We start from the raw sequence: 144,179 nt of genomic DNA on the forward strand, positions 1-144,179 counted from the left end.
AAGAAATGGATGCATTCCTAGAGACATATAAACTACCACAACTGAACCTGGAAGAAATAGAAAGCCTGAACAGACCCATAACCAGTAAGGAGATTGAAACAGTCATCAAAAATCTCCAAACAAACAAAAGCCCAGGGCCAGACGGCTTCCCGGGGGAATTCTACCAAACATTTAAAGAAGAACTAATTCCTATTCTCCTGAGACTGTTCCAAAAAATAGAAATGGAAGGAAAACTTCCAAACTCATTTTATGAGGCCAGCCTCACCTTGATTCCCAAACCAGACAAGGATCCCATCAAAAAAGAGAACTACAGACCAATATCCTTGATGAACACAGATGCAAAAATTCTCACCAAAATACTAGCCAATAGGATTCAACAGTACATTAAAAGGATTATTCACCACGACCAAGTGGGATTTATTCCAGGGCTGCAAGGTTGGTTCAACATCCGCAAATCAATCAATGTGATACAACACATTAAAAAAAGAAAAAACAGGAACCATATGATACTCTCCATAGATGCTGAAAAAGCATTTGACAAAGTACAGCATCCCTTCCTGATCAAAACTCTTCAAAGTGTAGGGATAGAGGGCACATACCTCAATAGTATCAAAGCCATCTATGAAAAGCCCATCGCAAATATCATTCTCAATGGAGAAAAACTGAAAGCTTTTCCGCTAAGGTCAGGAACACGGCAGGGATGTCCGTTATCACCACTGCTATTCAACATAGTACTAGAAGTCCTAGCCTCAGCAATCAGACAACAAAAAGAAATTAAAGGCATCCAAATCGGCAAAGAAGAAGTCAAACTATCACTCTTCGCAGATGATATGATACTATATGTGGAAAACCCAAAAGACTCCACTCCAAAACTGCTAGAACTTGTACAGGAATTCAGTAATGTGTCAGGATATAAAATCAATGCACAGAAATCAGTCGCATTTCTCTACACCAACAATAAGACAGAAGAAAGAGAAATCAAGGAGTCCATCCCATTTACAATTGCACCCAAAACTATAAGATACCTAGGAATAAACCTAACCAAAGAGACTAAGAATCTATACACAGAAAACTATAAAGTACTCATGAAAGAAATTGAGGAAGACACAAAGAAATGGAAAAATGTTCCATGCTCCTGGATTGGAAGAATAAATATTGTGAAAATGTCTATGCTACCTAAAGCAATCTACACATTTAATGCAATTCCTATCAAAGTACCATCCATTTTTTTTCAAAGAAATGGAACAAAGAATCCTAAAATTTATATGGAACCAGAAAAGACCTCGAATAGCCAAAGGAATTTTGAAAAAGAAAGCCAGAGTTGGTGGCATCACAATTCCGGACTTCAAGCTCTATTACAAAGCTGTCATCATCAAGACAGCATGGTACTGGCACAAAAACAGACACATAGATCAATGGAACAGAATAGAGAGCCCAGAAATAGACCCTCAACTCTATGGTCAACTAATCTTCGACAAAGCAGGAAAGAATGTCCAATGGAAAAAAGACAGCCTCTTCAATAAATGGTGTTGGGAAAATTGGACAGCCACATGCAGAAAAATGAAATTGGATCATTTCCTTACACCACACACGAAAATAGACTCAAAATGGATGAAGGACCTCAATGTGAGAAAGGAATCCATCAACATCCTTGAGGAGAACACAGGCAGCAACCTCTTCGACCTCAGCCGCAGCAACATCTTCCTAGGAACATCGCCAAAGGCAAGGGAAGCAAGGGCAAAAATGAACTATTGGGATTTTATCAAGATCAAAAGCTTTTGCACAGCAAAGGAAACAGTTAACAAAACCAAAAGACAACTGACAGAATGGGAGAAGATATTTGCAAACGACATATCAGATAAAGGGCTAGTGTCCAGAATCTATAAAGAACTTAGCAAACTCAACACCCAAAGAACAAATAATCCCATCAAGAAATGGGCAGAAGACATGAACAGACATTTCTGCAAAGAAGACATCCAGATGGCCAACAGACACATGAAAAAGTGCTCCATATCACTCGGCATTAGGGAAATACAAATCAAAACCACAATGAGATACCACCTCACACCAGTCAGAATGGCTAAAATTAACAAGTCCGGAAATGACAGATGCTGGCGAGGATGCGGAGAGAGGGGAACCCTCCTACATTGTTGGTGGGAATGCAAGCTGGTGCAACCACTCTGGAAAACAGCATGGAGGTTCCTCAAAATGTTGAAAATAGAACTACCCTATGACCCAGCAATTGCACTGCTGGGTATTTACCCTAAAGATACAAACGTAGTGATCCGAAGGGGCACGTGCACCCGAATGTTTATAGCAGCAATGTCTACAATAGCCAAACTATGGAAAGAACCTAGATGTCCATCAACAGACGAATGGATAAAGAAGATGTGGTATATATATACAATGGAATACTATGCAGCCATCAAAAGAAATGAAATCTTGCCATTTGCAACAACATGGATGGAACTAGAGGGTATCATGCTTAGCGAAATAAGTCAATCGGAGAAAGACAACTATCATATGATCTCCCTGATATGAGGGAGAGGAGATGCAACATGGGGGGTTAATGTGGTAGGAGAAGAGTAAATGAAACAAGTTGGGATTGGGAGGGAGAAAAACCATAAGTGACTCTTAATCTCACAAAACAAACTGAGGGTTGCTGGGCAGAGGGGGGTTGGGGGGGGTTATGGACATTGGGTAGGGTATGTGCTATGGTGAGTGCTGTGAAGTTTGTAAACGTGGAGATTCACAGACCTGTACCCCTGGGGGGAAAAAAAATATATATATATATGTTTATAAAAAATAAAATTATAAAAAAAAAAAAAAAAAAAAAAAAAAAAAGATGCAGATACTGCCATGAGGAACTTTATATAAAATATAAAGGTAAACATTTATATTTTTAAATATCTTCATAAACAGTAATTGCAAAACAGTAAGTGTCAAATTAGTGGCAACAGTTAGTTCTATAGGAGTTCAAAGAAAAAAGAGACTCTTATGGACAGATTGACAGGTAACACCTTGTGAAGGTAGTCTTCATTTGAAGGATTGGCACAATATGTATCCCAAAAAAATGAACAAGAAGAAAGGTAGAGGTTGCATTATCAAAATCAAAATATGAGAAATGTGACTTAATTAGGAGTAGCACAAAAAGGAAATAATATGACAATAAAATCTTGTTCTGGTTTTTGAAATCTATACTATACACAAAAGCTATAATATCTTTGAATATCTTTTTTTTACTTTCCTAAGTGCTTTTAGGAAAGTGTCTAGTATCCCAGACAGATGTTCCAATTGATTTCATTTAGTTGCTCTACTATCTCTGCACACTTGGTAAATGGCCTAGAATTTAGGATAGTTATTGTTCTTTACACAAAATATTTGTTATTTCTAAGTTTAGAGAGTTTACTAACCATTATAATACATTACTTAATTATGCAGTCACAATAAGTAGCAATTGAGAATATGAGTTATACTTATTTCAGTTTTTTGTAATTTTTAAAAATCAATAAACAATCTTAAAATAGACCTGATTTCCCAGTTCTTGAAGTAAATTTTAAAATACAGTGGAGAAGGAGAGAATGAAAGAATGATGAACAAATGAGTGAAAAATCTCTTTAACAAGTTCAGTTTCAAGTTCAACAGGTAAAGGACTTGTAATTCATACTCCTATCTTCACCCTGTAAAAAGGTGAACAAAAAGAAAATCAGTAACTCCTTTTTGACCCATCAAAGAATTGAGGATACAAAGCAAACCACTGCAAAGGAGGGAAATACATAGAAACTCAGCTTAACAGAACAGAAGTCACAGAGGGGCCGGCAAGAACATTTTAAGGGTAGTTGTCTAATTGCTGGAGACTGAGCTTGAGACTAGTTTAAGAGATTTAAAAACTCCCAGAGGCCCAGGCTTAAGGGACCCCTCACTTTCACGAGTTTCTCATCTAGGAACCACACCAGGTCCTCAAAGTCAAGATCTGAAAAAAAATCCTCTTGTGCTTCTGTTGGAGGAGGGGAAAATAAAACATTTTTGAAGACTCCCAGAGCTACTATTCACCTTAACAAAAACCTGATCTCAAGGGAAATTATTTTACAAAAGCCTAACCAACTTGGGTTTTTTAGAACTTAACTGATTTGAGGGAAGTATACTACGCAACTCTGGCCCCATCTAGTCTTCCTGTCTCACCATCAGGAATGGAAGAAAATGAGGAGAAGGAACCTGAAAAGCACCTGTTAAGGTCCCAGTCCAGGGTCATAGCCAAAGTGAGACCTAACTGTAAAACTATAGAACACTTAACCCTTCCCTGAACATCTTACCACTACATTAATCAGTCTCCTGTATAACAACAGAAGATTACAGGTGAGCAAGGACTCCCTTTTAAAAAGGAGTCTCTAAGGAGATAGATAAAAGACAAAAACAAGGACACTAGAGGAACTTTCAGCTTCTGACCCACAGCTACAGCAACCAATGAATGCAGCCAAACTCATAGCCAGATAAACCTAAAGCCTCATACTATACATGACCAGCTTTCAACAAAAAATTACAAGGCATGCTCAAAGACAAAAAAAAGGCGGGGGGCGGGGGGCGGAGAGGGAGGCTATTTGAATAGACCAAACATCAGAATCAGTTATGACAGAGAATTTGGAATTGTAAGACTAGGAATTTTAAATAACCATGATTAATATCCTAAAGGCTCAAACAGGAAAAAAGGAAATTCTAGAAACCAAAAGCACCATACTAGAAATGAAGAATGCCTTTGATGAGCTCAGCAGTAGCTTGGACATGGCTGAGGAAAGAATCAGTAAGCTTGAAGGTGTCAATAGAAAATTCCCAAGCTAAATATCAAAGAGAAAAAGAAAAAATATAGTTTAGCTTAATGACCATTAAGATGTAAACTGCCACACCAGTGGCCCCCAATAACTGATAATGTAGTCCCTTCCACTATTGATTCTGCTTAAGCAAGAGGACATCAGCAAACACGACATAAGTAGAACCTTAATAAGATCTTATACTTGATACTTGCTCTCTTGGGATGCTCTCCTGAGATTGCATGTAAAGAAGCCCAGTCCAGTCTCCTTGAGAATGGAAGTCTAAAAGGAGAGAGGTCTACTCAGCCATACCAGCTGACCTTCCAGCTGAAGGTAGCCGCAAGAGTGTCAAAACCAACAGAAATTGCCCGGCCAACCTACACAATCCATGAGAAATAAAATAGTTATAGCTATAAGCGACTAAACTTTCAGTTAGTTCATTAAAGAACAGTAAATAATTGCTAAAAGAAGTGTATTCTGCTTTGCTTGAGAGCCAAATGTGAAAGAGTTTACAGAGATGGACCTTTATGAAAAAGGTGTGTCTACTAAGTCTACTAAGCAGACTTAGTAGACAGGAAAGGGAAAGCAATACACTGAAGCAGAAGGTGAAAGATTTAAGAGTAGAAGAGAATATGCTTCCTGACAGTCACAACTTTAATTATGTTCTCCAGGAAGAAGGTGCTTAGGAAAAGAAATGACTTTGGTAAAGGAAAAATTGTAAGGTATTTTTGTGTTTTATATGTATTATAGCCAAGTAACTGTCTCCAAGTCTCTCCAGTCAACTAACATGTGTTAACTACTTCGTCTAATGAACATTTTTAAATCACATATTTTAGTGAAAAACCTAACTTGCAATTTGGGACTAAAAAATAACCTCGCATCTTTGGTTTAAGTAGCTATGTATCTTTTATCCCTATTTTAGAACTAAGCAGTTTTACTCCCATGTGCTTTTTATCACTATAAAACACAGTTTTGACTAAAATGCTATGGCTAAGTGGTTTGCCTCTGAGAGAGAGAGAGGTCTCCAACATGAAAAATAAAGTGCACTAAAGCATAAACCAAGCTTTCCTATTTAGCTCATTTATATCACATTGTCCGCTTCAGAAACCAGAGTTTATCTTTCTAATCCAGAGAATGACGGCTGAAACATAATTGTACACAACCTCAGAAAAGTTTACCTCCTTATTGTAAAGGAGCACTGACCATTAAATTAGACATTCACAGTCGGTAATGCCCAGTGCAATTTGGTTTTATGAGTGTTGTAGATTTGTTTTATTGTTTCCCTTCAGATTATTTTTTACATGCACTGGCAGTGTTTTTTATCATACCTTCATTAGATGCTTTGACCATTAAGCTGTAGAAAAACAGTTACCAAAGTACACCTCGGTAGCTCTGTGGGTTAAGCATCTGACTCTTGATTTCAACTCAGATTATGATCTCACAGTTGTGAGATCAAGCCCCCTGTCAGTCTCCACACTCAGCATGGAGTCTGCTTGAGATTCTTTCTCTCCCTCTCCCTCTACCCCTCCCACCACTCATGCTTATTCACTTTCCCTCTCAAAATAAATATATATATATTTTTTTTTTTTAAGAAAAGCAGTTAAGCAGTTATCGGGGCGCCTGGGTGGCTCAGTGAGTTAAAGCCCCTGCCTTCAGCTCAGGTCATGATCTCAGGGTCCTGGGATTGAGCCCCGTGTCAGGCTCTCTGCTCAACAGAGAGCCTGCTTCCTTTCCTCTCTCTCTGCCTGCCTCTCTGCCTACTTGTGATCTCTGTCTGTCAAATGAATAAATAAAATCTTAAAAAAAAAAAAAGAAAAGCAGTTATCAAAATCAAACTACTCAGTTCCAAAAATAGTTAAACATAGAGTTACCATATGAATCATTAATTCCACTCCTAGGGATAATATTCCCAAGAGAATTGAAAATATGTGTGACATAAAAACTTGTATATGAATATTCATAGCAGAGTTATTCACAATAGCTAAGAAATATAAATGAACCAAATGCCCATTAACTAATAAATGAGTAAACAATGTGGTATATCAATATAATGGAACATTATCTAGCCATAAGAACACAAAACATTGTAGAACATGGATGAACCTTATAAAATATTCTAAGTGAAAGACATTAATCACAAAAGACTGCATATTATACAATTCCATTTATATAAAATGTCTAGAATAGACAAATCCATAAAGATAGAAAAGGACTGAGGCTTACCAGAGACTGTTGGAAGGAAGAAATGGGAAATTACAGCTAATAGTTACAGGGTTCCTTTTGGGGGCTGATGAAAATGTTCTGGAATTAGTGGTGACACTTATACAAACTTGTGACTATATTGAAAACCACCAAATTGTACACTTTAAAGTGGAAGACATTGTGGTGTGTGAATTATATATTGATTTAACAAAAAAGAAATTTAAAACTATATTCTAAATTTATAACTGGGAAGCAGGTTGACAGATGGAGTTTGAACCAGAGTTCCAAAACTTCCTGATTTACTACAAAAGAGAAATTAGAAAAAATTCCATGAAAAATTGGTGTTACACTATTTTTCAGGAATGTGAAGTTAAAGTTCATCCTAAGGAAAAAAAAAAAACAGAAAATATGAGGAATGGTTATATAATAATCAAAATAACAACTAACATTTGTATAGTGCCTTGCAGTTTTCAAAGCACTTTCATTAACCATTAAAAATTAAGTACCGCTGTTGTAATTGCCTCACCAAATCCATGCAATAAGTGATACTGTAATTCTGTTTTTAAGGATGAGGAAACACTCAAGTTCTATTTTTCTGTTATACCTTTAAGCATTTCCAGGTCAAGGTTTGTATCTTTTTCATCTCTGTGTAAAAGGCATACATAGTATGCATTCAGTATATGTTTAGGTGTAGGAAAGTCAAGGGACTTTAAAAACCAAACAAAGCAGTGTTAAAATACTGTCTTTGGCATTCAAATCTTGTTCGCTTTCCATAATACCACATCACAAGTCTCCTGTGTCAGGGAATTTTTTGTTCAAGTTCTAGTCTAAGTTGATGTCAGATTATTATTAAAATGGATGCCTTCAACAGTAATTGTTGATATGGCATATTATATAAGACCTCAGGAAATACTAAAGTTAAAAGATTATACAAATTAGACTTTGTTATTTACTACCAAATCTTCTGGTTAGTACAGCGAATATTTACTAAGTGCCCATTAGGTGTCAGCCACAATGCTATACCCTAGAAATAGGGCATAGAAAGGAATATATCACTAGACTGGAAGCAGCTCTGCACCTCTTTCCATGGTGCTATTTTCAGTCTAGTAGGAGGTTCTCCCACATATTTCATCACTTTATCCTTGTCAATTTTCTAGAAGCTGAGTTCACATATGATTCCAAATACTCCAAAGAAATAAGTCAAATGTTAGTGGATTCCTTCACTCTCCATTATAAGTCACCCATCAACTACCAGGAAAAGAGGCCAATAATTGTTTTAAGAAGCTTTCCATAGGGGCACCTGGGTGATTCAGTTGTTAGGCATCTGTCTTCGGCTCAGGTCATGATCCCTGGATCCCATGATCCTGGGATCGAGCCCCACATGACCCCTGCTGAGCAGGGAGCCTGTTCCCCCCAACTCTCTCCCTGCCTCTCTGCCCGCTTGTGATCTCTGTCAAATAAATAAATAAAATATTTTTTAAAAGAATACACCATAAACAGCAGTTTAACTTCTAGATTTTCCGTCTAGGCTATCTGATTTGGCAAATATTTACAATGAAACATCATGTGAGATAACAAATTATTACCTCAGGTTGGCATTTAGGTAAAAGAGACTGGTAATTGGTCTAGGAAGATTTTATTAGCTATATTAGAAACTTACTCTGTTAGCAATTAAAACACACCAGCAGCAAGGGAAAGCAAGTGCCAATGTATTTTTAAATTTTTAATTTTATCATGTATCAAGACCTTTTTAATCCATTGGTTTTTATAGAATCCTAATCATTCTTGACAACTTTGTTATGAGAAAAAAAATACACCAGTACCTGGAACAGTTTTTCTCCATGCCTTTGCCCTGCCAGGAAGAGGGATGGTGTACCAGTTACCTAATGAAAAGAGAACACATTGATTAAAGGAACATCTCTCACTTACAATGGAAAGACTAAAGGCAGACATGACAATATACCAGAAGCATGATTTTCTTAGGCAGCTAGAAAATTGAAAACAGGCCATTAAAGAGTACAGGCCAATGAGTAAGAGGAAACATTGCTGGCCAAATCGTTTAAATCAGCGTCCCTATGTAATGAAGTACAGTTAATATTAAATCTATTTAGGAACATATTTTTCTTTCAAAATCTTAACTTCATTTTTCTTAACCTCTAGCATTCATGTTATTATCCAGCTTGCCATTCTGAAAATCACAAGTTTTCCCCACCAAGAAACACAGTTCCCTACCTGATGGTCTCATAATGTTTCCTTATAGTAAAATAGAATTTAACATGCACACCACATGAAAAAAAAAAAAAATGATGATGTTTCTTTTAGCATCCCCCTACAGGCAGTGAAAATAGTCCTCTAAAAATTTCACTCCATCCTTTTAACTATCTTGAATGAGCCAGAAAACCTGAGCTTATTCTAGTATAGACCAAGGGCTAGTCCATATCCACAGTACAATCTTTTTCATGATCGAATCCTTCTTGGATATAATTGGATTAAACTCTTCCTCAGCAAGTTGATGCCTGTTGTAGAAGATCAGCAAAATACACCAGCCCCATCTTCCAGAACTGCTTAAATAGCCCAGGCTTTAGTTATAGAAGGGAACATCACAAAGCCCAATGCCACAGCCTAGATTTATAAAAGTTAAGAAAGGCCATGTTAACTGGAAGAACTACATATAAAATGTTATGGATTCCCAGATCATATCCTAGGACACCACAAATACAGATCCAAGTAGTAAAAACCATGGGGTACCTAAGTGGCTCAGTCAGTTAAGCATCTGCTGAGGAAGGGTCCTGGGATCCAGCCCTGTGCTGGGCTCCCTGCTCAGAAGGGAGCCTGCTTCTCCCTCTCCCTCTGCCCCTCCCCCTGCTCAGGCTTGCTTCTTCTCTCCCTCTATCTCACTCACTCTCCTCAAATAAATAAATTTTTTTTAGACCATAAAAGATCAAATGTCATTGGATGGGGTTATTCAGTGTCCTTAGAAGTCCTTTTTATAGAACAGTAAGACAAGCATCACACTTCTTTTTCAACTGAAAATAAGATCACAGGTGATGATGAGAGGTGTGGGCTTTGGAATTAGGCTGCCAGAATTAAAACCCGAGCTCCACCATTTAGTAACTATATGTTGTTAGTCAAATCATTTAACCTCTTGATTTCCCCATAATCAAGTGGAGATAATAGTACCTACCTACATGCAATTATTGTTAACAACTGCAATAAGATGCAAAAAACACTTGCCATAGTTTTTGGCATATCATCTGCATTTAATAGCTGTTAATTCTTATTGCTTCCAGAGGGTATTTTCTTCAGTTTTTATACTTTGTCCTCTCTCAGTGTTCTTCATCTTCATCTCCATTTTAATTGATGTCAATGTACTCTTGATTCAGAGCTGTTCATTTTAGAATAATGAATACTTCTCAGAACAATTTTCTCTCCCAAGAAGAGGCATGTTTTTCTCTAAAGTTGCATAAAATATTGGTTGTTTGAATGTGGGCTTTTATCTCACTCTTATAGAGATGGTATTTTTCCTCAAGCCAGGGCAGTGCCAGAAGAGTTACAGACATTACTGTTAGATGCAAATTCCCAGTGGCTTAATCCCTTGCAGGGAGATAGAAATTAGTGTCCTTTTGACTCAGAATCACACACATACTCACACACTCACATACTCACACACCAAGAAGATGAAATTTTTGTTTTATTTCCCCTTTGGCTAGTGATTTTTCCTTTTGCTTTTCTGCCTCTTACATCAGCATATATACAGTATTTAAGTTTTATTTTTTACAAATTGACATCAGAACCACAGTTATGATAAAGTTCATATCTGGTATTCTTTTTTTTTTTTAGATTATTTATTTATTTATTTGACAGACAGAGATCACAAGTAGGCAGAGAGGCAGGCAGAGAGAGAGGAGGAAGCAGGCTCCCCACTGAGCAGAGAGCCCAACGTGGGGCTCGATCCCAGGACTCTGGGATCATGACCTGAGCTAAAGCCAGAGGCTTTAACTCACTGAGCCACCCAAGTGCCCCCATATCTGGTATTCTTTTTAAAGATTTGTTTTTTTAATTTAACAGAGAGAGAGATTACAGGTAGGTGGAGAGGCAGGCAGAGAGAGGGAGGGGGAAGCAGACTCCCTGATGAGCAGAGAGCCCTATAGGGGGCTCGATCCCAGGACCCTGAGATCATGACCTGAGCCGAAGGCAGAGGCTTAACCCAGTGAGCCACCCAGGCAACCCCCATATCTGGTATTCTTGAATAATGAAGTTGGCTTCAGTATCTTACCTCAAAACAGACTGCATGGAAATTATTAAAGTGGGATTTCTCTCCTGTCCTGCCTTCTTAATTACTTTAGACTCTTAAATTACAGTATAATGTATTTTATAATAGCATTAGGCAGTCAGGATTATATGTCAGTTTAACATTCTCCTGGAGAATAAGAATGAATCAATTTTAAAAACTACTTTTTTAATTACATAAATGTGTTTTTGAATTGTTTTGGAAAGTCAGATTATGATGTAGTCATAAAAGAACATATAGGCATTTGAATCTGGTGATTAGGATATCACAAATGCCTTTTATATATTTATCGTTAGGTAGACAATCTTTCTGTACTGGGATCTATGTGGTATAAACTGATACAGTATTTTTAAGTTGAGAATATGTTATGAGACTCAGGTTTGGTGTATTTGGTGGGTAAAATTCTTTATTCATTCTTTGGTGAAAAAATACGTACTGAGTGCCTAATATATGCCAGGACTGTTCTAGAATCTTATGATATAGAAGTAAACAAAAGAGACCTAAATCTTAGCCCTCATAGAGATTACATTCTAGTAGGGGGAAAGAGGCAATATATTATGTAATACTATTTAATTATCAGGAAGTGATAAGAACTGTGGGGCAGGGGAGGATAAAGCCAGGTAAAAGGATAGTCATCAATTTTCCGTAGAGTGTTCATAGCAGGCCTCTCTGAGAAAGTACTATTTGAACAAAGATTTGAAGGCGGTAAGAGAGTTGGACATATAGTTATCTTTTGAAGAATATTCTTGGCAAAGGAGAAAACCAGTGTCAAGGCTGGAAGGTATAAGCATCTGTGCAATTGTCAAGGAACAGTGAAGAACCCATATCATAGAGCAGAAGGAAGAGAGATTAAGGAGTAAAAGATGAAACTGAGAGCAGATTAGAGGTGACCAGGGAATCGGGAGTTATTGCTTAATGCGTATGGTGTATTTATGGGGTGATGAAGTGTTTGGAAACAAGAGAATGCTGGGGGTTGCACAACATTCTGAATACACTAAAGGCCACCTAATTTTTATACTTTAAATAATGGATAATTGTACATTATGCGAATTTCACCCCTAAAAACAATAAAGAAATAGAATGTAATAGGTGCTTTCATTGAAAAGTAGAAGAAATGTATAGTACACCTCTTTTTAAAAAATCAAGTTTTCTTTTCTATATCATTCTGCAGGTGTCTTAGCATAATTTGTTGAAGAGACTATTCTCTTTTGTTTTCTTTTTATTTAAATTCAATTAATTAACATGTGATATATTACTGGTTTCAGAGGTAGAGGTCAGTGATTCATCAGTCTTATATAATACTCAGTGCTCATTACATCACTGCCCTCCTTAAATTAATGCCCATCATCCAGTTATCCTTTCTCCCAGCCCTCCTCAAACTGCAACCCTGTTTGTTTACTGTGATTAAGAGCCTCTTATGGTGGGGCGCCTGGGTGGCTCAGTGGGTTAAGCCACTGCCTTCGGCTCAGGTCATGATCTCAGGGTCCTGGGATCGAGTCCCACATCGGGCTCTCTGCTCAGCGGAGAGCCTGCTTCCTCCTCTCTCTCTGCCTGTCTCTCTGCCAACTTGTGATCTTTCTCTGTCAAATAAATAAATTTAAAAAAAAAAAAAAAAAAAAGAGCCTCTTATGGTTTGGGCGAGACTATTATTTTATCCAATGAATGTCCTACTTTATGACCCAGTACTCCATATCTAGGAATGCAAAAAACTAATCCTGATGCAGACAAATATTGATGTGCAGGGATGTTCACTAAAACATTATTTATAATGGTGAAAGATTAATCACTTCTTGGCCTTTTGGCTAAGATCAAGTTTAGTATCTGCCCTTACCAGTTTGATAATAGTTTGATAATAGTGATATCAGTTTGATAATAGTGAAAAATAAGGAGAAATCCATCATCTCCATCATCTCCATCATCTCCCACAATAGATTTTTTTCAATGATGATACAAGAGGATTAATGTAGGCAAGAAAATTGTTTTTGGTAATGTCTAGATTTTAGAAAAATAATTTTTTTTTTAAAGATTTTATTTTATTTATTTGACAGAGAGAGATCACAGTAGACAGAGGCAGGCAGAGAGAGAGAGAGAGAGAGAGGGAAGCAGGCTCCCCACTGAGCAGAGAGCCCGATGCGGGACTCGATCCCAGGATCCTGAGATCATGACCCGAGCCGAAGGCAGCGGCTTAACCCACTGAGCCACCCAGGTGTCCCTAGAAAAATAATTTTTAAAGACATATATAATAATAAGTGTCTTTTAACTTTTAGTTTGCTTTTCTCAGTGGGATTTCAGTGTTGGAATAATCTTTCTCTCTGCTTACCCATTTTTATTTACTTTTTTTTAAAAGATTTTTTTTATTTATTTATTTGACAGAGATCACAAGTAGTCAGAGAAGCAGGCAGAGAGGAGGAAGCAGGCTGCCTGCTGAGCAGAGAGCCCAATGTGGGGCTTGATCCCAGGGCCCTGGGATCATGACCTGAGCTGAAGGCAGAGGCTTTAACCCGCTGAGCCACCCAGGTGTCCCTGCTTATCCATTTTTAAAGAATTCTAATAATATGAGAAAATACTCATAAAACAATACTGAGTGAAAAGCAGTGAAACTAAACTATGCTAATGTGTTTGTGCATACACATGCCTAGGGAAAAAAATTACATGAGTAAAAGATTGCTAAAATGGGGCACCTGGGTGGCTCAATTGTTAAGTGTCTGCCTTCGGCTCAGGTCATGATCCCAGGGTCCTGGGATTGAGTCCCACATGGGGCTCCCTGCTCTGTGGGGAGCCTGCTTCTCCCTCTCCCACTCCCCCTGCTTTGTTCCCTCTCTCACTGTCTCTCTATCAAATAAATAAATAAAATCTTGGGAAAAAAAGTATGTTAAAATATAATAATTATCTCTTCATTTTGAGATTTTGAATACTTTTATTTTCATTATTCTTTTAATAGTTTTTCAGTTTTCTTATTAAAGATACTTTTTAGTTTCAAATTTATGTTATATGGTCTTCTTAATGGAGTATTAATAATGAATGTTCTTATTTTGATTCTTTATAGTCAGGTAATTATAGGAAAATAATTTATATGTCTAGTTTTGTCTCTTAAGCCAGTCTGCTGATAGTGTAATGAAATCAATATATATTTGATTTTTACTTCGACTATGTAATAGTAAATTTTATGATAACATATAGTTAATATGTATTATTTATTGTGCAGGACAAGATACTCGAGTTTAATCATTATCATTCAATTCTACTAATTTGTGATTTATTGCTTTACAATTTTATATACATTATTTAACTTTTTTTAAATGCCTTTCCCTAAATTCAATGTTTCTTTACATTATACATATCCATTTCTAACATAAGAACTATATTTAAAAAATCATGTATACTTTCAAATGATTTCATATTTCTGGGTAATGTGTAGTGATGTTAGCAGAGTCTCACTGAATATTAAAATATTTAGGTATTAATTAGTCTTATCCTTTAAATGTTCAGTTTAATTATGTAGGAAATACCTAGCAAATATATACGCACATAGGGAGAGACTGACGTTTGGAATGCCAGTGTGAGGAATACATGACCCTATTCTCCCCAAAAAGGAAAAAAAGTTACTGACCACACAGCTAATATCAACCATTTCAGAACTCTAGAAACTAATCAAAGCCACAGAATGGAGTATGTTGTCTGTCCAAGAGGAACTACTAATCCTCAATAAAACTACAGGGTCTGTCACACTTTAATCTGGGGCTATTCCCACCCAAGCTCCCTTCTCTACTGAGTGGTACGGCAATGCAGCTGCCATGAAAAGCCAGTAGTTCACAGTCAGTAAACAGGACTGACTGAATTAAAATTCCCATCCCCAAAACACAGTATTTTATCTAAACTAGCAACTCCCTGGAAAATCCCCATTCTTAGGATGTTAGGGCTATTTTATTTGACTTGGAGTTCAGCCCAGCAGTAAAACATAAAATTAAAAAAAAAAAAAAGAAAGAAAAGAAAACTATCCCCCAGGGCATTACAAAAAACAACAATCATCTGCTGGCAAAATCTAAGCCACCTAAGCCTAAAATTTCAGGTGTAGTGAAACAAGAGCCTGGCCAACTATAAAAGGAAGTCCTCAGTGACTAGGTAACCATAGGCAACTTTCCTAAAGTCCAGTATATTCATGGGGATCTAGACTGCTGTCAACATGTCCAGAAAGGAAACTACTTCATTCAGATATTTAGCTTGCATATACTACCTTGAGGCCCTGCTCAAGCAAGAAATGAAAGCTAAAGCTATTCTATAAACTCCTTGAAGTTTGAGGACATGCTTCCTCACACAAATCCTCCAGACAAAATGTAAAAGACATACAGACAACATTTCTAAGGAAATCTTGTGTACCAGCCATTGGTTATACTGATGCAAATATGCCCCCTAGGAAGTCAGAGTGAAGACAAAAATAAGAAAAGAAAAGAACTTTGTGGCAGGGAATGCAAAACCTATAGAATTCATCCAGGAAAGTCACTAAACAAATGAACACCAATAACAACAAGGAAAACCAACAAATCCTTAAAGGGAGATGGCTGATACTATAGTTGTTATAAGAAGTCCACTTTCAACACAAATTATAAGATATGCAAAGAAACAGAAAAGTATGCCACAAACAAATTTAAAAAAATAAATAAATAAAAACAACAGAAAATGTGCCCAAAGATATTGGACTTCGTTAACAAAAACTATAAATCAGCTATTATAAATATGTTCAAAGAACTAAAAGAAACCAAGATTGAAGAATTAGGGGCAAGTATGATAACTATGTCTCACTAAATAGAAAATGGAAATAAGGAGATAAAGATCATTTTCAAAAATCAAATAGAAGGGCACCTGGGTGGTTCAGTGTGTTAAGTCTCTGCCTTCGGCTCGGGTTGTGACCTCAGTGTCCTGGGATCGAGCTCTGCATCAGGCTCTCTGCTTAGCGGGGAGCCTGCTTCCCCCACTCTCTCTCTGCCTGCCTACTTGTGATCTCTCTCTCTCTGTCAAATAAATAAATATTTTTAAAAATCAAATGGAAATTCTGGAGGTGGAAAAATCGTAACTGAAGTGAAAAATTCAGTAGAAGGCTTAATAACAGATTTGAGTTGACAAAAGAATAAGCACACTTGAATACAGACCAAATCTCCGCATACAGAGTATACAGCCTGGGTTTCAGGAAAAAACTTCAGAGGGGTGCCTGGGTGGCTCAGTTGATTGAGTGTCTGACTCTTGGTGTCGGCTCAGGTCATGATCTCAGGGTTGTAAGATTGAGCCCTGCATTGGGCTCTGTACCCAGCAGGGAGTGTTCTTGAGATTCTCTTTTTCCCTCTCCTTCTGCCTGTAGACCCTCCACCAACATATGTATAGGGGATTCTTAGAAGGAAAAGAGAAAAGGAGGCAAAATAAATATCTGAAGCAATAATAAAAATATCTGAAGCAATAATGACTGAAGCCACCCAAATTTGATGAAAAATATTTATCTGCTCATCTAAGAAGCACAGCCAATTTCAGGGAGAATAATTTAAGGAGATCCACACATAGTCAAACTGTCAAAAAAAAAATTAAAAAAAAAAACAAAGAGACTATTGATAGCAGCAAGTGAGATGCTACTTTCCACATCCAACAGAGCCTCAATAAGTTTAATAGCTGACTTCTCACCAAAAAACCATAAAAGCCAGAGGGGGGGTGACATATTCAAAGTGCTAAAAGAGGAGGCGGAATCTGTCAGTCAGGAATTCTATATGTGGTAAACCTATCCTTCAAAAATGAAGAAATTTAGACATTCCTAAATAAACAAAACAGTTCATCTCTAGTAGACCAACCCTAGAAGAAATGCTGAACTGCAAGGACAACCGGACAGTAGTTCAAATCCACACAATTAAGTAAAAAACACTAGCAAGATTATAGATAAACATAAAATATGGTAGTGCCTCATTTCCTATATGATTTAAAAGACAACTATATAAAGTGATCATTATGAACCTGTGTTGATGGGTAGACAATGTATAAAAATATGATTTGTATAGTTAGAGCACAAAGGAAGGGGGACACCAATAGCTATATTGGAGCAAAGTTGTTATTTGCACTAGGAATTAAGTTTTGTATTTTAGTTAATATGCTAACTATAATCCCCATGGCAACCATGAAGATAATAATTCAAAAAAATAGAAAAAAAAATAACTGGGGAATTAAAACGGTACACTAGAAAACATTTAACAAAGCAACAATAGAGGAATAGAATTAAAAAGACCTAAGACAGGGCACCTGGGTGGCTCAGTGGGTTAAAGCCTCTGCCTTCGGCTCAGGTCGTGATCTCAGGGTCCTGGGATCGAGACCCACATCGTGCTCTCTGCTTAGTGGGGAGCCTGCTTCCCCCTCTCTCTCTGCCTGCCTCTCTGCCTACTTGTGATTTCTGTCTATCAAATAAATAAATAAAATCTTTTAAAAAAAATGACCTAATACCTGTACAGAATCAGTAGTAAATGGGAGATATAACTCCTACCTTATCAGTAATTACATTAAATGTAATTGGAACAAACACTCCTTTCAAAAGGCAGAGATCCTTAGAATGGATAATCATATATGAAACAATTATGTGCCATCTACAAGAGACACTTTAAGTACAAAGAAAGTACAGAAAAGTTGAGGGGCACCTCAACTGACCTTTAACTAGACTAAAAGACTCAAATTACTAAAATCCAAAGTGAGAGAGGATACTACTTACCACCCTTCACAGAAATAAAGAGGTAGCTGCACATATATACAGCCAATAGCAACTCAACGTCATTAGTCATTAGGAAAATGCAAAAAAAGCCACAATGTGGTATCACTTCACAACCACTGGAATGACTGTGATCAAAAAGACAGATAAAGTGTTAGCAAGGATGTGGAAAACTTGGAACTTTCATATAATTGGTGGGAATAGAGAATGTGCAAATATTTTGGAAAACATAAGTTGACACGGACACTAGTGTGCACACAGCAGCATTATTCATAAAAAGATCACACATGTATGACTATATCCATATGGATCTCCAGAAGAGGCAAATCTAGAGAAAGTAGATTAGTGGTTACCCATAGCTGAAAGAGTAAGGGTTAGAAATAGGATTAACTGCTAATGGGAATGGGGTTTCTTTGTTGGGTGATGAAAATATTCACAATTTGTGGTTATGGTTCAACAACTTTTTTAATACTCAAAACCACCACTTATACATTTTAAATGGGTGATGTTTATGGTGTGTGAATTATATCTCAAAAAGCTGCTTTCTTTGAAAAGTGAACCATTAATGGTAATGAACCAGACATTCCATTTCACATTTTTATCCTTAAAGAATTAAGTTTTGGCACCTAAATTGTTAACATTTTAACATTTTATCATTTAACATTTGATGAGAGCAATGTTTACAAAGATCCTTTTTTTTTTTTTTTTTTTTTAATAAATTTAGCTGGACAACTCAGCCAATCTGCACATTTAGCCCTCCAACTACCATACAATGTACTTGGTTTAGGTCGAAGTGCAAATTTTCTTGATCATCTGTATGTTGGCATTCCCCGTCCATCTGGAGAGAAGGTGAGTAAAAATTTATTGTGTTTACAATTAATCTGTCTTAATAAATACTATTCACATATCTAAATTCAACTATTTGAATTCAGTTGAATTTGAATCCAAATAATTAAATCTTTTTTAATCTCTTTAAGGAGAATATAGAAAAAGAGAAATAAATAGTGACCTATCTAAGCTTATCGTACATAGAACACAGCATAATTTAAAGATACAGTTTTCCACCACGTTTCATAAACCTCCTGACCTCCAGTCCCTCTTTCCTGCTTTTTCTCTTCATCTTCACTATCTAACATAAAATACATTTTATTGTATTTCTTGTCATACCTCACCTCCACTTGAATTTTAGCTTCAAGTAGCACTTGTACATTAGCACTGTGAACAGTGCCTGCTACACTTTCAATAAATATTTACTAAATTAATGAATCTATGAGACAAATATAATCCTTCCCTGAAAAGATCAAAAAAAATTTTGCCAGCAGGGCCCAGGAGCCCTGTTTGGGGCTTAATATATATATAAATTTAGCTTAATCCATACCTAGGATTTCAATTAATTAAGGAGCACTTAAGCTTTTTTCTTATTTATTTAGAATAATAATTCTGTTTTTAAAGTATACTAGATGTTAATTGTTCTTAAATTCTTTTTCCAGTCTATACGAAAACAAGAGTGGACTGCAATCATTCCAAATTCCCAGCTAATTGTCATTCCATATCCTCACAATGTTCCTCGAAGGTAATGTCCTTGCTTGAACTGATCTTGGTAAAAATACTGTCAACTGAGAATCATTGGTACAGTTACATGTTTTTAAAACTCTCTCTGCTCCTGCTGTGTTCCCATGAGTCCCATCACTTTAAATGACTAAACATTCCCACATAAAAGGTCCCTGATTTTTTTTATGAAGAACAAATTAAACCTTACTAGAAAAACAGCAAATTAACTAATTAGGGATTTATACATATTCTGCTTCAATGAACTGATCTTTAGTTTACTAGCTATAAATTCTAAAATTTCAGAATGCTGAATTTTTTAATAAGCATTGATCTTTCAAATAAATGCTTGGGAAGTGTATATGTCCCATAGTGGTTAGGCATAAGTTTTAGAGTCAAACAGACCTTGGCTAGAAACTAAGATCTACTGCTGAGGGTCAGTCTCTGCACCTGTAAAGTGGGAGATAGATAGATAGGTACCTTAAAAGGATGTAGATGAAATACACTTAAGACAGTGCCCAGCACCGAGTAAGTTTTCACTGAAAAGTGAAAACTTTTTTTTTCCTTATTAGCAAAATATATTCCTTTTATATGAATAGCGTTTAAGTCTAACTCCTTATCTTTGTTCAGTTTTCTTTAATTACTAGAGTGATTCCACTATTTTTAAAAAGTAGGTGATAAAGGTATTGACTAACACTCAAATTTCACTGGGAAGACTATAAATTGTTCTTAAGGCTAGTCTAATATCAATATGAAAAAATAACCAAAGAGAAAGGGTGTAATGTATCTATGAATATGTAACCAGTGAGGTCCTGCTTTGTTATATTTCTTCTCAAAATGGAGGCTGTATTGTTACTTACTAAATTTTTAGATGGAATTGAATACAATGATTTGCTAGAACCAGTTCATGCCAGCTCATGAGCTGATTATATACATCTAAAATTTTATACACTAAAATCAGCTATGATGGGAGTATTTACAACATGAAAATTGGCAACTGCCAATTAGGTCTTTTTCCCCACCCCAGAGAGCCAGTTTACCAGCATACCACAGGATGTCTCTTATGGTGGATTTAAGGGCTTTAGAACCAAACTACTTAAGAAAACAATTTATTACAACATTTGCTTGAAATAAGATAACATCAGTAGAGGGGCACCTGGGTGGCTCAGTCAATGGAGCACATGACTCTTGATTTTGGGGTTGTGGGTTCCGGTCCCATGTGGGGTATAGAGATTATTTAAAAATAAAATATTTTTTTAAAAAGACAATATCACTAGAAACAATAATAGTCTGAGTTCAGATTTTTTTTAATGACTATTATGTGTTTGTTATTTTTCTATACATGAAATTTATAACAAAACTAGAAAATCTGTATCATGAGTAGGAAAATGTATAAATTATGGCACTTCTGGATGTTGTAATATCATGACATAGAACAATCTCTTAAAATAGAGTGTTAAACAAAAGACAATAAAAGGAAAATGCATTTTAGAGTATGTATAGTAAGAAACCATTTGTGATTTGAAAAAGATACATGTGCATATATCTCTATATACATATAAAACGTCTCTAGGCGGATATGTAAGAAATTGATAAGAATGACTGCTTCTGAGTAAAAAATTAAGGACTGGCCTTTCATCCAATTTTTTTCTTACCAAGATTCCTATTTTCATGGTTTTTTAAAGTCTATTGAAGGAGAACTACCAAAAAATCTCATGAAAGAACTTTTTTTTTTTTTTAAGTATGAGGTAAGGTACTGAGAATAGTTAACCTCAACTAACAGTGTTTGTTTCCCTAGTTTTTTTACTTTTGAATTTCTAGAAAATTCTATTATAGTTTTCTTTTATAATCTCAACATTTTTCATGTTTCTCTTGCTCTTTCTGAAGAAATGTTCTTTTCAAATTTATGTACATAATAAAAACTGAATTGATTTTAGTTTGAGGTATATTTTGAGATTTATTGACTAGAGGCTAACCTACGGATCAATAAATTTTAATTATCCCAAAATAAGTCAATCGCTACTTGCTATTCATCAGTATGATCTTACTTTTATTAAACTTTTAAAATGAAAATAGGCTGAATGGATTAAAAAACAACACCCATCTATATTCTGCCTACAAGAGACTCACCTCTTGTGATGTAAAGACAAGCAGAGACTGAAAGTGCAAATGGAAACCAAAAGAAGCTGGGTAATTGTACTTACATCAGACTAAAATAGAATTTAAAACAAAGACTATGATAAAAGACAAAGAAGGGCATTACATAATAATACAGGAGTCCATCCAACAAGAGGATATAACAATTGTAAATATTTATGCACCCAACACAGGAGCACCTTAATATATAAAGCACCCATTAACAGACCTAATGGGAGAAATTGACAATAATGCAATAATAGTAGGTGACCTTAAAATGAAAATATATCTATTACCTATTTTCAGAGAGAACAGAATTCTTTGTATATAACCACCTACAGTGTTGATGATATTAGACCCCAATTTTAAGCTTTTCAAGGTATCCAAGTGCTGTATTATATGGACTATTTTAAAAGAAAGAGCTAGTTCTATTTATACTAAAGTCTGTCTATTGCCATTAACACTGAGGTACTAAAAGTGATTTTTTTTTTTTTTTAAGATTTTAATTTATTTGACAGACAGAGATCACAAGTAGGCAGAGAGGCAGGCTGGAGTGGGGGGTGGGGGACAGGCTCCCTGCTGAGCAGAGAGCCTGATGTGGGGCTTGATCCCAGGATCCTGAGATCAGGATCTGAGCCAAAGGCAGGGGCTTAACCCATTGAGCCACCCAGGTGCCCCTAAAAGTGATTTTGTAAGAAGTCTCAACATCATTGTAGTAATGTAAACCCTCCAACATGACACAGAAATGATACAAGTGTTTTTACACAAGCCATCTCACTACACCCACTGAGATATATGGCTGTTTTAGTTGTCATAGTACCTGTGTAAACAGGGGTCAAAAAACAAGATGATAGATCTTATCAAAATCATGTAACTGTGTAGCCTTAGAGTCAAGGTTTCAAATTCAGCAGGTAAATTAAGATGTAAAAACAATGTCTAAGATTGTCCTAAGTGTCCTTAATAAGTTTACTTAAAAATAATTCTCATGGGATCAAAGAAAAATAATGAAGCATCTCATCAAAAATTCTATCCAGTTCTCTTGAGTAAAATCTGAACTCTGCAGGATCATCAATATTCTTAGCCCTATCTAAATTTAATTGCTGTTGTTTATTTATAGTGAATGGATAGATGGGAAAATGAATTAATGGATGAATCAACTGATTCATTAATTAATAGCTATTTGCTTTTCAGTCTTAGTAGAATTTTATTATTTTTCAGTTAAAATGTGTAATTTTAATGATTCTTTTTTATCTGCAGCTGGAGTGCCAAACTGTATCTTACACCAAGTAACATTGTTCTACTTACTGCTATAGCTCTCATCGGTGTCTGTGTTTTCATCTTGGCAATAATTGGCATTTTACATTGGCAGGAAAAGGTTTGTTCATTTAAATGAAAGATTAACTGTTGTTAATTTATATTAGTAATATATTGCTCTTTAAAAACACTGTATTTTAAACTTTCTTCAAATGACTAAGATTTTGTGATTTTCCACATTCTATCCATAATGTCCTCTTATTGATTATAATTTCTTTCATCTCTTTAAGTTATTAATGTCTCTCAGCAATTCATACAAATCACAAGAAATTAATTTAAAACGTCAATGCTGTATAATAGTAATAAAATGATCACCCAGAAATTACCGGGTGTATTGAAAAACTTAGAAATAATTTCATGAAGGCCTGAAAAATGATAATTTTTTTTAATAAGCCTGTGTTTATTATCTACTGATAAAGCCATGAACACGTTTTTTCCAGGAATAACATCTATGGCTATATAAAGAATTAGAGCACAGAAAGGTTAAATGATTTTCTCAAGGTTTGGGTGGAAGGTAACAACTAAAGTAATAAACATCTTTTCCATCTATAAAGTATGCTTTGTACTAAACATTTTTTTCTTTAGTATCAACCCTAAATAATAATTAAAAACAATAGTCCAAGTGTAGATTTTTTTATACAGTGTTTATGAGGAGGAAAAAAGAGGCTATCACATAAATTTACCAGCAGTTTAGATATAAATTGAAAAAACTAATTTCTGTGAAAATGTGAATATGAATTAAGTACATGAATTAATATGAATATATATTAAAGCATATAACTAGCAGTTTCCAGCAGTGTTCCCAAAAAAGGGCTTCTTCGTCCCATAAAAGTGTTTTCTTTTGGATTGTCTTTGGATTGTCATGTCCATCATAATAATTTTTTGGTAACTAAATTTACTGTGAATTTTAGCTGTTTTAACTTAGGAAAAAGAGATCTTAATTGTGATAAATGTCCATAGGTTTGTCTCTTCCTAAAAAATTACTCCTTTATACATCAAAAATGACAACAGAAACTTATAAAGTCAGTTAATTTTAAGATTGCAACTTAAGACATAAAATAAAGGATGATGCTACATACTTTTGTCCAGAAGTGTCAGAACATAGTCTGAAGTACTACATAGCTCTAGACCTATAAGGGAAAGTAAATTAATTTTATTAATTTCTCAGATCATCTGATTATAGTGTAAACATTGTGGACTTAAAATAATAATGATGCAGTGGCTAAAAATTGAAGTTTAAATACAGATACGGGTTCAACCATGTATACTCTCCTGTGATACTATGGTTCGTCTCCTACCTCTTTGACCACTTCTCTTTCACCTAGCTGGGTGCTCCTTTCTACCATTTCCTAACCACAGTGTGTCTGCCCTAAGCTGTCTTCTTTCTACACTTTTCCTGCCAGTTTTATCCAAAACCACAGTTTCAAGGTATTACCTCAAATATCCCTAACACTCATCTGTCCCTAAAGTTCTCTTAGCCCATTTCCAGCTGTCTCCATGACATCTCTACCTAGATCACTTACAAGCACCTTAAAACAAATATTTTAAAGCTTTGTCTCTCTGCTTTCCTACTTACCTATAAAATTTGATCAGTTTCCCTCTGATTCTGCTTCCATGACGATCCATGCAGCTGACTCCATTTCTGCATTTCTACTCCCAGGGCTTTAGGTTCAGCTCCTTGTCCTGTCCAGTCCTGCCCTACCTCCCTGAATCCATTCTCTCTCTTTTTGCTCCATTGATCACATTGCTGCCATCTAACTCATCATCAGATTTAGCCTTAGTCATGTCACTCCTCTGCTCAAAAATCCCTGCCTAAAATGTGTCAACTCCTTAGCCTAGCCTTCATAGAACTTCCATGTGACTCCACCATATACCTTCCCAACCTTGCTTCTTACCAGCTGCTTTTCACATATTCTCTCCTCCTGCCCAACTTCCATGATTGCACCTGTTCTACCCCCGCTTGGAAGGAGTGCCTCTCCCGCTCCATTTCCATAAACACCATCTTTTCAAAGCTTTCTCTTTCCTCACTCCAACCTAGAAGTAATGTCTCTCCAAGAATATTAGTGACAGTTTTCACTTTTTTCCCTGAAATACAGTTATTCAATATGTTTTGGTTTTTTCTTTAAGTTTTTTGAGAACACGATACAAAACTGAGGATTTTTTTAATCCCTCAAAATACAAAGCCCAGTACTTTGCTGGGAGTTGAGGGTCAGTGAATATATACTAAATCAATAGATTAAGGCCAAAATAACTAATGTACCTTACCTAGATTCATTTATTAATATTAGTGCTTATAATGGGAAAAATATAGTTCCATCCTTGTAGAATCTAATATTTACTACTACTTTCAAATAAATAATAAATGATAACAAACTAAGTATTTAAGGAATATTTCTTATTTGTTTTTAAAATTAATTAGTGGGTTATTAATTATAAAATAGCTACTGTAAACTAAAATTTCATGATTATTATGTAATAAAATCACATCTTTTATCTACTATTTGCTTAGAGATTTGTTTTTTTAATTACTTTATATTTCAGAAATGAGTGTTTTCTTGACATTTTCCTGTTATTTATAAACTAATCTAAAATTCTTTTTCAGAAAGCAGATGATAGAGAAAAACGACAAGAAGCGCATCGGTTTCATTTTGATGCTATGTGACTTGTCTTTAATATTACATAATGGAACGGTTATTCACTTGATTAATTGAAACACTAAATTTGGCTAATAGAAGAAAATAAGAGATTTTGAGTATTATTTATAAATGATGTATCCTTTGGTAATTATTGAAAAGTATTCAAATAAATATGGTCTGAATGTGTCACAAGGTCTTTTTTTAAAGCACTTTGTATACAATAATTTGGGTTATTTAAATGTGCTGTACATTTTTGTTACTTTGTGGAATGTGTTGCATGTACTCAGGTGTTTCTGTATTTATAATATTACTAGAATAATGATGATGGGAAAAGACATGTATAAATAAAAATAAATGAGCAGGGATTTTTGTGTTCCACTTGAATTGGTCTTGCTTCTTATTCTAACAGTACAAATTACGCCTTTGTGAATGTTACACAGATAACGTTATTTCACCTTAGTCATAGCAGGTGACGACACACGGGCTAGAGCTTAGATTCTCTGGCTTTGGAATTGCAGTCCAGCGGGCTTGCCTTAAATTCCTGGTTCAACCACTTCCAAGCTGTTTGAATTTGGTTGTCAACCTCTGTGAGCCTAAGTTTTCTTGATTACAAATGGGGCTAGTAATACTACTCAGCTTGGGTTTGTAAACATCAGATGGGATGATGGATGTGGAGTGCTTAGCTTGGTGCCTAGCACAGAGTTAGTTAACTGCTCAATAAGTGGCACTTGTCATGATTACTATTATTAGTTTTTTTTTTTTTACAAACTTCTAAAACTAATTATCAAAATATATAGACTCAATAGAATGTAATTTTCAAGCATGAGGAAATCATATTCTTTGGGAAACCTAAATTCTTAGTGGTTGGCATCTTATATGACAATTTATTACTTGCTTATATTAACTAAAAATTATAGTACCCTCCAAGAATATGCACTAAAATTTTTCATTTCAACACTGATCGTTATCATGTGATAATGAAGAACATTTGATTTCTTGAAAGGAAACTGCTATAGATAGCATCTAAGAATGCAAATCTTAACCACATTTTTATGCTCAAAAGCATAGAGTCTCTAATTTACATTCAGACTTCAGTGCAAATTTTTGTGAACTTCACCTCACCAAAAAGCTACTTTAAGACTTAAATCTAAGACTGGGAAAAGTTTATTATCAATGTTAATTTTCTAATATGCAATGGACATGTGATGGCTATAAAACACAAAAACTTACCTAATTTTGTTCTTCGTGTTATTTTTTTTCTTTACAGTTCATTGAGAATGGCATGTGTATAAGTGGTTTACTTTGTGTATCTGAGCATGTTAATATGTCTCCTTAATAAATACTGTGTATTGAAACAAAGTATTTTGGTGAGTTTGTAAATATTTTTTAAGTATAAAGTCTAAATCACTTATCTGCACCATGAGACAAAGGTAAAGTGACTCACCCATTGCCTCCTTGTGAGTTCACGCAAGATAGGAATCCCCTGACTACAGTACTCCCTTACTTTACGAAACAGTTATCAACAGCAACACTGCCAGGCACACACTAACCTAAAGACTGTTAGGCTGAGTATCTCTCAAATAATACAGCATGAGTTCTAAAACTCACTTGGAGTCAGGATCTATGAGGAGTATATTATAAGCCAATAAAATGTTAGAAAAAAAGAAAAAGAAGAAAAATGAATACTTCACAACTCCTTTAATAAGGTTAATAATTCCTAATACTAATACCCAGTACATTACAGGAAAACTACAAACCAATATTCCTCATAACATAGCTGTAAAAATCCTCAACAAAACATTAGCAAATTGTATCCAGAAATATAAAAACAGATAATATGTAATGACCAAGTGGGTTTCATCCAGAATGCAAAACTAATTTCACTATTTGAAGGGGGAAAAGCAGTATTACTCACCATATTAATAAATCAGAAAAACCACCTTTTATCTTCTCAATAGACACAGAAAGAAAACTTAAAAAATGTAACATCCATTCCTGATTTTAAAAAAAAAAAAATCTAGACAAACTATGACTAGAATTTCACTAACTGTAAAAGGCATTTTCTTTAAGAATCTGCAGCTAAGGGGCGGCTGGGTGGCTCACTGGGTTAAGCCTCTGCCTTCGGCTCAGGTCATGATCTCAGGGTCCTGGGATCGAGCCCCACATTGGGCTCTCTGCTCGGCAGGGAGCCTGCTTTCTCCTCTCTCTGCCTGCCTCTGTCCCTACTTGTGATCTCTCTCTTTCTGTCAAATAAATAAACAAAATCTTAAAAAAAAAAAAAAATCTGCAGCTAACAACATACTTAATGGTGAGAGACTGAATGCTTTCTCCCAATGATTAGGTACAAGAAAAGGATGTCCTCTCCCATGGTTACTTTTCCACATAGTACTAGAAATCTTAACTAAAGCAATAATCCAAGAAAAGAAAAGGCATACAGATTGGAAAAGAAGAAATAAAACTATCCCTATTAGTAGATGCAAGTGTGTCTAGAAAATTCCCAGGAATCTATACACACACACACACACACACACACACAAAATACATCCTAGAACTAAGTGAATTTAGCAAGTTTAGCAGGACACAAGGTCAACACAATCATTTAATATATAAACATAATGAGCAATTGGAAATAGAAACTTTTAAAATACTTTTTAAAAGGGACACAATAATGAATTTTTTTAAGATTTATTTATTTATTTAAGAAAGGGAAAGAGAGAAAGAGAAAGAGCACGCAAGCAGGGGGAGGTGCGGAGGAAGAGGGAGCCCAATGCCAGGTTTGATCCCAGGACCCTGAGATCATGACCTGAGCCAAAAATCAAGAGTTGGCCGCTTAACTGACTGAGCCTCCCAGGGGTCCCTGAAATTCTTATGTAGAACTATAATGAAGCATGCATGGAATTTGTATGCAGAAAATTACAAGATGCCAACAAAAAATCAAGGAAGACTTGAATGTAAAGACCCTGTGTTCATGGATTGGAAGATTCAACCTAGTAAAAATGTCAACGTTCCACAAAGGGATCTAAAGATTTAATGCCATCCCTATCAAAATCCCAGCAGTATTTTTTGTAGCTATAGACAAGATGATTCTAAAAATTTATATAAAAGAGTGAAGGAAGTAGAACAGCTTAAAATTATTTTGAAAAAGAAGGCAAAGCTGGAGGAATCAAACTGATTTTAAAACTTCCAGTGAGTCCTTATAATAAAGTTATAGTAACCAAGATAGTATGGTATTGACAAAAAGATAGACACATAGAGCAATGACAATAGAACAGAATAGAGGATCGAGAAAAAAACCTACACAAATAAAGCTATTTGATCTTTTATACTTTTGTAAAAGTGATTCAGTGGATGGCAGTCTTTTCAACACATAGAGTTAGTTAGAACAATTGGCCAAATACAGGCAAAGGAAAAAAGGAGCTCAATCTAAATCTCACACCTTCTATGACAAATTAACAAAAATGGATCATAAACTAGGGCACCTGGGTGGCTCATTTGGTTAAGCATGCAACACTTGGTTTCAGTTTAGGTCATAATCTCAGGGTCGTGAAAGCGCAGAGCCTGTGTAAGATTCTCTCCTCCCTCTGCCCTTTTCCCCCATGCTCGCTCGCTCTCTCTCAATAAGTAAATCTTTTTTAAAAATAGATCATAAACGTAAATGTAAAACATAAAACTATAAGACTTTTAGAAGAAAACATAGAAGAATATCTTCATGAACTTCATGAATATTGTCATGAGTTAGGCAAAAAGTTCTTAGAAATAACACCAAAAGTATGATCCATAAAAGAAAATATTGATAAATTTGACTTCTAAATTAAAGACATTTTCTTTGCCAAAGCCACTTTCAAGACTATGAATAGACAAGCTGCATATGGGAAGAAAATATTTGCAAATCACATCTCCATCAATGGGCTTATATCCAGAATGTATAAAGAATTCTTAAAAGTCAGCAGTACAGTGGTGCCTGGGTGGCTCAGTGGGTTAAGCCTCTGCCTTCGGCTCAGGTCATGATCCCAGGGTTCTGGGTTCAAGCCCCGTATCGGGTTCTCTGCTCGGCAAGGAGCCTGCTTCCTCCTCTTTCTCTCTCTCTGCCTGCCTCTCTGCCTACTTGTGATCTCTGTCTGTAAATAATAAATAAATATAAATAAATAAATCTTTTTTTTTTTAAGTCAACAGTACATAACAATCCAGTTTAAAAGTGTGCAAGTACTGGGACATGTCACTAAAAAAGATATACAAACGGCAACTGATGAAGAGATACCACACACCATTAGCTGTTAGGTGAGTGAATATTAAAATCATGAAGAAATACAATTACACACCTACTATAACAGCTAAAACAAAAAATATTGACAATTCTAAGTGTTGACATGGATGAGGAATGGAAGCAACTGGAATTCTCATACTTCTGATAGGAAAGCAGAAGTGGTAAGACCACTCTGGAGAACAATTTGGTGGTATCTAAAATCAACTGCATTTTTATATATGAACAAATTGGATACAAAATGGATTTTAAAACAGGTAATAAACTCATCAAAATCAGCTACCCATGAACAACACAAAACGTATCACATCTCTGCAGGGTCAATTATAAAACTTTCTTCAGAAAATTAAGACGTCTTCAACAAATGTACATTTATACCATGTTTTTGGACAGGATGACAAAGTATTGTAAAGATGTTAAATCATCCCTACTCTACTCAATATCCCAACAGAGTTTTGTTGTAGTAGCTGCTAAACTTGGTAAGCGGTTTCTAAAATGTATACAGAAAAACAAAAGGCCAAGGATAGCCAAGACTATCTTGAGAAAGAACAAGACCAAGGTCTGTCAGCTATCAAAACTTAATTTAAAGTTATAATGATTAATGCAGTGTAGTATTAGTGAAGAGACAAATGGATTCCAAACCTAAATGTGCAATGCAAATTTATAAGCTTTTAGTATTTAATATACATAAATAACTTCATGATCCTGGGGTAAGGATGGGTTTCTTATTCAGGTCACTAAAAGCACTAAAGGGAAAATTCTTTCTATACAGGAGCGTATTAAAATTAATAACTTCTGTTCATCACAAACACTATTGAAAGGATGAAAACAAGTCATAAAATGAAAGAAAATATTTCAACACACATAACTGATTAGTTATACAAAATAGAGAAATTCTATAAAATTATTTTAAAAGACAGCCCAGCAAAAAATGGGCAAAAGTTTTGAATAGGTCATTCACTAAAAAAGGAAATCCAAGTAGCCAATAAATATATAAAAAGATGTTCAAATTTGGGAAATGCAAATTAAGCAAACAAATAATCAGAAATAGATTCATAAATACAGAGAACAAATTAGTGGTTGCCTGATGGGACAGGCAAATAGGTGAAGGGGATTAAGAGATTAAAAAAAATTCCAGTTTCACAATAAATATGTCACAAAATGAAAAGTACAGCAGAGGGGATATAATAAGATGGTAATAACTTCATGTGTTAACAGATGATAACTTCATTTATCGTGCTAAACATTTTGTAATGTGTACAATTATCAACCCAGTATGTTGTACACCATAAACTAATATAATATTGTACGTAAACTATACTTCATTTTAAAAAAGAGAAAAGAAGGGCACCTGGGTGGCTCAGTGCGTTAAGCCTCTGCCTTCAGCTCAGGTCATGGTCTCAGGGTCCTGCGATCAAGCCCCGCATCAGGCTCTTTGCTCAGCAGGGAGCCTGCTTCCCCCTCTCTCTCTGCCTACTTGTGATCTGTGTCAAATAAATGAATAAAATCTTTAAAAAAAAAAAATCTTACAAAAGTTTTCCAAAATCCTTTTGTAAATCTCATACCTAGAAATATGTTTCATTACAAATCTTATATCTTTTACAGCATAAAAAATAGTTTGCGATTTGTTGCTAATAATTGTAATAATTTAGACACAACTTCCTTACAAAAATGAAAATTGAATAACACCAATATATAGTTGAATATATATACATTCTAATCACACTAGCATTAAGAGCATAGGATATCAAGCAGCACAAATATTCAGTCCATCAAGCCCTTAAGTTGAACATTTAAGAAAGTTCTTTCAACTAGCATACAGTACCAAATAACTATATGAAGAATGTTATAGTTTAATATTATGGTTTCATGTTGTAGGAATAAAACAGCATTCATTTCAGCTTGCAGTAAACAAGCTTAAGCATAAAGTAAACAGATATTTCAAAATGGGTTTTGGCTTTTAAGAAAATGATACCAGGGATGCCTGGGTGGCTCAGTCCGTTAAGTGCTGAGTCTTGGATTTGGGTTCAGGCAGGTCATGATTTCAGAGTCATGAGATCAAGCTCTGAATGGAGAGTGATTAAGACTTTCTTCTTTTCCCTCTACCCCTCTTCCCCTCAAAGAAAGAAAGAAAGGAAGGAAGAAAGAAAGAGAAAGAGAGGGAGGGAGGGACGAACAAAGGAAGGCAGAAGGGAAAATGATACCATGTTTGTTAGCAGTGTTATTCTAAGAAGTATCATTAGGACCTTATTTTTTCACAATCAAATGAAAGTACCTGGATGATCAGAAATTCTCCTGATAAAGTTGAAATACTTTAGTATTTTATACTAAAGTACGTACATAATACTTTGAGTACTGGTAGTAGGCAGTATTTCTTAAAAACCTTCTTGCTTTGGAATTCCACTAAGCAGAAAAATGGAAATAAGTATCGGTGACAGTGTTACTGAAAGAACTGGTTTCAACTCACTGGAAGCAGATCTTCTTCAAAATCATTAACAATGATTTTTTTAATGAGTAATTTTGATTCAGGAGTGTGTGCGTATAGGGACTGAATTGTGTCCGCTACCCCTATATTCATATACTGAAGCACTAGCCCTCAATGTGAGGGTATGTGGAGACTGGGCTTTTGAGGATGTAATTAAGGACAAATAGGTCCTAAGGGTGGGATCTTAATGCAATCTGAGTGGTGTCCTTCTAAGAGGAACAGACATGAAGTTTGCAGGGCACAAAGGAAGGACCAGGTGAAGACATAGCAAGAAGTCTGCAGTCTACAGGACAGGAAGAGAAATCTCACCAGAAACCAAGCCTATGTGCACCTTGATCTTGGACTTCCAGACTCCAAAACTAAGAGAAAATACATTTCTATTGTTTAAGACCCCCCAGTCTGTGGTATTTTGTTACGGTAGCCCAAGCAGACGAATAGGAGTTAAAATTTTTTTTTTTTAGTTTCCTCTTTTCTTTCCCTATAAAACACTACAGTTGCATAATAACAAATCTATACGATATCACTTTTCATTAAATGTTGCCATCATAGTTGCCATAGCCACACACTGTAAGAAAAGCAACGTGAGACCCCTACGTTACTTCAGTACAAAATAGATTTTCTGTACATCAGCGTGGTTATGTGTAAATTCCTCTGTCTTCCTTAATCATAGCTCCGTATGGGTCTACTCTGACTTCCATAACAAAATGCCATAGACTGAGGGACTTAAGCAGCATGTATTTTCTCACAGCTCTGGAGACTGGAAGTCCCATATCAAGGCTCCAGCCACTCTGGTTTCTGGTGAGAACTCTTCTGGGCTAGCTGAACACTACCTTCTCACACTGTCCACACAGGGCATTTCCTCTGTGCTGGAGTGTCAAGGAGAGGGGGCACTCTGTCTGGTCTCTCTTCTTATAAAGACACTAATCCCATCAGATCAGGACCCAACCCTCATTTAACCTTAGAGGTCCCATCTCCAAATACAGTCCTGGAGGTTAGGACTTCAACATAAGAATTCTAAGCAAAACAAACATTCAGTCCATAAAAACCTCTAAACATAACAACCTGCCTTCGTAGGCTATCATTTAATAAAATGTCAGAGCTCCCTACCTCTAGTGGAAAAGAGAGACAACAAAAAGCTGTTCAGTATACAAACACTGAGATAAAATGCTGTATTTTTAAAATGATTCATTTTCATAGTATGTCAATGATACATACCATTCAAGTGCTACAGGGGATTTGGTCAGAGAAAAGCAAATTTCTTTATTTTTATTAAGATTTTTATTTATTTATTTGACAGAGATCACAAGTAGGCAGAGAAGCAGGCAGAGAAAGAGAGGAGGAAGGAGGCTCCCTGCCAAGCAGAGAGCCCAATGTGGGGCTCAATCCCAGGACCCTGAGATCATGATCTGAGCCGAAGGCTGAGGCTTAACCCACTGAGTCACCCAGGCGCCCGGAGAAAAGCAAATTTAAACTATAGGAATGATTCTCCGAAGACCTGGGAGAGGCTAAAACCATGCAATGAAAACAAAGTCCCCAATTACCTGGGAACTGGCAGGTAACCTGGGAACAGGCTTGAGTGTTACTGGGTGGTCTTGCAGGGAAATAATCATTCAAATACAAAACTCTCCAACAGAGAGATATTCAAAGTGCTTTCCTTTTGATTTAGTTAACATATGGCCACACAGTAGTCCCAGCTATGATCTGTGCTTTATCACATTCCTTGAAAAATCTACTATAGACAATTACATTAACACAGCCAAAAGATAGGTGTTTTAAAAGAGAGCCAAAATTGAGCATTCCCAATCTATTCCCTGGGAATCTATATCCCAGCCAATATCCTAGAGGATTAAAAACCTTTTTAGGTTTCATCAAAATGGTTCTACCAGAAAGGAAAGAACAGTCCTGTGTATATACTTTTTAAATTACTACAATTGCTCTAGTCCCCTCCCGCCTTTCACTATATCCTCAACTGAACTGACAGATTAGTTTTTCCAGAGCTCCATAACTCCACTATTAAAAATTGTGCCTCTGGCCACCTGAATCAAACACAAACCCCTCTGCCTATCATTTAAGTAAGACTCTCCATAATCAAAGCCCACCATATTCTATTCTAGCTTTACTGCCAGACTCAAAACTTGCCCCAAATGCAATGCTAACCCTTGTTCCTCGCCTGACTTGAAAGCTCTTCTGCCTTCTCCTCCATTTGCCATCCATAGCCTTTCCATTCTTTGTGGGTCACCTCCTCCATGAAGCACTCTCTGATGACATCACAGCCACCAATTCTTCCTTCAGTCAACAACTTTGCATTAAGAACCTATTCTGTTCCAGAAGTTGAGAGGGCTCTTTCTTCCTAATTGTTTTTGTCCACCTTGTCTGTGACTTACCTTTAAAACTCTTACTACTGTCCAAGTCTTCCAATATGTCGCTTTATATTTGTGGAAAAGGATCTCAAATGTTTTATTTACTAGTTGGTTCTTCTGTGCAATCTCACAAGTTACTTGGGTTTGTAGGTGATTTGTCTTGGGAACCAACACATACACATCTTTTATACTGTCCATAGCACATGATAAAGGGCTAAATATCTCGCTATTAACTGGTGTTAAAAATGTTTTCACTTGAAAACCTTGTGAATACTTTTGTGCCTTTCTTTGAGGGACAGAAGGAAAGAGAGAAGAGGTTGACATCCCTGGAAGAGTTTTTTCAGTTGCCTATCTTTGTCCTTAACTGTAATTTGTTAACAAGTATTTCTATTGTTCCTACTATGTGTCAGATACAGGCACAAATATTCTATTATGGTAGAGCCTTAATCACAGCCTTAATTCGCTAGGTACCTATTATTGTTCTCTGCACATAGTTAACACTCAACAAGTACGTGTTGAGTGACTATATGAATGTAGCCTCCTGCTCTCAAGCAGCTCATATTTTAGCAGTGTAGGGGTAAATAGGCTATAGGTGATGAATAAATAAGTAGATAAGCTAGGTGATTTCAGAGCGTGATAATTACTATGGAGAAAATTAAAAAAGGATAATATTATGCAGTTTGCCAATTTGGCTTTTTGTTGTTTTTTGTTTTGTTTTGTTTTTAAAGATTTTATTTATTTATTTGGCAGAGATCACAAGTAGGCAGAGAGGCAGGCACAGAGAGAGAGGAAGGGAAGCAGGCTCCCTGCCGAGCAGAGAGCCCGATGTAGGGCTTGATGCCAGGACCCTGGGACCATGATCTGAGCTGAAGGCAGAGGCTTTAACCCACTGAGCCACCCAGGCCCCCCCTTGTTTTGTTTTGTTTTAATCAGCCAAGTCAAGCTACCCATCAGCATGACTTAGTGGACAATATTGCGATCTCTGGCGGCAGAATTCCTGGGTTCACAACCCTACCTTCTTCCCCCGCTGTGTGGCTCTGGACAAATTACTTAACCTTTCTGGCCTCATTATCCCCATCCTCTAACAGCACCTACTGCATAAGATGGGTTGAGGATTTTTAAAAAGTTGATAAGCAAAGTACTTGGTACTGCGCTGGCAACCTAGGAAGCCTTTTAGAAATGTCAGTGATCATCACGGCCGGCCGTCAGGTTAACTCACCTGACGCCAAGCGGAGGTGAGAGAACCTCAGGCGCCCTCTGTCCCTGAGCCCCAGCCCAGATCCTCGCCTCATGCCCCAGGCAGGTTATCAAGCTGGGGCTAGCGGGGCAGAGTTTTGACCTTGAACTGAGGTCCTAAGAGGCCGAGGGGTCGGTGCCCAGTCCATCTGCGAAGACGGACGGAGATGGACAAGGGCTGCGGGGCTCGGGGTGGGCGGCGGGCTCCCCACCTCCTCCCTCGGGCAGGAGGCCTCGAGGGCTCACCCCGGGACCCCGGAGGCCCAGCAGCGGCGGGGGATGGGCCGGGCTCTCCCCCAGCCCCCGCCTCTCGGAGCCGCGGTTCGCTGCCGAAGGGGTCGGGACCGCGGCGCCCAGCACCTCGTCGCCCTGCCCCCAGCCAAACGGTCGCGGGCGCGCTGCCCTCCCAGGGTGCGAGGCCGCGGGCGGGCCTGGCGATTGGCGGGGAGAGTGCGAGGGGCACGCGGGCGGGGACGGGGGCGGGGACGGAGATGGGGGGCGGGGGGCGGGCACAAGCGCGCAGGCGGCGCGGCCGGCACGCGGCGCTCGCGCTCCCTGCTTAAATGAGCCTGGGCTGCCCGCGCCCGCCACTTCAGAGGGGCTCGCGCCGCGGCCGCGGGAGGAGCGGCCCGTGCGGGTGCCGTCCCTCGCGCCAGCGCGCCTCGGCTCCGGGGCAGTCGATGGGACAGAGCGCCGCGGAACAAGAGGCGGCGCCCGTCGGGGGGCTCGGGCAGCGCGGGAGCCCGCCGGGGGACTCGAGCATGGCGCGCTGCAGGACCTGAGCCCTGCCCCGCGGGGAGAGGCAGCCTGGTGGCGGGCGATGGGGGACGAGCGGGACTGCCGCCGCGCCGGGCCGTGAGCGCCGCGCCGCGCCGCCGCCGCCTCCTCGCCGCCGCCACCTCGGCCCCTCACGAAGCGCCGGGCCGCTCGGGAACATGGCCCTGGAGCAGCTCTGCGCGGTCCTCAAAGGTAAGCGCCGGGGGCCGCGGACGGCGCCCCCTGCGGGCGGAGGCCGGCGTCTTCGCGTCCCTCCCGGGCGCCCGACGCGCCTCTTTGTCTGGTCCGCGCGGACCTCGGAGCTCTCGCGCCCAGCCGGATCGACTTGCTCGCGGAGCGCCTCTCCCCCAGCCCTCTGCGTGTGGGCAGGCTCCGCGGGGCGCTGGTGGGAACGCGCGGTAGAATGGGAAGCAGCGGCCCGGCGGGGCCCTCCGAGCCGTGTCCTCGCGCCTCTTCGTTTCAGTTCCGCGCATCGCTTCGCAAAGTTGTGGGGTCCGTGTAACTGGGGCTAAGGCCGGTCTTTTTCAGCATTCAGTGACAAAGTCATTCCACGCAAACAATAAAAGCCCCGGCCGAGGCGTCGCTGAGCCGCTCTCGACAAGCCCCGCGCTAGCGGGTGGCGGGTGGCCGGTGGCGGAACGGCCTGCGAGCGGGTCCGGGTCCCACCTGCTGCGGCCGCGGAGGCTGCGGCACCACTGCGGGCGCCGAGACCTGGCTCGGCCCGGCTCAGAGCCCGCTGCTCGCGGCCGCGCCCCGGCGCTTCCCGGGACCTCGGAATACGGTGCCGCTGGTGTCTTGTTCTTTTTGATTTGTGGCACCGGGAATTAAAACCGTGGGCTTGCCAAGCGTTCAAAGCTCCCAAACACTCTAGAGCTGCTTTGCATTTTCCTGGAGGTGTTAATTTACATTGAAATTTTTATGCATGGATAATTAAGGTTGTGATACAAAGTTGCTTCCGAAACTCGGACTGAATTAATTCCTTTTTTCAGTCGTCAAAGGAACAGCATCACCACCAAAAAACGGCTTCCCTTTTCCCCCACTGATTTAAATTGAAAACTGAATAGCTGTATGTTGACAATGCTATGAAATATCCTCTTTTTTATATTGGGTAAGGAGTTAAGGTATTGTATTAGCAGTGTCACATATAGCTTATTGTATCCTGATATTTGTACAGTGACAAATGTTGAGTGGTTTTTCCCATTCCAAATTAACACTTTTTTCAGATTTATTAGAAAATTCAGTATAATTTTGCTTTTAATTTTAACTGGACAATTGCCTGCTTTCCAGATTTTCCTAAATGCATAACTGAGACTTCAGCAGTTTAATTTCAAATGTTTCCCCAATTGTATACTTAGAGACTTATACCAGGACTTTCTACCTAGTGAATATTTCATATCACTCCATGAATTCTTACTGATCCCTTCACTAAATTAAAATTTAAAATTCTGGGGGCGACTGGGTGGCTCAGTCGTTAAGCGTCTGCCCTCGGCTTAGGTCATGCATGATCCCAGGGCCCTGGGATCGAGCCCCACATCGGGCCCCTTGCTCGGCGGGGAGCCTGCTTCTCCCTCTCCCACTCCCCCGCTTGTGTTCCCTCATTCGCTGTGTCGCTCTCTGTCAAATAAAATCTTTAAAAAAAAATTTAAAACTCTGATAATTTAGTATAGTTTTCCTATCTGTAAATCCTAATTTGTGTAGCCATTCCTTGGAAATTAGATTGTTTTATTCTTCCAAAATAAATTCTATATGCACCGTAGGTTTTCGGTTAGTGTTCATTATCCAGATTTGTTTCGTTGTCTTGATTGCTTTACGGTTATCGACATCATGACACTCCATCTGGGCAGCCCCCTAAGGAGAAATAAGTTAGCCCTGTCAAACACAGCTCTACCTGCGGAACTTTATGGGAACTGAGCCGGATAGGACAGAATTGCTGGTCCTCCTGAATCCTGAAGGTATTTGCAGCTTTTCTGCCTGTACTTTTGTCATTGGTACATACTGCCCTCTCTGGTCACTGTGGTGAAGCATTTAGTTGTTGCGCCTTTCAGGAAAGAATGCTGTGGTGATGCCTGAGCTGACAGTGAAAACAATGTAGTATTTGGCTTTGCTTTTTAGTGTACACTAAAACCTATAATTGTTTTACATGCTGGAGCATTTTTACAGCTCAAACTAAGTTGCTGTAGGCTTGCTAGAGATGAAACAAGCTATTTTTAAGTCTTCTAAAGTTTGTGTGTGTGTGTGCTTGTAAATATGGGGACTTGGTCTAGAAAGATTCAAGAAATTAATGAAAGTTGATGGTGAGAAGCAAATCTGGGAGATAGAGACCAGAGTGAAGGGAAGAATTCTATTTCACTGCACCCCCATTTGTAACCCTTGATTTTTTTTTTTACCAAATGCTGTGTGTTACCTATACAAAAATTGTTATTTTTAATTTTTAAAAATTATCTTTTTAGAAAAATACTAGATTTTCCTAGCGCTCCCATTCATTGTGTGCATTAAGGCATGAAAAAGCAGCCCTTGAGTATTCTGTGAGGTGAATTGCTTCAATGCTGAAGAGGTTCTTATCAAAAGCAGTTATTTAATATTTGCATAATTATAGCTGTTACCTATCCAAAGCCTTGTTTGCAGTATTGTGGTCAGTTTTAACTAAAACAAATCATCCATAATGAATGTGTGAGATCTTAAGTAGAAGGTAATTTTCTTTAAGATGCCATTGATTCTTTTTGTTTTACTCTCAGCGGTAAGAACAAAAGGATAACTCTACTAGGCTTTTCAAACATTTCATATGTTATTAAAACTGAATAATTCACTTTTAACTGTTTATGATCCCTCCAGGTCTTATAAAATTTGATTTAACTTTCTGTCAAAGTTAAGTAAGCATCATAGTCACATGAAAATATTGCATTAGTATTATAAGCCCATTTTTTACTATTTTATTCACTCTTCACACTTTAGAAGAATCCTATTAGATTCAGTTATATTTAAACTGTATAAACTACTATAAAATTTATCGTGTAAGAGCATAAATATCCCTCAGCACTATATTTTTAAAATCTTACCTGAGACTGACAAAAATTCATTCCTGTCGATTTTTCACATGCCTCATCCAAAATCTAGTAAACTATACAAAAATAAGTGCAGTACTGGAAAGCTGTCCCTTTAATCGTGAAGTTTTAAACACAGTCTTATTAAAAATTAACTTGTTGACTTTTCTCCCCTGGAACAAGGGAAATGTTTTAAGGCTGAAAATTGAAGTCTGACTAAACACTGATTTTATTATAGTAAATCCTCAAACTACAATCCATTTTATCTATGTTTTGAAACCAGATTCACCCCTTAGAAAAAAAACAAGCAGCCATGTAATACACATGTGCATTATAAAACAAGTTCAAATCCAAAGTTTTAAAATAATCTCATGTTATGTTTTTGGTTATTACCCAGTCAGCAGTCTCCTATAGTTCTTTTTTTTCAGTCTCATTTTTTCATTTTATGCTCCTTGCAGAGTAATTCTTGATTAAAAAATGTGTCCCTCAATCACTACGCAATCCCAGTTATTATGGTCTTTGATTTGTAAAGGGGAACCCTCAGATTAGTTATTGGGTCCATTAGTTTCCAGACTTTCCGTAGAGGAGAACTTCTCAAAAGGAACCCTTCTGAGGGGGTACTTAAAAACAAACTATACAGGGGCGCCTGGGTGGCTCAGTGGGTTAAGCCCCTGCCTTAGGCTCAGGTCATGGCCTCAGGGTCCAGGGATTGAGCCCCAACATCGGGCTCTCTGCTCAGCGGGAAGTCTGCTTCCCCCCTCTCTCTGCCTGCCTCTCTGCCTACTTGTGATCTCTCTGTCAAATAAATAAATAAAGTCTTCTAAAAAAAAAAAAAAAACTATACAAAGATAATAGATAAGAGCCAGGTTGCTGTAATTGGTGAGGGACCTCACCCTCTCAAAGGATCATCGAAATGGCCTCCCAGAACTAATACTTTTTAACATGTTTATTATTGTCACTCAAAATTGCAGTGTACTAATCTGAAACGTCAGTTCTTCCTGAGCAAAATGGCATTAAAACATGTTGGTTTAAACATGTTTAAACATGCCTGGGCTAGTATGTTGGAAATTACAGCACTAGTGGGTAAGGAGATACCACTCTTTAAAAATGTGACCTGGTCAACTTAAAATTTGTTGCTGTGAATGTCTAAAGAAGACTTCTATAAAAAGAGAACATACAAAACTGCCCTCTTAGGAGCACTTGGCCAGCAAGGAGGTTGCCACATTCTGCAGGCAAGAAAGCATTTCTGCTATAGTTAGTCTTTCTTAAAGTGGTTGGCAGTTGATTAGCATATGTAGGTTGGAGATCCCAAAGTTTGCCAAGTCCATCCTCCTTCTTAACTAATAAGTAAAATTGAGTTTGATTAAATTTGGGTACTCTGTTTTGTGGAACATAGTTTTATCAAAAACAAGTTACTACTAACTCAAGTAGTATGTGGACTTTCATCGAACTCCATTCTGCTTTCATAATAGAAAATAGTAAAGAGCTGGGGAGCCTGGGTGGCTCAGTCAGTTAGGCATCTGCCTTTGGCTCAGGTCATGATCCTGGGGTCCTGGTATCGAGTCCTGCATGGGGCTCCGTGCTTGACAGGAAGCCTGCTTCTCCCTCTCCTGCTCCCCCTGCTTGTGTTCTCTCTCTCTCTCTCTCTCTCTGTCAAATAAATAAATAAGTTAAATTAAATTTAAAAAAATAGTAAAGAGCAAAGAGACCTTACGGCCGTTGTTATATCTGACATCTCGTGATAGATTCTACAGACCTTACATTTTCCACTTTGGTGCTTAAAACAGGAAGGCTTATTGGAAAGAGGCACATTTAAATACTAACAGAGGTAAATTGAGCCAGCCTGAGAAAAGTAAGCTTAGTGGCTGGACATCTGAGAAGAAAAAAAAGTCAGTTCTTTTTCTGTCCCTTGACTTATGCTTAATAAAAGAAGCTGGGTCATCTGTGTGACAACCGTTAACCGAGATGTGTGCTTCTTAATTTACTAATGCAGGACTCCGCGCTGCATGTTGGCAGTTACAGAAAGGATGTAATCAGGATCATGCGTAGTCATTTAAGGTATTCATCTGATGTTTATTGAATGCTGTTGTGCGCCAAGCAGTCTTCTAGTCACTAGAGATGCATCAGTGAATCAGACAAGGCTCCTCTTTCTAGTAGAAATTGACAAATAATAAGCAAAATATCAAGTGATATAAATAATAATTAAAATATTTATATAATAAAACAGAATGAAGGAGAAAGTGAAGAGCTTCTTCAGAAGTCAGTATGTCCTTACAAGACCTGAATGACAGGAAGGAACCAGCCATGCAGAGAGGTTCTAGGCAAAAGGAATAAGCTTAAGGCAAGAAATTAGCTTGGTATATTGAAGTAGTGGGAAGAAGGCCTCTGTAGCAATCAGGAGGTCAGAGAAATGGTTAGATGCTAAATCACATAGGACATCTGGAGTCAGTGTAGGGGGTATGGATTTACTCTAAATGTAATGGGACTGTATTAGAAGATTTTATGAAAGTTTTATCTGGTTTCCGTCTTAAAGGGGTCACTGGCTGCTGAATACGAAATAGACTGTAGGGGACATGGCAGAAATAACCAGTTGTCTCCCAATATCCATCTTACACTTCAGTAATACTCTGAATTTTAGTTAAGCCTGTGACCACCCAACAGAAACACTAGATTTTCCAGTTTTCCTTAGGGTTAGGTGTGGCCATGTGACTCAGTGAGTGGTCAACTAGATGTGTGTGCAACTTGGAGAAAGTGGTGATTTTTTTTGTTCAGTTAAAATTTTTATTTTGAGATCATTGTAGATTCTAGGCAAATGTGTTTAAAGGAAGGAGGAATGTCCTGTGCTATTTTTTCGTTCTTTCTGGCTCTTAACACAGGCATTGAAGCTGTAATGAAGATATAATGGCTGCCACTTCAGCATCCATGTGGGACCATAAGATGAACTTGGAAGGGAAAGTCATATACAACTGAACAATAAAATAGAAGGAGCTTAGGTCCCTAGCAGTGATAGCCTTCACTCTAGCCCTTAACTACTTATCACAACAGTTTGTATACTTGCCAGAAATATATTCTGTCTTGTGTAAACTTTTGTAGAAGTAAAAGAAACAGAACCAGACAGATAGAAAACTGCTAATAGGCATAGAAGTGAAAAATCTGAATGCTATCAAATAAAATTAATTTTGAAAGTTCCTAGAAAAAGCAGGTTTTAAACACTGTAAAGGTAATTTGGTAGAAGCAAAGGGCGATCCATGGCAAGTGCAGAGGTTTAGAAACAAGAACTATTTGTAGCAACATGACGAGAATAGGTACCAAGCATTCAACAACATTTCCAAAATGAGCTCATTGACTCCTTTTTGCCTGCCCTCTACCCTGCTTCATCCCTCTTGACCCAGCCTTGCCCCTGCCATCACCAGTGGAGAAAACGGGCATCCTCTTTCCGTTTCTTGCAGTATACTATCATTCTCTTATTGCGGTGGCTGAGCTGCAAAGCATGGTCCCAGGGCCAGCAGCTATGACATTGCTAGGGAATTGGTTAAAATGTAAGTTCTCAAGCCCAACCCCAGACCTACTAGGTCAGAACTCTGGAAGTAAAGCCTGCCCCCCAAAATCTGTGTTTTAATAAGTTCTCCAGGTGATTGTGGTGCACACTACTGTCCCAGTGATTGATCCATTCTCCCACCTAGAAGTAGACTTGCTGGGTGGGATTTGTGCATTTTTAAACCCTGATATATATTACCAGGTTAACCTCCAAAGAGTTATGCCAGTTTGCAGTCCAGTGACAGTGTATGTCAGTTTCCTATATCCTGACCAACAGTAGAATCTACATAATTTTTTAATATTAGACTAAATTTTTGTATTGTTTTTCTGGTGACAATCTTTTTTTCTCAGTTATTTGTAGTTTTTATTTGTCTTTAGTAAGTGAAGGAGTTTTCCACTCAAAAGGATACATACATAATTCAACTTTTTTGTTTTTTCAGTCTGGTATTTATTTTTCTATTTAGCATGAAGGCAGGGATCTGCTTTTTTTTCCCAAATAATTATCAAGTTACCCCAGAATCATTTGTTAAACCTATCCTTTCACTGAGAGTTTCAGATACCATACATAAATTCTGGAATATATATATGTATTTCTTGAGCTTTTTCTTTTCTTCCATCTTCTTACCTTTAAGCTTCTAGAGAATAAGGACCAAGACTGCTTGGTTCATTGCTGTAGCCTCAAGGATTGACCCTGTAGTACAGTGGGGGCTGGATATGTTTCTTGACAGATCATCTATTTCTTTTTATACCATTGGTACATTTTTAATTACTGTAGCCTTACAATAAGTATTTTGTATGTATTTTATGTCTTTTTATTTTTTAACTTTCCTTAGCTAATATAAAAAAGTCTTCAAGATGAGCATCAGCAATATTTTTAGTCCCCCAGAAAACTAAGATTCTGATTAAAATATAATTAAATATATGACTTATTGGGAAGAATTGTTACCTTTATGTTGTTTTATTATCCAAAACATATTGTTTCTCCATTGTATTAAATTTATTTACTTACTTGTTTATTTATTTTAGTCTTACTCTCTTCTCTTAATAGGTGTAATAATTTTCCAAGTAATTATCTTGGGATTTCTAGGTTTTAAGTAACGTTATCTATAAATAATAATTTTATCTCCTTTCCAGTATTTATTGCATTGGCCAGGGTTTCCACTATTAACAGTAAAAAGAATCAAGTTGATCTTGATTTTTACAGTGGAAGGTAAGGCCTTAAACTAGAAGGCCTGGGCAGAAGACTCTTTTGTAGAGCTAATAGGACAGTGATTCAAGGCAAAAGGAGTATCCTTGATCCTTGAACAGCATCTGTCTTTATCATGTAAATCTCCGTTTAAAAAAAATTTTTTTTTGTTAAGAGAGGGGAAGGGGGTGCAGGAAGGGACAGAGGGAGTGGGAGAGAGAGACACTCTAGCGTGGAGCCCACTGCAGGGCTCTAGACAGGGCTTATGTCCAGGCTCAATCTCATGGGGCTCCTGGCCAGGCTCAGTCATGACCTGAGATCATGACCTGAGCCTAAATCAAGAGTCAGTGCTTAAACAACTGAGCCACCCAGGCTGCACACACATCATTACAGGGCCTCAACTAAACTCCAGAACCAGATACACGGGGATAAATGGTGGGCACTCCTATTTTAAGCATCAAATCACAAGCAGTTATCTATATAATTAAATAGTATGGTTAAGCAGTTTAGGATTTTTGTTTTGGCATGGATTTCTACCTTAAAGAACTAGTGCCCTCTTGGGCACATGATCTTTGAATTCAAAATGTGTGGTATTTCTGAATTTGAGAAATTACTGATCCTTTGGGTAAGAGGAAGAAGGGAACAGTGGTACATGGTTGGAACGAAAGACAGAACAAAGCACCACAGCCCTGCTTCCTGTACTCAGTACGTCCTGTGTTTGCCATTAATGGAGTTGGTTTGAATATCCAAGCCTGGTTATAACAAGCAATTTGCAAAGGTCCTATTATACAGCTAGCCGGAAGCCGTTGATTACGATACAGAATTTAGAATGATTAACAGTCACAACTGTATCACTAAATGCTTCTGTCCCTGACTGTTGTGCGGATTCACCCTGTTCTTTTTTTTTTTTTTTAAGATTTTATTTATTTATTTGACAGAGATCACAAGTAGGCAGAGAGGCAGAGAGAGAGAGAGGAAGCAGGCTCCCCGCTGAGCAGAGAGCCCGATTCGGGACTCGATCCCAGGACCCTGAGATCATGACCTGAGCCGAAGGCAGAGGCTTAACCCACTGAGCCACCCAGGCGCCCCTCACCCTGTTCTTTGTATAAAATTTTTTTATTCAGGAGCACAGCTCATTTGGTTGATTGAGTTGTGGATAGTTTTTTTAAGTATTTGGGGGAAAAGAAAATTGTGAGCAACCCTTTAAATAAAGTAGAGAAGAATAATAGATTTATTTGGACTTATAATTTTATTTTTAAAATGATCTACCAGAGTTGCACAATCTGTAAATTTCATAAGTCAGATATTTTACGTAGACACATTTTTATTGGTCATTATATAATTTTACTGGCACTGTTCATCCTTTTACCATAGTTTTACTGTTGCTTTCCTGGTTTCAGTTTGGTGATTTGTTATTTGCCCTGTCTGACTGGCTTTGTGTTACTTGTATACTGTGAATTATAAATGCGAAAACTAGTAAATTGTTATGCCTATGATTCAGGAGGAAAGGTATACTGAGCACAAAATTTTGATTAGTTGTGTATCATCTGAATGATAAGCCTTGGGACATAGTGTCCTCCAACAAGATAAATTGATACAAATGGATGTGTTATTTGCTGAATTGTCAGATACCTCATATTACTCTAGGTTTTTCTTTTTGATCATAAATATTCTGTTTAGGAGAAAAGCAAAACATGTTTCAGTTCTCCATTCCTCAAACTTGATCCAGTGCAGTTGTGAAGAGTTCGAAGGGAGAATTTTTCCTATATAACATGAGGGCTTCAACACTACTGGCAACCAAAGAAAGGGAAGGGGAAGTGAAAGCTGTTGAGAGAAGACAGAGGAGACAAAGGTCAGCAAGGATACAGGAAGCTAAAGATGAAGATGTTGGTGATTAGATTACAAAATGTAAACTACTGAATGGCAAGAATTATCTTTTTTACATTGGCGACTTGGATAGTGGGTACTCAGTCCGTGCTACTGCATGAGCAAAGATATGACCATCTACCAGTCACTTAACTAGCAACTTCACTTCAATGCCCGCATTTCTTCCACCACTTTCATCCTATAAGTCACCATTTGTGGTTAACTCTACATCTGAATCATGTTATAAATCTCTCCTCCTTTCCATTTCCAGTACCACTGCTCTGCTTCAAGACCTTATCATTTTTGCTTCCCAGATGGCTTTCTCTCTTCTCTTTGGAAGTTTAGACTACATGAAACCATCGGGATTATTGGTCTAGAACACAGATGGGATAATATCATTCTCTAGTTTAAAAACCCAAAATGAGGGGTTCCTGGAGGGTTCAGTTAGTTAGGCATCCGACTCTTGCTATCAGCTCAGGCCATGATCTCAGGGTTGTGAAAGCGTGGAGCCTACTTAAGAGTCTCTCTCTCCCTCTGCTCCTCCCCACCCTGCCTTAAAATAATAATTAATTAAATTTTTAAAAAGATTTTATTTATTTATCTGTCAGAGAGATCACAAGCAGGCAGAGAGAGAGAAGGGGAAGAAGGCTCCCCACTGAGCAGAGAGCCTGACGCGGGACTCGATCCCAAGACCCCGAGATCATGACCCGAGCCGAAGACAGAGGCTCAATCCACTGAGCCACCCAGGCGCCCCTAATTAATTAATTTTAAGAAATAATAATAAAAACCCAAAATGACTTCTCATTATAGTCAAAAGTCCAAACTCTTTAGCATGACAGTCAAGCCTTTTTTTACAGTCAGACCTCATCCTGTTTCTTACCTAGTATACCACCATCCCCCTCCTTGTGCTGTGCTACTCTGATACTCAGAGTTCACCAACCTCCATAGATCGTGCTCCTCCATGCTTTTGTCTAAGCTGTGTCTTTCTCTGTATCCTAGATTATAGTCCTGTAACATCCAAATAGAATATACCTTCTATTTCTGGAACTTTCCTCACTCTGTTGGTCTTAACCCCCAGCAGAATGAATGGTTCCTGTCTCTGCTTCCGTTATGCTTTCTGTATAACTCCTATGAAACTTCTGTTCACCTTGTATTGTAAATTCTTTTTTGACAGTAGATTGACTCCTTAAGACTGGTAGTTTCCTATCATTTATTTAGCAGAATGCCTAGCATATAACAAGTAGTACTATGTGTGTCATCATCTCATTTAATCTTTTCAAACAGCCTTATGAGGTTTGGTGCTACTGGAGAAATATCCCCTTTTTACAATTAAGTAAACTGAGCTAAAAAGGCCTCACAACTGGTACGCAGTAAAACTGGAATCCCAGCCTGGATCCTCCTAACTAGTAAAGTCCATACTCTTAACTATTTTGCTGTATTTCGCCCCCCAACATCTGTGTATCCTTGGTGCCTGCTACCCTTTGGTACAGTAGGTGCTCTGTCAGTGCTTATTGACTGAATGAATTATAAAAACTCCAGTTCACACAGAACTTGGAGGCACTGTGATTTCCATTGAAAGGGAGAGTGAAAGATATCAGTGCACCATTCATAAAAATAAAATGTTTAAAAGAATTTTAATGTATTTGAACCAAAATACATACATATACAAAACAACTCAATGTGTTATTGACTGGGTCTCGGAAATGTTCAACTTGGGGAAAAAGCTTCATTTTCTAAATATGCTGGCTTTTGTAATGCAGGACACCACATAGTACTACATAGTTATAAAATGTCTTGAATTGATTTTTGGGAGACTGCTGCCCCCTTACTTCTGTCTTTGTAATAAATTTCTCACAGGTCAGGTAATCTAATTGAGCTTTTACTGGCATAATACATTGTAGAGCTAGCCATATAATGCATGTAAACTCTTTTTGAGATGAAGTACAGTAAATGTAGTATAATTGGGGTCAACAGAGTTTTTTGCAAAAAACTATGTTTTAAATCTATCATAAACTGAAAAATGCTTTAAATGCCATATACTGTTAGTGCTTGTATAAATGACTACAGTATCAATTGTGGTTTTTCTTGGGTTGTCTTAAGTGTCAAATAGTAAATCAAAACATAACATTTGACCCTTAAAAGTCTTGAGATTGACTGTCAGTAAGAAATAGGAGCCTTAATTAATCTTTTCTTTACCATCTGATTTTCCTTATAGATTTAGTAAAATGTAATATAGATTCAGTTTTTTAACTTTTCTTTTCTATTATTTCTCTAGTGTTGTTAATAACAATACTTGTAGTCGAAGGGATTGCTGTGGCCCAAAAGACCCAAGGTAAAGTACTTTCAGTGATAACTTATCACATATTCAGGACTGTGAGTGGGATGGCTTATTGGAAAGGACTGCAACTTTTGAATACTATTTCCATAATCCCTCTGGGGTGTTCCAGTGACCTAAGGCTTTCTGTCAACCTAGCAGCTTCAATTTTATTGGGTTCAGCTGCAGTTAACTAGAGTAAATTGTCAACATAAAGACTTGCTGATAATTTTTTTTAATGGGCATCACTAGTAGCTCCTAGCACACTATGGATTATGTCCAAAAATTAATGAGATTCATGCATTATCACTCAGCAAAAATAAAAATCCTTTTTTCAATGTAGACAAATGAACTATTTCCATCAGTATCTTGTTAAAAGCCCTGTGGACCTCTTCTCATTATCCTTGTTTATGAAAGAAGATAAGCTAGTGTGCTTTTCAAACCAGATTTTCATGTCAGAGTTTAGAACATTTACTGGTTTACTTTTTACTTTCATCTAAGTTGTACAAACACATGACAAAAATCAAAGTATTCTGAATAGCTAATTATGAAAAAATAGTTTTCTGTCCTCTGCTACTCTACTTCCTTCTCCATGGAGATAACCAGAATTTTAGCTGAATCTTGGTATTTCCCTGCATATTTCTAAATAATATGTTATACTATTACTTCTTAATTATTTCAGTTTTACATATTTAGGAATATTTTCCCACCACAAAAGATGAAAATTTAGCTCTTTCATGCACCTACTTATTCTACCCCTGACTATATACCAGTGTTCTATTACTTTCCTTCTGTACCACCTGTTTTGGTGTAGTTCTGTCATAATTCTGGTCACACCTATATTGAGAATTTAAGTCACTCATGGAGCTTTTTCCATATGAAAATTTTGTTTTTCCATTTAGGAAATTTTTATTTCTTTTTTCCTTGTTTAAGTTTTTAAATTCCTTTTTTTCTTTCTTTTGTTGTTGTTGTTGTTTTATTCTTAAGAAAATTCTGTTTGGTTATGGAATATTCTTGTGATTGTTTTTCTGTTTTCCATCTGTCTTTCTACTCTTGTTTTCTTCTCAGTCTGTATTGAGACTTCCCCAGCTTTACCCTCTAAACCAGGAATTGGAAAACTTTTTCTGTAAAGGGCCAGACAGTAAATATTTACGATTTTACAGGCCTTACAGTCTCAGGAGCAACTACTCACTTTTGCTGTTGTAGCATGAAAACAACTATGCACTGTATAGGCACATGAATGGACATTGATGTGTTCCTTTGTAAACTTGCCTTATGGTGACAGGCCACAGGTTGTATTTGGCCCAGAGCTACACTTTGCGGTCCTCTGCTTTAAAATTTCTACTAATTTTTCCTTTTTTCTTCTTCTTCTTCTTCATTTTTAGAAAATTTTTGTTTTCTGAATATTTTTAAAGCGTCCTTATTCTTGTTTTATAAATATCCTCTTTTTAATCCAAGGGGATTAAATGACAAAGTTTTGTTTAGTTTTTAGTTTTGTTTTTTTTTTATATAATCTTTGTTTCCTCAGATTTGCTTTCTTCTTGTTTTTTATTCATTGTTTGTGTTAGAGGCTTTCCTCAAATATCTGGTGATTATTTATGAGAGGCGCACTAAAATCTGATGACTTAGCCATCTGTAGGTGTAGAAGGACTTGTTTGCCGTGGCCCTCGCTGGTGAGGGACCCAGCACTGGGGAATTCCGAGTCCGTATTGCTGGCACTTTTCCTTTGGACGCTTGAGAATCCCCAAAGAGGAAGCTTTCCATTTCCAGCTCAGACAGACTTTCTGCATCTCACCTAGAGGCTTTGAAGGAGTTGAGTGGGGGAAGAGGCCAGGAATGCCATTCGCGGTGTTAACATTTCTAGTCTCCTTGTTTGCAGGCTGGTGTGGTCACCCCCAGCTGTGCCAGGTGTCTCCTGGTCCTGTTACGTTGCTTTATCCTCTGCAAAGGAATCTCATTTTCTGATGTGGCGACAGAGCAGCAGCTTCCTAGATTTGTAGAATAGGGGAGGGTCTTAGAAATCTGACTGATTCTGAAAAGACTTTTAGCCAGGCCTCCTGTTTTTAGAAAGGACAGTTTCACCACCACCTGTCATGCCCTCTCCTGCTCACCAATACTGCCAGTTGTTGTGTTTGCACGTCTTTGTCCCTTTTCAGGGGGTTATTTTTGCCCTTAAAAAACCCAGTACTGTTAGTGGAGTTTAAGGAGAGAGAACTAAATGCATGTATTCAATCTATAATCTTTAACTAAAATCCCTTTGTAATCTTTGGATCCTTTTTGGCTTTTGTGTTAAACTAAATATAGAGGTACCATACCGGAGATAGACCCCTGGGATCCTTTTATTTTTATGGTAGAACTGAATTTTATAGAGTTGCACTGATTTATCAGATTCTCACACACAGCTTTGCCCTTGTAAAATCTAAGCATTTTATGTCCCTGCTCTCCTACAGGGCAAACTTGTCCTCTAGCAGCAAGTTCTTCCCACCAGCACAGCATACAATTTTACCTTTCTCACACTTCCGCTGTATTCAGTTTGTTGCGCTAAACTTGGCAGTGGTTCTTGCAAAATTATATACACTATCTGTGTAACATAGAGTGGGCAATTGTCTGGCTGAATTGTGGGGGAAAGAGAAGAATGCTGTTCTCTTTTGCTGTAATTCATATTTTAAATGCCATTTTTCCCTAAGATGGACAAAATATTGGAATCAAGCATATTCCCGCAACCCAGTGTGGCATTTGGGTTCGAACCAGCAATGGAGGTCATTTTGCTTCACCAAATTATCCTGACTCTTATCCACCAAACAAGGAGTGTATCTACATTTTGGAAGGTATTAACCAATTTCTGTCTTTTAACAGATGAATTTTTACTTTATTGTAAAACTGAGTACATCGGTAATATGCCCAGTTTAAGCCAGTTTGAACAAAATTTATACATGTATTTGAATTAAACTCTAGTAATTATAAATATGTCTGGATATATTTATTATGTCTGGAAAAATTATTATCCAGATTATGTCTGGATATATTATGTCTGGATAAATATGTCTGGAACACAATAACAAAATAATAGTTGAAATTTTATAGGAATTTTGAATCTCCTAAAATATAATTCAACCAGATGCATCAGTGTAAATGAGAAACTTCTCTAATAAGGAAGGAAGGGAGGGTCTCAAACTTAACTGGCATCTCTTACGCCTTAATGCAAATTTACGTCCATAGTTAGATTAGGTCATGTCATTTCTTCTGTTTTTCTATTCATTGTATCTCGTGAACTAAGCAGTAGCTTTTGTAGTCTAATTTTAATCAATAAAGTACACTTAACTAATTTAATAAACAGCATATTCCACTGGGAAACGTCACTGTAGTTCTGCAGAGCAGCATTGTTACTATTGATGTAAAGTGTAACATTAATTATGAATTTCATGTATAACAGTCCTCATGATTTTTATCTGTGGAACAGTAACAGCAGTTGCTTTGCTTTTTCCACTCGTGTCAGTACATTTATACTTTGTGTTGCCCTGATTTGCTTGCTTCTTGTTTTCTAGCTGCTCCACGTCAAAGAATAGAGTTGACCTTTGATGAACATTATTATATAGAACCATCATTTGAATGTCGGTTTGACCACTTGGAAGTTCGAGATGGGCCATTTGGTTTCTCTCCACTTATAGATCGTTACTGTGGCGTGAAAAGCCCTCCACTAATTAGATCAACAGGGAGATTCATGTGGATTAAGTTTAGTTCTGATGAAGAACTTGAAGGACTGGGATTTCGAGCAAAATATTCATTTATTCCAGGTAATGAAGTTGTCTTTTTTTTTTTTTAGTGGGTTTACTCTGGTTTTAGAATCTTATGTCTGGAAAAGAGAGAATTTAGTCAAGTTAATCAGATCAAGGTTTTAAAGAAATTAGCAAGGCCAAAAGGAAATCACTTCATGAATAAATAAAACCAAAAATTGGAAATAGAACTATATCACTTGAATTTTGAAACATTTCATAGATGGCATCACAGTTTTCTTAGATTTCTTTATGTTTTATAATGTATATCAAGGCTAAAAACATCAAGATAAATGTATTTTAAAAGATAATTCAGCAAATGGTCTTATTTTCATAATCCTTACCAAAATTATTTTGGCAGGTTTTTTCCATTGGAATGCTTGAATTAACCACCCATTTGAATAATCTCTAGAAAATATTGAGCAATAGAAACTGCTCTGCACTTGAAAGCAAAAGACCTGTGTTTGAATCCATTCTCTGTTGCCTGACAGCACGGTTGCACCTGAGGGTTGCTATTGGTAAAATGGGAATACCTGGTGTATTACTTTCCTGAGACTGCCTTAACCAACTATAAATTTAGCAGCTGAAAATAATAGAAATTTATTCTCTCAGAATTCTGGAGAGCAGAAAACCCATCAGCTCGACATTTCTTCTGGGAACTCTAGGGGAGAATCCATTGCTCACCTCTTCTAGCTCCTGGGGGCTTCCCCAGCATTCCTGGATTTGTGGCCACATCACTCCAGTCCCTGCGTCCATCGTCACATTGCCCTCTCAGAATCCTTAACTTAATCCCATCTTCTGTTTTGTAATGTAATATTCACTTTTTTTTTTTTTTTAACCACATAAAGTAATACAGGTTCTGAGGATTTGGATTAGGGTCTCTGTTCAACCCACTCTGCCTATCTTACTCTGCCCTGTAGTATGTGCAAACACTTTGAGACCTGCAAAGCCTCTCTGGTGTAAAACTGTGCATATCCCTAATGCAGAAACACAAAGATCTACAAGTTATTGCTCCTGTCTTCAAACAACTTATAGACCAACAAGATGAAAAAGTAACAGTGTACCAATTATATCATCTCTTTGCTTTTGTTTTCATGTAAGAAATTTGTTAATTTAAAAAAATATCCAAATGAAAAGAAAAATCTGTAATCTTACCATCCTATATATAAAAAAAAACACTTTAACAATTTGGTGTGTATCCCTTCAGATGTTTTTCTGTATCTCTTTATTTTGTTTTACATAAGAGACAACAATTATATTACCTGCTTTTTTGCCTGAATAACATAATCAGCTTTTTTTCTTGTCAGTAAACATGGGAATTTTTAAGTGTTGTTTCAGTGTTTATGTTCTCAATGCTGAAAAGATAACATATTTTACTATAATAAAAATAAATTTTTAAAAATTAGTTACCAAAAAAACTTAATTTGAAAGTTTAAATAGGAATTATATACACCAAATTGCCAGAACAAAAGTTGCTAGATTAAAATATCTCAGGATCTTTAAATAGCCTGCAAAACCTATTTCAATGTACAGTTTATTGTATTTAACTGGATGTTCAATTCTTGTTAAAGTTGTCCTTAATTCCAGGTACTTTCTTCATAGTTATCATATTTTAAAAAGTAGGGGGGAAATTTTTTAGCTTAATTGAGAATACATCTCAGAGACTTTCCTCTTTTAACTTAATAAACTAAACCCAGCCTTGCTGAAAGGGGACAACAACATTTTCAGCTCTTCTGTAGAGAAGTGTCAAAGACAAATTTAATTAAACTGCAGTGTAGTAAAAAGTCATAGGAGCTACCTACCAAATGAATCAGAATTTCTTCATGTGTAGACAATTATTCTAGGATGTTGTCATTATTGCATTAAAATTTCCAGAATTATCCCAGTTATTTCCAGGTATTAACAATTCATTTAAGAGTTCTCTATCCTCAATAGATAACACCAGTAACCAATAGATAACCAGTAACCAGAGAATTTCATTTAAAATACACTAATTTCTTGGGGTGCTGGGTGGCCCAGTCAATCAGGTGTCATGATCTCAACTGTGAGATCAAGCCCCACAACGGGGGGTCCATGCACAGCATGGAGTCTGCTTGAGAGTCTGTGTTTCTCCTGCCTCTTGTGTGCACTCTCTTTGTCTCTCTAAAACAAATATATGAAATCTTTACAATATACCAACTTCTCATTATTATTAGTAGTAGTCTTCTAGATTTACTGATCCCTAAACAAAATTTATAAGTATGACTTGAAATAACTAGACACAGCCATAATTAGCCAGTTATGCACTACCCATTTATTTTGATTTGGGGGAGGGGGTTAAGATTTATTTATTTATTTGACAGAGAGAGACACAAAGAGAGAGTGAACACAAGCAGTGGGAGTGGGAGAGGGGAGAAGAAAAGCAGGCTTCCTGCTGAGCCGGGAGCCTGATGCGGGGCTTGACCCCTGGACCCTGGGATCATGACCTGAGCTGAAGGCAGATGCTTAATGACTGAATCACCCAGGTGCCCCTACCCATTTATTTTGATATTTTTTCTTTTAATGGTTTAACTGTGGACTCGTCACCCACATTATAGAGGCAATATGATAGGGTAAGAAAAATTGTCTGGAGAATTGTAAGCTAGACCTGGCTTTGCCATTATAAATATGGTCTAAGAAAATCATAATCTCTCTCATTCAGTTTCCTCATCTTCAAGGTGAAATATTACATAGTTTTCCTGATCATGATACTAAGCATAATGTATGTAGAAACTCTGTAGTAATATAAAATGCAAATGTCTAGAATATAGTCTAGAAATATAGTCTAGAAATCCTTAGTGTTTTATTATAATTTGTCTGTATTTTAATCATAATCCATATGAAGTTGCTTTTCTGATACGTAAACTAATAGAAAAAGCTACTTTTCTTCAAGTAAGAATCTTTATGTATTAAAAAGCCTGATTTTTAATATTTAAAAACAGTATTCAATTAAGAGCATTGTTTTTGATGTCTGCTTTTTTCTTTCAGGTAGTCCAAACTAGTTAACAAAGATCTGATTCATATATAAGATTTTTTAACATCTTTTTGACACTTAAAGTCTCATTATTTCAGTTAATTGATTTGGTTCATAAAAATCAAATACCTGACCAATTTGCTGAAATCAGTTATTTTGATATGAACTATTGGTTCTTGGTCTTCTATGAACCACTTCACTGGACAGAATATCTTGTATATCACGTAGTCATTTTTTCCCTGCCACTTTGAAAACACTGCTCACTAGCTCTTACTGTGTGTGTGTGTGTTGAATTACAAATAACATAAAATTCACCATTTTAATCCTTTTTAAGTGTATGAGTACATTTACAATGCTGTGTAATCATCACCACCATCCATTTCCAGAACTTTTTTGTTAACACAAGCCGAAACTTTGTGTCCATTAAATATGAACTCCCCATTCCCCCTTTCCTCCAGCTTCTGATACTTACTGTCTATATGAATTTGACTAATGTAGGGATCTCGATAAATGGAATCATTTATTTCCATATTAATATTTGTCTTTTAGTGTCTGATTTCACTTAGTTTAACATTTCAGGATTTATCCATGTTAGAGCATATATCAGAATCTTATTTCTCTGTTAGGCTGAAAAAATATTCCGTTGTGTATACTGTATTATGTTGATTCATGCATCCATTAATGGTCTAGCCATTGTTCTTGACAAAGGGTTGCAAGTTTTCAGGTGGCATAAATAAGTTATTCATGATGGAATCAAAAGTATAAACATTACCATTTTTAAAAAACTTTTCCTATAAATAAGCACCTAAACATGCCCAGGTTTAAAACAGTGCTCTGTATTCTACACCTATGAAAGCTTTCTCTTGCTTTGTTTTTAAATGAAGGATTAGACATAAGACATGAAACCTTAATGTAACTCTAAACTATCTCAATGCCAATCACTTTCTTCTTTTTTCTATTACAGATCCAGACTTTACTTACCTAGGAGGTATTTTAAATCCCATCCCAGGTTTAGTATATCACCTCTTTTTCCTCATGGCATTTTGATCAGTCATATTTTCCTTTGAGCATCGTTCCTCTATTCTTTCTAGATTGCCAGTTTGAGCTCTCGGGAGCTGATGGAATAGTGCGTTCTAGTCAGGTAGAACAAGAAGAAAAAACAAAACCTGGTCAAGCTGTTGATTGCATATGGACAATTAAAGCTACTCCAAAAGCCAAGGTATTATTATGCATTGAGTCACTTTAGAGAAGAACATAATAAGACATTGATTAGCATAATGTATTGTTTTGATTCATGGAGATACTTACTATTATAGAAACTGATACTGCAACTTTTATTTCAATCAGATTGGCCACCTAAGATCTAAGTACACTGCAGTATAGTTTCAGGAAGATGACACAAACATTGAGAGTCTTAAAATCTTTGTACTCCTAGATCAGGGGTGCAAGTTTTGATCCATATGATTACCGATTCATAAAGAACTTTATGAGGAGGAAAAACAGACCACAAGAGGATGAAGATTCTTGTCAGAGTTCTTAGAGTTGGTCATGGCAGTGTCTAAACCAAAACACAAATGTAGCAAGTCTTGCTTCTGTGTTCTTTCCATGATGTCCTCTGCTAACGATGTGGAGCTGTTATTGGAAAGTACTGCAGTAAAGGATGTTTTTAAATAACTCTGACAGATTGGGATTGGTTTGCTGACTACTTTTGCTTTTTGCTCTTAATTTATACTTCTAGGAATATTCACAGTGAAAATTAATAATTAATGTGGATATATGTGAAAAGAGAAATTGAGGATAAGAGAACAAACCATTAAAGAATTACAAAAATTAGGGCAGCTGGGTGCCTCAGTGGGTTAAGGCTCTGCCTTCAGCTCAGTTAATGGTCTCAGGGTCCTAGGATCGAGCCCCACATTGGGCTCTCTGCTCATCAGGGAGCCTGCTTCCTCTCTCTGTCTCTCTCTGCCTGCTTCTCTGCCTACTTGTGATCTCTCTCTCTCTCTCTCTGTGTCAAATAAATAAAATATTTTTTAAAAAAGAGTTGCAAAAATCAAATTTAGAGTTATGGTAATAGCATAGATTAGATAACGTGAAAGCCTGACCATTATAAAACATCTGGATTCATTGGGTAAAATATAACAGATACCCTTTTAAAAGCATAGGTAAGATTTCCCCACCCAAAAAAAGGTAATTCTTATGGTCTAGAAATGAAGAGAGAGAAATAGAAACCAGACCAATAAATTGAAAACTGAAACTGATGGTACAAATACCTCTTGCTGATTTTAGTATCTTCCAGCTACTCACCAGTAGACCTGCCAGGAGCTTGTATTACTAACCACAGTGAGAAAAGGCCTGCAGTTTGTGTGACGTTTATGAGATCCCTCACATAAAACTGGAACCCTTAAAAGGATATGTAATTGCTATGAAGTGGTAGATTAGAAACCTCTTCCACTAATAGGTTAACAGTGAAGAAGCTTACCTTTCTGGGCTCAGTCCCAGGATAAGGCTGGGGTCTCCCCTAAAGCTTTTACCTAGAAACATGTTCTTACTAGAATTTGGGACATGTGTGATTTACATTCCAGGCCCAATCTAGGAACCACTTCGTCTACAAATTAACAAAACGGCCCTAGCCTCAAAAATCTTTTTAGACACCTGGCAAAAATAAATACAGAATAACCACAGAGGGACACCTGGGTGGTCCAGTTAAGTGTCTGCCTTCGGCTCAGGTCATGATCCTAGGGTCCTGGGATTAGGCCCCCTGCTCAGTGGGGAGTCTGCTTCTCCCTCTGCTGCTTCCTCTGCTTGTGCTCTCTCTCATACACAGACACAATAAATAAATCTTCAAAATAACCACAGAGGCTGTAGGATTGCCATCAGTAAAATACTGCTGAAGGTAAGCTCACACCCCAAAATTAGAAAATATAAAGAAACAACCCATCATGAGTGAATTAGCAGACCTAACAGCAAGAAGTTTCTTTGATGCCTAAGAAGTTAGGTGTTTTAAGTATCTTACAAGAAGGAATCAAAAAAACGAGAAAGAAAAATGACCAGGTATACTTTACAAATCACCAAGTAGAACTTCTTCAAGTAGTTATTAAAGGATAGATCTGAGAAAATTACCCAGAATGTAGCTCAGGGGGTCGGGGAGGGGTAGTGGGTAGTAGTGGGGTAGTGGGATTTTAGCAAGAAAATGTTCAAGCTGACAAAAAGCATTGACACAAGTGACTCCCAAAGCAAGAAAAAAGTTTATATTGACACCTCACTACATTGGCCACAAGAGACAATGAAAAAAATCTTTAAAACAACTAGAGAAAAAAGAGCTGTGAGAATCATTAGTAGCAAAATAGGAGCCAGAAGACAATAGAGTAATGTCTTGAAAGTGCTGAGAAAAAAAAATAAGTAACTGCCAATCTAAAATTCAGTATTCAACTATCATTTTAGAATGTGAGCAAATCGGGTCATGATCCCAGGGTCCTAGGATTGAGTCCCACATCGGGCTCCTTGCTTAGGGGGGAGCCTGCTTCTCTCTCTGCCTCTACCTGCCGCTTTGCCTGCTTGTGCGCTCTCTCTCTCTCTCTCTCTGACAAATAAATAAATAAAATCTTTAAAAAAAAAAAAGAATGTGAGCAAATTAAGATATTTCTGGGCAAAAATAATAAATGGACCAAATGCTACAATTAAAATCCAAGTATATTCTGCTTTAGGATAACTATGGGAAATTTTGAAAATAAGGAAAGAGGAAAGAAGTAATAGACAAATACCAAAAGAGATCTGATAGAGCTATTAAAATAGAAATCAAGAAGGCTACCAATTTACAAGGAAGATATAATTTTTTTTTTTAAGATTTCATTTATTTATTTGACCGATCACAAGTAGGCAGAGAGGCAGGCAGAGAGAGGGGAAGGGAAAGCAGGCTCCCTGCTGAGAGAGCCCAAAGCAGGTCTGGATCCCAGGATCCTGGGATCATGACCTGAGCCGAAGGCAGAGGATTTAACCCACCGAGCCACCCAGGCACCCCGGAAGATACAATTTTCAATTTTATGTATTAATATGACCTCAAAATTTACAGAATTGAATTGACATTTGCCGAGGAAAATTGACAGAGCCACAATTATAGTGGGTCACTAATTTCACCTCTCAGTAATTAATCAAGCATACAGAAAAAGTGGTAAGGCTCAGATTTAAACAACACAGTATGCCTGATGAGACATGTCCTACTCCCAACATCCAGCAGATAGGTATTCTCTGCGAGCAGGCATGAAACATTTATAAACTCTGATCCATACGCTAGACTACAAACAGAAGTCTGAAATACCAGTGCTTCATATTATGCAGAGCACCCTCTGACAAAAATACAATTAAATCAGGAACCAGCAACCAAAAGATAACTTTAAAATCCATATGTTTGGCAATTTAATAATATACCAGTTAGTAATTAATAGGTCACAGATGAAATCAGGGTGGAAATTTAAACACACTTAAAATAATAAAATTGAGAATATCAAAGTGTGTGGGATATAGCTAAAAGTGCTCTAAGGGAGTTTTCATAAATGTTTCTTTTAGAAGAAGAAAAAGTTTAAATTTAATGAGCGAGTTTCAACTCAAGTTAAAAGAATGACCAAAGAAATCCAAAGAAAAGGTAGTTAATGAGAGCAGAAATAAATGGTATTTTAAAAAGAATCAACAAAGCCAAAAGCTGGCCCTTTGTAAAAAATAACTATAGGTACACCTCTGCCAAGATTGATTTAGTCAGAAAGACCTAAATAATTAGAAATGGAAAAGGTCATAGAGGTGCCTGGTGGCTCAGTCAGTTAAGCGACTGCCTTTGGCTCAGGTCATGATCTCAGCGTCATAGGGTCCTGGGATTGAGCCCCACACGTGGTCCTGGTCCAACTCCCTGCTCAGCAGAGAGTTTGTTTCTGCCTCTCCTCTTGCTTGTGCTCCCTTTTTCTGTCTCTCCCTCAAATAAATAAGTAAAATCTTAAAAAAAAAAAAAAATAGAAAAGGTCATGAATCTACTATAGCAGAGATTTAAAAATTCTTAATATGACAAACTATGAAGAAAACCTGCTGAACAAAAGAGAAAAAAACCATATAGTTTCTTCAATAAATGACAAAGGGGAAAAAAAAAAGCAGTGAATATAGATTAAAAGAAATGTAAAGTCAAATGAACTTGTGGATTCAAAGTATAAAAATAGGAAACACTACAAGACAGAAGTCTGAACACTGGTGTTTGATATGAAGAAATTATTTATTTGGTTTGATGATAGAACTGATCATATTTTAAGTGGTCTTTAACAATACACATAGAACTCTTGACATGTGAATTCTCTCTGGGATTTGTTTCTGTATATGAGAGGCAGATGTGGGAGGGTTATAGTTCGAGCAAGACTGGCTGAGTTAATAACTGGTAAAGCTAGGGGATGAGGACAAGGTTATGATACTATTTTGTCTGCTTTTGCACATTTGAAATTTTCCATAATCATGCTGTTTTAGACTATAAGAATATAAGTAATTTTATTTGCTGATAAATTTGTTAGTCTAAATGGACAATTTCCTGAAATATATAATGTGTATGTATATGTATATATTTATATATATACACACACATATTTATATACAGTTATATAAAATTTACAGAAACTAAATCAGAAATAGAAAACCTGAAAAATCTTACCAAGTTAACAAAATTGATTTTGTACTTAAAATATATAAACAAAAAAAAAATAGTCAAATTGGATTTTATCAGGTACTCAAGGAACATGTTATATAAATGGTTTCAGAAAATTGAAGAAAAAAAGAACATTCCCCAGCCTTTTCTATTAAAACTAAACAACATGGAGAGTTTTTTGTTTTGTTTTTTTTTTAAGATTTTATTTATTTGACAGAGAGAGAGAGATCACAAGTAGGCAGAGAGGCAGGCAGAGAGAGAGAGGGGAAGAAGCAGTCTCCCTGCGGGGCAGAGACCCTGATGTGGGGCTCGATTCCAGGACCCTGGGATCATGACCTGAGCCGAAGGCAGAGGCTTTAACCCACTGAGCCACCCAGGCGCCCCAACATGGAGAGTTATAAACCAGGATTATTTGTCAAGTGGAGGGGGGGAGACTCTAAAATAACAAACTAAACCTAGTAAAGTTTTTTTTAGAAATCATGACCTAGAATTCTTAGTTTAATATTAGAAAATTGAATGATGTAGTTTCTCATATTAACAGATTAAAGGAGAAAATCCAGATATATCAGTAGATGGCAGAAAAAATATTCCATGAAACTTAAAACCTATTGATGAAAATCTCACAGTAATTGCAACATAGGAGAATGCATTTTAATCATGATAAAGAATATCTACAAAAACCTAATTCAAATGCTGTAATTAATGTTAAAACCTTAAAAGCACTTCCTGTAAGCACAGAACAAGTCAAGGATGCCTGTTGTCAAGGTTTTGTTTGGTGTTCTGAAATTCTAGTCAGTGCAACAAAATGAGAGAAAGGAAAAAAGTTCATCGGTTGTAAAGATCAGTTGCTTTTCTTTATATTACAGCCAAAAGCAGTTAGAAAATAAAACTTTGTAAAGTACAATTTACAATAAGAACAAATCAGGAGATATCAGGAAGCAGATTTTAAAATTATGTTGAAATGCATAAAAGAAGGCCTACAGAAATAGAGATCATTTTCATGGATGGGAAGATTCAATATCATAAAAATGTTCATTGTTCTCTAATTTATCAATTTAAAGTAATTCCAGTCCAAATCCCAGTAGGGCTTTCTAGGGAAGATGGCAGGCTAATTCCAGAATTCACATAGAAGAGAAAGTGTTCACAAGAACCATAACAGTTTTGAGTAAAAACCTGTGGGGCTGCTTACCCTTCAAGATAAAGTTGTGGTAGTTGGATGGAATGGAACTGTCTGAGATATACAAACTAATAAAATTGGATAAAATTAGAAGGTAAAACTATACATGTATGGTGGTCACTGGGGGGAGGTGGGTAAGGGAATAGGTGAAGTAGATAAAGGGAATTAAATGGTATGGACTTTGAGTTATAAATAAAGCACAGACACGAAAAGGACAGCATACAGAGTATAGTCAGTAGTACTGTGATAATGTTGTTTGGTGATTACACTTGCCGTGGGGGAGCACTGAAGAATGTATGGAATTGTTGAATCTCTGTGGTACTCCTGAAACTAATAGAACACTATATGTGAACTGTATCTCAGGTTTTGTTTTTTTGTTTGTTTGTTTGTTTGGTTTTTTTTTTAAGTAAAAAAAACTACACATGTATGGAAGCTTGGTATATAACAAATGTGCAGGTACACCTTGGAAATAGTACCAGTTCTGTTCCAGACCACAGTAAAGCGAATATTGTAATAAAGTGACTCAAAGAATTTTTTGGTTTCCCAGTACATACAGAAGTTATGTTTACACTGTACTGTAGTCTGTTAAGTATGCAATAGTATTGTGTCTAAAACAACATACATCCCTTAATTCGAAAACGCTTTATTGCTCAAAATTGCTAACCAATATCTAAGCTTTCAGCAAGCCCTATATCTTTTTGCTGCCTCGATGTGGACGGCTGCTGATTGATCAGGGTGGTGGCTGCTGAAGGCTGGGGTGACGGTTTCTTAAAATAAGTAATCAAGTTTGCTGCGTCCATTGACTCTTCTTTCACAGACGACTTCTCTGCAGCATGTGATGCTGTGTGGTAGCATTTTACCCAGAGAACTTCTTTTAAAATGGAATCAATCTTCTTAAACCTGCTGCTGCTTTATCAGCTAAGTCCATGTAATATTCTGAACCCTCTTGTCATTTCAACAGTCCTCACAGCGTCTTCACCAGGAGTAGATTCCATCTGAAGAAACCACTTTCTTTGCTCATCCATGAGAAACTCCTCACCCGTTAACGCTTTATCATGAGATTGTTGCAATTCACATATAATAATTTCTAAGTTTGAAATACTGTGGGAATTACCAGATGTGACCCAGAGACACAAAATGAGTAAATGCTTTTGGAAAAATGGCACTGATAGGCTTGTTTGACACAGGATTGCCACAGACTTTCAATATGTAAAAAATGCAGTATCTGAGAAGCACAGTATGCCTGTATTTTTATGGAAAGGCCATTGAGAACAATGGACTTGAACACCAGTGACTTCTTTTGTATATTTATAAGTGGATTTTTCTGAAACATCACCCTTTAACTAGTTTATCCCATTTTTGAGTATTCGGCTCTCAAGGTAGTCTTTAACATTTTTTCCTTTAAATTTCTAAAATTTATTTACCCATCTAGTTTAACAATAGTTTTAAAAATTTGATCCAATTCCCATGTCAACTATGTATAGTATTTTGAACTTTTTCAGTTTTAAAAATTTAGTTATTAAAAGTTACATTCTCGGGGCACCTGGGTGGTTCAGTCGGCTAAGCGTCTGCCTTCAGCTCGAGTCAGGATCCCAGGGTACTGGGATCGAACCCTGTGTCGGGTCCCTGCTCAATGGGAAGTCTGTTTTTCCTTCTCCCTCTGCAGCTCCCCCTGCTTTTGCATGTGCTTGCTCTCTTCTCTCTCTGTCAAATAAATAAAATATTTTAAAAAAGAAGTTACATTCTCCAATATTCAGTGTTTGAAATAACATAATATTACCCACCTCCTCTTGGTAAAGAGAGCAGGATCTCTTGCCCATCTCATTCTCCACCTCCCCCTGGCAAAGAAAAATCAAGATCTGAGAAATATTATTTAATTTCTTAAACACTTAGAAAATTAAATACTATCAAATGAGAAAGTAAAAGCTATATAATATTACAGGTATAGAGGAAATCTGTGTTCCCATTATCTTTCTTACATACCCTATTGTGAGTTTGAGTTTTATAATTCCTATATGCAGTTCTATATCTTCATATTTATGTACTATGAAAATATACATTATTCTTATACTTTAAAGTTTTGTATCACTTGTAGAAATCACTATCCATTCTCCTTTTAGACATTTAGTTTTACTTTTTTAAGATTTGCTTATGGGGGGTGGTGCAGAGGGAGATAACTTCAAGCAGACTCCCCACTGAGTCCACAACCCTGAGAGCATGACCTGAGCCAAAATCAAGAGTCGGTTACTCAACCGACTGAGCCACCCAGGCACCCCTACTTTCACATTTTAATAATATATTAAATAATGCTGTAGCAATTTTTGTATTTTTATTATGCTCATCTATGATGATTTTGTATGGTTATATATCCAGAAGTGCAGTTCTTGTGGAGTGTGACCATTTTCAGCTTTACCAGAGCATGTCAAAAGGTTTTCCAAAGTGTTTTTGGCAGTTTATCCTTTTAAAGCAAGTTAAGAGCATTTCCTTTACTCAATCCTTGCTGACACTTGGTTGTGTCAGGACACTCAGTCATGTCAACCTACAGGAAAATTTTTTGACAGCCACCAGAATCAAGAACAGTTTCATCACCCCAGGGAAATTATCTCATGCTCTTCCTTTGCAGTCAAAACCTACCTTCAATCTTTACTTATTTCTTTAGAATTTTATTTATTTGTCAGAGAGAGAGAGGGAGAGAACATACAAGCAGAGGGAGAAGCAGTATCCCCACTGGGCAAGGAGCCTGATGTGGGACTCAGTCCCAGGACCTGGGGATCATGATCTGAGCCAAAGGCAGAGGTTTACCTGACTGAGCCACCCAGGCGTTCTCTTCAGTCTTGATCCCTGGCAACTGATGATCTTTTGTTCTATAGTTTTACCATTTCCAAAACTTCATATAAAGAGAATCACACAGTTTGTGTGAGTCTGAATTCTTTAATATAATATGGTGCATTTGAGATTCCTGTTACTGCATGGACCAATTAGCTTATCCCTCTTACTGTTGAGCAAATTTTATTATATGGATATATTGTAGCTTACTCTTACCATCTGAACATTTGGACTGTTTCCAGTTTTTGGTTATTATTGATAAAACTGCTATAAACATTTCCGTACAGGTTTCGTGTAAACATTTTTTTTCATTTTTCTGGATATCCATCCCTGAGCCTGCTGATTCACATGGTAGCTTTGTAAGAAACCACCAAGCCGTTCTCCCAAGTGGTTATTTTGTTTTGCATTTCCACAAGAAGTGTTGTCAGATTTTCAGTTGCTCTACATAGTTCTCAGCACTTGGTTATCATCAGGTTTTAACTTGAAGTTTTGTAATGTCTAAATCTTGGGTAAAGTGTCTCCTATGCCCATTTTAAGATTGGGTAGTTTTCTTATTGTTCTTACGGTACTCTTACTTTTGAGTTCTGGATTAAAGAAGTGTTCTGGCAAGTGATTTGCAAACATTTTCTACCAGTCGGTGGCTTTTCTTTTCACTCAACAGTATCTCTCACAGAGAAAAAGTTTAATTTTAATGAAGTCAAATTGTAAATTTTTTTAATGAATTTTCCTTTGATGTATTCCAAGAGCTGTATACATCTGCCTGACCCAAAGTCATAAGGATTTGGTCCCTGTATTTCCTTCTGAAACTTCTATAATTTTATATTTATGACCCATTTTGAGTTGATTTTTGTATAAGGTACTAGGTATAGCTCAAGGTTCCGCTGTTCCTTCCTTCCTTCCTTCCTTCCTTCCTTCCTTCTTAGGGATGACTGATTTTTCCAGCACCATTTGTTGAAGACTATCCTTTCCATTGAATTGCCTTTGTATCTCTGTTAATAATAATAGTTTTATTTGTAAGAATCTCTTTCTGGGCTGTATTCTGTTTTTTGTATGTATGGGTCTCCTTCTGTCAGTACCACACTGTCTTGATTATTGGAGCTTTAAAGTCTACACTTCTGTGCTCTGTAGCTTCCGGTATGGTGCTGATTAGGACTTAACTTGTTACGGAGTTTGAGGGGGAAAGCATTCAGATTTTCACCATGAGGTATGGTGTCAGCTCTGGGTTTTTGTAGCTGTCCTTTACCAGGTTACAGAAGTTCTCTGTTTTTCTGAGATTTTGATCATATAACTTTTCTTTTTTAGTCTCTTTATAATGGTGGCTTACATTGATTATTCAAAATTTAAACCAGCCTTGTGTTCCTAGGATAAACTATATTTGGTTATGATTACATGAAAGTATTATACTTTTTATATGTTGCTGCTTTTCTGGCTGATGATTCTGACACCACTTCCAACTAGTGGGGTTTTTCCCCACACCACCAAGTAGTTCTCAGACACCAGCTGGGTATCCTACAATTCAGCTCAGGTCTGACACTATCGATCTGGAAATGGCACCATATTCTAAGAATTGGGGGCTCCGTCCCACAAGTCTGGCCTCTACTTCAGATGCCAGTTTCATGTCCAAGTTGTCATTGTCACCTGTGCTTTTGACCAACTGGTTGGAAATCAGGTTTCTAGGAGCCCCTCCTTGCGTTTGATTAATTTGCTAGGGAGACTTAGAGAACTCAGGGAAACAGTGTTCTTACTTAAATTACCAGTTAATTACAGAGCATATTAAAGGGTAAGATTCAAGAGCCATATGAAAAGACACAGTGAGGTTGTGAACAAAGGAGCTTCCCTCCCCCATGAGGTGGGGGGCCTGGCATGATGGCATATGGAAACATTCTGATTCACCAGCTTGGAAGCTTTTTCAAACCTTATCCTTCTGAGTTTTTATGGAGGCTACTACATAACCATGGTTGATTAAATCACTGACATTGGTGCTTGATTTAACCTCCATCCCCGCCCCTCTCCCCTCCAGGGAAATCGCCATGGAACTGAAAGTTTAAGCCCTCAACTCATGGTTATTTCCCTTAGTAACTAGTCCCCATCCCTAAGGGATTTCCAGAAGATAACCTCATTAATAGGAAGTCAGTTGTCATTGAAAGGGACTTGTTATGATTAATGGGATACCTGTTTCAACTCAATGGCTGGAATATTTTCAGGAACTGAGGACAAGAGACCAAATAGAACATGTTCCCGCTGCTCTTATTGCTCAGGAAATTCCAAGGTTTGGGGAGGTCTGAGCCAGAAACAGAGACAAAGTTCAAATATATATATTTTTTATTATAAATCACAGGAATATTGATGAGTAGTTTCCTTCTGTCTTTGGTGGTGTCACAGTAATGCTGGTCTTGTGAGTTTAGAAATGCACCATCTTCCTGGAAGAGGTTGTGAAGAATTAGCATAATTTCTTCCTTACATGTTTGTTATAAGTTGTTTATGAATTCATCTAGGCCTGGAGACTTTTTTGTAAGGTTTTAAATTATGAATTCATTATTTTTTATAAATATATGGCCATTCAGTTTACATATTTCTTGTTAGAAGTGTCTGGGCAGTTTGTTCCTTTTAAGGAATTAGTCCATTTTCATCTGAGTTATCTGATTTGGGGTCATAGAGCTGTTCGCTGTTTATTTGTTTATATATACAAATAAAATTTGTTTATTTTATTCTTGTTTACACCGCTCAAACTTACAACCGCAAGATCAAGAGTTGTCATTGACTGAGCCAGCCCAGTGCCCTTCTTTTTCCCTTAATGTTGGTAAGGTCTATAGTGATAGCCTCTTTTTTTATTCTTGATGGTTTATATTTATCCAGATATTTACCATTTATGTTTCCTTTCATTCATGAAGTTCTAAGATTCATTAACGTATCCTTCCTCTTTTATCTAAAGAACTTTCTTTGGCATTCCTTTTATTGCAGATCTGTATACAACAAATTTTCTAAGTCTCTTAAGTCTTCACCAGGGTGTTTACTTATTTTGCCCTCATTCCTGAAAGAATATGTTTGCTGGGTACAAAATTCTGATGTTCACAAGTTCTTTTTTTCAGCACTTAAAAATTTTGTTGCACTGTCCTTGGCTTTGATGATTTCTGAAGAGCAATCCAAACTCAAATCGTTTGCTTCTACAAAATGCATCATTTTTCTGTCAGATCTCAAGACTTTAAATCTCTGATTTTAAGTAGTTTGATTTTGATGTCTGTAGGCCATGTTTTTTTGTTTGCTTTTTCCTGTTTGGTGTTTGCTGAGCTTTTTAAATCTGTAAATTTTTGCCTTTCACCAGACTTGGGGCATTTTTAGCAGTTATTTCTTCAAATATTTTTTTTCTGTAGCAACCTCTCCTCCCTCTGAGACTTAAGTGACATTTTTGAAATAGTTCCACAGGTCCTTGAGACTGTATTCATTTGCCCTCAATCCTTTTTTCTCAGTATCTCATATTAGAGTTTCTCCTGAGTCATTTTCCAGTTTACTGACTTAACTCTGTCATCCCCATTCTCTTCTTCGGCCCATAGAGTGAATTTTTTTAAAATTTCAGATATTTTTCAGTTTCAGTTTCAGTTTTAAAGTTTCACTTCAGTTTTAAAGTTTTCATAAACTTAAAGGTTCTTTTTCATAATTTCTATTTCTCCATTGTGGTCTTTCTACTCCCTTAGTGTTTGCCTTTACCTCATGGAGCATATTTATATAATTGCTTTAAAGTGTTTGGCAATTTTGGGGCGCCTGGATGGCTCAGTGGGTTAAACCCTCTGCCTTCGGTTCAGATCATGATCCCAGGGTCCTGGGATCGAGCCCCGCGTCGGGCTCTCTGCTCAGCAGGCAGCCTGCTTCCTCCTCTCTCTCTCTCTGCCTGCCTCTCTGCCAACTTGTGGTCTCTGTCTGTCAAATAAATAAATAAAATCTTTAAAGTGTTTGGCAATTCTGAGACGCCTTGGTGACTCAGTCAGTCAAGCATCCAGCTCTTGATTTCAGCTAAGGTCATGATCTCAGAGTCATTAGAGTGAGCCCAGCATCTGGCTCTGCACTGGGCATGGAGCCTGCTTAAAAGTCTCTCTCTCTTTCTCTTTATTAGGGGAAAAAAAAATCTTCCAGTCTTTGGCAGTTTCCAATATCTGAGTCCTCTTAGGGCTGGGATCTCTTGACTCTTCTTTCATTTCAGAACTAATCACATTTCCTTGTTCTTTATATGTGAGTAATTTTTTTTTTTTTATTATGGCTGGACAGTTTAAATATAACACTGTGAGACTCTGGGTCCTGTTAAAAATACCTGGGAAATGTTGATTTTTGTTATTCATTTTATTTTTGTCAGACCAACTACCCAATTAGATTCAGATTGCACGTACCTTGTCACTTTTTGTGGGTGGTGGTTCCAGTGTTTGTCGTCTTCATAGTCTTTGCTGTGCTGTGTCGACTTGCCCAGGCCATGCCCCACTCAGGGACTTGGACAGTGGCTTGTACTAGAATCTCATTCTCAACACCTTTGTCATGTTTCTTTAGTTCTGTTTCATGAATACACAGCTTAGGGGTAAGCCAGAACTAGTGCATTTTCTTTAACTCCCTCTTCTCCAAGAATTCCTTCACATTCTCCAGATAACATGGTTTCCTTTTCTCATTTCCTCTGGTGGCCAGAAAGATAAGTTTCCTTCAGTTTCTGCCTCCTAACTGTTAGGAGTTTTGAGTGACTAAGAGAAGAGAAAAAAAATAATGGTGATTCCCTCCATAATCTCCCAACATCCTATCCTTTCTCAGTTCTGCTAATTAAAGAGATGGGATTTCTCTTGGGTTTTAGTTGCTCTATAGCTGCTGCATGCAGATCCCTGACTGGTGCTGACCTTGAGCAGAGCTGATAGAGTGGGAAAAACAAGCCAGAAATCTCTGCCTCACCCCGCTCTTCAGCTGGGAAGGGTCCCTTTCTCAGTCTTATGGCTGCAGTGCTTTCTCTGAGTTCCCTGAATTCCATGAATATCAGCCCAGGAGACCAGGAAAAAACTGAGTGTCACCCTCTTTATGGGTCCTTCAAGTTTGACTTCCCATCGACGCCCACCTTTTACTTTCCAGAATCCTCATGTAGTTGCTTTTCATATTTTATCCTCAGTTTTTAGTTGCAATAAGAGAAATAAGCCATACTGTGTTTCATCTTGGCTGGTTCTCAAAGTCAAATCTATTTTATATAATAAAATTGATAATCTTTATGGTTTATGCTTTGTGTCTTCTGTGTTTGCTTTAAATAAACTTTCCTAAACAAAGGTCATAGAACTACACTTCTATAATTTTAATCTGTGTGTGTTAGATTTTACATTTAAGAATTGATTTTATGTCCACCGTAAGACAGGGATCTAATGTCAGGGAGTCCGTTGCATTGCCAATTATCCGGTGTCTCCTTTTGATCTGGAATGCTATGCAGGCATACCTCCTTTTATTGTGCTTCACAAATACTGCATGTTTTACAAATTAAAGATTCAAGACCTCAGTGGAGGAAGTATCTGCAGATGTGGCAACAGCCAGAGAACTAGATTTTGAAGTGGAGCCTGGACATGTGCCTGAATTGTTGCAATCTCATGATCAAACTTGAGCTGATGAGGAGTTGATCTTTTTTTTTTTTTAATTTGGATTTAGGATGAATTTATTTTTTTATTTAAATTCAATTAATTAACAGGGGCGCCTGGGTGGCTCAGTGGGTTAAAGCCTCTGCCTTCGGCTCGGGTCATAATCCCAGCATCCTGGGATCTCGAGCCCCTCATCGGGCTCTCTGCTCAGCCGGTAGCCTGCTTCCCTTCCTCTCTCTCTCTGCCTGCCTCTCTGCCTAGTTGTGATCTCTGTCTGTCAAATAAATAAAATCTTTAAAATAAATAAATTCAATTAATTAACAAATAATATATTAGTAGTTTCACAGTTAGAGGTCAGTGATTCATCAGTCTTCTGTAATGCCCACTGCTCATTATATCATGTGAGAGTTGCTCCTTTTGATGAGCAAAGAAAGTGGTTTCTTCAGATGGAATCTATTCCTGGTGAAGATGCTGTGAAGACTGTTGAAATGACAACAGAGGATTCAGAATATTATATAAACTTCTTTGATAAAGGAGAAGCAGCAGGTTTAAGAAGATTGACTCCATTTTAAAAGGAGTTCTACTGTGGTATATGTACGTACACATACACACACACACACACATACACGAATATTATGCAACCATCAAAAATGATATCTTGCCATTTCCAACAACATGGTTGGAACTAGACAGTATTATGCTAAGGGAAATAAGTCAGAGAAAGAGAATTATCATAGGGGAAGGGAGGGAAAAATGAAACAAGACAAAACCAGAGAGGGAGACAAACCATAAGAGACTTAATCTCAGGAAACCACCCGAGGGTTGCTGGGGATTGGAGGGGTGTTGGACATTGGTGAGGGTATATGTTGTAATGAGCACTGGGTATTTTTTTTTTTTATCATGAAAAAACTGTATTTAGATTTACCAGCTGGACTCAGTTTAGATGATCCCAATTTTGTCGGCAACATCCAAAGCATCATAGTCAGGGGCCATCCGAATGTATGCTTTCTTCTCTCCATCAGGCCTGATTAAGGTGTTGACCTTGGCTACATCAATGTCATAGAGTTTCTTCACAGCCTGTTTGATCTGGTGCTTGTTGGCCTTGACATCCACAATGAACCCAAGTGTGTTGTTGTCTTCTGTTTTCTTCATGGCCGACTCAGCAGTCAGGGGGAACTTGATGATGGCATAGTGATCAAGCTTGTTTCTCCTGGGGGCGCTCTTTTGAGGGTATTTGGGCTGCCATCGGAGACGCAGAGTCTTGGGTCATTGGAACGTAGGTGACGTGCGGATCTTCTTTTTTTTGTGACTGTGGACGCCTTTCCGCACCGCTTTCTTGGCCTTCAAAGCCTTTGCTTTGGCTTCGGCTTTGGGAGGGGCCGGGGCTTCCTTCTTAGCTTTCGGCGCCACCTTCGTAAAAGCGAGCACTGGGTATTATTATATAAGACTGATGAATCACAGACCTGTACCCCTGAAACAAATAACATGTTAGTTAATTGAATTTAAAGATAAAAGAAGTTCTGTGGGCAAAATGCTACCAATAGCATCACATGCTGCAGAGAAAATATTTGTGGAAGAAGATTGATGCAACAAACTTCATTGTTATCTTATTTGAAGAAATTGTCACAGCGACCCCAGCGTTTGGCAGCCACCACCCTGGTCAGCAGCCATCCACATCGAGGCAAGACCCTCCAAGACTTTCCTTTGAATTAAGGCATTTACTTTTTTCTTTTTTTTTTTAGACAATGCTATTGCATGCCTAACCGGCTATAGTAGAAGCTGACTTATATGCACTGGGAAACCAAAAGATTCATTTGACACATTTTATTGCAGTGTTCACTTTATTATCATCTGGAACCAAACATGTAGTAACTCCAAGGTTATGTCCATAGTTGCTCTCTGAGGATCTCATTGCATTGGGCGGGGACAGGTGGAGGGGTGTTCCAATAGACAGCATCTTTTTCCCCTCCACATGGAGAATGTGGAGATTCCAAATAGCTCCTTTATTACAAGAGGGCTAGAGGAACCAGCTTGATGAGAGAGTTGTATCAGACTTGCTAATTCCCTAGCCACCACCAGTTCGACTTCCCACCTATGTCTAGCCTGGGCCAGTCCAGCCCAAGGAAAGTTTACATATGCAGAGAAAACCCACTTATTGAGGTAACTGCTACCTACTCTCCAGTCCAGGGAAAGAGGGAAGGAAAAAGAGATTAGAATCCCTTCCCACCATTAAGGTAACTCACTCTACCTCCCTGAGGAGGGTATAGGAGTGATAAGAGACCAGGAGCCTTTAGCAGATCTGTGGTCTTGCAGTTTGGCTCAGAGAAGAGTAGTTTGTGTCTCCTCCCTGTTTCAATTTGTCAGAAAAAAAATTTTTAAGATTATTTATTTGGGAGAGAGCACAAGCAGGGGGAAGGCAGAAGGCAGGTGAGAAGCAGACTCCGCGCTGAGCAGGGAGCTGGACTTGGAGATACAGGGCCATTTTCTAGGACCCCGAGATCATGACCTGAGCCAAAGTCAGATGCTTAACTAACTGGCCACCCAGGTGCCCCTTGTTAGAAATGATTTCTGAAAATTAGTTGAACTGAACTGTTTCAATATTGAGCTGCATTCACAATAGAAAAGAATGTCATTGTCCTATGACTTAAACCTTTTGAGTTCAATACCTTTAAAGAGCATTTACTATGGCCTTGGATAGAACCATGTTTCTTTGGATTAAAAAAACAGAGAAGATATACTTCAGACTTCTTGTTTTTCTTATATTTAGATCTACCAAGTTCATAGTTTTATAAACCTGGTCATATATTCATTACTTGCTATGAGCAAGAATTACACTAGATAGAATTAGGACATGATTCTCTCATTGGAAGGCCTCACAGTTAATAGAGAAGACAGTCACAGTATTGGTGATACTTGCGCATTACCACAAAACCACAGGCAGAATGTTAAAATTATGTAAAAAATAGAGAAATTAACAAGTCCTAATGAGACATGTAAGGAAAGTTGTTTCTATGTAATACATGCATGAAGATTTTGTGTGAAGTTTTGAATTGGTAATCCTATTTAATTACCTATTTTCTACAATTCTCCTGGAAGTAAGTAACAAGTTGATCATTTCAAATAAGCCAAAGTTACTTGGTCAAAAGTTATCCCTTTAAGGTATATTTTTTAGTTGTTTGCTCTTAGTTTTATGCCATCAAGGTATTTTAGTGGGAAGAGATACCAGATATTACATTTTTATTATATGAAGTCTTTTATTTTTAATTGTTTTAAAGATATTATTTATCTGACAGAGGTAGCAAGAGAGGGTACATAAGCAGGGGGGAGTGGAGAGGAAGAAGCAGCCTTCCCGCTTAGCAGGGAGCCCAATCCAGGGCTCCATCCCAGCACCCTGGGATCATGACCTGAGCTGGAAGGCAGACGCTGAATGATAGCCACCCAGGCACCCCATGAAGTCTTTTAAATTAAAAAGCAGTGGCTGGGGTGCCTGGCTGGCTCTGTCAGTAGAACCATGTGACTCTTGATATTGGGGTTGTGAATTCAAGCCCATGTTGGGTATAAAGATTACTTAAAAATAAAATCTTTTTTTTTTTTTTAAGATTTTATGTATTTATTTGACAGATCACAAGTAGGCAGCGAGGCAGGCTCCCCGCCGAACAGAGAGCCCGATGTGGGGCTCGATCCCAGGACCCTGGGATCATGACCCGAGCCAAAGGCAGAGGCTTTAACCCACTGAGCCACCCAGGTGCCCCAAAAATAAAATCTTTAAAATGAGAGTTGGAGGTGGCATCACATTGCTACCTCAGAAATAGAAACTAGAATGAATACTCATGTCTTTAACGACAAAGGAAATTTTTATTCTCTATTCACTAAGATTTCAATTGTAGAGTCACAGAGGAGCAACTAGAGCAAAAAGGGAACTGTCTGTGCATGCATGCAGAAAAGGCACCCCAGAGGGTGGAAAGAACACGAATGGTAGAGTCGGGCCAACCCAGGTCAAATCCTCACCCTGAGTAACCTTGGGCAAATTCTTAACAAACTGAGCCTTCATTTTCTCCCTGCCTGTAAGGAATAATAGCCATTTCATCATTTCATTCCATTCTCCTAGAGATATGTACAATGTGTTTTTAAGTCCACAACCTGAGCAGTAATGCTCACAGTATTTTTTTTTTTTTAAGATTTTATTTGACAGAGCACAAGTAGGCAGAGAGGCAGGCAGAGAGGGGAGAGAGCAGGCTCCCCGCTGAGCAGAGAGCCCACGGGACTCTATCCCAGGATCCTGAGATCATGACTTGAGCTGAACGCAGAGGCTTAACCCACTGAGCCACCCAGGCACCCCGCTCACAGTATTTCTAAGCCTACAGTCTAAAGGAAATCTTCAAACAAAAGTGGGCCAAGCATATTTTAAGAAGTTAGTACCAGGTAGCAAGCTGCCTATAAAATTTCAAGAAAGAGGATGCTAAATAAAATAGATACTAATAGTGCTTATTTTGATACTACAGTTGATATCTTCCTGACTGAAAACATAGAAATTGTTCCTTATGGGTTGAAGTCTTAAAATCCCTTAAATGTCCAGTAAAGAATAGGAGATAAACAAACAACAAGACATCATGGAAACGTTTGTGGTATTGAGGAGTATAGGTAAGATAAAAATGGTTTCAATGTGTTACAGGATGTATGTATCTTAAAATTACACTTAGGTTTTTTAAATGTGAAGAAAAACTGAAAAAAAAAAATCGCAACAATTGCAAGAGTGATTCTTTCATTTTCCCAATTTGTCAGTACCAGGAGGTTGCTTTCATAATAAGAAAACTATGTAAGAGACCCAATGAGCCTCGTGGAGAAAAAGTTTCTTTATAAACAAAACACAAACTTGGGTTCCTTAATGCTTGGTCCCATTAAGAAGGAAACCCTCAGTGTTGGTTCTTTTGACTCTTAGGCACCAGCCTTTAACTCTTTTGCTCCTGTCAGCTGTCATATTTCTATATTTCTACCATGTCGACTGGATAGTCAGAAATCCAACACTCAATCTTTGCAAAAGCAGTGTTTTTCTCTGTTTTAATGTTACAGATTTATTTGAGGTTCCTAGATTATCAAATGGAGCACTCGAATGAATGCAAGAGAAACTTCGTTGCAGTTTATGATGGAAGCAGTTCCATTGAAAATCTGAAGGCTAAGTTTTGCAGCACTGTGGCCAATGATGTGATGCTGAAAACAGGAGTTGGAGTGATCCGAATGTGGGCAGATGAAGGTAGTCGGCTAAGCAGATTCAGAATGCTCTTTACTTCCTTTGTGGAGCGTAAGTAAATCCTATAGCATTGAGATCTTCTACACAATTTTCATTCATTCAGAATTCAATTATTGAGCATTTCCTTCTGACAAAGACTGCAAGTCAAAGAGAATGTACAGATAACTAAGTCGGAGTCCCTATTCTCAAGGAATTAACTGTCCTGGGTGAGAAACCATGTCAAAACATAAATTGCAACACTGCCTTATTATAGAGGTGTACACAGAATAGGGGACGCAGAAAGTGGAAACTCCTTTCAAGATTTTCAAAATTAAAAATAATTACCAGTGGTTTAATTCAGTTTGGTGTATAATTATGAATCTACCAAACTATGCTCATCAAAATTCAGAAAGGCTGTGTTTTCTTTGTTTCTAACTTTTTATTTTTAAATAATTTTAAGCTTATTTAAAGTTATAAAAATAGAACGAGGTTGGTTTTTTTTAAGTTTTTTTAAATTAACATATAATGTATTATTTGCTTCAGGGGTGCGGGTCTGTGATTCATCAGTCTTACACAATTCACAGCATTATGGATAGCACATACCCTCCCCCGTGTCCATCACCCCATCCCTTCACCCTCCCCTCCAGCAACCCCTCGGTTTGTTTCCTGAGATAAAGTTTCGTTCCCTCTCTGGTTTTATTTTGTTTCATTTTTCCCTCCTTTCCCTTATAATCCTCTGTCTTGTTTCTCAAATTCCTCATATCAGTGAGATCATATGATAATTGTCTTTCTCTGATTGGCTTGTTTTGCTCAGCATGATACCCTCTAATTCCATCCACGTCATTTCAAATGGCAAGACTTTGGAGTTTTTTGATGGCTGCATAGTATTCCACTGTGTATATCTACCACATCTTCTTTATCCATTCATCTGTTGGTGGACATCTAGGTTCTTCCCATAGTTTGGCTATTGTGGACATTGCTGCTATAAACATTCAGGTGCACGTGCCCCTTCGGATCACTTCATTTGTATCTTTTTAAGGTAAATACCCAGTAGTGCAATTGTTGGATCATAGGGTAGCTCTATTTTCAACTTTTTGAGGCACCTCCTCCACACTGTTTTCCAGAGTGGCTACATCAGCTTGCATTCCCACCAACAATGTAGGAAGATTCCCATTTCTCCACATCCTCGCCAACACCTGTTTTTCCCTGACTGGTTAATTTTAGCGATTCTAACTGGTGTAAGGTGTATCTCATTGAGGTTTTGATTTGTATTTCCTGATGCTGAGTGATGTGGAGCACTTTTTCATGTGTCTGTTGGCCATCTGGATGTCTTCTTTGCAGAAATGTCTGTTCATGTCCTCTGCCCATTTCTTGATTGGATTATTTGTTCTTTGGGTGTTGAGTTTGATAAGTTCTTCTTAGATTTTGGGTACTAGCCCTGTATCTGATATGTCAGTTGCAAATATCTTCTCCCGTTCTGTCAGCTGTCTTTTGGTTTCGTTGACTGTTTCCTTTGCTGTGCAAAAGCTTTTGAACTTCATGAAGTCCCAATAGTTCATTTTTGCCCTTGCTTCCCTTGTCTTTGGCGATGTTTCTAGGAAGAAGTAGCTGTGGCTGAGGTCGAAGAGGTGGCTGCCTGTGTTCTGCTCTAGAATTTTGATGGATTCCTTTCTCACACTGAGGTCTTTCATCCATTTTGAATCTGGTTTTGTGTGTGGTGTAAGGAAATGGTGCAGTTTCATTCTTCTGCATGTGGCTCTCCAATTTTCCCAGCACTATTTGTTGAAGAGACTGTCTTTTCTTCATTGGACATTCTTTCCTGCTTTGTCGAAAATTAGAGGACCATAGAGTTGAGGGTCCATTTCTGGGCTCTCTATTCTGTTCCATTGATCTATGTGTCTGTTTTTCTGCCAGTACCATACGATCTTGATGATGACAGCTTTGTAATAAGCTTGAAGTCTGGAATTGTGATGCCACCAACTTTGGTTTTCTTTTTCAACATTTCTTTGAAAAACCTTCGTGGTATTTTGATAGGCATTTCATTAACCGTGTAGATTGCTTTAGATAGTATAGACATTTTCACATTATTTGTTCTTCCGATCCATGAGCATGGGATGTTTTTTCATTTCTTTGTGTCTTAATTTCTTTCTTGAGTACTCTGTAAGTTTTCTGAGTACAGATTCTTTGCCTCCTTGGTTAGATTTATTCCCAGGTATCTTATGCTTATGAGTAGAATTGGAAATGGTATCAACTCCTTAATTCCTCTTTTTTCTATCTTGTTGTTGATATGTAGAAATACAACTGATTTCCGTGCATTGATTTTATATCCTGACACTTTACTGAATTCCTGTATGAGTTCTACTAGTTGGAGTGGAGTCTTGGGTTTTCCACATAAAGTATCATATCATCTGCAAAGAGTGAGAGTTTGACTTCTTTGCCGATTCGGATGCCTTTTATTTCTTTTTGTTGTCTGATCACTGAGGCTAGGACTTCTAGACTACATTGAATAGCAGTGGTGATGGTGGACAGCCCTGGGTTCATGACCTGAGGGGAAAAGCTCTCAGTCTTTCCACATTCATAATGATATTCGCTGTGGGTTTTTTATAGATGGCTTTTATGATACTGAGGTATGAACCCTCTCTCCCTCCACTGTGACAAGTTTTGATTAGAAAGGATGCTGTACTTTCTCAAGTGCTTTTTCGGCATCTACTGAGATGGTTCTTGTTCTTTCTTTTATTAATGTAGTGTATCACACTGATTGATTTGCAGTTGTTGAACCAATCTTGCAGCCCAGGAATGAATCCCACTTGGTTGTGGTTAATAATCCTTTTAATGTACTGTCGGATCCTATTGGCTAGTATTTTGGTGAGAATTTTTGCATCCATGTTCATCAGGGATATTGGCCTATAATTCTCCTTTTTTTTTTTTTAAGATTTTATTTATTTATTTATTTGACAGAGATCACAAGTAGGGAGAGAGGCAGACAGAGACAGAGGGAAGCAGGATCCCTGCTGAGCGAGAGCCCGACGCAGGACTCGATCCCAAGACCCTGAGATCATGACCTGAGCTGAAGGCAGTGGCCTAACCCATTGAGCCACCCAGGCGCCCTAATTCTCCTTTTTGATGGGGTCCTTGCCCGGTTTTGGGATCTAGGTAATGCTGGCCTCATAAAATGAGTTTGGAAGTTTCCCTTCCATTTCTATTTTTAGCAACAGTTGCAGGAGAATAGCTATTAATTCCTCTTTATTTTTTTTTTATTTTTTTTTTTTTAAGATTTTTTATTTATTTACTTGACAGACAGAGATCACAAGTAGGCAGAGAGGCAGGCAGAGAGAGAGGAGGAAGCAGGCTCCCTGCTGAGCAGAGAGCCCCATGTGGGGCTCGATCCCAGGACACTGGGATCATGACCTGAGACGAAGGCAGAGGCTTTAACCCACTGAGCCACCCAGGCGCCCCTATTAATTCCTCTTTAAATGTTTGGTAGAATTCCCCTGGGAAGCCATCTGGTCCTGGGCTCTTGTTTGTTTTGTTGGGAGATTTTTTAATGACTGCTTCAATCTCCTTACTGGTTATGGGTCTGTTCAGGTTTTCTATTTCTTCCTGGTTCCGTTGTGGTAGTTTATACATCTCTAGGAATGCACCAATTTCTTCCAGATTGTCAAATTTGCTGGCGTATAGTTGTTCATAATATGTTCTTGTAATTGTTTGTATTTCTTTGGTGTTGGTTGTAATCTCTCCTCTTTCATTCATGATTTTATTAATTTGGGTCCTTTCTCTTTTCTTTTTGATAAGTCTGACCAAGGGTTTTATCAGTCTTATTAACTCTTTCAAAGAACAAGCTCCTAGTTCCATTGATCTGTTCTACTGTTCTTTTGTTTCATTGATTTCTTCTCTAATATTTATTATTTCTCTTCTCCTGCTGGGTTTAGGCTTTCTTTGCTGTTCTTTCTACAGCTCCTTTAGGTGTAGGGTTGGATTGTGTATTTGAGACCTTTCTTGTTTCTTGAGAAAGGCTTGTATTGCTATATACTTTCCTCTCAGGACTCTCTTTGCTACATCCCAAAGAACAGTTGCGTTTTCATTTTCATTTGTTTCCATGAATTTTTTAAATTCTTCTTTAATTTCCTGGTTGACCCATTCCTTCTTTAGTAGGATGCTCTTTACCCTCCATGTATTGGAGTTCTTTCTAACTTTCCTCTTGTGGTTGAGTTCTAGTTTCAAAGCATTGTGGTCTGAAAACATGCACTTGTTTTCAAGTGCATTTCATTGGGAATGATTCCAGTCTTTTGGTACCGGTTGAGACCTGATTTGTGACCCAGGATGTGATCTGTTCTGGAGAATGTTCCCTGTGCACTAGAGAAGAATGTGTATTTAGTTGCTTTGGGATGGAATGCTCTGAATATATCTGTGATGTCCATCTGGTCCAGTGTGTCATTTAAAGCCTTTATTGTTGATCTTTTGCTTAGATGATCTGTCCATTTCAGTGAGGGTGCTCTTAAAGTCCCCTACTATTATTGTATTATTGTTGATGTGTTTCTTTGATTTTGTTATTAATTGGTTTATATAATTGGCTGCTCCCATGTTCGGGGCATAGAAATTTAAAATTGTTAGATCTTCTTGTTGGACAGACCCTTTAAGTATGATATAGTGTCCTCCCTCATATCTTATTATAGTCTGTGGCTTAAAATCTAATTTGTCTGATATAAGGATTGCCACCCTGGCTTTCTTTTGATGACCATTAGCATGGTAAATTGTTTTCCACCCCCTCACTTTAAATCTGGAGGTGTCTTTGGGTCTAAAATGAGTTTCTTGTAGACAGCATATTGATGGGTTTTGGTTTTTTATCCATTCTGATGATGTGTGTCTTTTAATTGGGGTATTTAGCCCATTTATATTCAGGGTAACTATTGAAAGATATGAATGTAGTGCCATTGTATTTCCTGTAAGGTGACTGTTACTGTATATCATCTGTGTTCCTTTCTGGTCTGTTACTTTTAGGCTCTCTCTTTGCTTAGAGGACCGCTTTCAGTATTTCCTGTGGGATTGGTTTGGTGTTTGCAAATTCTTTTATTTTTTGTTTGTCCTGGAAGCTTTTTATTTCTCCTATTTTCAGTGACATCCTAGCTGGATATAGTATTCTTGGCTTCATATTTTTCTCATGTAGTGCTCTGAATATATCATGCCAGTCCTTTCTGGCTAGCCAGGTCTCTGTGAATAGGTCTGCTGCCAATCTAATTTATCTACCATTGTAGGTTACAGACCTCTTGCCCCGAGTTGCTTTCAGGATTTTCTGTTTGTCTCTGCGACTTGTAAGTTTTACCATTAGATAAACAGGGTGTTGACCTATTTTTATTGATTTTCAGGGGGGTTCTCTGTGCCTCCTGGATTTTGATGCTTGTTTCCTTCCCTAAATTAGGAACGTTCTCTGCTATAATTTGCTGCAATATACCTTCTACCCCTCTCTCTCTCTCCTTCTTCTGGGATCCCAATTGTTCTAATATTGTTTGTTTTATGGTATCACTTATCTCTCAAATTCTCCCCTCATGATCCAGTAGTTGTTTATCTCTCTTTTTTTAATCTCAGCTTCTTTATTCTCCATCATTTAGTCTTCTATATCACTAATATAGTGATAGTCTTCCGCCTCATTTATCCTAGCATTAAGAGCCTCCATTTTTATTATACCTCATTAATAGCTTTTTTGATTTCAACTTGGTTAGATTTTAGTTCTTTTATTTCTCCAGAAAGGGACTTTATTTCTCCAGTGATTCTCTACTATCTTTTGTGCTTTTTTTCAAGCCCAGTTAGCATCTTTTTAATAGTCACTCTGAACTCTAGTTCTGACATCTTACTAATGTCCATATTGATTAGGTCCCTAGCTGTTGTTACTGCCTCTTCTTTTTTTTTTTTTGAGGTGAGTTTTTCTGCCTTGTCATTTTGTCTGGAGAAGAATAGATGAATGACAGAACAAAGTGCTGGAAGGCTAACAACAACCCCAGAAAAATACACACTAACCAAGTCATATGATACCTTCTAGAAAGTATCTATTTATTTGATCTATTCAAATATATATCAAAAATATTTGATCTATTCAAATTTTCTTTTCTGTTCATAGAATTGAACAATCTGTTAAGTTTCTAGGTGTTCAGAATGGTTTGATAACTATCTAGATGAATTCCTGGGACCAGGTGAAATTAAGGTCTCCTACTCCTATGCCATCTTGCTCCTTCCTCTCTACTATAGAGTTTTCATATGTCCTTCACTCAGATTCCCTTAATAATGTGGTAAAACTGAGAATTAACACTGATTTAGTATTATCGACCAATATATATAGACCTTATCCACATGTCACTAGTTTTTCATTAATGTCCTTTTCTGATGCAGGATCCCACACTGCATTTACTTAATATCTGTCCTTGAGTCTCCTCAATCTGTGACAGTTTCTCAGTCTTTAATGACCTTAATATATTTGAAGAGCACTGGCCATTTATTTAGTAGAATGTCAATTTGAGTTTGTCTGATGTTTTCTCGATTCTTTTGAGGTTACATATTTCTGTCAATATCACAGAAATGATACTACACCTTTCTTAGCTCATCACACCAGTGAGGTAGGGGGGTACATGTGGATTTGTCTCATGCTAACTTTGGTCACTTCCTTAAGGTGCTGTCTGTCAGGTTTCTCCACCATAAAGTTACTGATATTTTCATTTCTGGTAATAATTGCGTTTGAGACTATGCAAATATCCCTTTGCTCACTAATTTTAGCATCTGTTAATGATTTCTGCCTACGATAGGAATTATTGTAATGTTTACCTAATGGTAGTTTTCTGCTTCCATTATTATTCTATTTATTAGTTGTAATTCTACTGTTAGGAAGAGTTATTTTTCCCCTCATTTATCTATTCAATGATTTATATCAGTATGAGTTTATGGGTATTTATTTTATGCCATTATTGTATATATAATTGTATATAACATGTAATTATTATAATACGAACAATAATTTATTACTCAAAGTCCCAGCTTTGGCCCAACTTTTGATGTAACCTTCCTTTTTTTTTTTTTTTTTTAATTAAATCACTTTCTTACTTCCTGTCACCACAGGATGACCCAGGCTCAGCTGTGTTTTCCTTAGCCCAGCCCTGAGACCAAAAGGGTTAGAAGCCCTTTTCTTCTCTTACAGAAGGCACTGCTAAAAACACCTTTGGGGTTTTTTTAATAAAAATCATAATGAATCTGTGGATTGCTTTTGAGTAGTTTAGTAGTGTCATCTTAATAAATGTTAAGTTTTCCAGCCCATGAACCCAGGATGTCTTTCCATTTATTTGTTGTCTTTAATTTTTTTCAAGAGTGTTTTGTACTGCTTAGTAGGCAGGTCTACAAGTCTGCATTGTTAATGTGTAGAAAATCACCTGATTGTTCTGTGTTGTGTTTGTATCCTGCAACTTGCTGAGTTAGTTTATTAGCTCTGTGTGTCTGTGTGTGCGCGTGTGCGTGCACACACACACACACACACGTGCACATAATCTTGTTAAAGTTTTCTTCGTATAAGATCATATTGTCTGCAAACAGGTAATTTTCAATTTTGGGTACTATTTTATTTTTTTATTTCCTTTTCTTGCCTAATTGCTCTTGCCAGGACTTCTAGTACTATATTGAATAGAAGCTAAAGGAGACACCTTTGTCTTCTTTCTAATCTTAAGAGCAAAGCTTTTACCTTTTACCATTAAGTAGGTTTTAGCTGTGGGGTTTTCATAGATAGCCTTTATCATGTTGAGGAAGTTTTCTTATGGTCCTAGTTTATTGAGTGTTTTCATCATGCAAAGGTGTTGAATTTTCTCAAAAGCTTTTTCTGATTCAGTTGAGATGTTTATGTGATTTTTTTTCTCTTTATTCTGTTAATGTGATATATTATATTGATTGATTTTGTATATAAAACCATTTTTATGTTCCAGGAATAAGTCCCACTTGGTCATGGTGTATGATCCTTTTAAAATGTTGCTGAATTCACTGCTAATATTTTGTTAAGGATTTTTGCATCAATATGCATAAGGGATATTGGTCTGTACTTTTATTTTCTTGTAGTATTTTTGTCTGGCTTTGATATAAGGGTTATGCTGGTCCATAGAATCAAAAAGAGTAACCCTTTCTCTCCAGCTTTTTGGAAGAGTTTGAGAATTGATGTTCTGTTAACATTTGGTAGAATTTCCCAGTGAAGCCATCCAGTCCAGGGCTTTTCATTGTTGGGAGATAGTTTGATTACTGTTTCAAACTCCTAGTTAGAGAGCTATTCAAATTTTCTGTTTAGTTTCATTCAGTTTGGGTAGAATGTATGTTTCTAGGAGTTTGTCTATTTCATCTAGATTAGCAGTTTGTTGGTGTAGAATTGTTTTTAAGATTCTCTTTTAATCCCTTTTATAGCGTAACATCTACAATAATGTCTCCACTTGAGTTTCTGATTTTAGTAATTTGAATCTTTTCATCTGTTTCTCTTTTTACCTTAGTTATTGTAACTAAAGTTTTGCCAGTTTTGTTCTCTTCAAAGAACCTTTTTTTTTCTTTTCTCTAATTTTTCCATTCTCTATTTCTCTTCTCTATAATTTTAGCATTTCTGACAAAGGCATAGAAATCCAAGTTTAGTTTTTCCTTTTTTCCTCATTCTTTAAGGTTAAGTTACTGATTTGAGGTCTTTCTTCTTTTTTAATGTAGCATTTATAGGTATAAATTTCCTTCTTTGCACTGTTTTCACTGCTTCTCATAAAGTTTTGCTGTGTTGTGTTTTCATTTTCATTTATCTCAAGGTATTCTTTAATTTCCCTTCTGATTTCTTGTTTGACCAGTTAGTGGGTTAAGAGTGTGTAATTTAATTTCCACATCTTTATGAATTTTCCAGTTTTCATTCTGTTATTGATTTCTAGTTTTATTTTAGTGTGATTGGAAAAGATACTTTGTATGATGTCAGTCTTTTAAGATTTTTGTGTGTATGTGGTGTAACATATGGTCCATCCTGGAGAAAGTTCCATATATGCTTGAAAAAAATGTGTATTTTGCTGCTGTTGGATGGAACTTTCTGTATATATCTATTAGGTCTAGTTGGTTTATAGTGTTATTCTTTATTTGCTTATTAATCTGTGTAGTTATTCTACTCATTATTGAAAGTGGGATAGTGAACTCTCCAACCATTATTGTAGAATATCTAATTGTGCCTTGAATTCTGATAGTGTTTGCTTCTTATATTTTAGGAGTCTGATTTTTGGTTTATATTTTTTTATAATTGTTGTATCTTCTTAATGACCCCTTTTACCAATATAGTGTACCTCTTTATCACTTGCAACAATTTTGATTTGAAGTCTATTTTTTGTTATATTTGTATGGCCACTCCAGCTATCTTTTGGTAACTATTTGCATGGAATATCTTTCTCCATTTTTTCACTTTCAATCAATTTATATCTTTAGATCTAAAGTGAACCTTTTGTAAAACAGTATACAGTGGGATCCTTTGGGGTTTTTTTAATTATCTATTCTGCCAATCTCTGCCTTTTGAATGGAGGGTTTAACTCATTTACCTTTATAGTGATTACTGAGATGGAAGGACTTCTTCCTTTTTGCTGTTAGTTTTCTAAATGTCTTAAAGCTTTTTGTCCCTCGTTTTCTTCATCACAACCTTCTTTTGTGGTTAGATTTTTTTGTGGCAACACATTTGAATTTCCTTTTGTGTATATTCTTTAGATTTGTGTGTGTGTGTGTGTGTGTGTGTGTGGTTATGTGTTTGTCTTTCTATGAGTTGGTTACGTCTTTAAAAGTCATTTTTACTATTTTGTAAGCACATAAGAACCTTTTTATATTAAAGAATGGGGTAACTCATGTATAGATACTGACCCAGCTTAAAAGTGGAAAATGTCCAAGGACAGATTTTAGGATTCTTTCCTTTAACTCCTGATAATTCACGTGAACAAATCCCAGGAAAAGTTGGTTCTATTGCCTTTCTTTCTATCTCTTATAAAAATCCAAGTGACTTGTCTGTACTTCCTAATAATTATTTTGTTGATTTTGCTTATCATAAATACAAATCATATTAATTAGCTTTGATTTCTTTGAAAAACTGCTTTCAAAAATACCATCATGTTTTTGGCTTGGTTTTGAGTGGCTTGGTTTAACTTTATTCTATATTTGGATAGTACTGATTAATCCCTCTGACTAGTCCCTTTCCTCACGGTCACCTCTTTATGAAGAAAATTACCATTTAAAGACTCATCCACACTGCCCCAGTATAGGTGACTGTGTATGTTCATGCCACGTATATTTTAAAAATAAGTGTATATTTTCTGTATTGTCCTCATAAGAGAAGGAGATATAATTTTAAGATATTATAGTATTATTCCATGGATTCTTTGTTAAGATCATGATCATATGTGACCTACATAAGCTTTATCATAGCTGAACTCTTCCATCTATAATTTTAAAAGACTTGATGAATTGCCAGATGGCTAGTTGGGTTATGAAGCCAATTCAGCCAATCAGCCTTCCTACTTGCCTTCCATTCATTTATTTAACATTTATCATATGAGATACTGTGTTTGCTATGAAGATACGAAAATGAATGAAACAGTCCCTGCTCTAAAGGATGGTCTTTCAAGTGAGGTAACACACATGCAAATGGGGCAGTTGCAGGAATAACAATGACAAAGACTATTTGAGACAGAAAACAAGTGCTTCCTGATTAAATATCTAGGTTATTTCTAGTAGACAGCATCGATTATGAAGCAAGTAGTCCTTGAAGGGAGGGCCTTTGAGTTTATTTATCCTTGAGAGCAGGTAGATTTTAGAAGGTAGAAATGTTGAATAACTGAGGTTGTTATTCCAAACAGGCTACGGAATGAACAAAACACATACAGCCCAGGCTTATTTGATCAGAAGAAGTAGTAGAAAAAAGAAGAGAGGAAAAATATGTCAAGAGAGGTAGACTAAAGCCAAAGTTAGACGGCCTTTAAATTAAAGGCTAAAATTAGAGTTCCTATCACAGGCATTGGGGAATTCTGAAGGGTTTCTTACTATAAAATGACATAATCAGAACCTTGTTTCAGTTGGAGTGTGGAGGCTATGGAGAAGGGAGGCTAACTTCCATAGTCAGGGGTCTAGACGAAGATGGTCTGAATTAGAGCAGAGACAGAGGGAGAGTTGTGGAAGTAGAAGCAACAAGATTTGGTGACTGACCAGACTGAAAAGTAACAGAATGAGTCAGAGATACCTACAGTTTCGGTCTGACTGACTTGGAAATAAAAATTGGAGAGATAAGAGGAATAAGTATTGAGTTATTTTGGATTTAGTGAGTTTCTCAAGTAGCTGGAAATGTCAGGAGCGCAGCAGTGATACTTACCAGGAGCAAACTGTGTTGCTGCCTCTTGTTGCCCTATGGATGCATATAAGCTGTTTCCAAAAAAATTTTATCAACTTTTCACACTTGAAAAAAATCGCTATGTAAAGGCTGCTTCACTTCTTCAAATAACTACAAAGCAGTGCTTGATACAAAGATATAGTTTCAGTTAGCAAGAAAGCCTTTCAGCCGTTTCCCTTTCTCCTCAGTTTATTTATTCTCAGCGTCTTTTACCTGTGCTTTCCAGTGGTGTCCAGCAGCCCCATGTGGCTGTTGAACAATCATAATGTGGCCCATCTAAATGGAAATGTGCTATATTTATAAAGATAAATCTTGGATTTCAAAGACTTGGTAGGAAATAATGAATATTTTATATGTGTTAAATGAGAGTGTTTTGGGGATTGTATCAGGGCTCCCCAACACCACCCACATGTTAGGTGATTTGCTAGAAGGACTCACAGGACTCCACATGTATTTGAATAGTTACAGCTGAGATTTCTCACAGTAAAGGATATGTGACCAACAAATGGGAATTACTGTCTGAGTCCTCTCAGAGAAGTCCTCACAGCGTTCCTCAACGCTCGCTCCTCGTATGAAGGGCACACTGAGCATGTGTTTCTCCAGCAACAAAAAATGCAGTAACATAAACAATGTTTCTGTCCAGAGAAGCCCATTCGAGCTCAGCACCCAAGGTTTTTACTAAGAACTGGTCTCACAGACACTTTCTGCATTGCCTGTACCAAAATTGTGAACTCACAGAAGCAAAGAAGGTATTCGGCATAAATGACATTGTTTACACAAACTCTAGGCACCATGAACCTTATCAGTCAGAACTAAGGGCCAACCTTGCACACAGACCCTTCTGAAGGTAGTGGCCTCAATCCCGCTGTAGTAACTCTTTTCTGCACAGATATATTGGGTTAAATAAGCTATTAGTAAAATTCATTCCACCTGTTTCTTTTTAAAGATCTTTATAATGTGGCTACTTGGTCACATTTTGGCTTGCATTATATTTATTTTGGGCATCACTGATACAAATCTTATAAGCAAAATTCTTCTCTAATGTGTTTTAGTTAAGATATTTCTCTATATACACTAATGATTTCTCCATCAGTACAGATCTGATAAGTAAATATGTGGAAAGTCTCCCTCAAGTTATATCTTCACAATAATCACTAAATATAAGACTTTGCTCCATATCCTAAATTTAGCTTTATTATCCATGAAGAACAGGAAAACTATCCCTCCAAAAAAAAAAAAAGTCATGTATATGATCAAATAAAGGACTTTGAAAATTTTTATAAAACAAAAGTCCCAGTTCGGAAATCTCCTTTTAATAAGCACATTAGAGAGCTCCAAATAGTACATTTTTATATGCTCATCCTTGATTCAAAGTGTTAAACTCTTTTGTTTTTCTCTAAGCTATTAATGATGTGTAATTGTTATGAATCCATTCATGAAAACAATATTTTAGAAAAGGTTTCTATGGATGGACTAATTCTACCCATTATAGATTACAGATTTGACTAAAATAATATAACTTGGCTAAAACGAATGATACAAGTACTTCCCAAGCACTGAATACTAATATGTATCTCTTCAAGACGGGATATGGTTTTAGGAAAATAATTTCTAGGACTACAACTGTGAAAGCAGCAGAAGTTATTTTTGTTAGAATAAATCCATAATGGGATTCGCAGTGACATACTGCCTGTGGCGGTCCTGCAGGCCTCGTTGAGGGACAGACCGTCTCTCAGCATCATTGCCACATCTCATGAGAAAGGGAGGGGAACTGAAAGCCTAACCCTTCTTCTTTCTCACGCCACGACCCAGTAGAAAGTCCTCAGGCTATAAGTAGAAAAGAGTTTATAACTGGCACTATTTTTGCAATTCTCTTTGTCCCTTACTTATTAAATTCCAATAATTCAACCATTTTTTATAGTTGTTAGTTGAAGTATGTCATTAGCATCCCATGTCAGTAACTGATACTTCAATTCTCTTTTTAAACAGCTCTGCTTGTCCACTGAAAATCCACAGAGCTTAATACATCTATAATTATGAGTATAATACATTTCTACAAAACAATATCTGACAATGTCAGCGCTGCTTTCTAATGGCTTTAAATAATGGGAGAAGTAAAGAATTCTTTAATAAAAAACTGAGGGTGTTTTCTACTCACTGTTCAATCAATGAGAAACAGTGACCAGAAAACCTTTTTTTTTTCCCCCTTTTGAGGATTATAAAGAGACATCAAAATATTCTGTGTCACACAATGTTCTGTGGATAAACTTTAAGACCTAATGATAGTTTGATTCAAAATCAGAATACCTAGAAGCCACAGTGCTGCTTATAACCTCACTCAGCCCATCTTAAAAATAGCTTCTGTTCCCTGTCTCTTCGTTTGTGAACTAGATAAGACTAGTAAAATTAGATAGGTCAGTAGGTAATATGATATAGTATGAAAAAGAGTTGTGGTATGACATATAAACAAAACAGAAAACCCCAGTTTTTAGAAGTATCCAAAACTACTGTGTGTTCTCTAGGCCATTGGTTATGTTAAAGTGCACACCTGAGTGTAATATAATTTTATGATCTATGGGACACAGCTGAGGTAGGTACACTAGCTGATTGTATACTGAAATAAAATACCAACATACCTTTTCTTTGGCTTTTCTGTCCTCAACCTAATGGCTTATTTACGTAACTGGTATCTTTTGTCCTTAACGATAAGCTTTGAAACCATCAAGCATTTTTTTTTTAAGATTTTATTTATTTATTTGACAGAGATCACAAGTAGGCAGAGAGGCAGGCAGAGAGAGAGAGGAGGAAGCAGGCTCCCTGCTGAGAAGAGAGCCCGATGCAGGGCTCCATCCCAGGACTCTGGGATCATGACCTGAGCCGAAGGGAGAGGCCTCAACCCACTGAGCCACCCAGGCACCCCTAAGCATTTCTTAAAGAATCATGAAATACTTAATGGTTAAATGATACCATGTGGTGGATTCAGTCTCTGAGTAAATTACTGGTTATATACATGATTCTTCTGAGAATAGAAGTATCAACATGATTGAGACCACTAATTTCAGTCTCATCGATTTTATTTTTGTTTTTAAGATTTTATTATTTGGGGGTGCCTGGGTGGCTCAGTGGGTTGAAGCCTCTGCCTTCAGCTCGAGTCATGGTCCCGGGGTCCTGGGATCAAGCCCCGCATAGGGCCTGTTTCCTTCTCTCTCTCTGCCTCTCTGCCTGCTTGTGATCTCTGTCAAATAAATAAAATCTTTAAAAAAAAAAAAAGATTTTATTATTTGATAATCTCACAAAACAAACTGAGGGTTGCGGGGCGGGGGCTAGGGAGAGTGTGGTGGTGGGGTTATGGACATTGGGAAAGGTATGTGCTATGAAGTGTGTAAACCCAGCGATTCACAGACCTGTACCCCTGGGGCTAATAATACATTATATGTTAATTAAAAAAATAAAAAAAATTAAATGAATAAAAAATCAAATCAAATAAATATGTATTATTAACTAAAAAAAAAAATTTTCTTATTTGAGGGGCACCTGAGTGGCTCAGTGGGTTGTGCCTCTACCTTTGGCTCAGGTCACAATCTCAGGGTCCTGGGATCAAGCCCAACATCAGGCTCTCTGCTCAGTGGGGAGCCTGCTTCACTTCCTCTCTCTCTGTGCCTGCTGCTCTGCCTACTTGTGATCTCTGTCAAATGAGTAAATAAAATCTTTTTTTTTTTTAAAAAAGGGTCTTTTTAAAAAAAAAAAAGATTTTATTATTTGAGAGACAGAGAACATGAATGGTGGGGAAGGGCAAAGGGAGAGGGTGAAGTAGACCCCCTACTGAGCAAGGACTCTCCCCTGCAACACTGGACTTGATCCCAGGACACTGGGATCAAGACCTGAGCTAAAGGCAGACACTTGACTGAGCCACCCACGTGCCCCAGTCTCATTGATTTGAGAACCAGAAGTCTGAAATACCGGGTAGTCCATCCCACTCATTTAAAAAGAGGAAGCAGAGACCCAGGGAGTCAGTTAAAATTTTAAGTTAGACAGGTTAACTAATAACAAACAATTTTTATTAATTACTAGTCCATCATTATCTCTTCTCTCTGTTTCATAGCACTATTTCCCAAACTCACAGTTCTTAGTATTTTATTTTAAATTCTTGAGTCATTAGAGCCACCTAGGGGTTATTATACTTGAACAGGAGTGGGTAAGTACCCAGCAAATAAGAAAGTCTAAAGGTTTTTGACAGAGAATATTTAATTGTATTTGGATAAAACTCTTGCTGAAACTCAATTTAGTTTATAATGGCGAAGGAGAAGGGTTTCACAAATCCTGGCTCATAGTAATTAATAGTAGATGATTAGCCTGCTGAACTAGAACTTGGTGACTTTTACCTTTTGGGGATTATGCCTTAAAGAGATTATATATTTGCCCTCTAACGCAAAGCAATTTTGGATGTTTTTTTGTTTGTTTGTTTTTTTTAAAGATTTTATTTATTTGTTAGAGAGAGCGTGGAAGCGCAGGCAGAGGCAGAGGGAGAAGCAGGCTCCCCGCCAAGCAAGGAGCCAGATGTGGGACTCTATCCCAGGACCCCGGGATCATGACCCGAGCCGAAGGCAGCTGTCTAACCAACTGAGCCACCCAGGCATCCCTGGATGTTATTTTTTGTTTTAATTGAAGAATAACTGACATTCATTCAATATGGTATTAGTTTCAATGATTTGATATTTACATACATTACGAAATGATCGCCACAATAAGTCTAGGTTTCATCTGTCACTATACAAAGTTGTTACAATATTATCGACTATATTCCCTGTGCTGTACATTACATCCCTGTGACTTACTTATTTTATAACTGAAAGACTGTTCCTCTTAGTCCCCTTCCCCTACTTAGTCCTGTCTCCCCATCCCCTTCCCTCTGGCAACCATTAGTTCTCTATATCTATGTGTCTTTCTGTTTTGTTTGTGAATTTGTTTTGTTTTTTTAGAATCCACATATAAGTGAAATCATATGTATTTGTCTTTCTCTAACTAATTTCACTTAGCATACCTCTTCAGTCTATCCATGTTGTCACAAATGGCAAGATCTCACTCTTTTTTATGGCTCAGTAATACTCCAGTTTTTGTTTGTTTTGTAGAAACATTTTCATTTTTTTTAACGTAACGTTTTATTTGTCTCAGTGGTACAGGTCTGTGACTCATCAGTCTTACACAATACACAGCATTTGTCATAGCACATACCCTCCCCAGTATCCATCACCCAGCCACCCCATTCCCCCATCCCCGTCCACTTTAGCAACAGTTTCCTGAGATTGAGAGTCTCTTATAGTTTGTCTCTCTCTGGTTTCTTCTTGTTTCATTTTCCCCTCCTTTCCCCTGTGATCCTCTGTCTTGTTTCTCAAATTCCTCATATCAGTGAGTTCATACGATAATTGTATTTCTCTGATTGACTTATTTCGCTTAGCATAATACCCTCTAGTTCCATCCATTACTCCAATTTATATATGTATTACATCTTTTTTTTTAAGATTTTATTTATTTATTTGACAGACAGAGATCACAAGTAGGCAGAGAGGCAGGCAGAGAAAGAGGAGGAAGCAGGCTCCATGCTGAGCAGAGAGCCTGATGCGGGGCTCGATCCCAGGACCCTGGGGTCATGACCTGAGCCAAAGGCAGAGGCTTTAACCTACTGAGCCACCCAGGCGCTCCTATATATTACATCTTTATTCATTCATCCATTTATGGACACTGAGGTTTCTGCCATATCTTGACTATTGTTAATGATGTTGCAGTGAACATAGGGGTGTCTATATCTTTTTGAATTAGTGTTTTCATTTTCTTTGGATAGATATCCAAGAGTGAAATTGCTGGATTATATAGTAATTCTATTTTTAATTTTTAATTTTTTGAGGAGCCTCAAAACCTCCATACTGTTTCCCACAGTAGCTGCACCAGTTTGCATTCCCACCAACAGTGCTCAAGGGGTTCCATTTTTCCACATCTGCACTGACACTTATTTCTTGTCCTTTTGATAGTATTCCTGGGGTCTCAATAAATACCTATTTTTACAGCCCATCTTCAGAGCCAAATTGAGAAATAGACAAAGGGGGGTCAAGCAGGTGGATACCAAACAATCCAACAGTCTTGTTTGTTTGTGTTTGCCATACTGTCGGTTTTATTACTGGTGATGCAATTGGACAATGTGTATTGTGTTGTATTCCAAAACTTCCTGTGTTTGTAACCTAAAGAGAGAGCCTTCTCTTTAGAGGGGAAAGAAATACTAAATTCACTGTTTTGATAAGGTTCATTGTATATATGTTTTTTAAAAAGATAATATTTAGGGGAGGAAATCCAGTGATTATTAGTCCTATAAAATTTTATGTATTTCTTTTCATCTTGAAAATAAGCTTTTAAAAAATATATAAAAATATTTGAGGTCTATCAGTATAATAGAGAGTAGAATTCAGTTTTCTTTCTTTGATGAGATACCTATCTTAAATGTAGAATTTTTTAGACAGGAAATACATTTTGCTTTATTATATTTCTGGAAGTCACAATGATTAGTTGATTTTTACGGGCTTCTGTGAATGTGAGAGAAAAGCCATCATGCTTCCTGACTTTCAGATTCTTGTGTGTATGTCTTTATACTTTATACTATGTTGGTACTTTTGTCTCCAATCCAGGACTTTATTTCTTAACAGAAGTAAACACACTGAGTCACAATGTAGTGTAACAAATGTTTACATATACAGGAGAAGTGTTAAATAGAAGCACATCTTAGAGTATGACAGGAACATAGGAGTCACACTCGGTACCTAGGAGCATTGAGGGAATCTTCACAGAGAGGGCTGCATTTTCAGTGATCTTGAAAGATGAGCAGGTAGTCACCAGGAAGGAAGGAGGAGACATTTCAGGCTGAAGAACAGTTTACATAAAACACGAAGTTACATGGTATATAGTCCATATATCTTTATCATTTTAAAAAAATTTTAATTTACAAATTCCAAGGAGTGATTTTTTTTTTCTGGCAAAATCTGTGTAACATAAAATTTGCCGTTTTAACCATTTTTAAGTGCATAGTTGACTGGCACTAGGTACATTGATATCTTTGTGCACCCATCAGCACTATCCGTTTCCAGAAGTTTTTGATCATCCCCAGCTGAAACTGTCCCATTAAACACCCCATTCCCCTCTCCTGCTGGATGCTGGTAGCTGATGTTCTCTTTTCCTCTCAATGAACTGACACGCTGGGTACCTCATATACCTGGACTCATACATAATTTGTTCTTTTGTGTCTGGCTTCTTTCAAGCATGTTGTCTCCAAGATTCATCCATGTTGTAGCATTTGTCAGAATTTTCTTCTGAATTTTAATCCTGAATAATAGTCCATTACTTATGTGTGTACCTCATTGCGATTATCCATTCACCCATCAACAGACATTTATTTAGGTTGTTTCCGCCTTTTGGTGGAATAATGCTGCTGTGGGCTTTGTGACTAATGCTGCCATGATCACCGGTGTACTCTGTGTTCGAGCCCCTGCTTTCAGGTGTTTGGGGTATGCACCTGGGCGTGGAATTGCTGGAGCAGACAGTAATCGGTGGGAATTTGGGGGAAACCCCATCCTGTTTACCATAGCAGCTGTACTGTTTTACATTTCCCCCAGCAGTGCACCAAGGGTTCCAGAGTCTCCACATCCTCACCAACATTTTCTTTTAACATTTTGAAAAAACTTACCAGGCTGTATGCTAGTTCCATAAGCACCATGGCAAATGTATTCATACTGTCATTACACTAAAAATGACATTTGGCACCCAGCTGGAGTAAAAAGTGTTTACCTCAGACCATCTCAGAGCGTACTGGCCCTTGTCTTACTGTGTCTCTAGTACAGAGGGTACTCATGGAAGGAGGAAGGGTCAGTAAACCAGGATGAGTTCTTAGCAACAAACTTCTTCTTTCCTGCAGCTCCGTGCACAGGTAGCACTTTCTTCTGCCACAGCAACATGTGCATCAATAATTCTTTAGTCTGTAACGGTGTTCAGAACTGTGCATACCCTTGGGATGAAAATCACTGTAAAGGTGAGTGTGCTGGCAAAGGCCAACCTTTTTGAGAGAAAAGTGGCCATTGCCCTTCATTAAGAAACACTTAAAATGTCCTCTATAACTATGCTTAGCATAGCTGCTTTGGCCAAAATGGAAACATAGAATATAACTGTTCCTTTAAATAGATCATGCATCTCTGGTATGTGGTAAAAGCAAAGAAAAAATATTTATTCTCAATTGAAAGTATTCTTTTTTTTATGTACTGTTTTTTATCTGAAGTTGTTCAAAAGTCTGCCATAATATTTCATGCGTTATTTTAGTCATTCGTATTGTAAAGATACCTTATTCTCAGAATAATTCAGAAAGTGACCTAGAATACTAGTATTTTTAAAATTGTACGGTAATACTATTTAATAAATACTGATGGATTCAGTCTTAAAAAGCAGTAAAAGTAGGCTAGTAAGAACTGCTTTTTCATTTTATAAAATTTTCTATGCTATATTTCTAGTGTATATCTAAGGTAAACATGACTTGTGGTAATAACAATATCTACAGGCATTATCAAATCACTGTCTCAGTCTTAAAGTTTACCTGCCTTCTATCCTCCAAGAGTTCAGTGAATATCTTACTATGAGAATTTAGTGTGATCTGATATGGCTTCTTAAGTACTTGACTTGAAGTATTATCAGATAATCATTCAAAGGTTGGATCTTGATGATATACCTCAGTGGGTTAGCCTAATCACTTTAGTCCTGTCTTGCTGATGGCCATCAGTAGAAATACAGTGGGAAAAAAAAAAGAAAAGAAAGGAATACTGTGGATATACTTCAGCGTGGCAGTTGGCCAAACACCACAGAGCAGAAAGCTGACCTGACCTGATAGAACAAGAGCATTTCTTTGGGCATTTTCTCTATATTCATGTTTTTATTTTTCTATTTTATTTTTTTAAGATTTTATTTATGTATTTGAGAGAGAGAGAGAGCACAAGTGAGGGGAGGGACAGAGGGAGAGGGAGAAACAGACTCCCTACTGAGCAGGGAACACGATTCGGGGCTCGATCCCAGGACCTGGAGATGATGACCTGAGCTGAAGTCAGACGCTTTACCAACTGAGCCACCCAGGAGCCCCTAGATTCATGTTTTTAATTTGATTTGCAAATTGTATGCCTTCATGTACCTTCTGAGTAAAGAACCAAGTCCTTTTTCTTTTATGTAATCTATCCGACTATATTGTCGTTGGTTCGTTTAACCAGAAATCTTAATGGGATTGTTTTATTTGTTTAAAAACCTAATTTTAAATGGCATCATCTGTAGTATATTTGACCCACGTGTTCTGCTTTATCTAAAAATATTTTACCAACTTGTGACAGAACTCAATGAATTTTGAAAGGCTTATTGTTTCTCTTTCTACAGAAAAGAAAAAAGCAGGACTGTTTGAACAAGTCACTAAAACCCATGGAACAATTATTGGCATCACATCAGGGATTGTCTTGGTCCTTCTCATTATTTCTATTTTAGTACAAGTGAAACAGCCTCGAAAAAAGGTCATGGCTTGCAAAAGTGCATTTAATAAAACTGGATTTCAGGAAGTGTTTGATCCTCCTCATTATGAGCTGTTCTCCCTAAGGGACAAAGAGATTTCTGCAGACTTGGCCGACCTGTCAGAAGAACTGGACAACTACCAGAAGATGCGGCGCTCCTCCACCGCCTCCCGCTGCATTCATGACCATCACTGTGGGTCACAAGCATCCAGTGTCAAACAGAGCAGGACCAACCTGAGTTCCATGGAACTGCCTTTCCGAAATGATTTTGCACAACCACAGCCAATGAAAACATTTAACAGCACCTTCAAAAAGAGTAGCTACACTTTCAAACAGGCACATGAGTGCCCTGAACAGGCCCTAGAAGACAGAGTAATGGAGGAGATTCCTTGTGAGATTTATGTCCGGGGGCGAGAAGATTCTGCACAAGCGTCCATATCCATTGATTTTTAATCTTCTACTAAGGGGACATTAGTTATTAAGTGTGTACGTATGCAGTCTGCTGAGCACCCATACTCTTCCGCCACCAACCCTTTTCTCCTATCAGAACTAGGACGACCTTCATTCCCACTAACCTACTGTAATGGTGAAGCTTTTATTGTCTCAGGCAGCCTATGTGTTAAACCAATCAAGGGACCTACTCCAGTCCATGAACAAAGTAACAGTCACTATTGCTTGGTGTCACACACACAAGGTATGAGCAAAATAGTATCCGAAGAGGGGAATGGTGGTGCTGAGCCTGGCTCAGACTGCCTGTTAGGCTTAGCAACAAGAAACTGCTCTAGTTGATACAGCTTGTCAACATTTTGATCCCACAATAAGTTCGTCTCTACATTCCTTTTGTTTTTCTTTTCTTTAAATTTAATTTGTTTTTTAAGTCCATTATTTTACCATTTTGGTTCCTTAAATATAAATGGTTACTGTACCACACATATTTCAATACAGGCATTTGTTCTAGAATTTGTCAAAATATAACTTGTTACTATGCTAAGTGCCAATGAAGACCTAGAGTTCTGTCGCACCCATCTGTTTCTTCTTGACTAATTTCTATACTGCTGCCTTTTAATTACTGGATCCTTAGTCCTTATCTTTTGTGAATAGTAGATGATAAGATTTATCACCTTTAAGTCCTATTTTGTCTTACAGTAGAAGATTTCATAATCCTGGGATATATGCACCCTTGCCAGTCATGACTAAAAACTTGAAAAAGATTAAAACTTCTAGAAATTCTTTGAATTTTCCCAAATTTGGTCACATGCAGTGGTGGCCTATTCATTCCTGTGCACAATGTCGTTTCTTTCATTTTGGGGGAGGCCTGTAATTATGTTTCTTTACAGCATTTCTCATCACCAGATTTGTGTTTCCTGATATTTTTATAAGAAGATGATTTTGCTCCCTTTGTACTGGTTTATGTTATGGCATATAGTAGCCAAGGTTGTATGATAGTTAAAGGAAAATTCCTAAGAAACTCTAAGAGCCCTCAGATTGCTTCTTACTTGGGACAATACATTTTTCTAGTTCTTACCAAGAATAACAACTTCCACTTTTTTTTAAACTGCACTTTTGACCTTATTTTTTTTATGGTCTATAAACAATAATTTATAAACATGATATAAAAACTCATTGTGTTTTTTTAGACTTTTGATATTATTTGATACTGTACAAACTTTATTAAATCAAGATTAAAGACCTACACGAGAGATTTCTTCCAGTGTTCCCATTAGTGGCTTTGTATACAAATATGCTGTGATGGAACTACACGTATTAACTTATTGTAAAGACCTTGGTAATGTGTACATAAGCTTTTGTTTCCTTTTGTTATGGCATTTAGTTTCTGATAAATTTTTCACTGTGTGTTATTTATTCTAAATCACTACACAAATCTTATATTAAAATATACATTGTTACATGATTCTTCAATCATGTTATTGCACTGAGATTTTGAATCTTAAGATAAACATGGAAAGAAATGTTTATCAAATTATAATACAGACATGCCATTTAAAAGAGGTCAATTCTCATTTTGATATTTTTTTGTAGTAAATTCTCAATGAAATGAGAGATTGAAGTTTCACTGAATTTCATTGATTTTTTTTAAGATACCACATCTATGGCTTTTCTCAGATTAGTGAAAATTGGGACCTTTAAATATGATACATATAAAATACCCCTTCAAAATGTTTCTTATATCACATTTTTCGTTTTTTAAAGTACATAATATCCAGGAGATTAAAAAAAAAACCTATAAATACTATATATTCATGATTTAACATTTTTTAAAGTCAGCATAATTTCCTGTTTTAAAAATACAATTTTGGAAGGTAGAAAGACTAAATGAATGTAGTATTCATTGAACTAATGAGCCAGAGCCAGATTAGATAGAAATTCTTTCAGTAGCTATGTTGAATAGGCATTCTAGTAGTTAGTAGCCAGCCAACATTTGAACAGCATAGTAAATATTTAATATAACTGTGATCTCATTCTTCATGCTCATGAAGGAAAACTAGCATATTTTCTATGTAAAATTATATCCATTACAAAAACAGCTGTTAAGTCCATCTTTAACACATACATTATAATAGAAACTAATACAGTATGCTTAACTACATTAACTGTAGTCACTGGTAACTATATTTTTGAAATGTGTATCCTATTTTCTTTTAAAAGGGCATGAAGAGGCCTACAAAATAGAGCCTTTAAAGAAGACATTCAACATTAAAACAGCATAGAACTACATAGCTTCAGGCAACTCCACTTAGCAAGTAAAGCTTGGACAATGATTTTGATTCTAAAGTTTCTGGCTGCTAAAAGAAATGAAATAGTTTTTGTTTTTCACAGTAGAGGACCCAAACTTATCTGCAGAGACTAGTTTTCTCCTCAACTAAAGAAAGAGGATCTTTATATAGAACAACATTTCCTCAGAATTTAAAAAAAGATGCAAAATGCAGAGAGAAGTCAGAACAGTAAATCTTTATGTAGTGAAGGCACATTTTAATACAGTCTAGGATCATTGGGTTTGGATCATTGTGTCTTACGGGGGTTAGAACTGAAGAGGCAGATGATCAGTATCCGCTGAGCCAGCCTTAAACTGCCACATAGTGTAGGCCTTCATCGAAGTATAGATGGGTATGAGGCCTTGTTTAAACATTTTTTAGCCAAACATTTACTTGGCGGTACACTACAGGAAGAGAAGAGAGTGAAACTTCTTAGGCATTATTACCAGCACAATGCTAATTGCTGCATTATATAGTCTTTCATCTTTGAGGTCAGTAAGAAAACTTGACAAATTGTTTACTAAAGTAAAAGCCATAAATTTTAGTAATGGAAGATGAACTTTAGCCATCTTGCGGAAGTTATTACACCCTTCACAGAAAATATAGAAGCCAGTTGTTAACCATACAGTGGAAAAAATGCAAATCTGGAGGGGAGAATATTTTCAGTTCAGGAGCGGCCCTAAGAACATCTCCAATCCTGGGTTTCCTTTCACCTACGATCCTGAGTTTAGCACAAGATCTCAACACTCAAGTGCCCACAAATTGCAGGAAACTATGAACCCAACATCTAAAGTATGTACAAATAAAGGCACCTTTTGTGGAGGGAAGTCTTCAACGTAAAGATTTAACAAAAAGCAAAAGATTTTCCACCTTTCACAACACAAAAGAGATTAAAAAGGCTCCTTTCACTTTGACTTGTTAACAGCTTTTGTGTCTGTCATGTTTCATGTAATTATTAGGCATTAAAAGAACCTCCTAAATGTCTGCTTCTGAACATTTTTATAGTTCTGCTGTTGTCTGATGAACAGGATCAATTAGGTTTCAGGAGTGTGTGGAGTGATGAAACAGGACAGGAGAAAAGCCTAGTTGTGATTCCAGGAGTGATTCTCAAAGGGGATTATGCCCTCATCCAAAATGGTGTCTGCTATGCTGTTCATGATTAGAAAGGGACCTTGAGTTTGGGGGCTTTTAAGATCTAAGAAAGATGATCTATTCCAACTTCACGAAGGAGAATTCTGAGGCCCAGAGAAGAGGAGTCAGTACCCACATCTCAGAACCAGTCCCATGCTCTTGCCTTGCCTTTGCTGCTTTTCCCATGCTTTAGCTGGAAGTTTTAAAGGTCAAGCAGCTCTAAACGGCAGCCCAGATGTCCCACGTAAGCTTGTCGGTCATTCTGATTTAAAATGTAATTTATTCTATAATAATTTTTTTCAAAGCATTTTACTTTTTTTATTTTAAATCTATGTAACACTATTCTATAATTTTGTTGCCATGACTTCTTGGCATCTGCAAACTGCAAGACAATTACTGTGAATTCTTAATAAACAATGTTAACAATTTATAGGTTTGGCACTAGATTTTTAAAAAAGCTTCAGTGTTTTGCTTTTGTCATCTTTATTAAATCTAAAGGAAACAATGTATACTCTAGAAATTAAAGATTTGTGTGCTGTATCTCTTGAGTTTGGCGAATGATTTGAGTTCTGAGCCACAGTGACAAGTTGACCTCAGATATCCTTTTTAGGTCCCTGCAAAATCAATTTCCCATGTTTTATATACCTCAACAAATTAAAAATTCTGAATTTGCTTTTTTTAGTCACTTTTCATATACTTCTGTGATTTGTTTAATGACTACAAAAGCCCAAGAAGTTAGTGGCTGGGGTGCATGTTTAGTATATACTGTCTTGAGTAAATTCTTTTTGAGATTCTGTTTATTTCAGAGAGAGAGAGAGGAGGGGCTGAGTGAAAGGGACAGGGAGACTCTCAAGCAAATTCTGTGCTGAGTGTGGAGCCCGACAGGGCTTGATCTCACAACCCTGAGCCGAAACCTAGAGTTGGACGTTTAACTGAGCACCCAGGTGTCCCTTGAGTATATGTTTTTTTAAAGCAGTGAATTTTGGGTGCCTGGATGGCTTGGACGGTTAAGTGTCTGCCTTTGGCTAGGGTCATGATCCCAGGGTCCTGGGATCTAGTCCCGAATTGAGCTCCCTGCTCAGCGGGGAGTCTGCTTCTGCATCTGCCTCTCTCTCTCGCTCTGTCTCTCATGAATAAATAAATAAAATAAAAAATAAATAAAGCAGTGAATTTATAGATGAATATCCAGACCATGTAAGAATTCTTCTATGTGTAATCCTGGATTGGATGCTTCACAGTAAAGAATATGACCCTTGACCTGGAAATAGACCTTATTTTTTTATTTCCTTGCTTGTCTCATTTTCCAGAGTCTGTAGAATTGACAAAGAATCCTTATTTCCTTGTAGGGAGAAGTTGGCATTTCCTACCCAACAGCTTCCAAAGTAAAATAATCTTAGTTACAATAAGAAGTAAAAGCATCCTCAGGCTCTTAGACCATTTAAGTTTTCAAATTAACCTGCCAGTGAAGTTAAAAAAAAATTTTTAAGGTGAATTTAGTGTTAGGTTGCCTACCGATGCAGTGTGCTACACCCAGTCACCAACGTGGCAGTGAGGACTTTCTGAGCTGGTTGTTAGAACACAGTGTCCTATTGAGGTGCAGAGTGTATCAGTCACGGCCACAGCTTCGCAAAGATAGATGAGTAGATTTCACAAAAGGTGTACACTGAGGAGAAAGCAAAGGAAGGCAAAAACTCCGAGCTTTGCAATCATGCAGACACAGATCAAGGAGCAAAGAAAGACGAAAGAAAAAGGTAGTTACCGCTGGCCTGTCTCTGCAAATAGCTACAGAGCAATTTTACTTTCTGTGTTATTTAGGATCAAGAAACAGCTTTTATCTGAAAGTGCTTTCACCTGCCCAGTTTTGTCATACTCTGTAACATCTGGTGCCAGCAGGCCACTGAGCCGGTACATACTTTATTGAAACATTATGAGTAACTGCTGATTGCTAGAAGGAATTTTCATCAGAAATCTAGGTATTGAACCATGCTTTTCAAATGTTCTGTTCTTCAACTGATGACTTTGTCCTATTGTATTAAGCAGTGTTTCAGAGAAGTATTCACAAGTTTTGAACCAAAAAATAGTCACATGAATTGTAGGGAAGTTCTTTCCAGACTCTTAGAAGACAGTTAAGCTCTGAAAATGTTCACAGCTAACAATAGTGAACTTTCCACAGCTTCCTCTGGTTTTTACATTCATAGTCTAAAGGCAATCTTATTTCCTCTGTCATGTATTTTAATATAAAAAAATGAATAAAGCTCGTGGTAGGTTTCTAGGATGGCTCCCATGATCCTTGCCTCCTAGTGTTCACAAGATTGTATCATTCCCTGACTTTGAGTGTGAGCTGGATCTGGAAACTGCTTCCAATGAATGTGCCGAAAGTGCCATGTCACTTCTGAGACCAGGTGACAGGCTGGCTACTGTCTTGCTCACCCACTAGTAGTTTTGTGATTTCCTACTCAGATGGAAGCCAATTGCCATGTGCTGAACTACTCTATGGAGAGGCCCATGGGACAAGAGATGGGGATTTCAAGCCAACAGTTAACATGAACAGAGGCCCTCAATCCACCCACCTTCAAAGAAATGAATCTTGCCAGCAACATGCCTGGAAGAAAATCCTCCTCTCACGGGAGCCTTGAGATGACCACAGACAACACCTTGATTGTATCTTGTAAGAGACCTTGAATACCAAGAGAGATCACTGATCAGAAATCCAAGATATGTACTATTTCAGGCTGCTGAATCTTGGGGTAATTTGTTAAACAGCCATCAATAACTAATACAAAGCTAGAAAAGCACAATGACTATCCCAACTCGACCCCTGGGGGAAAAGTAGTTGATGAAATTTAACATGATGTTTTAAGTTGGAAAAAAAAAAAAAAAGTCCTCAAAGCAATGGGCATATAATCTTGAATCTGGCAACATGGAATAAGGAGAGTTGGTTTTCCTCCAGCATGAACTTGTCAGCTACGTTGCCTCCCTAGCCACAGATAAAAACTTACCTAGATCTGTTCTCTCCCAAATATGGTAAAATACTGGAATTTGATTCTACATTTGAATTGTAAATTATATTAAATCCTAACTCTTGAATAGTGCCCCTTTTAAGTGACTCATCAAGTCTGCTTTGAGTAAAATGAAATTATCTAAAAATGAGTAAAGGATAAAATTCTATTCAAATTCTATATGGTATTCCCATAATTCAGTCAACACCTTGCTCATTCCCAATCACATTAACAGTTTACAGACTGCAGGGCTGGTTACAACTCTAGCATTACATGAAAAGGTGATTTTTTTAAAAGATTTTATTTATTTATTTGACAGATCACAAGTATGCAGAGATGCAGGTAGAGAGAGAGGGAGAAGCAGGCTCCCTGCTGTGCAGAGAGCTCGATGCAAGGCTCGATCCCAGGACCCTGGGATCATGACCTGAGCCAAAGGCAGAAACTTTAACCCACTGAGCCACCCAGGCACCCCAAAAAGGTGATTCTTAGGACAACTAATTTAGAAAGCAATGGAAAACCCCCTGAAAAAAAAAAAAAAAAAAGGTGGAAGGGACAGTCACTAGCCTTTCATGTCCAGATCCTCCCTACCCGCCAAATGAGAAATGTGGCCAAAACATTTCCATACAGAGATCTTCCTGATGTGATAGAAAAGAGATTTCTTGGAAAAATGATTTTTTTTTTTTTTTCTGCTTTGCTTGGCTTTGCTTTGGCTTTCTTTGCTTTATTTTGGCCAAAGTGATTAAAAGACCAACCCTGGAGAGTTTTTCTTTCTGAAATTGTTTTCAATAGCTGGCTGACAGCCACAGCTACCTGCTATAAAGATTTAATTGTATCTGTGTGTAAATTTTTCCTTTGAATTTGAAGCCAGCTATTACTGACATTGTTCTGCCCTGTGGGTATAATTGTGTCCTAAATCTTTTTCTAATATGAATCCATGAAACCTTAGCCTCTAGAAATAGGATGGTACCTGTTCCTTGTACTCTGATCTCTGCAAAAGAGGCATCAAATGAATCTTGGTATTCCCCGTCCTGCCATTCTTTTTTTTTTTTTAATTTTATTTATTTATTTGACAGAGAGAGATTACAAGCAGGCAGAGAGGCAGGCAGAGAGAGAGGAAGAAGCAGGCTCCCTGCTGAGCAGAGAGCCCGATGCGGGGCTCGATCCCAGGACCCTGAGATCATGACCCAAGCCGAAGGCAGAGGCTTTAACCCACTGAGCCACCCAGGTGCCCCCCGTCCTGCCATTCTTAATGCTAGAATCTAGTCAGAGACTATACTATGCTGCTTGAAGCTTTTCATTTTCTGTGGGATTAGAAGTTGCCTGCCTTTCTACTATAGGCCTCATGGCTCTTGTTTTGTTGCCCACAAATACTGACAGATTTTTAAAGGAAATACTGAAACACCAAACCAGTTCTTTAAAGAAACTCCCAAGTCTGTCAGTGAAAAGGAAGGAACTTCCCTGAACAGTATGGGTAGTAGTAGGCTAAGATGTATCCAGAGAAACTGCCTTTATCAAAAGCCATGTCTTCAAGGATGTGTTAGAGAATGCTTCTATTTCAAGCTGGAATTCTCACCTCTTCACCCTGGAAAACAACTTGCTCCTCGTCCCCTCATCAGGTAGGCAAAGAAGTGATTGCACACTGTTTTTAACTGCAGGTTTACATAAAGCCACAATTGAAAAGCATTGATTTGTTGGACTGTAATCTACACTATAACACACTGAGCTGCATTTCGGCAGCGTGCCAGATGTGTAAACTCAGAATTTAATGACGACATTTCAGTAGCAGCCCCAGAATTTAGTAGAGTACCACTGTCGAATACTAATGTGCCACTAACAAGAAAACAGAAGAACAAACGACCTCTTTCTCGGTTACCTTTTTTGTCCCTTACTTGACGGAGAAAATGAAAGCAATGAACTATTTCATAGAAACCTCATCTCATAATTTCCAGTCGAAAGCAACCTATAGTAGTTGGTGGTTTACTCATGGCACTTTATCAACCAAAGGTAAATTAATTTTTAACACTGCTTATTTACAAAGTTCATGTTTTTCCTGAAGACTTTATCAAACACTTTTACTTAATGAAAATAATTATGTACATGAAATTATTGTGAATGAAGTCACCATCTGATAGCATTTCTGCTTCTCATGATTTTCAAAATGGAGATTCATTTCCTTTCATTTCCTTTGAAGGGAGACTGGTGCCTGGGTGGCTCAATTGGTTTAGCATCTGCCTTCAGCTCAGATCATGATCCCGGGGTCCTAGGATCAAGCCCTGGGTCAGGCTCCTTGCTCAGCAGGAGGCCTGTTTCTCCCTCTCCCTCTGCTTGTGTTCCCTTTCTTGCCATCTATCTCTCTCTGTCAAATGAATAAAATCTTTAAAAATAAAATATAAAATAGGAGGGGGAGGAAAAAAATTTCTTATCCTAAAAGAGTGGTATTTCTCAAACTTGGCACCATTACATTTGGGGCCAAATAGTTCTTTGTTATGGGGGGGAATGTTCTGTGAACTGTGGGATGTCGACCAGCAGTCTTGGCCTCTACCCACTAGGTCCCAGTAGCAATGCCCCCCACTGGACAAAAATATCTCCAGATATGGCCACAGGTACCATGGGGGAGAGAGGTCAAATCAACCTTGGTTGAGAACCACTGCTGTAGAGAGATTAAAGGGTTTAACAAATAATAACCAGAAGCTGTTAGATTCTTTCATTTATTTATTTATTTATTTATTTATTTATTTATTTGACAGAGAGGGAGAAAGAGAGATCACAAGTAGGCAGAGAGGCAGGCAGGGGTGGAGGGGGGGAGCAGGCTCTCTGCTGAGCAGAGAGCCCGATGTGGGACTCGATCCCAGGACCCAAGATCATGACCTGAGCTGAAGGCAGAGGCTTAACCCACGGAGCCACTCAGGTGCCCCAAGCTGTTGAATTTAAATTTAAAGAAATACTTCAGACTTCTGGAAAGTTATAAAGAATAGTGAGTACCCACATATCCAGACTCCTAGTTAACATCACCCAGTTTCATCTCCCTCCTTCTGGCCCCATCCCTCAGAGGTCCCAAATTTGGTTTTTATTATTCCCATGTCTACATTGGTTAGAAGTTATAGGGGTGCCTGTGTGGCTCAGTCAGTGAAGCCTCTGCCTTCAGCTCAGGTCATGATTCCAGGGGCCTGGCATCAAGCCCCACATTGGGCTCTCTGCTCAGTGGGAGCCTGCTTCTCCCTCTCCGTGCTGTTCCCCCTGCCTGTACTCTCTCTGTGGGTCAAATGAATGAATAAAATCTTTTTTTGTTTTTAAGATTTTATTTATTTATTTGAGAGACAGATCATAAGTTGGCAGAGAGGCAGGCAGAGAGAAGGGAGGAAGCAGGCTCCCCGCTGAGCAGAGAGCCCGATTCGGGGCTCGATCCCAGGACCCTGGGATCATGACCTGAGCCGAAGGCAGAGGCTTTAACCCACTGAGCCACCCAGGCACCCCAAATGAATAAAATCTTAAAAAAAGAAGGAGGAGGCGAAAGAAGAAAGAAGAAAGAAGAAGAAAGAAGAAAGAAGAAGAAGAAGGAGAAGGAAGAAGGAGGAGGAGGAGGGGAGGAGGGGGAGGAAGAGGGAGAGAAGGAGAAGAAGAAGGGGGAGGAGGAGAAGTAGTAGTTATATATCTACCTCTTACTTTGGTGACTGACTTTCATGTTTTTTCATGTATGCATCAAGTCTAAAATTAATCTACCTACTTTCTTCCTGATAGAACAAGAATCATATAATATCTTCAGTCACCCCTTCCATCTTACATGTTATTTTAGTTCTAACTTGTTTATATATCCACCAAATGGTCAATATTTTTGTTTCTATAGTGAATATATAGACCTTTCTCTATGTTTTTCAGTTCATTTGCTCTTCATATGTTCTTGCATCCCAGACTTCACATCTGGCTCGCTTTCCTTCTGTCTTCTTTGGAAGTTATTTATGGACACTCTACCTAGTGATCTGTCCAATTCTTGCTTTTCTGAAACTTTATTTCTTCCTCATTGTTGCATGATAGGTTATCTGGGTATAAAAGTCACATTGCCAGTTATTTTCCCCCAGTGTTTATCACAGGATGATCTGGCTTCTTTTATAAATCTAAATTCCTTTATTTATAACCTCTTTTCCTTTTTAATGATTATACAATATTCTTTACTATTGTGCCTTTTCTTTTCTTTTTTTTAAGATTTTACTTACTTATTTGAGTGAGAGGGTGAGAGAGAGCATAAGAGGTGAGAAGGTCAAAGGGAGAAGCAGACTCCCCACTGAGCAGAGAGCCCAATACGGGAATTGATCCCAGGACTCTGGGATCATGACCTGAGCTGAAGGCAGTGGCTTAACCAATTGAGCCACCCAGGTGCCACTGCCTTTTCTTTTCTTCTTCTTCTTTTTTTGCCCCTGCCTTTTCAATATAATATGTCTACATATGGATTTATTTTATATTATTCTTGTGGTTCCAAATGCTTCTGTTGTAGAAAATTCTATCTTGCATGTCTCTTAATCTCTCAGTAGTATTTCTATCTCTTTAAATTTTCCATTTGCTACATATTCTCTTTAGCTCATGATATCTAATTTCTAACTTCTATTTAACTCATGGTAGTTTATTTTCTTTGATCCCAATGAATACTTATCTTGAATGATTATATTGGCTATTTCAAGAAATTTAGTTCTTTTCCAAATCTATCTGCTCTTCTTTCTATGGTACCTTTTTCTTTTCTTGTGTTTTTATTCTCTTTTCTCTTTTAAACAACTTTATACATATTTTATATTCTGTATTCCATAATTTCATTACCAAAATTCCTTGAAAGTTGTAGTTACTTATTCTTTCTGTTGATTTACACACATGGTAGTTGTTTTTTGTGGGTGGCTTATCTGCTAATTTTCTTTTTATTGTGAATGCATCTGTGAAAAAGTTTTATATCTCTGGGAATCCCCCAAGGGATTTGTATTTGCTTCTGTGAGATGCCTCCACGGTACTTTCAACCCAGGATAACTTTAGACTAATTCTCATATTGGGATTTTCAAAAACCACAGATATTATTAAATTCTTTATTAACTCTGTTGAAGTGTAATTGACATTTAATAAAATGCATGTAGTTTAAGTTGTATGAGTTTTGATAATTGTATGCACCTATCGAAGCACTATATTAATCAAGATATAAAGCCTTTTTATCAACCCCAAAAGATTCCCTTGAGCACCTAAACTCTTAACCCCTAGCACCACTGATTTGCTTTCTGTCACCATAGTACAGATTCATATTATATAAGTGGAATTGTATCTTATGTACTCTTTTGTGTCTGGCTTTCTCATTGAAGATAGTGTTCCCATTAATCTATATTATTGTGTGTATCAAGAGTACATAACTTTTGATTGCTGAGTAGTATTCCATAGTTGGGTATACCCCAAGTTATTCATTCTTTTGTTGAACATATGGATTGTTTTCAATTTTTGGTTATTATGAAGAATGTTTCTGTGTACATTCACCTATAATTCTTCCTCTGGACATATATATGTATATATCTCACATCAATATCAAAGTGTAGGATTAATAGATCATGCATAAGTACATGTTGAACATTTTAAGAAATTCCCAAATTGTTTTCCCAAAGTTGTTGTGCCATTTTACAACCTCACTAACAATGTATGAGAATTCCAACTGCTCTACGGCACATGGACATTTGGTATGATTAGTCTTTTTAATTTTAACCGTGCTAATGAGTATGACACTATATTGTTTTAATTTGTATTTCCCCAATGACTAGTGATGTTGTGCTTCTTTACCTCCCTTGGTCAGGCTTTTATACAAATATTTTGCCAATATATTTTTTTTAGATTGGGTTGTCTTCTTTTTAAGTGCAATAATACTTATATATATACTGAATACAAGTCCTATATCAGATATATGCATGTGAAATTTTCCTGATTTTTATTCTCTTTTTTTCCTTTAAACATTTAAATATAATCATATTCTGTGTTCAATGATTCATTATCTAAGTTTCCAATTGCTTGTTGCTGATAAACAGAAATGTTGATTTTTATATACTGCCTTGATATACAAGCTTGCTAAACTCGCTTATTCTAGTAGTATTTTATAGATTCCTTTAGATTTTCTACATATGCAAACATAATATCTGTGAGTAAAAGCAGTTTTACATTATGTATGCATTTTCTCTTTTTTTTTTTTTTTTTTTTTGCCTTTTACATTAGCTAGGACTTTCAGTAAGATTTTGAATAGAAATAGTGAGAGTGGATATCCTTTTATTGTTCTTGATCTGGGAGGAAAGACATTCAGTCTTTCACCATTTACTATTATTTAGATATACATTTTTCATGATGCTTTTCATCAGGTTGAGGGAGGTACTTTCTGTCCCTAGTTTACTAAGAGATTTTATTACACAGAGGTGTGGGATTCTATCCAGGCTCTCTTGGTATCTATTGAGATGATCATATGGTTTTCCTCTTTCTTATATGAAAATTACATTGATTTTTCAAATGTTAAACCAAACTTGCATTCTTGGGATTAATTCACTTTTCATAGTGTATTATACTTCGCATACATTGCTTGATTTAATTTCTAATATTTTAGTAAGGGTTTTTTTTTGTATCTATGTTGATGAGTACTGAATTATAATATTTCTTGTGATGTCTTTGATTTTGGTGTAAGGGCAAGACTAGCCTCATGAAATGAGTTGGGAAATAATTTACTTCTTCCTGCATTTTCTGATTTTGCATAGAATTGGTATTATTTCATCCTTACGTGTTTGATAAAATTCACCAGTGAAGCCATGACTAAACCTGTTTAAAGACTTTTAATGGAAAATTCATTTTAGAAATTGATACAGGGCCATTTCGTTTTTCTGTTTCTTCTTGGGTGTGTTCTGGAATTCAAAGAATGTGAGCATTTCACTTAATTCAGTCATAATCTCTTTTTTTTATCCTTTAGATTTCTGTAGATCTCTTGTGATGTCTCCTTTTTTGTTCTTAGTGTAATGTGCTGCCAGAGCAAGCACTCCTCTTTTATTCTTTTTTTTTTTTTTAATATCAGTATGGTTAACATATAGTGTTATATGTTTCAGGTGTACGATATAATGATTCAACAATTCTACATATCACCCAGTGCTCATGACAAGGGCTCTTCTTAATCTCCATCCCATATTTCACCCATTCCCCCGCATCCATCTCCCCTCTGGTAACCATCAGTTTGTTCTCTAGAGTTAAGAGTCTGTTTCTTGGTTTGTCTCTATTTTCCTTTGTTCATTTGTTTTGTTTCTCAAATGCCATCTATGACTCAAATCAAATAATACTTTGCATTATACTCTTTTGCTCCATTCATGTCCTTGCAAATGGCAGGATTCCATTCTTTTTAATGGCTGAATAATATTCTTTTTTGTATATATACCACATCTTCTTTATCCATTCATCTATCAATGAGCACTGGGCTGCTTCCATAACTTGGCTATTGTAAATGTTGCTGCTATAAATATAGAGGTGCATGTATCCCTTTGAATTAGTGTTTTTGTATTTTAGGGTAGGTACACACTAGTGCAATTATTGGATCATAGGGTAGTTCTGTTTTTAATTTTTTTAGGAAACTCCATACTGTTTTCCATAGTGGCTGCACCAGTTTCTCTTCCCACCATAGTGGGAGGGTTCCACCATAAGAGGGTTCCTTTTTCTCCACATCCTCGTCAACACCTGTTGTTTCTTCCATTTTTTTATTTTAACCATTTAACTGGAGAGGTATGAGGTGATATCTCATCATAGTTTTGATTTGCATTTCCCTGATGATGAGTGATATTGAGCATCTTTTCATGTGTCTGTTGACTATCTAGATGTCTTCCTTGGAGAAATTTCTGTTTATGCCTTCTGCCCACTTCTTGATTGGATTATTTGTTTTTTGAGTGTTGAGTTGTATCAGTTCTTTATATATTTTGGATACCAACCCTTTATCAGCATGTCATTTGCAAATATCTTCTCCTATTCAGTATGTTGCCTTTTAATTTTGTTGATTCCTCCTTTGTTCTTGATATTAACAATTTATATCTTCTCTCCTTTTTTCTTTATCAGTCCAGCTAGATTGCAATTTTATTGATTTTTACCAAGGTCCAGCTTTTGATTTAATTGATTTTCTCTATTGTTTGTCTATTTTCTATTTCTTGATTTCTACTCCTATAATTTTGCTTTCTTCTTTCTTCTTGATTTCAGTTTAATTTGTTATTGTTCTAGTTTCTTAAGATGGAAGCTTTGACCATTGGCTTTAGACTTTTGTTATTAGCAGTTTCCATTACTGATTTCTAGTTTAATTCTTGTGTGGTTAAAAAAGACACCTTGTATGATCTCTGTTATTTTAACTTGTTAAAATTCATTTTACAGCCCAGCATATGGTCTCTCTTGGTAAACATTTCATTTGAAATTTAAAAGAATGCATGCTGTATGTTATTGGGTGTAGTGATCTATAAATATCATTTGGTTCAGTTGATCGATAGTCTTCATTCCATTATTTAAGACTTCTATATATCTACTGCTTTTTAAAAAAGATTTATTTATCAGAAAGAGAGAGAGAGGCAGTGGAGGGTGGGGCAGAGGAAGAGAGAGAGAATCTGGAGCAAACTCTCTGCTGAGCATGGACCCCAGTCCTGGGCTTGATCTCATGATCCTGAGATCATGAGCTGAACTGAAATCAAGAGTCAGTTGCTTAACTGACGGTGCCATCCAGGTGCCCCTGTATCTGTTGCTTTTTAATCAATTATTAAGGGAAGTGTTTTGAAATCTTAAACTATACTTGTACATTTGCCTTGTTTTTTCTTTCACTTCTGTCAGTTTCTATTTCATGTATTTTGAAATTCTGTTATATGCATAACTCATATAAGATTACCTTCTTGTTGAATCGATCCCTTTATTGTTATGAAATTATCCAGTTTATCCTTGACAATGTAATGATTATAGACCTACCCATTGGAACCCAGACAATGCAGACCATTTACTTTCAATGTAATTATTGATATAGTGAGGTTTTAATGTACCATCTTGCTATGCGTTTTCTGTGTGTCCTATCTGTCCCATCTGCTCTTTATTCTTTTTCTGTTTCCTGCCTTCTTTTGTATTAGGCTGTTTTTGTTTTTGTTTTTTTTCATTTTTCCATTTTATTTTCACTTAAAGGCTTATTAGCTGTTACAGTTTTGCTTCTTTTTTAAATGGTTGCTCTACGGTTTTCAATACATATTTTTAACTTATACAGTCTACCTTCAAATAATTTTATTTCCCTTTATGTGTAATATATGAACCTTATACCAGTAGCATTCTTTTTCTCCTTTCCATCCTTTCCATTATTAGTTGTTATACATATTACTTCTATTTATGCTAAAAACCCACAATACATTGTTACTACTTTTGTTTTAAGTAGTCAACTATTTTTTTTTAAATGTTATTGAAAGGAGATCGCTTACATTTACCCACATATCTACTATTTCCTGCACTCTTTCTTTGTGAAGATTCAAGTATCTATTTGGGATCATTTTCTTTCTGCCTGAAGAACTTCCATACAATTTGTAGTATAGGTCTCATGGGGTTTGTCTGAAAAAGTATTTTTGGAAAATATGTTTGCTGGTTATATAATTCTAAGGTGACAGATTTTTCTTGTCTTTCAGAATTTTAAAGATGGATTATTATTGTCTTCTGGCTTGCATCATTTCTGGCAGGAAGTCTGTGGCCATTTGTTGTTTCTATATATAATGAGCCTCTCTTTTTGACTGCTTTTAAGATTTTATCTTTATCACTTTATCACTGGTGGGGTCCATAACTTCCGCTGACCCCTTAGGGCTCTAGAGAGATCCACTAGGACATTGGTTGGAAGTTTTGATCCTTTTTTGTTCAGATATCACTGGTTGACTGGTTTGCAATGAAGTTATCATAGTAGCGTTTATATTTGCAAATGCCAACAAATCAAGCCAAAAAGTCACTTGCACATTTTTATGTATCTTTGTGAATATTCAAAAAATTCCTCTTCCCAATGTTAAGGAAAAACAAAGCCTGCCAAAACAAATTTTACTCATGAACTGTTGCAAACAAAGAGAAGAGACTTCAGTATTGAACTGGGTTCAACTCCAGATACAACATGGACAAGTGAATATTGATCGCTGAGGAGCAGGGTGGGGTCAGTGGATAGAAAATTACTAAAAGGAAACATCTGACATAAGGAGAGATTCTAGTAAACAGACTTGAACAGGAAGGCAGGCCGAAGTGACCAGACGTCACCTGGGAGTGATGTAGGGGGATAAGGAAGTTGATCAGAGATTGAGGGTGATCAGATGTCAAGTGTGGTGGGATTCTCTCTAAGCTATTCACAAGATTATTGCTACAATTGGGTGAGGCAGCCCCAAAGAGGACAATCACTAAGGTTAAGGACAATCACCACCTTAGAGGAACCCAACTACAGGGGTAGTTGAGGAGGGAGACTTTATCACCAAGAGCAGCAGAACATACCTCTTCTCAAGTACAATGAAGCATTCCCCAGGATAGGCCACATGTTAGCCATAAAGCAATTCGTAAAAAGTTTAAGAAGACTGAAATCATACAGTCTTTTTCAACTACAACAGACTGAAACTAAAACGAACAGCAGCAGGAAACCTGGAAAATCCACAGAAATGTGGAAATTAACACACAAACAACTATGGGTCAAAGAACTCATAAAGGAAATTGCAAAGTAACTTGAGACAAATGAAAATGAAAACACAACCCACCAAAACTTATGGAATGCAGTGAAAGCAGTGCAAAGAGAAAAGTTTATAGCCATAAACGCTTACACTAAAAAAGAAGATCTCAGATCAAGTACCTAACTTCACATCTCAAGGAACTAGAAAAAGAACAAACCAAACCGAAAGTTAGCAGAAGAAAGGAAATAATAAAGATTAGAGCAGAGATAAATGAAATAAAGAGTAGGAAAAACATCCTTTTTATTTCTTCTTATGAATTTTATGAAACTGAAAAGCCTAAATTGGTCACAGCTCTCTCAGCATTTCTATCCTAGAAAGTACAACACCACAAAGCATATTCCTTCCAGTCCTATATCCTCACCTCCATGATGGAATCTAGACATACCCTAGAACCCATTAAACTTGAGCCCTATCCTGGCTTTTTCTATGATGTTCTTAAAGGAAATCTAAGGATACACTGTTCTTGTCCCCCAAGTAATATATCGATGGCTCAAAGAAATAAAAAAAGCACATATAAGAAAAAACAAATGCTGGATTTACTGGCGCTGAAAGGAATCAAGCCAGAAGGCTTTCAGAAGTGTTCTGAGCAGTTTCCTAAAGGAGAGAGGGACAACCTGATGAGAAGGTGGGTGGAATTCCCAGACAATGGGAAGACAGTCTTGGACTGCAGAGGAATCCTCAAACTGGCAATAAGGTGGGATCCTGTTGTGTCCCTGACTACATGCCACCAACCTTGTTCCTGCACCGCCACCAGACGGAGAGGACTACACAAGCTTCCCCGGGATGGCCCATTCAACCAGGCATGCTTTAAAAAAAAAAAAAAAGACTGTGATGATAAAGCAAGTAGGATATGGATGCCACATTATTAATTCTGATTGCTCAGAATATGCCAATATACTTTCATACACATCCAGACTCCAGGATCTCACACGATTACACCTTTTCATAGTGCTGAGCCTGAGATGAAAGGGAATAGAATAAGCTGCAAGGAAATTGGAAGAGATGAAAGGATCACAGTTTCTTCAAATAACTCCAAAGACTTGAGAGACTCAAATTCTGCTTGATGAAGTGAATGCTGCAGAGAGCATATCAGCAATCAATAAGACAGAGTGCAACTCCAGAGAGCCTTGAATAAGTAATCAACAACCTCTAGTCCCAAAAGACTGGGGTTCTCTTGATCTTGGTCAGTGTGCTGGGAGTGCTACCCACCTGGGGAGAATGTTCCTTCTCATCAGAGACAGAGTGGACAAAATTACAAATGATTACACACTGCTTTCCCACCTTTACAAACAAAACATTTGTATGAATCAGGACGCTTTGACTTAGAAATGACAACAGCCTAATACAATTCAGTTAAGGGGGGAGGGAGGAGAAAAAGGAAACCTACATGACTCACCTGGCTGGGAAGAATCCTGATTCACATAATTCATTAGTTCTGCAAGAACCAGGGATTCAGGGACTGGAACCCAGGACTGGACACTTGAAGGTTCATCTGTGTGTGTGTCTACTCTCTTGGTACCAATCTCATTCTCTCTCCCTGCAAGCAGGTTTCCTCCGCATGGCAAGTACATGTTTACATCCCTCCAGCACCTTGATTTCAAAGACAAAGTTGGAGGAAGAATCTAATGGGCTCAGCTGAGATCACTTGCCAGTTACTGAACCACGTTCTGAGGCAGCGGGTTAGAATACTCTCTTTGACTAGACCTGGATTGATTGCCTACTCTGTGGATTAGGAGAGGTAGGACCAGGAGATGTGGCCCTGCCCCCTTCAAAGCACTTAGTGTGGGAGAAGACTTTTCCGAAGGAAAGGGGGTAAGAAGGGGAGAGCAATCATCTCTGAGCTGCCGTAGGCCAGCGTGATGCTTCCATGCACTCTGCCTTTATCCTCCCCACACTTGTGCCCAGATCGCTCCATATCATCTCCTGGATGTTAGATTTTCTTTTAAGGCATGGAGTGACTTAAAAAAAAAAAATTACTCCCCAAGACACAGGATAGTACCCCAAGGCCAGGATTGAGATGAGAAGTTGTCTAAGGAATTCAGGGAAATAATTGGGCCAGACAGCATGGCAGTGTGGACAGGGCATCAAATGTTAATAAAATTAAAGTTTTGTTGAGCATTTACCAAGATTTGTTAAGTACCTACTATGTAACAAATGTCAATCTGCCTTTTCTCCAGAATAGGTGACGTTTAGGGAGGCTAATCGACCTTGAAAGGTCACATAGCTCCTACCTGGCTGTGCTCATCCTACCACCTCCCGAGCTCATTCTCTCCACAAGTTTGCTGCGTTGCCTCCCCAGCTAAACTAGATGTCAAAAGACTTGGGTCTAAAATATAAATGGGTGGGTGTATTGGGGTGGGTACTTTTCACTTTCACATACTTTTTAGATTTTCTTTCATGAACATATGTTACTTCTATAATTAAAAAAACAAAAATGTATTGTCCAGGAAACAGAGAAGCCTAAGGCTATTCCTGTGAATCTACGATTAAGTCACTCACCAACACTGACAACATGTCTTTCCCCCACTGGGCCTCTGACTTCCAGGTCACATTTACGGTTGCTGACACCTCAGATTTCCTGGGAATTTGTCTGACCAAGGAGGGGATCAGTTTCTGGAACTAAGGTTTGGAAGGCTAGACCCATGAATGCTAATGTAAAATAAGGGGGAATCAGGTCAGGGTAGCTCAGGAAGCCAAAAAGTTTCAGGTATATAGTCCAACACCTGGGGAGAGGACAGCAACCCAATGGGAAGGACGAGTTGACAATAGATCAAGCAAGACAACCCAGTCAGTGCCGGGAAAGACTCCCATCAAGTCAGCACAGAAGATGAGAGTGTGAACAGCTATACCCCTTTCATTTGGGGACCACCCCCACCCCTTCCCACTGCAGGCAGACTATCAAGGAGGCTGTCTCTCCTGGGCCTCGTGTTAGAAGGACTAAGGACAGAAGAAGCAAATTCTTCCTTATCAGGACACCTCACTGTTTCTGATACCACATTCCCAGAGCTGTGCTCGTTCCCATCAGTCCCAAAGAGCGCTCCTTCCACTTCTCCAGTTGTATGTAATTTAGCCAAAGTCAGTTTCTCTTGCTTGTAACCAGAGAACCCTAACCAATACAGCTGTCTCTCTTTATGCGGATAATATAACTTTGCTCTGTCCATTTTAGGTCAACAATTATTTCTTGAGTCCCACTAAATGCCAAGATCTGTGCGGAGCACTGCCACACACACCAAGAGAGAAAATCCATAGGTGCAGAATCAGCCCCCTGGGACCCCGTGTTTAGTAACACCTGAGTATCCAGTGGGGTGGCTGACAACAGGGGGGCTGATACCCAATCCAGCCGGAGTCCTTGACAAGCTGGCCAGCTCACCACGAGATTTATCGTCACTATGCTCAGGTCCTAGCATCCAGCCTGGGCCACAGTTTATGGCCCAAACCATTGGTTTCTGGCCCCACCTCCCATCCCATACCTGACTGTGACTCCCTCTCCCTCATGTTCTCTCTGGCTTCCATCTCATACCTGTGCTTGAGGCCGCTGCTCTCCCTGGACGGGCTTGCTGACTTCCCTCTCCAACTGTGACTTGAATTTTCATTCTGCCGTTCATTCAACAAATATTAAGTTACCAACTGCCAGGCATAAAGGACCCCATTGTGAATTAGACAGACGTGGCCCCTGTCCTCATGAACATAGAAGCTCTTAGAGAAGGCTTGTGTTAAACAAGCAGTTTTTTTAAAAAGTGATGAGTGATGCAGAAGAATTAGAAGGACCAGCCGGAGCACAGGGCAAGGTCCTAAAGTCTAGAGCTTGGGAAAGGCCTCCACCAACAGAAGTGAGTTAGAACACATGATGACCTCAAAGCAGAACATTCTGGGTCCACAGGTCCTAGGAGACCCCGGGTGACTGTCGTGCACTTTGGGTTGTGTAGGCTTCTCCCAACCCAGACTCAACACCGTGCCCAGGATCCCAGCAACAAAGACCTGAGGGCCCTGTCCTCAGTCAGTTCACCTTGAACGTGAAACAGACACATACAAGTTTGTCATCCAGGACATCAGGCCAGCCGAAGAGACGAGAGTGGCCTCGGCAGAACACAAGAAGTTTATCAAAGGTCAATAACGGCCTGCTATCCTTGGTGGCGCCTCCCGGGGCACCGTGTCAGAGAAAGGTCAGCTTGGTTGTCCAAGAAGCCTTCATCCAGCACCTCACAGCTAAGAAATGAGTGGTAAATATTTGTTGATTGTTTGATGATTGTTCCAAGGCCTGGGCCACAAAATCAGGCAGTGTCTTAACCGAGGCAGGCGTTACACATAGCACTGGGCCACAGAACGGGGTGAGAGGCCCGGAGCGCAGGCAGAAATGGAGGGGAAACCCTGGCGTGGAAAATCTGCTTGAAATCTGCCTCCGTCCCTTCCCCCACCTGGTTTCTCTTATGCAGCCAATCTGCTCCTTGTTCTCTCCACCCCTCCTCCCTCGGGCACAGCCTTTTCTCCTCTTCTGACAATGCTGACCTCCGTCCTCCTGTCTCCCCTCTCCTCTGTTCACAGCTCACTGTCCCCCTCTAGCTGTTTAATAGAAGGGAATGTGTCCAGGGCGCCTGGGTGGCTCAGGCGGTTACGCATCTGGTTCAGACAGTTACGTGTCTGACTCTTGATTTTGGCTCAGGTCATGATCTCAGGATGGTGAGACCAAGTCCCACCGATGCTGGGCTCCATGGTGGGTGTGGAGCCTGCTTAAGATTCTTCCTCTCCCTCTCCTTCTGGCCTCCCCTCCAAAAAAAAGAAAGGAATGTATCTATTCAAACCCAGCTGGGGCATCAGACGTGGGAAAGAAGGGTGGAGGATAGTGAGGAAAGGTGCTGTACCAGATCTGTGCTCTTATCCTGACTCCATCTTCGATTTTCTGTAAGACTTTAGGTAAGCCCCTTGACCTCTCCTCTCCTACTGAAAACACAAATACAATGTTCCCTGCCCTGCCTAGACTGGTGGCAGAGACAGGTTCTCATGGAGTGTAGACACTGGGACACATAAGGTGTGAGGGACTCTTCATTCAAGGAGGAAGACAGGGGCCAGATAATCCCCAGGAGCTGATCCTTGGAGCTAGGTCAGTCACCAGTCACAGGGCATCACCGACCGGCAATAGCCAGGCCAGAGGGAACACACACACACCCTGGTACCTGACCTTCATGATTCTCACTGTCCGAAACAGATCGGCATCTTAGTCAGTCCACCCCTGGCATATAGGAAGCCAAGTCTCAGACAAGGTCCTAAATCAGCCTGGTCTGCCACACCTGCCCAGCTCAACTGCCCTTCAGAAAGAGGTGTGAGCTCAGAGGGCAGAATAAAGAGGCCTCAGATCCCCAAGGACTGAGCTCCAGAAACCAAACTGTAACTGCAGTTAGAGTGGCAGAGTGGCCTGGATTTGCAGTCAGGCCAGGCTATCTTAGGATAGAAACCACCTCCCCACCCCCGCCCGAGGATTGGCTACACGTGCTCAGGCTCCCACACAGTCTGGAAGCAACTACCACCCAGCTGCTCTGCCCCCGGCAAGGAGGCCCAGAAAGCAGCCCAGCCAGAGCCCAGGAGGACAGTGACTCTTTACAGACTGGATGTAAAATGCAGCTCAGGCCTTGGGGCCTGGGGAAAGTTCAGTATTCTCTCTACCCAGAGTTTTAGGGGATGGAAAAGCTTGAAATGGGGAGTTGCTTGTGTCTCATAACCAGGCCTTCTGGTGGTTAAATATTGTGATCATTATTCCTGCCTGGAATAGTCCTTTGAGAGACTGTAAACGAGCAGCCCCCTGATTTGTTTGTTTGCTTTATATTTTTTTCTTATTCACCCCACTCCCCTTCACTCCTCTTTGCCCATTCCCTCTAGGGGCCGTCTGTTTGTTCTCTGCATTTATGGGTCTGTTTCTGCTCTTCTTTGTTTGTGTTGTCAAACCTGTCTCATTTGGCCAGTGAAGGACTGCTGCTTTCCTGTGAACTCAGTGCCCTTCGGCTTTCTCCAGGGCCGCCAGCCCACCACCTGCATAGTGCGGCCCGTGCTCAGCTTCACTACCTGCCCCGGCCCCCGAGGACCTGAGATTGCAACCCCAGAGGCAGGCGCTGTCCGTTTGCACTCTTACCCCCAGGCCAGCAGGAGCGATGGTGCGAGTGTGAGAAGTGAGACCCCGGTGCCCACCAGCAGGCTCAGCCCAAGCGCCTTCCCACTGTCCTGTTGTCGCCTGGGATTCCCCTGCCAGAGATTCGCCCTTGAGGGCAAATGCAAACTCCCTCAGGGAAGGAGGAGGTAGGTATATTCCTCACTAACAGCCTGGTACAAATTGATTAATCAAATATCAGAAGAGAGAAAGGAAGGAAATTGGCATCTACGAAGAGTTCACCCCATGCTAAGCACTGGATATACCATCCCAGCTGGCTTTCCCAACACCCCCGTAAGATAGAGATTATCCCTACTCTGCAGACTAGAAAATCAAAATAAATTAGCGTCCCCTGAACTGGAGAGAAAATAAAGCACAAGCTGGTTTTTAAACCCAGATCTGAATGCAAAGCTGCATTTCTTTCCTGTACCCACACCCTGAGTGCTCACTCTGTGCTGAGCAGATGACTTGACCCAACCTCTGTCCTCACCCAGCTCCCAGGCGCAAAAAGGTATTTTAGCAGATGCATGCGGCATGAACGGTTGCCCCTCTTCCCTCACCTGGAACTCAGGCAGGGATTTTTCAAAGAGTGGCAGCTACCATGGGCAGGACATGGGATGATTTTAGGTGAAATGCAACATGAACTATTTTATTGCAATAGTTATATATTTAATATAAAAATTCAGCCAGTTCATGAAATGCATGGTTTCACAGACATTGTTTCAGATGAGACCACAATAGCTGGCTATATGAGGACTGAGGAAAGGCCAGGAGACTAGAGAGGAAATTGCTCTACAGAACCCAGGTGCACCCCTGTGGCCTTTCCAGGCATGAGCCCAGAGATAGAGCGTCATACTCAGTCTTCTCTGGGCACCTGCTGAAAACAAGGCCTCTTGTTCAAGTCCACCTCTGGCTCATTCCTGGCCACACCAGGTGACCCAGGCTTATTTCCCAGCCCATGTCTTAGGTCAGCGGATGTGACTCAAGGAGAGCAGCCAGGTCTCTCAGGCCCCACATCAGACACAACAAAGAGGCCAAGAGGGACCGAGAGGGGGCAGGAAGGACCCATTTCTACCCTGTAAACTGCCCAGAAGGTGTCCACAGAGGATCCCCACTCCTGGTTCCAGAACCCCCTCCAGAACACACACACACACACACACACACACACACACACACACACACACACCCAGCCCATCATTACCTCCTTGGTGACCCCAACACAATTAGGGCAACATTCCAGGAATTAGAAACTCATTGGAAAGGAAAATAGCCATAAATGATTAAGAGTAATTTTCTTGACGAGAGTGCATCAGGAGGCAATGATCATAGTTAATTAAAAGAAGAAAGTGGGGCCTTCTCTGGGCTGGGGCATCACCACCCAAATCAACTCCAGTGACCCATAAGCGGAGAGTCCCAAGCCCTCTGTGGGCATCTCCCTTCTGGAGTGCCACCCTTCCTGAGAAATGGGCTGGGGTTAAGGAGGGGGAATAATGAGCTAGAGGACAGCCAGAGGGACAGAGAAGCAAAGAGGGATGCCCCTTACCCAGTGAACTCAGTGAGGCCACACCCTCAAACAAGAGGAGCTGGTGTTTCTTGAGTCCTTGCCTCACAAGGCCACAGACCGACTTCTCAGCCATTACGTGGATCTCCTTACTTAACTCCCATAAGACCCTGTGGGGTAGGTTCTGGTGTTTCCATTCCCCTTTACAGACAAAGGAACCCAGGCTCAGATGGGATAAATGGTCTGCCCCAGGTCCCACCAGTGAGAGAAGTTCTACGTCCTGTTGAGATTTTGAAAGCTCTAAGAAGGCCTAAGCGTGAAATTGCACTATTAGGAACTCAATTCCTTCATTTTGAGACCAAACTCATGAGAAACAGTCTCCTAAAATGCACACAGTAGCCCCATTTCCCATCCCTAAGACCTCCAGGCTGAGCATAGATGGAGTTAGGACACAAAAGCAACTGGAGCCCACGTTACCCAGATACCACGTGACCCTAGGACTTCATGTCACCTGGGGAGGGCAGCCTGAGAGCGGGGATACCAGGGAAGTTGTGGAAGGTGAGCCAAAGACCCTGCACGCTGGATGCCAGAATGGTGGCCCCACTAATCTCCCAGGATTTGCAGGAGACTTCCCCAACCAGGGCCAGTCATGACTTTCACTGGCCACCTGCCTCCTTGCAAGCAGACAATATGCCTTCAGTGCATAGGGAGTTGGGGTAGGGGCTGGGGTGTGTGAGTGTGTGTGTGTGTGTGTGTATTCACTGCAGTGGGTTCTGGAACCGGGAGTGGGGAGCCTCTGTGGACGCCCTCTGGGCAGTGTACAGGGTAGAAGTGGTCATTCCTGCCCCCGTTGGCCCCCTTGGCCTCTGTACCAGGAAGAGACTCCCAGAAATGTAGTTCATTAGTCATAAGCATGGCCTGTGTTCTCTCCGACTGGAAGGAAGGCGGGGACCGTGTGCTATTCATCTCTATATTCCTCATGCCGAATGGGGATGTGATTTGGGTGAAGTAGGGTGCACCCAAAGACTTGAAAACAAAGAGGAAGTTCACTCTCTGAGAGTTAAACTATGAAGTTTTCTCAGAGCAAAGCAGAATCAATGCATTGTCTGTCCATCGAGAGATAGGACCCTCAGTCAGCAAAGACCCATCAGAAACTGATGACAAGTGCTAATAACATGTCACAGGGGGTTGCTGGCTCTGAAAGCAACCAAGACAGACCACGCCCTCCTGAGCAGTGTCCAGTGGCATGGGGGACCAGTTTCAGTTAATTAAAAGAAGCAATGCCTGACCTGAGGGGTTCTGGAGGATGTCAGGGCCACACCGGGAATGGGGGCTGCCTCAGCCAACCATCTCCCAATGCACAAGTCATTGGCATTGTCGTGTGCCCACAACCCCTTCTGTAACCAGACCTGCCACATCACACCAGCCAGCAGGGAAGAAAGGCACTGGCCAGGCCACTCAGACCTCTGTCTGCCGGTTAGAATTCTCACTGATGTCTAATCAGTGAATGTATGATTCTACCACAGTGTCCTAGGACTCTAGGACTGGGTTAGCTTCCCTGAGTCCTGTGTGCTCAGAAGGGCAAACCACGTACAGACTTTCAGCCCAGGGAACCAGGGGTGGACTAGGGACTAGTGAATCTAACAAGGGAAGAACCACCCCTCAGTGCATGCAGTGCACTAGAAACTTCTTCCTGAAACAGAGACTTTGGCCCATCCGAGGAGGCGCTCCCCCAAGGCTCTCTGTGGCCACACCGGACCTCCAGGCATGCCAGAGCCAAGGCCAGCTCCTCTCCCGGGACCTGGCAGGACCTCAGGAACCCTTCCATCCTTTTATTTCTCCTTCGACCTCTTCTCGGGTTATTGTTAAATTTATTTTTATCAATTGATTTTTTTTTAATTATTGTAAAAAGAATCAAAAGAACTGGTTAAAAAAAAAAAATTCAAGCAGCTTTCTGAGGTAGAAGACAAAAAGGAGAGGTCTCCCTTCCCCAAGCCGCTCAGCCTCACCCTCCCGCAAGTCAGCTCCTGGCTTGGCTGCCCCACCCTGTCCCGCTCACAGACATCAGCTTGCACACACGCCACTGAGCGCACACGGCAACCCCCTCAGCACAGGACAATGGACCCCATCGGTCCCCCACCAGAGGGGCATTTAGGGCCTTTACCTGTGTCTTTCCACCTGGAGATGGAGATAGGGCCTCCTGGCTGCTGTGTCTCCGAGGGAGGGAGCTGACTGGGGTGGCTTGATGGCTTTTTCCTAAATGTCAGTAAATCACAAATTTCTGCTGATTCACCAGGACAGATTCAGTCACCTCATGAACTCCAGTCCAAAGAAACATAGCCCCTACACAGTGTCATGCTCTTCCCATGGCGGTTGCCAAATGTAAAACACCAATGGGAGGCATCTGAGGAGGTGGGCATGGGGGGTGGGGGTGAGGACAGTGTTCTCTGGAGCTTTCTAGGAGCTAACTCACTGGTGGTGGGGGCTGGCTTCTGGTCCCAGCCCTGTTCTGACTGTGACCTGAGTGTGACCTTGGAGGAATCACTTTCCCTCTTTTTACCTCAGTTTCCCCATCATTGCTAACAACATTGGCTGAACTCTCTGGGGTTAGCGCTTAACTTGTAATAGGACTTTGAGTCCTAACACTCATTCTATAAGGTAGATACTAACTGTTAATTGTCCCTTTCTTCCTTATGGATTTAGAAACCAGAAGCATGGAGGGGTTGAAGAATGTCCCTACAGATCACACGAGGAGCAATGGCAGAGCCGCGGTCTGAGCCTCGGCAGCCTAACGGCAGCCCCTGTGTACCAACCTCCTGCGGTACATGCCTCAGGCTGCCCCCTCAGGAGGCCAGACTGGGGGCACTCTGTGGTCCGGTAGGAGCCTGGGGCCAACTTTTTACAAAGGACTTAGGAAATGGGGAGGAGAGAGAACCCGGAGAGCACCTGCTAGATTCCTGACATTTAGGGAGGCCTGGGAGTAGGGGAAGAAGGCAGGGAGTCTCTTCATGCTGATTTACGGAGTGGGAGCCCCCAGAGTCATGGTCACAGGTTGGGATCCAGAACAAAGGCCAGGCTCTTCCCTCCAATCCCAAGATGACCATGGCCTCCTCTTTCTCAAAAATTCAAAGTCCCAAATAACCAGTTCTCCCAGTCCTGCCCAGAACACAGGGGCAGCATGATCGAGCCCCATGCCACACTAGTGTATTTCTTGGGGGTCAGCTAAAGTCTCAGCTTCCACTTATTTTCCCTTCCCTATGGTTCCCCTGCAGGGCGTGGGACCTACAGACCCCCACTGCCAGTGGACCATCAAAACTAGAGGTCTGCCCTGCTATCTCCCATCCTCCCAGACATGGCTAGAAAGGGAAGCCCCAGGAGACACTGGATGCCATGGTGAGGAAGGGACAAGCCTGCAGTCTCTCTCACACCACATACTTCCTGGGCGACCCCAGGCAAGGTCCTAGCTTAGGCCTTGTCGTTTCAAAAGACAGAAACCCAAATCTAGCCAGCTCAAAGAAAAAGAGTTCTACTGCAAGGAGTTTTCTTACCAGCCATGTGCCTCAGGGACAGTTAGAAGGAAGGACTCAAACACCACAGGGTGCTGCCCCTCCTCGCCCCATCACTGCATCTGCCTTCCTGACTTCTTCTACATGGGAAGAACGGTGCTGCCCTGGTGCCAGCCATCGCCAGGAGGGGACTTTTCCCCTGCCTTTGTTCCAACCTGACAAATCCCAGAGAGGGGCTTTGATTGGCCAAGCTCAGGCCAGCTGCCCATTCCTGGCCCAATCAGGTCTGCCAAGGGCCACGTGACAAAGGCAGAGCCATTGGCCCTGTGTGTCCCATCATTCCCAGAGAAAGAGATTCGCTAGGGACCAGGAAGCCACTCCAGCTGGCGTCTGTTGCACCTCTCAGACAATTTCCTCACCAGCGGATGAGGCTGATGTCACTGCCTAGTGGGTGGCTGTGAGTTATTGTTGAGATAGTATGTATGTAAAGTGTTTGGTGCCTGGAAGTAACTCAACAAATGTTAGCTTTATGATTGTTGCTGTTGCTGTAAATAGGATTTGTTCTGGCCTGGGGAGAACTGAGGTTCCCACTGAGAAGGTCCTGCCTGAGCCTAGTTCTCCTGAGACCACGCCCTGGTCATGACTTCCTGCACACAGCCACCCCTGAGGCAGGCAGGGAGGCCCTCCCCAGCTGCACACAACTCCCAGACCTCAGTTTCACTGTCCATCAAATAGGACAATAATCCGGACTTGCTTTCCTCTGCTACAGTTGGTGAGGAACAAGCAGGGTGACATGAGTTGAAGGGAAAATTGCGAAGTCTTTTTTTTTTTTTTTAAGATTTTATTTATTTATTTGACAGACAGAGATCACAAGTAGGCAGAGAGGCAGGCAGAGAGAGAGAGGAGGAAGGAGGCTCCCCGCTGAGCAGAGAGCACCACGTGGGGCTCGATCCCAGGACCCTGGGACCACGACCTGAGCTGAAGGCAGAGGCTTTAACCCACTGAGCCACCCAGGCGCCCCAAAATTGCGAAGTCTTATTAGCAGTTTATTATTGCTGTTATTATCATCTCTAGAAAACTGCTGGGATTATGAGCCTGTGTTTTCTTCACATTTTCGCTAATGACCATCACAATGGGGAAAGCCAAGCAGACTTAATTTGCTAATGCCAACTACTAAATTATGCAAAACCAGATCTGCTAATGAATTTTCCCCCTCTGGCTGCTGATGCTGATTAGTTTTTTTCTGGTGCCTTGTTGGAAGGAGAAGGGGGGAAGGAGCCCCGGTGTTCATTGTCCCTCCTCCACATCGTCAGTCATCTGCCTGCCCAAGCCCCTTGACAAGGGCCTCATAAGATGTGACTCCCCAACCTAAGAGGCATCAAGGGGAAATAGACGTTTTGGTGACACAAGGTAGTTTTTGTCTTTTTCCGTTTGGAGAGAACCAAATAGCTCGTCTCATCAGGAAGAAAAAGGCCACTCTGAATTAATGGAAGCCCGCAAATGACTTCTCTCTCTGCTCTATTTCTGATGACTATTTATAGATCCAAGATCCGTCGTTGCAAATGAGGGACACTTTCCTCCTCCCCCGTGCTCCACTGCTCCTGCCGCAGCTCCTGGAGGATGACGGTCATTGGGGAAGCTTGGGAGAGGCTTTGGGTGTTAGAACTCACATGCCCACACTCTCTCATCAGCTCCCTCCTGAGGAGAGCAGCTTCCTCCCCTCCTGCCTGTGAGCTCTTCCAGGGCCGGGCTGGGTCTTCATGCCCAGGACAGGCCTCATAGCCATATGTTAGTTGTAGTATTTCATGGCAAGCTAAGAAACACTTTTGCATTTCTCAGGCCAAAGAACATAAATTACCTGAAGATCCAGGCAACTTACTGATGAGAAGAAAGGGCTAAAGGAACTTTTCCAGCTTTGGAACAGCCTGGGGACCCAGGTGAGAGAAACTGTATTTTTAGGGCACAAATCTTCCCCAGGGGTTTTTTAGGCCACATAGTTCAAATTCCATGGCACTCACTGTGTGACCTTGAACAAGTTTCTTAATCTCTCTGGGTTAATTTATTCTGCGAAATGCATATCTCGGAGGCTTCCTATAACCCAGATGCCAGTTGAAGCCATTCTGTTCTTTGAAATTTAAATTAAGTTTGTGGGGGTCTCAGATCTCTTGTCAATGAGAAATCTGATATTTGCCCCCACAAATGACTCCTTGGGGATGGTTGCACTCAGGGCCTACTCCTGCCACTTCTGGCATCTGAAGTTTGAGTGAGACTCCTGCCTCACTCCCCAGTCTGTTCTTGTGTCTCTGCTGAGAGCTGACCCCAACACGCAACTCAGCCCCTCCCTAAACACTCCCACCAGACAATCTTTACTGAAGCGGAGGTAGGGGGAAAGGAGGTGTACACTGTCCATCACAAACAACCATTTTATGGATTAAATGATTTTGTAAGGTATGTGTGTGTACACAGTGAAAGTATTTAGGACGGTGACCAGTACAGAGTAAGTGTGCGTAAGGGTGTCTGATTATTACTAAGAAATCAGCTTCCTGCCATTTTGTCCCATAGTGCCCACTGCACACTACTCTTCTTTCCTCTTCTCTGCATTATCTACCCCCAACCCAAATCCTTTGCCATTTCTTATACAGAGCAATGGATGATTTCTTTGTTTCGTTGTCACCTTCCAAAACAGGATATTAACTTTCACTTCCAAGTTGTTTTATAAAAAAAAAAAAAATCTTTTGGGACGCCTGGGTGGCTCAGTGGGTTAAGCCGCTGCCTTCGGCTCAGGTCATGATCTCGGGATCCTGGGATCGAGTCCCGCATCGGGCTCTCTGCTCGGTGGGGAGTCTGCTTCTCTCTCTCTCTCTGCCTGTCTCTGTCTACTGTGATCTCTCTCTGTCAAATAAATAAAATAAAATCTTTAAAAAAAAATCTTTTATTTTAAAAAATCTTCTTTTATTCAACACATATTCTGTCCCTTGATTTCTTAGGGGGAAGAGAGAGAGTTACAATGACCCTGACAACAGCTCATTTTTGTACCCTCTTCACAGATTACAAAGCACTGGACCGTGATCACACCTATTTTTTTTCACTTGACCAGTGAAATTCAAACTGAGCTGGGCCGTCATGTGTTTCTTTGTACAGTCTAATACCCAGCTTCCGGGAGACCTCTTTTGGCCCAAGCCCTGCACTCAGACCCTCCCAGAGATCCCTTCTGTGTGGTCTACCTGAAATCCGTTCATCTAATTCTTCAGAAATGGTCCGAGTACCCACCCTGAAGAAAGCCCCATGCCAGACAGTTTGGGGGTGAGATGAGCCGGCAGGGTCAGCCCTGGAGAACCTCCTGTTCAGTGGGAGAAAGGGGACGCATCCGTTTGCAACACCGTAACAAGGTGGGAAGTACATCCATTATATAGATGTGGACACGGAGGCCTAAGAAAAGTTACACAGCCTCTCCAAAGTCACACAGCACCATTCTCCCATCACTTCCACCATCCTGCTTTCTTCCTTCTTTTCCCCTCCCACTTCTCCTCCCCAGGTTTCACTGCTGACCAAACCTCAATACCCTGAATGCATGAATGGAAATGATGCTAGGTGCTTCCCTTCCTAGGGGCCACTCATTCTCTTTTTCAAACAGTATTTCATCAAGAGTCTTTTGTGTGTCAAGCCCTGGGCTAGATACACTTAAATCACTTGCAGGTGTGCCCCCGGCCCAGCAAGGAAGTCTTCCCCCTCCCTCCTTCCTCCCTCCCTCCCTCCTTTCCTTCCTTCCTCCCTCCCTTCCTCCCACTTTCCCTCCCTCCTTCCTTTCTTCCTCCCTCCTTCACTCCCTGCCTTCCTTCCATCTTTCCTTCCTTCCTCCCTTCCTTCCTTCTTCCCCTACTTCCTTTCTCTTTCCCTCTCCTTCCTTTCTCTTTCCCTCTCCTTCCTTTCTCTCTCCCTCCCTCCTTCCTTTCTTCCTCCCTCAGTCTATTCCTATTTCCTTCCTTTCCTTTCTTCCTCCCTTCTTTGTTGTCTTCCTCCCTCTTTCCTCTTCCCTTTCTTGTCACATTTCCTGAGCACACTTGGGGAGTCAGGCCTTGCACTAGGTGCTGGGGATTCTCCTCTGACCTGAGAAGGTGCCGTCCTTGCTCCTGTGGGGCTTTCAGGAGGACCTTCTACCATCAAGGAGGAGGGGATGTGCCCTTGCTTTTCCCTCCTCTTTAACATGGTTTCAGAGCAAAGAAAAAGGAAAACTGCCCACGAAGCTCAGTCGGTTTTCTTCCCCTGGGTGGAGGAAAGTCATTTCATAAGCCAGCCCGCCCTCTGGTGGCCAGCGTTGGGGACCAGCTGTGTTTATTTCTACTCAACAAGACTGCGCCCTGGAATGTGCCCTGGAGGACCCAGCCCTCATTCTCCCCCACCTCCAGGTGGAGCCCCTCCCGCAACGTCCCCTCCAAGACCACGTCCACCCAGAACCGTCCACTCAGCCTAGTACTTCCCATCTTGTCACGATGTTGCAAATGGACGTGTCCCCTCTCTCTCACTGAACAGGAGGTTCTCCAGGGCTGAGCCTGCACCCGACACGGTGGCAGACTCTTAGGGGCTAAAGTTGGATCTCCTTCTGTGTTTCCCCCAAGGCACCTAGAAGGTGTCAACAACTGTGTGAAATGGATTAAAGAAAGTTGTGACCCAGTGGTGCCTACTGATGCCTTAACACTTCCACACTGGTAAAATGGGAATAAAAACCACACCTACCTTATAAGGTAGTTAACTGGTGTAAAGTCCCTAGAACGAAGCCCGTCAACAAAGCCAGTGCTGGAGCAATGGTAGCTCTTGGCTTTATGGTTACTGCGGCAGCACTGCCTACTGAGAGCTTACCACCCGACTTTTCTCCTGGAATGGTACTGCATTCCAGTTCTTTCCCACATTCAATGGCACCTGTAACAACCACAAAACATTTTGTAGATTTCCCTCACTTCCTGAGCAAGGGCGCAGGCTGGTCCCACAAACACAGTATGATGTCACGTTCCCTCAGCGAAGCAGTCTCTTGGCCCCATTGCCCCGGGACCATGGCTGTGCATCTGTGTTTCTAGCAATATTAGATCCCATTTATAATGATTTATGGTAATTAGACTGGACAAGAGTTTGATGGCTATTAGGCCTCTCTATTTGGCTGAAAAAACCTTTGAAGCGTGACGCTGAAGGAGACGATCAGCGCCGGCGCCATTACTCAACATCCTTGTATTTGGAACCAATTTAGAGTGTCATTTCCGATATCACAGATTATCCATCTTCAGATTCCAAGTCCTTGGTATCTGTGTTCTCCTGCTCTGGTATCAGGAGGACAGAGAGAGGCAGGCAGACAGACACCAGCCCCCAGGAACTGAGTTTCCAGGGGATGCCATGGTAACCTAATGCTCTCCCCCAGCATCACGTCACCTGTGGTTTACAGCAAGATACCAGGACAAATGCAAATGACGCCTAAAGCCCTGCCTCGATGTCCCCTCTTCCTCCCTTCACTTCCAGAGTGAACAGCACAGCAGCATTGCTATTGGGCTAACACACACCAGCACCATTCCTGGCTCTTTTGGGCTGGCGTTCATGCCGCACCTGAGGCTCAAGATTTGAATATCACTCCTGAGTAACACAGCCATGAAATGATAATAAATGATAATACATAAATTCTCTAGGGCTGTGTTTTTAAGCCAAAATAGCTAGAGTAAGAAGTAAAAAATTAATGAACAGGTTAGATGTTTAAGTTTTCCACAATAACAAATAGAATATGTTCATCTGCATTTTTGCCACTTTCCATCGAAATGCTCTAGCATAGATGAGCACTCTGGCTCTTTTTCAGATCACTTCAGCTGGCCCACACTAAACCCTGAGAGGTGGTTTCACGTGTGCACAGTCTTTGAAGCATGAGGAAAGTAAAAAGACTCTACCCAGGAAGAGCAGAGGAGCAAGCAAAAATGAGGCCCCAGCCTTTTCCCAAACTCGCTCCCCACCCACAGTTGGGGGGGGTGCACTCCTGGGGACCTCACCACTCCCCGGATCCCCTGGGGAGATTTCTTTCCCTAGAAGGGAGAACATTGTATGCCATGTGATTTGACCTTTGTTTTAATGAGAAAGAACAATAAGGAAGCAATTACTGGGCCCGGGAGCCCAGGGCTGCCTGGGCCTGGCAGGTCCAACTCATTTATCCTCCTCTTTATTTAGAAACTCAGATTGACTTTAATGGTGAGAAATAAAGTGGCTTCCAGGAGCATCTCTTGACACAAATGGAGCCTGGGCACCCTTTCTTTAAATAGACATTGAAATATGCAAGAATACCCATGTCATCGGGATGCCCACGCACTAAGTTTTGAATACGTTAACTGCTCCTGGTAATTAGATTTGGTGAGACTCCAGCCATTGCAATGTCACCATCCGGGGAGAAAAATTCATTGTTCTAATATCCATGGGTAAACTTAGGGTTTTATTTGCACAGAGAGAACCCAGGAAACAGATACTGGAGATAAGGATAGAAAATGACTTCAGGGTTTGTACTGGTGATATTAGAACTTCCTTCTCCCCCTCAGGGAGCCCCTGGCCTGGCTTGGGGAGTGTGCACGGGGGATTGGCAAGAGGTCGGCCTGACACTGATGTTTTCTACTGCTTCTACCATGGCTGGAACAAGAAGCCACTTAGAGGAGCCTGGGGAGGGCGATGGCCCCAGCTGCCCCCTCGAGAGGTGGCGCAGGAACAGGGACTGAGGGAACAGATTTTGGTTTTAGTGCCCCCAATGCTGGCCTGTGGCCTGACCTCAGCCTATGGACTGCAGACACCAGGCATCTCCATAACCCCCTGCACATCCTCCCCAGGCACTTTTGTCCATGCCCAGAGCCAGCAGAGCCCCTGAGCCTAACAGCCAAAACTCCAACTGCCTTCTCAACAGCTCCATGTGAAGGAGGCAAGCTCACCACATTCAAACCATATTCAGTTGTTTCCCTGATCTGCTCCTCTTTCAGTGCTCCCTGTCTCCGTAAAGGACCCTCTGATCTTCCAATGGATAAGCTGGAAATCTAGAAGTCGTTTCATGTCTCTTTGGACATACCCCCTCCATCTCAGCGCCCCCGGGGAGATGCATCCAGCTGGTGTCCCTCAGGACTGATCACCTCTGGTCAGTGACAATGACACTCATCTTCTAACTGCCAGGATCTACAGGAAGAAGCCAGGGAAAGCCATCTTTCCTAGGCAAGGCAGGCTGGAAGTGCCAGGAGGTTAGACCTCTCCAGAAGCAGCCTTCAAGCAATGACCACCCCCCCCAATCTCTCTGAGATTTTTATATCATTTCACCAGTTTCCTGCAGGATTAAGCCCAAAGGCAGGATGGGCTTCATGAGCATGCAACATGTATGGCTGCCTAGGGCACCGGTGCTAAAAGGCTCTGTGCTTGGTTGAATACCCCACTTATTTTTTAGTTCTTAATAATTTATGATCAATATGTCTTACATATTCGTGTTGCGCTGGGTCCTGCAATCTTCATCTCTCTTCCCCACTTCTCCGTCAGTATTCCCTGAACCCCAAGTCTTCTACTTGAACTCAAATTCTTGTATCAGAGTTTGCTTCTGGGGAAAGCCCACCCCTGAGCCCCTCATTGCCATTTCTCCTTATCTGTCTGCTGCCCTGTGTTTACCCTCACCTGGCCACAACACTCCCCGTGGCATGGACCACCAGAGCGGCCTCCCAGCCATCCTCTCCATGCACACTCTGCTCCCTCTAATTCCTTCTCCACGGTAGCCAGAGCGGGGGTGGGTAGGTTGGTCGGTTGGTTGGCTGGCTGGTGTGTTGGTTGGTTGGTTTGAACATAAAGCTAACGAATCATGTCACTTTCCTGCTTGAAACATATAAATGGCTAATTGTTGAAGCTCGGCGATGCACTAGGGGCTTCTTATTTTCTTCTGCTTCTGTGTATATATATTTTTAAATTTCCATAATAAAAGTTAATTTTTTAATTTAAAATTAAAATTAATGTAATGTGGTACATAAACAATGAATTTTGAAACACTGGGAAAAAATTTAATATATTTTTTTTAAAGTTAAAAATGAAATCTCAATTGCTTCCTGCTACTTTTGTAACAGACAAAATCACTGTTACCATGAGGACCTGTGTAATCTGGTGACTCTTGTTTTCTTGTTCTCGGGATATCAGCTATTCTGGCCTTTCTTTTCCTCAGATGCACTGTTTCTTTTTGCCCCAGGGCCTTTGCACAAGCTGTGCCCTCAGCTAGGAATGGCCTTTCTTTTCATATTCCTCACTCCCCTTCAATACTTCTTTGTCTGGGGACACCTGGGTGGCTCAGTCGGTTAAGCATCTGCCTTCAGCTCAGATCCTGATCCCAGGATCCTGGGATCAAGCCCCACTGCAGGCTCCTTGCTCAGCAGGGAACCTGTTTCTTCCTCTGCCCGCCACTCCCCATGCTTGTTTAACAAATAAATAAAACCTTTAAAAAAAAAAAAACTCGTTTGTCTGGTTATTTAACCTGTTTCTCAGTTTTTCCTCATCTTTATTTTTTTTTTAAGATTTTATTTATTTATTTGAGAGAGAGAGAGCACAAGCAGGGGAAAACAGCAGAGGGAGAGGAAGAAGCAAGCCTCGGCTGAGCATGGGGCCCGATGCAGGACTCAATCCCAGGACCCAGGGATCATGACCTGAGCTGAAGGCAGATGCTTAACCAACTGAGCCACCCAGGCACCCCTTTCCTCATCTTTAAAACAAGAATGATAACAGTACCTACCTTACAGGGTTTCCTCATAAGATTGTTATTAGAATAAAAGTTCCTGGCACAAAGTAAACACTCAATAAATACCAACTGTTATTAGTGTAAAAATAGTGCTGCTTCTCTAGGATTTGAATAATCCAGGAAGCCATGTTTATTCTGTGGCTCTACATACCCCTGACTTCCCTCACTTTCTGCATGCTGAAGATGATCTTAGGCCAGCAAAGTGCTGTCCGGGGGATGGTAGGTGGAGGCACCCACCACCCAATTATGGTGAGAAGCAAGTGAACCTTGAAAATATTGAGGGCCTATAAGCATGAAGCATGATTTTCAGATGCTTGGGGGATCCACGGCAATAGCTGTCCCTCAGTGAATCAGAAGCCTCAAGGCTTATGCCAGCTTGCTTGGCTGGTTGGGCGGCCACATTTTTAAGCAGGTTCACCCTGAGCTTATCATAACACACCAGGATGTCACACACTTCCTCTTTGTGATTCAGACAGCTTCTTGACCTGCTATATTGTCATCTAATTATGCTTTAATTGAGTATCATCAAGTCCACGGACATCCCAAAGGCCATCATGTGCTGAAGTTAAGAAGGGGAGGGCAGCCCACAGTTACTGCTATGGACTAAATGTTGGTGTCCCCACAAAATTCATATGCTGAGATCCTAAGACCCAAAGTGATGGTAGTATGAAGTGAGGCCTTTGGGAGGTGATTAGGTCATGAGGGTGGAGCCCTCATGAATGGGATTCTTGCCCTCATGAAAGAGGCTACAGAGAGCTTCCTCGCCCCTTTGGCCAATGTGAGGTTGCAGCCAGAAGACTGCCATCCATGAGCCAGGAAGAGGGCTGTCGTCAGAAACCGAATCTCTCAGGACCTTGACCTTGGACTTCCCAGCCCCTGGAACTGTGAGAAGCAAATGTTTGTTGTTTAAGTCTATGGTATTTTTGTTACAGCAGCCCAAATGAACTAAGACAGTTACCAAATACCCAGTGAAGTCCAGCCTCTGTGCCAACCCTCTGAGATCTTTGGGGTCTCATTGATTTATCCCGAAGTTGTTCTTCTTAGAGGTTCTGAGGCTTTGGAAGACTCAAAATGTGCTCAAGGTCACACAGGCAAGATTCAAAATCAGATCTGCCCAGTCCTAAGCTTGAACATTTTCTCCAAGGTCCCGTGTGTCCCAAACTCAAAATTCCTGGGTCCCACCCTCCCATAATTAATTCAGTACATCAAGGGACAGGCCTAACAATTTGTATTTTAAAAGTTTCCTGGGTGACTGAAGATCAGCTAGGTTTGAGAACCATTTACAAAGAGCCATTGTATTCCCCCGAATCCAAACAAATGGCCCCCAAAGCCTCAGTTTGTGACCTTGGTTCAATTTCACCAATTGCTTTTAAATAAACTGAGTTAACCAGTTTATTTTAGATCATGCCTGTCTTATTTCAAATCAAGCCTTTTACCATCCCAATAGAGAAAGTCCTTTGTTTATTGACTAATCTCTGCCCCAAGAGAGCATTTATTCTGTGACCACATGTACTGTAGATCCCCTGCCCTGTTCCCCCTCTCATACCATAATCTCCTGGAAGCAGAAATTGAGCATCTATCATCTCATCTGCACAGAGAGACACTGGTCACATGCCCCAGCCCAGCACACGTGGCTCGAGAGGAAAAGACTGCCTTGTCCTCCTGCAGTTTTACAGCAACAATTGGGGCTCCTGGAGATTTGTAGGCTCCTTTCTGGCAGGAAGATTAGACTAAGAGCTGCATTAAAAATACAGTTCTGTGCTCTCCAAGGCATTAATAGACTGGAATCGTGTTGGCACTTTCTAGAGCAGAACCGTCCCTGCACTAAGAGCTGTGAGTCTGAACCAATTCAGGAGAGAAGTTGCTGCTTATGAAAAGGAGAGTCGCTGAGCTTATAAATGGATTTTTCATGAATTTCTTGCCCTGCTTCTGATTTCAGTACTGGAGCATGCCAGATTGCGCTTCTAACAAATGCGTTTCCCAATTCAAAACTTGGGCTTATGATAAGAACCACTTTTAATAAGTCAAGAAATCTATTTAAGCAGTGATTTATTTCATACAGGCTGTATTTATCTCTATTCAAAGAGTATATACCTCTTGTGTTCCACCAACATCCACAGAAAGCCTTTAGGAACAATAACTTAACAGCTAAAATAAATGCTTAAATATTTTGTTAAAAATAATAATAATATAGCTGTACATAAACATTAAAAATAGATTACTGGCTCTCCTGATTTGTCTCTTTTCTTCAGAACTGGCCAGAAAATATATTTTTAAAAGTCCCGCGAAACCAATTTTTTTAAAAGATTTATTTATTTATTTGACAGACAGAGATCACAAGGAGGCAGAGAGAGAGGAGGAAGCAGGCTCCCCGCTGAGCAGAGAGCCCGATGCGGGGCTCGATCCCAGGACCCTGGGATCAAAACCTGAGCTAAAGCCAGAGGCTTTAACTCACTGAGCCACCCAGGCGCCCCACGCAAAACCAATTAAAAAAAAAAAAAAAAACTGCTGGGAAAGGCAGATAAAATGATTACAGCCATGTACATGATGCCAAAACATGTTAATGAAGAACAGAACTTACGATTAACTCTTATCTATACCAAGTTAAGACACTTGTTGAATTGTGATTTTTTTTTTAAAGCTTTTTTTTTTTTTTTTTTTTTTTTTTGACAGAAAGAGCATAAGCAGAGGGAGTGGCAAGTAGAGGGAAAGAGAGAAGTAGGTTTCCTGCTCAGCTCAGTGTGGGGCTGGATCCCAGGACTGAGCCGAATGCAGTTGCTTTATTGACTGAGCCACCCAGGTGTCCCTGAATTGTGGTTTTTCTTTTTTCTTTTTCTTTTTTTTAAAGATTATTTATTTATTTGACAGAGAGAGGGAACACAAGCAGGAAGAGTTGGAGAAGGAGAAGCAGGCTTCCCACAGAGTAGGGAGCCCGATGCGGGGCTCGATCCCAGGAGCCTGGGATCATGACCTGAGCCAAAGACAGATGCTTAACGACTGAACCACCCAGGCGCCCCTGTGGTTTTTCTTAATGAACTGATTCAATTTGCCTGACTGGCATCGACTGTATGTGTATCAACTTCTATTAGTGCAACTGACTTAACGGCTGCCTGTCTGGCACCAAGTGAATAACGGGTGGAGTGTGGGAGCCTTGTTTGTCTGGAGATCCCATCATTTGGCCCCATTGTCCAAAGTCATGCCAGGTCACTGGGCCTTTTTGTTAGGGTTACTAGACAGACCCTCTATGGACATGAACCAAAGGCACATTGAGGAAGGGGCACCACCGAACCTGGGATGGGGGCAGGGAGAGAGGTTTCTCCAAGAGGGGACTTTGCAGCTATGTCTTGAAGGATGAGTAAGAAAACAAGTGGCAGATCATATTGTCTCAGGGATCAAATTAACCAGCTAATTGAGGCACCGTCACATTATATACAGCAGAGACCATTTAGTGCTGTGTCTTCTCTCTTACAAACACCCTCTCCTCTTGAGGAAAGTGTTGCAGGTAAATATCCTCAACCTCCTGTCCTCAGTTTCTGAGACTGCCTTTGCTAACCTCATGGACGGCTCCATGTAGCGCAGGACGTGAGCGGGCAGCTCTCTGGTCAGCTCAGCTAGGTCTCTGCACCCAGTACTCATTTTCAGTTCTTTTCATCTTTCCTCCTATGTCAACCCATAACCACTTAATCCAGTGTCCTGTGCAGACATTCAGCTATCTGCCAAGCCCTGAGGGACAGAGTGTTATGGAGGATTCCTTCAAGTAATAGGAGTTTCTGTGGTCTGAAACTTTCTTTGTTTAGGCATCTAGAAAGGGGAGGCTTCTTTTGTCAGGGCTGCGCAAAGGCATTCCCCACCTTCCAGATGGCACTCTGTGTCTGGCAGGCTCTACTTTAAGAACACTCAATTTAGGGGTACCTGGGTGGCTCAGTGGATTAAAGCCTCTGGTTTCGGCTCAGGTCATGATCCTAGGGTCCTGGGATGGAGCCCCACATCGCGGGTTCTCTGCTCAGCATTGAGCCTGCTCCCTCCTCTCTCTCTGCCTGCCTCTCTGCCTACTTGTGATCTCTGTCAAATAAATAAAATCTTTAAAAAAAAAAAAAAAGAACACTCAATTTATGAAAACTGAGCTGATAAAGCAAACACCTCAAGCGTGCATCCCGTTTGTTCATCCTGCTCGACATCGAGGTCCTGCTTCAACGTGAAGACTTATGTATTTGGCCAAGTCTTTATTTTTCTTCAGGATCATTTCTCACATTCTTTAATTATCTCAAGTTCTCAGGGGCACTCATTCTTTTGATGCTGTGTCTGCTGATATTCTCCAAAGGTGTATCAATTCCCCATGTGAGCTCATCTTCTCTGGGTGTGTGTGTGTTTGTGTGTGTGTGCATGTGTGTCTGCAAATAGGCATATGTCCTGTGAGCTATGACATATGAAAATGACCCCCCTCCAGAGCAGGTCTGAGTTTGCTTCTGTGAACCCTAAAACATCTCAACTCTCTGTGATTAGTTTTCATGTCACTATGTCACTCTGTTTTACTACAACAAACAGGAGGAGTAAAATCGGGTTGCATGTGTTGAAATTTGGGGGTTGAACTTTTCAAGTTGGTCTTTTTTCTTTCACTCAGAGACCTGACAAGATAAGCTCCAATGCCTGGGTAGGTGGGTACTGTTTTTGGTCCCCTAATCACAAGGTGCAGCCATTCCAGACCCCAGGTTCATCCAGGGATCAGGTTCAACACTCCCACCACTTATGACCGGAGGCCTTGTCTCCTATCCCACTGTGGCCAATAAAACGTTTGGGCTGATATCCAGATCCACTGTCTCCTGGGCCATCGTGGCCCTGACTTGCCTGAGCACCACTCTGATGTGAGTTTTCCTTCATTTCTGGCACTCGGGGAAATTCTTTATTTTGAGGGTGGCCTTGGATTTGAACTTAAAAAAAAATTTTTTAATCTACTGTTTAAAGCAAGAGGGAGGCCCACATTCACTCATTATGTCATATTCTGAGACCCAAGTTAAAGTTAATATTTTTAAAAGTGGGTTAAATTATGACCAAGAAAATGTTTGAGTTGGCCATAAGGACCTGCGCAATTGCTATGATGAGCTTTCTAACAGGCAAAAGGAAATGGGAGATATATAAGGTTCTTATCAAAAAAAGAAGGAAATGTATCAAGTATAAGAAAAACTTGTCTTTTACCTTATTAAAATTAAACCCTGATCTTCCAGTATTAGACATGGAAGGAGACTCTCCAGTGAAGCAGCACAGACTGCTACTGTTATTTTGCATATGTGTATGATGCTTACAGCTTTTACTTAAAATAAAAGGACTAAATATTCATTGTAGAAAGTGTGGCAACTCAAGATAACCACAAAGAAACAAAACTCTTGGCTATTTGGCATTCAGTCAATCATAACCCTGTTTGTGGCAGATCCGTGCATCTGCAGAACACTTAGGACTGAGGAACAGAATCATGACTCTCCACTGTCTCCTGAACCTCAAAAAAGGACTAAAGCGTGCTAAGGAGGCAGAGCGTAGCAGACTCTGATGGCTGCTCGGCCACTTACCGTGTAGCAAGTGGCAAACTCACCACTCTGCCCTTCAGTTTCTTCATCTGCAGAACTGGGATAGTAACAGTAACTACTTGAAGAGTTGTGAAGACAAAATGAATAATAAATGTGAAGTGCCAAGCACACAGTAAGTGCAATATGAAAATTTGTTATTATCTTAGAAATCCTTTTAATGTTTTAGCCCAATTTTGGAAGATCAAAAATACATGTAAGCCTCATTTGTTAACTCTCACTTATCTAGGAGAGTTGATTAACCAGGGCACTGCCTTCCTTGACCATGTCAGATAACAGAAAATGTATTGTACTTGGTGTTGTAGAGGCACGCATTAGAAAGGACAGTTAGCATCAATATGAACTCATGGGTAGCTTAATATACAGAGATATAATTACAGATTTGTGTACATGCCTGGGTTAGTACACATCTATAGTTTTCCTAGCTCTGCCCATTCAAAGAGCCTCAGTAGCAATGAGCACATCCTATGTTGAGATCTTGTTTTCTACACACCATTCTCCAATAAAAGAAACCAGGGCTCTTTGGAGAACTGGCTGATTCTAGGTCTGGAGCTGGGAAACTACAAGAGAAGTCTAGAACATCTTATAATATCAGAACATACTCAAAAACATGAGAGTGGGAACTTGTCGAAGGGACATGGGTGCCAACCCAGAAGAGCTCCTAATGGCCAATGCTAGAATAATTTGAACAACAAAAAAGAATAGTATTGAATTTTAACCCAAAATATACAATAAATATATATGAATCCATAATGATACAAACAATTGAAAAAAAAAATAAGTAGAAGAGAAGAGACAAATTTTCCCTGAATTTAGGGGTGCCTGGGTGGCTCAGCGGGTTAAGCCTCTGCCTTTGGCTCAGGTCATGATCTCAGGGTCCTGGGATCAAGCTCTACATCGGGCTCTCTGCTCAGCAGGGAGCCTGTTTCCCTCTCTCTCTGCCTCTCTGCCTACTTGTGATCTCTCTGTCTTGCAAAAAAAAAAAAAAAAATTTTTCCCTGAATTTATATTGATAACCATCACTCTTAGGAAGTGGAGGGTAACATCCACCCCACCCCCAGAATGTGCTGCATTTAGTGATTTTCTTCCAAAGAAGAGAGTATGGGGGCACAGAAGAGTTATCTTCCAGTGCAGAAACCTGACCAACCCTACCTGAACCACGTAATTAAGTTTAATATCATCAATGATAAGTCATATTGATAGCATGTATCCTGATAGAATGTGATGAAAAGGGCACTTCACCTCTGTAATGTTCTTCCTAAAAACACATAATTCTATATTTAAGGAAAACATCAGATAAATCCAAATTAAGGGACAGTCTATAAAACACATAATCAGTAATTCTCAAAACTGTCAGTCAGGAAAAACAAGAAAGATCGAGAAACTCTCATAGACCAGAGGAGAATAAGGAAACAGAACAACTAAATGTAATCTGATATTCTAGGTGTTACTTTGGAACAGAAAGAGGACATTAGTAGAAAAAAACAAGTGAAATCAGAATAAAATCTGGAGTTTAGTTAATAGTAATGTAACAAGTTGGTTTCTTAACCATGACAGATGTACCATGGCAACGTAAAATCTTAGGGGAAACTGGGGGAGGGCTTTATGGGAACTCTCTGTGCTATCGTTGCAACTTTTCTCTAAATCTAAAACTATTATAGAACAAACTGTTTGTTAACCCCGCCCTCCCTCCAAGAAAAGGTGGCCAAATAATTATTTCCTTCAGGGTCTCTGCTCAGTTAGAGATTCAGCATGGTCTGTTCCTTATTCGAGCATTTGGGTTTTTAATAAACACTATGGGAGGGTTGATGAGTACTGAGTGCTCCCATTACTTGCCATTTATCAGTGTTTCCATTTATGCCCTTTGAGCCACTTTTCAATGTGAGCACTTTTATCCAACTTTTATTAAAATAATTCATAAAATAACTTTGAAACATCTATCATGTGCTTAGGTACAAAATACCTTTTTCCTTCATAAATATATTTTATAATTGTAACAGAAAGAACTATATCACTGTTCTTAAGTGGTTTGAGGCCATATAATCCTAATATTTGTTATTCATGATCCCATTGTCTTCTAGAATTTGACACTTGATTTATTATTTAATTTGAAAAAAATGGAAAGTGGAATCCATACTCCCTCATTTATCAGTTTTTGAAGAATGACAGAAACGCAACGTAACCATAAGTTTGAAGTCTTATGGAAAGACTAATAATAAATCAATACTACATTTGCTAATTTGCCAAGATTTGGAGTGGATTTTTTTAGTTAAATGAGAATTATAAAAACAATTTTTAAATCCCATTAGTATCCTCAAATGCATTTCCTCTGTACTTTGTGGCTAGAATGCATTGAGATTTTCCAAGGGTACCTTAAGTAGCTTTTGTCATGTCCTTTTCTGAAAGATGTGCACATTTTTTCAGTGAAAATTTTCTTCTATTCTTATTCTCTGAAGAAAGGTGTCAATATTGCCACCGTTTGGAAGTTTTGTTTTTTGGTTTTTTTTTTTTTTTTAACATTACTTGTTTGAGAGAGAGAACACCAACAGGGAAGGGAGGGGCAGAGGGAGAAGCAGACTCCCCATTGAGCTGAGCAGGGAGCCAAGGGGCTCACTCCCAGGACCCTGAGATCAGGACCTGAACTGAAGGCAGACACTTAACCGACTGAGCCACTTAGGTACCCTTGGAAGGAGTTTTAATTTCCCACTCTCTTTCCTGGATTAAAAATAATTCCTCTGTTTGTATTGATTTGATATATGCTACTGAAGCTTGCTCATAGAGTCTCATGGTTTTGTTTCGTTTTTTTTTTTTTTTTAAAGATTTTATTTATTTATCTGACAGAGACATAGCAAGAGAGGGAATACAAGCAGGGGGAGTGGGAGAAGGAAAAGCAGGCTTCCCACAGAGCAAGGAGCCAGACACGGGGCTTGATCCCAGGACACTGGGATCATGACCTGAGCCAAAAGCAGATGCCTAATGACTGAGCCACCCAGGTGACCCTCCTAGTTTTGTTTTTATAACAAAAGGAATATAAACCAGATAGTCTAAAATAGAAGTCGCAGGCTGGTGACCCATAGGCCAAATATTTGGTACGTCCCATATAACTTAAATTTTTTTTCACATAAAAATCTAGACTTTCATATTCTTCTAAAAGAGCAGTCTGGCAACATGGGACTCACATTTCCATCTGGCTACAATAATCTGGACCTGAAAAGGGGCTTCCTCATCCAGTTGACATGCAGGTCCTCCAGAAGGCCACAATCCAAATGGTAAGACACTCAATTTACCCCATTCATGTATCTCTGCAGCTAATTGAATTTCCAGGTCCTGATCTAGAGTATCAATTACTCTCTTGATCTAAATGATTTTCTCTGAAGTATCATTAAGAGAAAGAGAAAATAAAATAACCATGAAGCAAAATGAACCAGCTTTAAGTCATCACTCTACACGTTTGGAATAAGTATAAAGAAATTATTTCATTAAACCATTTCATTAAAAGTGTGCTACTTTGGAATAATACTCTTGAAGCTATCAGCCAAAATCTGGGTTTTGGTACTCATGGCAAGAAGTAAAGCCACTTCCTAACCAGCACCCACCTTTGCAGTTGCCATGGGATGCTATGTGGTCCTGGTGACTTCAGACTACATGCTTAGACTTCCTAAATTGGAAGGGTCATTGTGACTGGATAGTATCTGTTCTCAGATGGTATAGTGGGATCAAAGGCATTGAAGGAGAAAAAGAGAAGAGTGCCTTTTCTGCATCCTTTACTGCAGTGACAGCACAGTTAGAAATGTGAGACTTTGCTGCTATGAAGACAGAGCCCATCCGGGGCAGAACACTAGTACAACAGAGATGCATATTCTCATCCTGACTTCTTAGACTTACGTTGGACATTGACTTTTTTTCTTTTTCAGAGAGGGAGGGAGAGAGGGGGGTAGGAGCAGAGGGAGAAAGATCTCAAAACCCTGAGATCATGACCTGAACCAGAATTAAGAGTCGGACACTTAACCAACTGAGCCACCCAAGCACCCCTGGATATTGACTTTTTAAGGTCTATGCCATGATGAACAAAACTGTACATAGTTTCACATTTTCCTGAAAGCTTAATCTATGGTAAGGCTAGACAACAAC

General features: G+C 39.2%; 2 protein-coding genes and 2 pseudogenes across 5 annotated transcripts in view; 3 read left to right on the forward strand and 1 right to left on the reverse strand.

The window, feature by feature from the left end:
* ITFG1 (integrin alpha FG-GAP repeat containing 1) overlaps nucleotides 1-26,046 on the forward strand; it is a 289,345-nt gene extending 263,299 nt beyond the window's left edge. The window contains exons 15-18 of the mRNA XM_032854567.1: nucleotides 18,753-18,877; nucleotides 19,519-19,601; nucleotides 22,970-23,087; nucleotides 25,629-26,046. Coding sequence (XP_032710458.1) covers nucleotides 18,753-18,877; nucleotides 19,519-19,601; nucleotides 22,970-23,087; nucleotides 25,629-25,688 — 386 coding nt within the window. The 3' untranslated portion in view covers nucleotides 25,689-26,046. The remainder of the gene's footprint in view (nucleotides 1-18,752; nucleotides 18,878-19,518; nucleotides 19,602-22,969; nucleotides 23,088-25,628) is intronic.
* On the forward strand, nucleotides 13,081-13,196 carry LOC116865995 (annotated as a pseudogene).
* Nucleotides 26,047-36,874: 10,828 nt separating the features above from the next.
* NETO2 (neuropilin and tolloid like 2) lies at nucleotides 36,875-100,655 on the forward strand. Of its 4 annotated transcripts, XR_004382280.1 has the most exons (10): nucleotides 36,875-36,973; nucleotides 48,687-48,743; nucleotides 51,413-51,553; nucleotides 52,271-52,519; nucleotides 56,455-56,499; nucleotides 56,582-56,709; nucleotides 75,817-76,045; nucleotides 95,320-95,433; nucleotides 96,810-97,631; nucleotides 99,605-100,655. XR_004382280.1 is itself a non-coding variant. In XM_032854568.1 (9 exons), the coding sequence occupies exons 1-9, from the start codon at nucleotides 36,940-36,942 to the stop codon at nucleotides 97,388-97,390; spliced, it is 1,578 nt and encodes a 525-aa protein (XP_032710459.1). In that variant the 5' UTR covers nucleotides 36,875-36,939; the 3' UTR covers nucleotides 97,391-97,755. The 4 variants fall into 4 exon arrangements, 3 of the variants coding, with proteins under 3 accessions (XP_032710459.1, XP_032710460.1, XP_032710462.1); XM_032854568.1 differs by lacking the exon at nucleotides 99,605-100,655 and having other exon boundaries at nucleotides 96,810-97,755; XM_032854569.1 differs by lacking the exon at nucleotides 99,605-100,655 and having other exon boundaries at nucleotides 56,455-56,478; nucleotides 96,810-97,755.
* Nucleotides 71,686-72,703, reverse strand: LOC116865933 (annotated as a pseudogene).
* Nucleotides 100,656-144,179: the final 43,524 nt, after the last annotated feature.

This window comes from Lontra canadensis, unplaced genomic scaffold (genome assembly GCF_010015895.1).
Source record: "Lontra canadensis isolate GAN:19392208 unplaced genomic scaffold, GSC_riverotter_1.0 scaffold8, whole genome shotgun sequence".
Taxonomy (NCBI): Eukaryota; Metazoa; Chordata; class Mammalia; order Carnivora; family Mustelidae; genus Lontra; species Lontra canadensis.

What these genes read in the sequence shown, in the direction of transcription:
- NETO2 (XM_032854568.1), top strand. Translation starts at nt 36,940, where the DNA reads ATGGCCCTGGAGCAGCTCTGCGCGGTCCTCAAAG. An exon ending in TGTGGCCCAAAAGACCCAAG is followed by an intron (nt 48,744 to 51,412) that starts GTAAAGTACTTT and finishes TTTTTCCCTAAG; the next exon opens with ATGGACAAAATATTGGAATC. An exon ending in GTGTATCTACATTTTGGAAG is followed by an intron (nt 51,554 to 52,270) that starts GTATTAACCAAT and finishes CTTGTTTTCTAG; the next exon opens with CTGCTCCACGTCAAAGAATA.